Source organism: Ceratotherium simum, chromosome 28 (genome assembly GCF_057802395.1).
Source record: "Ceratotherium simum simum isolate JZ-2026a chromosome 28, ASM5780239v1, whole genome shotgun sequence".
NCBI classification, from domain to species: Eukaryota; Metazoa; Chordata; class Mammalia; order Perissodactyla; family Rhinocerotidae; genus Ceratotherium; species Ceratotherium simum.
Genome location: NC_141927.1, coordinates 27,267,300 through 27,411,478, shown reverse-complemented (window position 1 = coordinate 27,411,478; position 144,179 = coordinate 27,267,300). Strand labels below are relative to the sequence as shown.

General features: G+C 42.5%; 1 long non-coding RNA gene across 1 annotated transcript; it reads right to left on the bottom strand.

Annotated features, from left to right (window-relative positions):
- Positions 1 to 49,627: 49,627 nt before the first annotated feature.
- LOC147913342 (uncharacterized) lies at positions 49,628 to 110,059 on the bottom strand. Its single transcript, XR_015548877.1, has 3 exons — positions 109,921 to 110,059; positions 105,313 to 105,409; positions 49,628 to 50,068 (listed from the first exon to the last, which is right to left on the bottom strand). It is a non-coding gene; the product is annotated as an uncharacterized LOC147913342 (long non-coding RNA).
- Positions 110,060 to 144,179: the final 34,120 nt, after the last annotated feature.

The window sequence follows — 144,179 nt, the reverse complement described above, 5'->3', positions numbered from 1 at the left end:
AGGTTCTGAAGGTAGATAAAATGCTTCACTTACACTTTTTTCCCTAGATTCTGTCACATAGTAGGTAGTTAATATGTTTTTATCAAATGAATTATGATTACACGTGGTTCAAGATGAACTAAGGCTACGAGCTTCCAGGTAGAGGGGGAGCCATCAATATTGTCCCCAACCCTGACACATTGCTTTATGACTGGGGTAAGGTCATGGCATTGTTAGGGATCTAATCCAAGTTATTTCAATATCGTGCATTTCTCTAAATGTTAGGATTGTCAGGTTTGAATCTTTTCCCTTCAAGCACCATAGGAACTGTTCTTATTTTGCATTCACGATTCAATTAGCCATTTTCTTGGAAAATGTCAGCACTATTTTCTTGGCCAGATTAGGATCCTCTTCATGGCCCCCCACCAAAGAAAAAAACCCACGCTGTCCTGCATGCTCTGGACATCAGATTCTTTATCTCTAAAGAGTAGGGGATGGTCCAAATGACCCCCTCCAACTTAATACTCTGTGGTTCTATTAGGAAATCCTCAGCCTAGTGACTGGCCATGGAGTAGATCCACTTTGAGAGAAAAATAGGAGGGGGAAGGAGCTGCTGAACAGCCTCAGCCATTTAATACTGTGCTTGACAATGCAATTCACCTTGCGCTCCTTCCTGAATCATAGCTTCCAATACGCTGCATACCCCTGACAGCTGGGGCACCATTTGCTGAGTTGAGGCAAGATACGCGTTTTGCAACCACTCTATCTCACCCACGCAGGAAACCATTCACCTTCTGCTGACCTAGCAACCAAATCATAAACTCAACTGAGAAGCTGGAGGTGGTGAGGAAAGACAGAGGGAGAAAGGACAAGATTGCTTTATGCAGGGCCGTCGTCCAGATTTATTCATGGCCCCTAAGTTAGACCCCACATGCTGTTGCCTAAGAAAGCTGATATTTAGCAGTGGGATGATTTATTTTAATCCTTGAAATTATTACATGTTTCCAAAATTCAGCTTGTAACAGCTTGATAAGATCAGAAGACTGTTCAACAAATGCTGTGCTGTCGTTAACTTCACTGGGATGGAGGAGGGGGCAGAATGTGGAAACGCTGCATGCTCTTACTCGGATTATAGTCAACAGCCAGTCATAGCTTCTTCTTTAAAATAAAGAAGAAGACACGATCGACAACATGAAATATTAATATCAAGCACCAGCCAACAGGTTCATAAAAATTAAGTACTCCTTTTGCCTTCTGCCTCTCCTGAGTGGCTTCTCTTTTTGGACTCAAACCAGATCTCCTTGTCACTATCCAATCAATATAGCCAGTGGCAAACATGGACACTTGGAAATGGCTCTGATGTGCCTTCCAGCAGCTCCCATCCATCTCTTTTCCTTCCCTAATTTCTGTTGAAATAGATGTTTGCTTCCATGGAAGACTTAGATTTGGAGGACAGGGCATTGGGGTTGTGTCCATTTGGCTTAAATTTGGTGCTGTGGTAACATTTTAATGAGATTTGCTCATTGTAAATCTTCATTTATAGGACTAACCAAAACCTGCTTCAGTTGAGTTAACATTTACTTATGGTATTATGAAAGTTGGGAAATTCAGGTACATAGCGAGCTTTGAAGGAACATTCAAAGACTGCAGCTCTCTGATGTGTTTGGTTTATGGAAAACAATGTGGAGAAAAGAATAGTTTTTAAAAAGAGCTATAATAGTCAGTAGACAAGACAGAAGGCTTTTGAGGGAAGGAGGTGAAAGAGACACTAGATTTTTCCCTCTTTATTACTTCTCTCCTTGTCAACCCAGAACTAGGAGGCATCATTATGGCTTAGCTCCTTAGATACACCCTATGTGTTCTCCTACATTGCAGTTGCATTCAAATGCCTTGAGTTGATTAAAGTCAACAGGAAAGTTTGGAGGTCAGGATGCTAACACTTAACAAGGTGCAGTGATTGACAGACGTGATCTGTGAGAAAGCCAACCTGAGGACGCTCCCGTCAGAACTTCTCTGCCACAGGCTTTCCCAGCTGGATGTCCTGAAGCCCCTTGCATCTCCTCCCTTCCCAGCCCAACCCAGATGGATTCTCTGGGATGTATGTGAAAAGCCTAGAGCAGTAGGATCTGGCATCATTTGCTCTCAGCCAGATAGAGTGAGCCTTGGCAATGGTGTGCCCATCAGATCTGAGTCTTTCTCCAGCTTGTTTGATTGGGTTTCTCCTCCAATTCCAGTTTTACATTCTATTTATTCCCCCATTGGGTTTGAAGCCCTGTTCTGAACCTTGGACAATTAATGGGGCCTGACAAGCCCCTGGCCCTGCCCACCTGACTCACCCTCCAGGGGGCACACAGCCCTAAGATGACCAAGACTCAAGGCATTTGTATCCAATTTGATGCTCTTTTTGCTTTATCATGGGTCTCTAAGGACCATGAAAGTCCACCAGACAGAACCATACCTACTCCAAACTCAGGGAAAAAAACTTCATCCTGTTTATTTATTTATTTTTTGTGAGGGAGATCAGCCCTGAGCTAATATCCGTGCTAATCCTCCTCTATTTGCTGAGGAACACCGGCTCTGAGCTAACATCTATTGCCAATCCTCCTCCTTTTTTTCTTCCCCAAAGCCCCAGTAGATAGTTGTATGTCATAGTTGCACATCCTTCTAGTTGCTGTATGTGGGACGCGGCCTCAGCGTAGCCAGAGAAGCGGTACGACGGTGTGCGCCCGGGATCCGAATCCGGGCCGCCAGTAGCAGAGCGCGCGCACTTAACCACTAAGCCACCGGGCCGGCCCTTCATCCTGTTTTAAATGCCTTGAGGATACCTGTGTCAAATATTTGAGGTCCCTGGAAGAAAGTATAAATGCAGGTATGGGATGTATCATGGTGATCAATTTAATCTGCGTAATTTTTTCCCCTCCGTTTGTCAGCAGATAATAACTAAGGTTTATGAATAAGAAAAGTCTTGGAGGTTTTTGAGAAGATGTTGCTGTGTTTCAGACATGGCCTCTAAGCTGTGGCGGTGGAGTGGTGTTGAGTGGAAGATAAAGGACAATGCTTGGTAAGGCCAAGATAGAGGGAGGAGATCCTAAAAAAGGAAACACAAAGTCAAGCTGTCCCAGTGCCCTTTTCACCCCTTCCCTGCCCCGGCATAGCCTCCTGGGGCAGGGCTTTCCTCTTTCCTGCTAACTACTTGAGTTAGTACAGAATTCACAGGTTGGGGGCACAGTCCCCGACAAGCCTCCCCTCACTTCAGACCCCAGTCATAAGCTCTGGGGTTCCAGGCCACCCACACTTCTGACCAAGTGGCTACAAATCCGAGGGCTTCCCACTGTCCCCTCAGGTTTGATAATTCATGAGAATGACTCACAGAACTCCAAAAAGTGCCATACTTATGATTATAGTTTTATTATAAAGAATACAAATTAAGACCAAACAAATAAAGAGAATGATGAAGGATGAAGTCTGGAAGAGTCCCAAATATGAAGCTTCCGGTTCCTCAGGATGTATCATCCTCCTGACATGTCAATGTATGATTATCAACAAGGAAAGCTCAACTGAGCCTTGGTGTCCAGAGTTTTTATGGGGGTTCATTATGTAGGTGTGGTTGATTGAATCATTGGCCACATGATTGAACTTCAATCTTCAGGTACCACTACCCCCCCGGCCCTCTAATTACATGAGTGGTCTTTCTGGCATGGCCAGCCCCTATCCCAAAACTATCTAGGGCTCACCATGGGTCATCTCCTTACCATAAACTCAGATGTGGTCCCAGGGGCCCGCCATGGATAACAAAGACATTTCTATCACTCAGGAAGTTCAGGGTTTAGTTCCAAAGGTTGCTTCCAAACCCAGGCAAAGACCAGACAAATTCTTTATCATATAACACCTGCCTTTCTCTTCTCACTGAAAAGCCCAACAGCTTGGAAGACAAAACCCCAGCCTCAGTCATTGGCTTTCATCCCTAATTATTTACAAGTGAGTTTCCTTTTATGAAGCCTGAATTAAGACTTAAGAACAGAGGCAAAAATCACATTTATTTTACAAATTTGCTTTAGCATGGGATTCCTTTTAGCTCAAACTCCTCAAGGCATTTAAAATCTAATAATAACTCCACTGTATTGTGTGATTGCTGTGGAGCCAGTCCTGCACATGGAGAGCCAGGTACTGGAGGCAGACGACCTATCTCCAGTCCCAGACCCCTTGCTTCCTAGCAGTGGGAGCTTGCAGGGCTGCCCTAGGGTGTGTGGCCCTGGGCAAACATGTTTGCAGGGCCTCATTTCTATACAAAAATTTGAGTCACCTAGAATCATGGTGTCAACATTATTCTGGTGTCTGTTAAAGAGATACCTGCTGTTAAAGAGATATCTGCTTGTTGGGACACCCTCTTGAATCTGGACCTGGCCTGGGGCCCTGGGACAACCCCATAGGCACAGGTCTCTGAGCTCCTTGGGTATCTGGTATCCCCCAAGGAATGCGTTAAATAAAGAGTTGGAGAGAAATGAGGCCTAAGGCCTCTGCTGGTTCCACTGCCTCTCAGTTATGGGAGGGCCTAAGGCCTGGAGCAAAGTAGGTCTCCCCTGACCCCAGTTTGCCAGGGTCTAAGGGTGTCGCTGGACATTGGACAAGCTACTTAATTTCTTGCTGTCTCAGCTTCCTCACCTGTAAAATAAGCATCATTGATGCTAATAATAGCATCAATATTAACAATAATTAATAATAAGCTCTTAGGGCTAGTAGAAGGACAAAATGATTTTTAATATACGTACAGTGCCTGAAAGTAGAGCCTGGTGCAAAATGTGCTCTTCAAGTGTTAACTCTTTTGTTGTTGTTGTTGTTGTTAACTTCTAAGTAATTCACACAACTCCATAAATCACTCGTTATTTTTATTCACATTTTACGGATGAGGAAATTGAGATTTTAGAGAATTAAAATAATTTGTCTGAAGCCACACATATATTTGGTAGGTGTCTGAGCCAGAATTTGAATCCAGTTCAGCCTGACTCTGAGGCATGCCCATTTTATTGCATGCTCCATTGTCTTTTATTTGCTCAAAAGTTGAATTCATGGTATCTTAAAAATCACAGCTAATTCATAGAGGTACATTTGAGTGGTCTGTTATCAGTACAGAGGCATTCTTTTTGGAGTGTAGGCTGCAGGTAGATACAAACCCTGGATGCTAGAGAACTTTCTAGAAGCAGGAGCTGAGTAGCAGAGTGGAGCCTGTAATGCCAGGTCATTAGCAAGCATGTAAACACTGAGAAAGTGACACTACAATTATTTCTCAACCCAGCACCCACAGCTACAACCTGTCTTCCTTCCAGAACTAACTGAGCTTCATTCACCCTTTCCCCGAAGGCTCTGCCAAGCACTGGGGGCTCCTCTCTGCTCCTCAAATCCCCCAGGAATGTTTGAACATCCCTACTCTTCTGCCTTGGCTCTGGGAGAGAGACATTCAAAAAGAAGCCCCCAGCCAAGATGCAGTTTGGGGAGGAATTGCTCAGCAGCATGCTGATGGACAGAGTTGAAAAAGAAATAGATAACTCCAGAAGCAGCCTGAAGGAAGTTTCAGCAGGGAAAAAGGCACTTTAAGATATAGAAGAGAAAAACAGTTGGAAGTTACAGGAATTCACCAAAGTGAGATAAGTCATGTAAGGTGGGATGAACCAACTGGGTTTAGGGCCTGGGGCAAAGCTAAGAATATCCACACCAGGTACAGATGCTGAGCGTCACACTTAGAGATGTGGAGCAGGAAGGCTAGGGAGAAACGCAGGGAAAGGAAGTCACTCTCACAGCAAGGAGAAGCAAGTTTCCCAGCCAGGGGACCTCCCTGTTGGAATTATTCCAGTAACACCAACGTCAAGGGCATTGCCTGTGAGTTCAGAAATTTAGCAGCCAAGGCAACTTGGCCTTAGAAAACTGATGTTCCATATCAGTGGACTGATAGCACCTCAGCTGCGATTCTGACGTGGGTGGAAACGGACAAGAAAGTATTGTTGACATTGTTTTACGACTTTGTGGGATTTTTGCAGAGCAAAATAGTTTCAAATGATCCCACAAGATGGATTGATTCCTCTTCTGAAAATTGAATGTGATAACAACCACAAAAATCCATCTATTCAAGCCTTCAGATGAGTGGGCTCAGATTAATCAAGACTTCACCATGTTAGGACAAGTGTAATTTAGCATTTTTGTTTTTAATTCAGAGGTGGTCACAGAGACCTTTTCAAGGAGGTGGGGAATGAGGCTGATGAGAGCAACTGTGAATGCGAAGCGTCAGGACACTGGGAGGCAGTGCAACTGACACAGAAGGGAGCCAAGAGTAGTAGCAGGTAATTTCAAAAGGCCAGGTCATCTGATTTCCCTCCATGAGGGTGTGAGAGAGCCTTTCAGCAGACCAGAGGCTCTGCAGCTCACGATTCCTGACGGTCAGTCGAGGTCATCCTGGCCAACCGGAGGCAAAACAGACTGATCCCTCAATCTCTTTGCTAATGAGTGGCTGGATCCATGAACGTAATCTAGCCATTAGTTCAGGACGTTTTCCACCACTCCTTTCACTCAAAATTGAGGAGCTATAATGTTACTGACATTGTCTGCAGGGTTCTTTGCCTTTTCTTTTTTGGCCCCTTATGGGACCCACTGCTTTCTCTGGACACTGGGCTCTCCCACTATACAAGGGTCTCCGTTCACAGAGTTGGCTGATAAGATCTATTAATTTATACTAAAATTTTAGGTGGTTTAAAATATTGCATTCCTATCCCTAGATGTATCTTTGCGGTTGTTAATAATAATCAGGTAGAGAAGACAACGCTTACATCAGGAAGGGAATTGAGGGAGCCTTCTCTCTCTCTTCACACCTCACTGAGTTAGAGTGCTGAGAACTCTGAATTTGAAGCCAGGAAGCTCAACTTCTAGTCTCTGCCCCTAGGATGCTGGGTGACCTCGTGCAAGTCACATCACCCTTCAGGGTCTCCTTTCCCTCATCTAAAAGGAGGGGCATGGAATGATCTCTAAAACTCTCTTTGAAAAATCTTCCAAATGCTATCTGTGGTTTACCTGTGGGTAAAGCCAGGCCTGTTAGCACGGCTTCGGTTTAACTCCACAGAACAGTCAAAGGGTTGAGCAGTTGCTACACCATCGGATCTAAAGGATATTGAGGGCACGGTTGGTGAGAATGGGGCAGAGAAAGCCGATGAGAAACATGACAGAGCCCACCACCCTGGCCCGAATTGCCTGAGAATGTGATGGGAAGCAAGGGTTGTAGACATCATGGACGTTAATGTAAGCAAACATTTTGCCTTCTTTCATCACACATCCTGCGAGGTGGCTTTGCTCGACATGGGCCCAGTGGAATAGTTGCTGGCCTATTATACATTTGGAAGCTAGAGATAAAAGATTATGAAAACGAATACTATATCAAAAATGTTCTTTAAAATAAAGTCCACCCTTCTCCCGCACACCATGGAAATAATACTTTGCTGCTCAGGTGACTACAGATCCTACCCCAGGAATCACCCTGCTCAAGAAGTACTTCTCCTGGTCCCTATTTGGATTTTGGCAACAGTTGATGAAAAGTCTTGACAGCCACTGTTTACGCTGTAGGTGGGGGGATGTGAGCTGAAATGGAATTGCTTGTTTTTCTTTTGTCTTGCCATCAAATAGCAGGTACCTCCAGCTGAACTTTACCAGGTCAAGGACCTCCACTTTAACAAAACCCAACTTAGGCCCTGAATGAAGACCCATGTGAAAGGAACAGGGGAACTTTGGGCTAAGGAGGAAGGGAGGGCAAATGTTGGGTTTACTGGCACCCAGGACAACATCTTTCTTTCTTCATTGGGTTCAAAGCACTTGCTTTCTTCTGAGAATTAATCACCAGCAAGTGATTTGAACCATGGCAGTGCCTGTGGGGGAGAAGGCTTATTGTACATGGCAAGTCCAGTCACTGGTGTCGGTGTTTCCCACGTGGCAAAGGGCCCACCTCCCAGTCAGTCATTGGATGCCTCTCCAGGGTATTATGAGTAGATCCAGGCAGAATCTGCTGAGAGGAGAGTGTTCTCAGCTCAGGCCAGGAGAGTGGATTTATTCTCCAGCGTTGGGCTTCGCCCTCGTGGCCCGGCATCTTATTTCCTCCTCTGACTTATTTCTGTTCTTGGTAAGGTCCTCCAGCGTGTGGTCCTGGGAGGACCTTCCTGTTCAGCGTGCACAGCCAATGAGCTGTGCAACACTCTCTGGACCCAAAATAGAAAGTCTGCAGGCACACTGCACCCGGAGGGGCCATTTGGTGCCTGGGAAGAGCCTGCTTTCGCAGATGCTGTGGGGATGGGGCTAGGACAGGCTTTTCTGAGAAGGCCAGATGCCCCTCAGGAGGGTGCCTCTGGGAGAGTGGTGCTGACCCTCAGATCAGAGCGGATACAATTTCTAAGTCACCACCCTAATGGTTCTAGTAATCATTTCAAATCTGCCAATTACAGCATTATTGCTAAACCCTGGCTTCCCCACCCTGACTCAATATGAAAAAAAAAATGTTGATTGCTTTCTAAGATTAAACAAGCTAAACATACTGATTTTAGGATTTCTGAGGGTAAGAGACGTACTTGAATATCAGACCAAGCTATTAAGAGGAAAGAAGGGGAAAAGCTTTAAACAAACAAACAAAATCCTTTCTCCTGCTCTGCTAATCCACCTTGAGATTTGGTGACTCATGTTGGGTTGCCTTGGTAACCATGACATAAGAAGGGGGTGTGTGTGTGTGTGTTGGTGGGGAATCCTCTCCCACCTCCATCCTGTGCCTCATCCTCTGAGTGCAGAGAGCTGACCCTGTGTGTACAGCCATCGCCCTTTTGCACCTGGAATCATCTTACTGTCACATGGTCTAACCATGGGCTGCTTGTCATTGATTATTTTCCCTGGGTGAGCAGGTTTGATGGATGGGGTGTCTGTAAGTTTACCCAAGGGCATCGAGAGTGTGATTAGAGGCTCTGTGAGACTTCCTCCGTCCCCTCCCCAGCTTTCCTGATGGGGACTGTGGTTTGTCCCATCAAATGAGGCTCCTGCAGCCTCAGGGTGGTTTCGGTTCTTGGAAAGTCTGGTCTGTCTTCCCAGGCTGTGACTCTGGCCCTGTCTTATGACACCCAGGTGGGCACATTGGATCAGGAATCACAGAGGCTGCCTGTCTCACCACAGCATCATCCACTGAGGAAAGGTGGGTAGATAAATGGGTGGGTCCCTAGCCTGCCTCCTCTATCTCTAAATCCAAAGAGAAACTCCTCTAATCTCTGGTTTGCTCTGGAATGCCAGCTGCAGAGAAACAGCTACAGCAGTAGCTTGTTAAGACACACCCTCTCTTTGAAGTGGAATTTGTAGGAATGGCTAAACACTCAGGTGAAATCACATTACAGCAAATCCTTTCATGCAGAAATGCCTCAGCAAAGCCATTCTGTATCCTGGGAAGACCTCTGGATTCAGCGAATCCTCTGCAATTAATGATCCTGGGCAGTGACCATTTTATGTGGTTCTGGTTCAGTAACCGTTACCAATACCGTGAAAAGCTCTCTATAGTGAGATTTGTCAGAGAACGACTCATATCCAAGAATAAGTGGTGTTATTAAGAGGCAACAGGGAGCAGTCAAAAAATTGACCACTTGCAAGAATGGTGACCTTCGGCACGTCCCCAAATCTATGAACCTCAGTTTATTAATTTTTAACAATGATGATAGTAATACCTTTCAGGGTCAAGGTGAGAGTTCAGGGAGAGAGTGTGGGAGAGTGCTTTGTGATCTGAGATGTGACATTCCAGCAGAGGTTAACACCATTACTTCAGATCTGAATCCCTGCCAGTAAAGTACATCAAAACACCGAGCCTTGGCATTGTCTCATCACAAGACTTCCAACGTCTTCTATGAACACTATCAAAACAAAATTTGGAATTTTAAATAAGAATCCCATGCTTTGTACTTAAGGTATGCAATTTCTAGTCCCTTGGTGTCATGCAAACAGGAAAATGAAGTTGTAAGTGGGGAGGAGACGGGACAATACACTCCCGGCCCCTCTTGCAAGCTGTTCCTAATAAGGCAATAGACTGTGAAGGTTAAGTGCAGGGGCTTAAAAACCAGACACACCTGCGTTGCTGTTGTGCTTTGCTACTTCCTAGTCTCTGATCTTAGGCAAGTCACTTAACCTCTTTAGTCCTCGGTTTTGTCTTTTGTAAAATGACTTTTGTAAAAGAGCCATAATAATGACTCATGGGTTTCTTGTGACTTTTTTTTTTTTTGGTGAAGGAGATTGGCCATGAGCTAACATCCATTGCCAATCTTCCTCTTTTTGCTGAGGAAGATTGGCCCAGAGCTAACATCTGTGCCCATCTTCCTCCATTTTGTATATGGGACGCCACCACAGCATGGCTTGATAAGTGGTGCATATGTCTGTGCCTGGGATCCGAACCCATGAACCCCAGGCCGCTGAAGTGGAGTGTGCGAACTTAACCACTATGCCACCGGACCAGCCCCTCTTGTGACTTTTAAGTAAGGCAATGCATGTAAACACTTAACCCACTGACTGGTACACAGCAAGTGCACAAAAATGTTAGTTATGAATAATTCTCATAATCAGTTTATGTTTCCTAATCACTTAGTCTTTCTTGGAACACTAACGAACTTTAAAAAATCCACTTAGTTCAGGTTTCACTTTTGCTGTAGGTTGAAAATATTACAACACACACACACATTATCATTTCTATTTATGACTTCGAAGTTGCAGTACTTAGTAGACATATAATAATGTCTGGCACATACTGACTGTTCTAGAAACCTATCACAGTTTAATGAGGACATTTTAGAAAATATCTGTAATGCCAATGTGATGATTAATTTTATATGTCAACTTGACTGGGCCCTGGGTGCCCAGATATTTGGTCAAATATTATTCTGGGTGTGTCTGTGAGGGTGTTTTTGGATGAGATTAACATTTAAATTGAAAAACTGTGTAAAGTAGAGTGCCCTCCCTAACGTGGGTAGGCCTCATCCAATCAGTTGAAAGCCTGATTAAAACAAAAAAGCTGACCCTCCCTTGAATAAGAGGGAATCTCCTCTTGCCTGACTGCCTTTGAAATGGGATATTGGCTTTTTTCCTGCCTTCGGATTTGAACTGAAACATCAGCTTTTCCTTGGGTCTTAAGTCTGATGGCCTTCAGATGGGAACTACACCATCAGCTCTCCTGATTCTTAGGCCTTCAGACTCAGACTGGATCTAAACCATCTGCTCTCCTGGGTCCCTGACTTGCCAGCTTACCCTGCAGATCTTGGGACTTGCCCACCTCCATAATCATATGAGCCAATTCCTAATAAATCTCTCTCTCTCACTCTCTCTTTCATATATATATATGAAAATTCTATTGGTTCTGTTTCTTTGGAGACCCCTGACTAATATAACCATGCTCAGGAATTTGGATTGACTTTGATGAGCACTGTGGAGACATTGGTGATTACTGAGCAGTAGAGTTCCAGATACTATCCGGGCTTTAGGAAGACAATTCTAGAACAGAATGCAGAATAGATTGAGTGGGAGGATGTCTGGATGTAGGAAGATCATGGCTATTATGTCAGAAATAGAATTTGGCAGCAAGAATGGGATACATTGAAAAGCATGACAAAGGTGAAACCTACAGGAAGGACTCTGAAACTAATCGGAACTGGGGCCAAAACAGAGGAAGGAATGAATATGAGCTAAGGTTTCTAGGCCAGGGACTGTGAAAAGGTGATGCTTGTGTGGAAACGGGAAGTCAAGAAAGGAAGGGGTTGGGAATGGAAGACCACACGTCCATCTGGACCATTGCGTTTGAGGGGTGGAGTTGGTAGAGGGATATTAATATGGAAATGCTTTTCTAGAGCTCAGAAGAGAGGGCAGAGCTTGAATTAAAGTAAAGAGATCCTCTGCCTCAGGATTATTGTGGAAACCGTGGGATCCTCTGCCCACATCCAGGGTAGGAGGGAGAAGGATTCCAGGGAAAGAGGGGTCATGTCACTGACTAGTGCCCCGAGGAACTCAAGGGTGGGTTTGGAAGCATTTAACTGTTGTTATGTTAAGGAAACAACCAGTAGCCACCCTGAAGCTAACCAAGCCTCCCTATAAGTGCTGCACCCATGACCTTACCTTATTTTTAATGCGAAAATCTCTTCAAGAGGAGATTAAGCCTCATGACCATCATCTGCAGTGTACCCGCTTCTCCCTTTTGAATATTCATTCCCTAACCAAATAAAAGTTCCTCCTTCCCTTTGTTCAGGGACACCATGACTTTGGAAATGATTCCTCTTGGCCTCCTATTTGCTGCAAATACACTTTACTTTGTGAGACGACTTCCACTGGTGTAGAATCTTATTTAACCCACCAGGAGGCGAGCCCACTTGGTTCGGTAATAGTCAGAGAGGCATGAGAAAGGGGTGGGTGGAGTATCACAGATGTCAGAAGGTGTGGGCATTTAGACAAGGATGAATTGGCCAAGCAGTCACTTGCTACAAGTCAGGGACAGAGTCCTTGGGGGACAGAGGGGACAGTGTGGAGGCCACTGGATTTGTAATGACGAGGCCCCCTTTGAGACAACCTCTTTAAAGAAAGGCAAGGATGGGCAATCAAGGAGTAGGGAGGGAGCCTGGGTCCAGAAGTGAGCCACTTGCCAGATGTGACTAAACATACAATGGATGTAGGTAACAACAGCTTCAGAGCAGGTCTGAGGCTTGCCAAAGATGATACCCTCCCTTCTGGAAGCCACAGTAAAGGCGATTATTTAATGAGAAGATTGGAGTCAGGAGACTCGATCCTAACCAGCTGACCTGGGGCAAATTTTGTTTATACTTTCAGGCCTTCATCTCTATGATGAAGTGATTGACCCAGGTAATCTCTAAGGTGTCTGAATAGACTATGACTATTTTACACTTAATTTTCTCCCTATTGTAGGAACAAAATTCAATTGATTAAAAAAACAAGGCATCAAAAACAAAAATCCCACTACATCAACTGGTTTTCCTCTCTGGTTTTCTTCCCCTGCCTAAGTCAATGTCTGGTCTTGGCTAAGTCACCACGCTACTTTGCTTTCAAATCTTTAAGAGAGAGGAGGGAGAGGGCAGAGGAATGACACTAGGCCCCTTTCATCTCCTGCCAGTGATTTTTTTGGAGCAAATGTTGTGTGGATGGTGTGGGCAGGAAGGATAAATTTTATTTGCTCCTCATCTCACAATAATTCTGTGGGTATATAGACCAGGTATTATTTTCCGTATTTTACAGTTGTTAAAACTGAGACCAGAGAGGTTAAGTGACCTCTTTAAACTCACACAGATAACTCATTAAATATTTACTGAGCACCTTCTATGCTCAACTTCCAGAGAAACAAAGATGAATAAGGCATTAACGAGCTGTGTGATCTAAAGTAAATGACTTCACTAATCTGGCTTCAGTTTTAGCTTCTTTAGAAAGAGGGGACTCCACTCTGTGATTCACTAGGTCCTTATATTTCACACTTGTTAGGATTCCGTGCCCAGGTCTCTGCATCCTCCTGTTCTATCACAGGAGAACAGTGGAGCCTTTGCCTAGGCTCTGAATGGATCTAGGATGTGTGAGCCTCTAGACACAGAGGTCTTGGGCAAGAGGTGAGGCACCAGTTTTCTCTGGCAGATATAGTTAGAGAGCTGACTGTGGAAGACGATTTTGCCTCTGTGTTTCTAAGATCATGAGGAGGTGGGGGCACAAGGAGAGGATGTAAGGATTCATACCAGATGGTTTATTGGGGGAATCATTCTTAAGCCAGCACCACCTTCTGCCCAGCATACTTGCTGTTTGGGACATTCTTCAGCATCTTTGCAGGCTACATCTCCCATGGGGGACAGCAGGTAACTTTTCAGTTTCTCCCATCTGTCCTTGCTATTTTAGTCCTCATACTTGTGAATGATCAGTAGCAGAGGATAAACCAGGTTAAAAAGATAAAATGATCAATGTCGATATAAACGTACCCATTTGTATACAAGTTTATGAACCTGATTCCCTGTGAATCCATTAGAGTATCCTGCATGACCACTGTGCCAGGGTAGCGGAGGGCTTGGGAGCATGGACTGCAGATCCAGATAGCAGGGCTCACTGTCTGGCTCTGACACTCTCTAGATATGCAGCGTGATGATGTCTCAGCCTCTTTGTGCCTTGATTTCCTAGCTGTAGAATAGGGTAATAATAGTACCTGCCTCATAGGGTTATTTTGAGGAAAAAATGTCCTGATTCATGTAAAGTGCTTAGAGCAGTGCCTGACACACAGTAGAAACTTAAAATATGAAGAGCTAATCAGTTCTTATTATTTATAGGCAATTAGCTCACAGTCTTACACCGTGTCTCCACATTGGCTCTTTGAGGGTCTGATTGTATTTCAGCTTTCCTTCTTAGAGCAACTTAAGAGCCTGATATCAATTCCCTTAGACATTTCAGAGACCACCAGGTAATGGGTTGTTATTATCTCTTTGTATCAACGGAAAATTTGGAAAGAAAACTTGTTTGCCCCAAGTTCCCTTGTACATCCGTACCTCAGATGGTGGTAGAATCCAGAACCTTTGCTGACAGAACTCATCTTATTATCAACCCATGTCGGCTGCAGGGTGCACGGTGAGTTTCTCATCATGCTCAGAAGATCGTGTCCTACCTCTTGAAACACAGCTGGCCTTTTCAGCTAAAGGACCACACCTGGAGACTCCCATCTACTCTCCCTCAAGGTCTCCTTAGACTTGGAGTCCTCACAACACTTGCCTGTGTCCGGGTGGTCCTTTGCCCTCAGCCCCCAAGTTCACAGTCAGCTGGGCCAGTGCTACTTCTCAGAAGACCTGGGGCGAAGGAAGCAACTGTGGTCCTTCCTCTCTATGCCCAGGGGAGGTCCCTGCAATTCCAACCAGCCAAATCGCTGCTGTCCTTGTGAGGTTGAGGGGAGGGGAGTGTTAGGACCTGTATTATTTTTTTCTTCAATCAAAATACATGTTCCTTATAAGGAAATAACTTTATTCAGATATACAAAAGGTAGAAACAAAATTTACCTATAATCCTACATATTTGTTTATTACTCATAAATACCTATCAGGCTCAAAAAGAAAAAAGTGAAGAATCTGAAAATTTGGTATTGCGAAGAAGAGTCACTGGTTCTAGAGGTGACTAAGTAAAGGATCAAAGATTTTAACCATTCATTTATCTACTTTTTTTTTTTTTTAAACAACTCTCAACAAAAGGAATTTGAATTGGAAAAGAGGTAGGAGGACTTGCTGGCTCCTTTCAATTAAAAAAACACTACACCTAAAATAAGTATTAGATTTATCGTCTTTAGGGCAAAAAGGCGAATGCTACAGGCGAAGAGAACTTGGGGCGCCTTTCCGACTACCTCACAAAGGAAGCCGTGATCACGCGATTGCGTCACACAGAGAGCGTGATCACGTGACTGCCTCAAGGGCAGCCGCCATCGCGAGAAACCCAAGCGCGTTTGGTGGGGATCGGGTTAAAGCCGCAGCTCTGGGTCTGGAAGTTATTAGACCGATACAGCAGCAAACATAGAGGAAATAGTGTGTCTGGATTGTAGCTAAGTATTCGATAAGCTTTTCTCAGGTCAGATTAGATGGATTAATTCATTAAATGATCATAAATCGAGGGCTCTGATTCACGAATCAAGGCAGATGCGTGGAGATTTCTGCAGGTACTTTGCGGTGCGTGGGGTTGGCCCTGTCTCTGTTGAACGCGTTCCCCTGTGATTTCAATGAAGAAGTGGGCGGCCAGTGGTCAGATTTGCACGTGACATAAAGCCGAGAAGGACACTAAATAAACTGAATGACCAAATCGGGATCCAAAAATATCTTAATCTGAATAAGAGGACGACTTCAGTAAGAAGGAATTTCAAAGGAATACATGTTGAGCCCTGAGCTCTAGTCCAAACCTCGACGGTTCTCGTAAGTTCTCGGAGGTGTAGCTGCCCGGGGTGCTTAGCGCAGGAGTCTCGCGGGAGCCAGGTGAGACGGAGGATCTTTACCCTCTGCTCCTTTGTGTTGCTGGAGCCGTCTAGGCTGTGGGGTGAAGTTCTGGACGCTGCTGGACAGTGGCCTGTGCAGAGAGAAACTTGAATTGAGATGAAGAATAGTTGACAAAAGGAAGACTCTAAGGCAAGTGAATCAAGTCAGCATTTGGGGTGTGAGTCTCCATTTCCTCCAGGTTTCTTGCTGATAAAGTGTCAAGACAAGGGGTACTAGCCAAATGAGAACTACTATACTACGTTTTTAATCAGCAATGTAGATCGTCCAAAAATCAAAAGGGAAAATTAAAAAAAAAACTGTTTTGGGAAAAATGATGTAAGGTTGGAATCCAGAATTTTTTGAATTTTTTGGGAAGGTGCACATACCCCAGTGGGTTAGAGGGCACATCCTATAACCAAATACATTAATATTTCTGCAGCAAAATTGAATGGATATTCATGCCATATGGGGTAAAGACAGTTCATAACAAGTTTCACTACCAAATGGGTTTGTTTCAGACTTATGACAAACTCAGTTTTCAAAGTCTATTTGATTTCAAAATTGAAGATATGGATTGTGGACCTGTAGAGCTCCCCATGCCACTCATTCAGGCATGAAGAGGGAGAGAGAGAAAGATGGAAGGCAGGGGGTTGAGGGGGAGATTGTGTGAGAGAGAAAAAGAGAGAAAGGAAGAGAGAGAGATTGAGAGAGTGGAGGATGGAGATAGGTCTACGAAGCAAAGTCCAAATCCAGGCAGCCAACCCCCTCCATGGCTGAAGACCACAGGGCCACCCTACACAGCTGGTGCCCAAAAGAACAGATAGAGAATGGCTGGTGTGCAGCCATCCCAAAGCACTACCTGAACTACTTCCCACGCGGAGGCAGGTACTACAGGGCACTCAGCATGAGTGCAGGAAGTGCCAAGAGCAAGTGAGAGTCCCACAGCAGAGCAGTGAGAGAGGAGCCTGCCAGTCCCATACCTGCCTTGGAAGCCCAGTAATCAGGCCCTCAAATAAAGTACACCCAATAAGCATTGGGATATCATCAATAAGATTAGCTATGAGAGAGGGGCAGAAGCTCCTTTTCTGAGAAAAATGAGAAGAGGCAGAAGGGACCCCTCCCACATCTCACGTTAAAATATTTGAAGGGCTATGATGGAGAAGAAGAATTAGCTGGTCTGAAATATCCCAAAGGAGTGGAGTAATGTCAATGGAAGTGTGCTATAAAAATACATTTCAGCACTTGGTAAGATAGAAATTTCTAGTGGCATGAAAGTCAAAAGAAAAGGTGGGCTGCATCTTGATGGAATAAGTTCCCAGTGCCTGAAGGGGTTTCACCCAATGCAGGGCTACCACTTCACTTAGAGGGGGTTCAGTTTTAATGGTCACCTAAGAATTAAAATAAGAATTTTGAGCATCCTCTCTGTAGTGTCTTCAACCAAAGTATCTGTCATTTGAGGATGTGGAGAAAAGGGACCCCTTGTGCACTGTTGATGGGAATGTAAACTGGTGCAGGCACTATGGAAAACAGTATGGAGGGTCTTTAAAATGTTAAAAATAGAACTACCACATGATCCAGCAATCCCACTTCGGGGTATATATCCAAAGGAAATGAAGACAGGATATCAAAGAGAGAATCTGCACTCCCATGGTCATTGCAGCATTGTTCACAATAGCCAAGATATGGTAACAGCCTAAGTGTCCATGGATGGATGAATGGATAAAGAAGGTGTGGTATATATATATACAATGGAATATTATTTAGCCATGAGAAAGAAGGAAATCCTGCCATTTGCGAAAACATGGATGGGCCTTGAGGGCACTATGCCAAGTGAAATAAGACAGTGAATGACAAAAACTACATGGTATCACTTATGTATGGAATCTAAAAAAAAGTCAAATTCGTAGAGAGAAGAAAAATTGGTTGCCAGGGGCTAGGAGGTGGGGGAAAAAGGGAGAGGTTGATAAAAGAGTATAAACTTTCAGCTATAAGATGAATGAGGTCTGAGCATCTAATGCAAAACATGGTGACTACAGTTGATAGCACTGTATTATATAATTGAAATTTGCTAAGAGGGTAGAACTTAAATGTTCTCACCAAAAAAAAAAAAAAAGATAAATATGTGAGGTAGTGGATGTGTTTAACTAGACAGGGGAATCCTTTCACAATGTATATATATGTATCAAGTCACAATATACACTTCAAATATCTTACAATTTTATGTGTCAATTATACTCAGTAAAGCTGAAAAAAATCTGCCATAAAATTTTCAAGCTGCCCCTAACACCTAGCTCATGACAGTAATCATTGGGAATCCTTAAAGAAGGCACTGGAGTTAGTCATCTGTGAGGGATCAAATCAAAGGTCATTGTCAAGCACATAGTATGTTCCAAATATGGGGCTCGATGCTGAGGGAAATAAAGTGGCACAAGGTACAGCCAGTACCCCCAGAGGAGCTTATGGCTAGTGGGGACATAGGGAATTGAGGGCTCAAACCCACTCTCCTTGTTTCTAATATGGTAATGTTGAGAAATTACTTGCCAGATGACAGCGTTAGAGGAAGAGATGGGAGGAGAATCTGAGATTGGACGTGAAGAGACAGGAAATAGAGAGTCATGGGGAATCCGGGGCGGTGGGGGTGAGGGCTGGCATCCGCTGCTCTGGTTCATGGACACAGAGCTCTGCACCCTGCCCACCAGGCCTGATTAGCTTTGAGAGGAAAGCGTATCATGTCTGTCCTCTCTCCTGCTGGCACTAAAGCCCTGGCTCCTTGGGGTAGTGGCTGACACAGGGTATCTCTCCTTCCTCCTGCACTCCCACGCTCCCTTCAAGAAAGCTGACGCCCCAAAGCCTGTGTCTGCAGCTCGGCTTGTACATTTTCTCACAGGACATGGGCACACTTCTCACATTTTCTCCCATTTCTCACAGACTTTGTACCAGTCCTCACATTTGCTGTGCTTGGGCTGCATGAGGCCATTTCGTGTCCCAGTTAGCAAGCCTGGAGAACTCTTTGATTTGGTAGATGATAGCACAAGTCATCTGGCCTGCGATGGTGGGTGAAATACCATCTGATTCAGAGCTTCTTTCGTGACTTCCTCCAGAACCGACTGCCTCATTCGTGTCTCCAAAAATAAAAATAGCAAGGATGCAATCCCTATTCCTCACCTCTTCCTTGGGGGTGCTGTGATTGAGTGATGGCTTTCCCAGCAAAATATTGAGGCAGTCAGTTTGTTCCCTTTTAATCAGAATCTGGAAAAGGCAACACCTCGCCATGGAGCGTGAGTAATGTTACTTACCGTTCTCTGAACTTCGCTGCTTTCCTCTCACGGGGTTAAGGGCTCAAGAGAACCCGTTTGAGTCAACGTTTTCAGCTGGGTTGTTTCAGGTTGAGTTTTGTCTTTTCTCTTTTCTACACATCAGTCCTGTGGACAAGCTCCATCTTTAACAAAGGAGTGGTTAAGGCAGTGTTATGGAGGAAGGGGTGGGGTGGAACTACAGTGCCGGGATTTCACCAGTAAAGATCTGTTCTATTGGATTCCTCTCACTGAGACCCTTTCCAAAAGTTCTTTAAAAAGAAGATAAAGCTTTAGAAAGCGCCACACAGATTCAGACTAAGGTGTGGCAAGGCTTGTTACTCCAGGTCAGAAGTATGGGGCTCAGGAAGCTCAGGGAACCATTAGGTCCTAGAGTTTGAGACAAGAAAGATCCAGAATCTAGGAAATTTGTGTGCAAGAGCACTAGGCCCAGGAGTGCCTGCAATCCTGCTCATACTGCTCATTTGTCCCTGGGGCACTGTTTTCCCTCTCAGAAGGTTGGTATTTGGAGAGTAGAATGGGTGCTCATGACAGAGTGTGTATTAAAAATCAATTCCCTTCTCTTCCATTGAAAAGAACTCATCTCTGTGGCTAACTGTAGACCCCTAGAACGTATTTGAACGCAAAATTCCAGATCCCTGAAGATGCAGGAAGTAGGAAGTAACCAGATTCTGAATAGATTGAGTGTGAATCCCCTTCTTCAGGGTCCCCCAGAACAGGCGGTCACCCACCATTGAAGGAAGTGGATCATGGCTGGAACCACATGCTTGGAACCCTCTCTAAATGCACAGCTGGGCTTCCACCCTTCGTGACCCCTTTTAATCACAAACAACAGCCCTCTGTTCCCTCTGCAATCAGCCCAGCCCCTTCCATCATCCTCACACCTGTAGACTCAGGCCTTCCTGTGGCTTCTCACTGGTTCTTGCCATGGACAGTCCCCAGAGACAAAAGAGCAGTTTTCATGGTGACCCTGAGATCTACTCACTTAGAGGTAAATGCTTGGACAGGGCTAGCTTTGGGCATATGTAGTAATTAGGCTTTTTATGTGACTCCTCCTTCCCGCATGTTACACCTTTCCTGTCTTCTCTCTCCTGGCACTTACTGCTTTTATACCTCTAGGTCAGGGATGGCAAATATGTTCCATTTTGAGTGCCAACTCTGATTAATTAGTAGGTACTGCCTGGACCACTCTGTTGAGATAGATTTTTTTTTTTTTAAAGCTGCACGTAAATTCTGTGATTGTTAGTGTCTGTCATGGAGACATCATTTGCCATCTTCTCCTTGGTCCATGAGTTTTGAGAAGGCAGAGGCTGTGTCTTATTCAGCTCTGGATCTCTAATTATTAGCCTTCATAGTTTTTATAGTTGAACTGTGCCTGTAGCAACTGTGGAATCTTTAATCCTCAACTTGCTGTTTCCAGCTCAGCCCAAATTTCAGCTGTTACAGAGTGAGTGACATAGTGTAATAGAAATGTATCATTTCAGTTCCGCATGGCCTGAAGGTATGTACAAGATGAGAACCTGTAGAGGAAGAAAGAAAATGTGAGGAGTTTAGAAAATTGAGAGCATGGAGAAGGAAAGGGAAGGATGCAGAAGAAGATGAGGGAATATGTCAGAAATCCTAGGACCAGCCAAAGAAGTAGAAGCATTCCCAAACACAGTGTCATGTGCTATTAAAGAACTCTCTAGTACATACACATAACGGGAATATGCAGTAGTGTGCCACAGCAGGCTTGAACAGACTTGCAAGAGCTGATTGTTAAATTTTCAGGAATTTTGTGAGTCAGTTGACGTCATGTTGGTAGCTTGAAATTGGCTATGATGGGAGTATTTACACCACAGAAATTGGCAAAGGCTACAAACTGGGACTCTCCCCCCCCAGAACTGATTGTCACACATTTACCAGTGTGCCACTGGGTATATGCCCCCAAAATCTCCATTAAGTATCAGTCTATGTATTATCCAAAATGGGCTAATCTCTCCTCAGTTTTGAGTCTTGTCCATTCTGATAGAAAGCGGGACTGGAAAGCTCTAGCTACTCTTCATGCCCAGTGGGTTGCTGACCTTTTCAGTATCCTGGGGTTTGATTGGCCAAATCATCAGAGGCTCACCCTGGCATTGGAGTGGAATGATGGTGACCAGTCAAAACACAGACTGTGGCAAAGGTCAGCTGTGCACAAAGGGGCCTCTTGGTTATAAGACACTGCAAATTAGGTATTGAGTTTCATTCCTGCAATGACGTTTTGAAGGGAAAATGACACAAGAACCCACTGTTAGGTCGTCTCAGAAAGCGGAATGCTTTTTAACTGAATTGGAAAGAGCTCTGGAGGACAGCCCCAAGCCCACACTGGCAGGGTCCTGGCAGAGGAGACACCTGACATGGCTGAGATGAAAGATTCTTCTCATTGAAGCTCAGAGGAATTTCTCAGTGTGGCCCTTTCCCCCGCTCACTGACATGGTGTTGATGGCAGAGTCTTCTCAGGGATGCTGTCTGAGGAACAGAGGCTTCAAGATTGCAGCAGCTGCTCTCTTCATGTCCTCAGGGCAGCAATCCATCTTTTTCACTGCTGGGGGCTATTGACCATGTCGTTGGCACCTGAACCTTCTCTCAGTGGGAGGAGAGAACTGGGGGATGCTGGTGGAGAGGGCGGGAAGATTCAGGGAGGATGCTTGATTTGGAGACCATTCCTTCATTATAAGCTTCTGGGAACAGTCTAGAGGTGCCCCTTAGCTGGACCTCAACTTTGGAACCACTGCTGAACAGGCCAGGAGAAGGAGGACTCTCCTGCACATTGTTGATTCAGGGCGGCAGGAATGAGTCAGGTAAAGACAGGAGCCAGGCAAACTAAAGAAGCAAACAGGCAAAATAAATATGAGAAGGGATCAGTCTATTGTCTCTCCAGAAAGGAGAGAGGAAAATATTTAAATAGTATCTGCTTACTTACAGCAATGTTTTCCTAACCTCAGTGATTTTGAGCACTCACTCATGATTTTTGCCACCTCTCTTTTCCACCCATTTTATTATTTACTTAATATTTGCCTTTAAAATAACTCACTTTTTTTTTGGTGAGGAAGATTGGCCCTGAGCTAACATCTGCTGCCAATCCTCCTCTTTTTGCTTGAGGAGATTGTCCCTGAGCTAACATCCATGCCAGTCTTCCTCTATTTTGTATGTGGGATGCTGCCACAGCATGGCTTGATGAGTGGTGCATAGGTCTGCACCTGGGTTCTGAACCCATGAACTCTGCGTCGCTGAAGCAGAGCGTGCGAACTTAACCACTACGCCCCTGGGCCAGCCCCAAATCACTTTTTTTTTTTAAAAACTGAGCCTCATGTTAAAATAGTATTATTAAAGTCACGGATTTGATATGCCGGTTTGATTTTTTTCTAATACACATTACTATAAACACATGATTATTAAAATAGAAGCTCTTCATCCATCTACTCCTGAAGTCATTGGGCAGCCACTGTGCTGCATGTTGATGGGAATAGCAGTCTCCCTGAACACAGACGTCACTTTGAATGAAGCCACAAAAGGCACCTGGCTTTAGATTTCTGTCATTCATCATGCTTCCCCCTCACCCACCCAACTCATACACTTGTCAAAGCTTTCGTTTGGCATCAGACACATTTTTTCCCCTTTTAAAAGCCCTTGAGCACAACATGAACGAGAATTAGAACATCTGTTCTGTTAGATCAGGCGTTGGGTCATGGTGGTTTGCTTCATTATTAGGAATGGAACCATTGCCTATCTAATGTCATACAAGATGCTCCTCTGAAAACAGGATCTCTAGTGGGGATTATTCTAGAATAAGGCATTTCTCTCCATCTAAAGCATTTTATGTCAAGAATAAAGTTCCATAAAATTAAGGAAGAAAAATACCAAGAAGTAATACGTATTTTCAGGTCATCTTTTGTCTTTTGTCTGTGTTCTGTCCTCTGCCTCTTTTTTCATGCCCGATCTGTATGTTCCTAACTCTTGATCCTTTTCTTGCTGTCTGTCTTCTCTTTTTCCTAACCCAAAATTATAAATCTGGTTTCTATCTTTTTAAAAATTCATAATAAGGCACATTTCCTTGGTAGAAGCTTAAGCCCAATGTGCATTTTTTGGCAGCACAAATGACTTTTGGAAGAGGGTTATAGGAAATATTTCCAAAACATGAACACTATCCAGCAGGTTTTAATGGTGGGCCTGGCTGCCTGATTGGATTATACTTCCACTAGGGGGCACTCTTCCCTTTATATGTCAAACATTCTATTGCAATAGTAACAATAGAAATGTTGGTTTCCTTTCGGAAATGGGTGCTACTGAACACAGCTTTGAGGAGGAGAATATTAAGGATATGAAGCCAATTGCAAAAAAAACACTTGGTTTTAGCAGCAAATTTACCCAATATCATAGACATAGTATGGATTAACAGTGGGGCTGGTGGGCGCTGTGACATTCCTAATGTAGTGACTTTTATGAGATCTTTTACTACCCAGTTGTCAGCTAGCAAATGTCTTTCCCTAATTTCAACCTGGAGCCAAGGGGTCCTTCTCAATAATGTCACAGAGCACTGTCTGGGCCTATAATCTTTATAGGATTAATCCCAGGTTTGTTTTCATTTGTTTTAAGCTGGGTGAGATCTCAGCCATTACCTAGTCCTAGCCTGACACCAGGACACAGGCGCAGAGAGATGGAGCAGTTCATCCGGACCACACAGCTCTCAGTGGAGGCAATAGGAAGATCTTCTGAGGCTGTGTTTCCCATTTCTTCTGTCCTTACGTATCTATGTCTTCCTTACAAGTACCCTCTTCCAGCTTTCAATGGTGTCTTTTTTTTTTTTTGCTGGGAAGGATTCTTTCTGAGCCAACATCTTTTGCCAATCTTCCTCTTTGTTTTTTTTTCCCCCCCCAAAGCCCCAGTATATAGTTGTATATTCTAGTTGTAAGTCCTTCTAGTTCTTCTGTGTGAGCCACCACCACAGCCTGGCTACTGACAGACGAGTGGTGTGGTTTCACGCCCAGGAACTGAATCCAGGCTGCTGAAGTGGAGTGTGTGAACTTTAACTGCTAGGCCATCAGGGCTGGCTCTCAATGGTATCTTTTGTCAATGGGATTTTTAAAAAGTCTTTTCTGATCTGATAGGGTTCACTATAACTCAGATTCTGTAATATTTTACTTCAGACATTGGGTTCCAGTAGCTTATCCATACCTGGGGTTATTGCAAATTTTTCTTTAATCATGCAAGATATTGAATTCTAATCAATGACTTTCTTGGGCCCTTGAAACATGAGCCATCATGAATAAGGAGAATGAAAGGGACTGTCTTGGCATCCAGAGACTCAGATTTTCATCCAAGCTTTCCTCTAAAAAATGAGTTACTTTGGGCAAAATTGCTTCTTGTGGTCTTTATTGCCTTTCCTGTAAGATCTGGCTAGTGGTAGAGCAACGTTTAGTGATCCAGTGACTCCATGTGTGTCATCTTACTCCTCAAAATAGCCCTCTGACATAAGTACCATTACCATCGTCCCCATTTTACAGAAAAGGAAACTGAGACTCAGAGAGGCCAAGTAATTTTCTCAGGATTGTACAGTGATATGTAGCTCAGCTAGAAATTGGGCCCAGATCTCTTTAGTTTCGAAGCCTTTACTCTGAAGCACAGGATGAGGCCTTCATTCAATAAATATGTATTGAGAACCTTCCATGTGCTCAGCAGGTCTTGCCGGCTCTAAAACTTGACATTCTCATTTCAAACCACAGGGAGAATGTGAAAAGGAAACGGTTTAAGAAAAATGATGTGATATTTGCGAGGCAGCATGGTGTTATCAGGCGACATGAGTTCATGTCCCTTTTCTCCCACACACTGTGAAATTTTAAGCGGGTCACTTCACTTTTCCGGGGCTGTTCCCTCCACTGAAAAATGAGGGGGTTGAGATGAACTCCAGCCTCTGGGGCCTCACGTGCTGCGTTCTCTGATGGTGTGGCCTGACACTGGAATGCTTTCTCCTTGCTCTGGGTGCATCTCCAGCTCTCACGCACTCCATCTTCCATCTTCTCAGTCTGAGTTCTAGATTATTCTGTTCCTTCCTCCTGCCCCTTGATTTCCTTATTGGGGAAGCCCTGCCCTGTTGCCTCCATCCTTCTGGAGGTCTGGTTCATCCAGTGGAGCCGGCAAAGCAGAGGAGAATTAATAGAAGCTTCCAGGTGTGCCGGCTGCGGCTGCCTCAGGAATTTAATATGACTTGCTCACTGCCTGTGTTCACCATGCGGAACCAGGCCTGCAGGAATAGAATTCTGAACCAGCCCAGTTTAATCAGGTAAAGACAATGGAGCTTACGGGCAGTGTGACATTGAGTCTCTGAAGATCCCACTGATGTTGTCATCCTTTTCATCAAAATGATGGAAAATGTATTTCTAGACAGAATTGAGGGGCCCTGTCTAAATCAAACCACTGTGTTGGCCTTAATGTCCCGATTTGAAGTGCTTTAGCTTCCAGTCCACAGTTGCTTCTCAATAGAGGTGCCTTATTATTGCTGATAACATCAACTGTATGAATAAACAGAAAAGAAGTTCCTATTTCACGAGAGGAAAAAAAAAAAAGACTCTCATTCACACCAAGAGAGAATGAAAATTGCTCTTGTTCAGCAGCTTTACAATTCCTGCTGGAAATGAAGCTGAGTTTAAAAGCTTATCTTGATTTGACATTTTTTTCCCTCAAGCCAAAATAGAATGGCTATTTAGCTTGAAAATTCATAGGAGCTCATGTCAACTGATTAACAAAACACACGCACGCAGGCACATGCACACACATATCTTAATATCCTCATTATATAAAATCTCTATCACCAAAAATTGACAAGAAAAAAATTCCAGGACTCCAATAGACAATTGAGCAGAGAATATAAACAGATGGTCCACAAAGCAAGAAATGCAAATGGCAAAAAAGATCATATGAGAAAATATTCAACGTGCAAATAATAAAAGAAATCCAAACTAAGATGACAATGAGATACTGTGGCTGCTCATCAAATTAGTAAAGATTTAAAAAAAACTATGGCAAAAGCAGTCCTTGCTTTTGGGTAGTGGGTTCCTGGAAAATACGTATGAAATCCAAATATATAAAAGCCTGACAATAGCCTCACATGCTTTAAGAGGCTGCTATTAGCTGAGAGTTAGTATTATAGAGCTCTCTGAGAACAGAACCTTCCTTGATCTCTCTCTGCCATCATACTCTGTTTTCCCCTACTCTCCCATCAATATTACTGTCTGTGAAGTAGACTGCATGATGAGGAGGCACACTCCTAGCCTTTGCTTCAAAAACTGTGCAAATCCACCATTCTCTTTATTTTTTAAGTTCCTTTTTGGTAAAAAGTTGTATTCAGATTCTTAAATTCCACAATTCTTCCATGATACTATTTTTCTTTGCCCCCAACGTTTAAGTCTTCACTTATAAATATGCAGAAACATAATGACTATTAGATAGGAAGTGTCCTTAAGAGCATCCAAGCCAGAAGGTGATTTTCTTCTTTAATGATAAATCTTTTTTTTTCTCCCTAAAGCCCCAGTACATGCTTGTATATCCTAGTTGTAAGTTTTTCCAGTTCTTGTATGTGAGCTGCTGCCACAGCATGGGAACTGACAGATGGGTGGTGTGGTTCCACCACCAGGAACCGAACCCGGGCCGCTGAAGTGGTGAGAGCGCCCAACTTTGACCACTAGACCATCAGGGCTGGCTCCAGATGGTAATTTGACAGTGGAAGAGAGTGAGGCTCACACATCCTGAAGATGGGGAGCTGAGCTCTTTTTACTGTAAATATTTTTCTTTGGGGTGAAGGTCAATATCCACGTGGTACCTGCTCATTGCCCTTGTTAAAAGACTTGCGTGCTTGACCACTGGGCTTTGCGGGTTAGAGCCGTGGCCTCCCAAGTGTGTAACACAGAATGATCCACTCGAGTGAGCAAAAACGTATTCAAATTTCTGCTCTCTACCTTCTCTGGTCCTTTTTAAATTTCCGTTTTTAATACTGTCATAACGTACAGGTTAGCATAGCAGTTTATTTATTAGGGATGCATAATCAAAATTGCTTTGCTGGTAGGATACTGTTATCAAAAAGTTTGCAGACAACTGGATTAGAGAGGGGTGCTAAGTGTCCGATCCTGTGCAACTTGGGAAGCAGGGCCTTTAGAATTAAGGATGAAGCAAGGCAGGCTGTAGTCATATGGGGGTGGCCAGCAGAGCTCCTAGTAGAGTGCAGGGATCACCTCCACACCACAGAGGCCACGCTGATACTAAAGCAACTGGAACATTCAGCTGAATCACAAGGACATGCTGGGAAAGAATCCAATATTTTTGAAGACCATCTTGCTGGAAAAGACCATTTGTGGTTGCTCAGGTCATGGCCAGGCACCATGGGACCAAGATTCCAGGAATCACCTCACATGCCAAGCCAAGGGTCTCAGTGAGATGGTGTCAGTTGGGAATCAATGGCAGGGAAGCCAAAACCAGCTAAGGGGAGTGGAAATGAAAGCATCCAAGGAGTCTAGCTGAGACCCAAGGGACAGGCGAGTGACCTGGAGAATTTAGCAGGCTTGTCAGAGTGAAAGCTGGTGTTTCAGGGGCCTGAAAGCAAATCCATATGCCAGGTGGAGGTGTGTGTGGTGGAGAAGAAGGAAAGTCAGAACCTGGCATTTGGAATGCACTCGTATAGTCTTCGCCCCACTGAGTTAGGTATTGGGAAGATCCAGTGGCATGATTCTGGGCTTCATGTGTGTTTCACTTAAGGACCACAAACTCTGGACAATCAGTTCACAAGTTCATGCCTTTATTCAAAAGGAGAACCCTGGGGAAAAAAGCATAGACATATCAGCCCAGTTTATAATCTACCTGGATAAGGAACCCCGACAGCTTTCCAATTATTTCTGAGTGTCTCAACAGCTTCTCTCATTTGTGTGTATATCTCACGTGCTTCTGCCCTGGCCTCCTTGTGGAAGTTTACTATCCTAGACCCATCTTGGGAGATACCACTGATCCCACTTCAGTATCTCTTAATGGAAATGAGGAGTGCACATAACTCACAAAAAGTTGAGAGCCAAATGGAAATCAACTGTCAGCTTTAGTAATGGGTGGGCAGGTGCCAACTAACCCCCAAAGTATAGGGCTTTCTGGGGAAGCTGGAGTGGAGGAAGTGGCTTGGACTTGAGGACAAAGGGGGCTTCTCTTGCTTCTCCAATTGCAGAACTTGAGCCTGCCTGTCCATCTAGACTGCAGCCTACCTGAGGACAGGGGTAGTGCAGGGGACAGGTACAGCACCCAGCGCCCTGCTGTGGACATATGAACCTGCTAGGTGCTGACTGAATCACACATCGTTTTAGTTAGAGCCAAAACTCTAACATCTGCTCTAGCACACTAGAATTCGAAGAAAGAGATGAATTGAATTTAGAGCTGATTTCCTGTAAAAATGTTTATAGGAACTATAAAATTTCCTAATTATCTAGAAATGTTATTTTTGTTTAGTTTAGTTTTCTTTTCTTTTAATTAAATATTTTATTTTGAGATAATTGTAGATTCACAGTTGATTGTAGAAAATAATACAGAGAGGTCTTTGTACCTATATGGAGTTTCCCCCAGTGGTAACATTTTGCCAAACTAATGCACTTTTTCACTCCAGGATATTAATAGTGATATCATCAAGATCCAGAACATTTCCATCACTATAAGGATCCCTCATGTTGCCCTTTTAAAGCCATATCCACTTCGCTCCTGCCCCCATTCCTTCCTTGATCCTTGGCAACCGCTGTTTTCCATCCCTATAACTTTGTCATTTTAAGAATGTTATATAACTGGCAACTAGTAGATAAATAAGTCCTACACATGTAATGCACAGTATAGTGAGTACAGACAATGTTGTATTATAATTATCAAACTTGCTAAGAGACTAGATCTTAATACTATCACTACAAAAAAGAAATGATAATTATGTGATGTGATAGAGGTATTGGTTAACACTACGGTGGTAATCATATTGCAATATATATATGTACCAAATCCACATGTTGTACACCTTAAATTTACACAATGCTATATGTCAAGTATATTTCAATTAAAAATGCAAAAAATAAAGAGAGGATGTTATATAAATGGAATTATACAGTACGTAACCTTTTGGGATTGCCTTTTTTTCGAACAGCATAATTTTTTGAAGATTCATCCAGGTTGTTGTGTGTATCAATAGTTGGTTCATTTTTATTCTGAACAGTATTCCATGGTATGGGTGTACTCCATAGGTTCAACCACGCCACGGGTGAACAAACCCACAGTTTGTTCAAGTCTTTACTTGTTGAAGGACATCTAGGTTTTTTCCCATTTCGTACTATTACACAGATGCTGTAAACATTAGTGTACAGGTTTTTGTGCGAACATAAGTTTTTATTTCTCTAGGATAAATACCAGGGGGACAATTGTTGGGTCATATGGTAATTGCATGTTTAGTTTTTTTTTTTTTTATAATTTTATTTATTTATTTATTTTTTTCCCCCAAAGCCCCAGTAGATAGTTGTATGTCATAGCTGCACATCCTTCTAGTTGCTGTATTTGGGACACGGCCTCAGCATGGCCAGAGAAGCAGTGCGTCGGTGTGCACCTGGGATCCGAACCCGGGCCGCCAGCAGCAGAGCGCGCGCACCGAACCGCTAAGCCACGGGGCCGGCCCGCAGGTTTAGTTTTTAAAGAAACTACTAAACCATTTTCCAGAGTGACTGTACCATTTTACATTCCCCCCAACAATGTATAAGTGATCCTCACCACCATTTGTTGTCATTATTTTTGTTTTAGCCGTTCTGAAAGCTGTGTAGTGATATTTAAATGAGTTTTTAATTTACATTTCCTTAATGGTTAATAATGTTGAACATCTTGTGTGCTTATCTGCCATCTGTACATCCTCTTCAGTGAAATATCTCTTCATGTCTTTTGCCCATTTTTTAGTTAGATTGTTTTTTAAATGTTAAGTTTTGAGAGTTCTTTCTTTATTCTAGATGCCAGTTCTTTGCAGATATGTGATTTGCAAAAATATTTTCTCCTGGTCTATAGCTTGTGTTTTCATGTTCTTTACAAGGTCTTTCACAGAGCAAATCTTTTTAATTGTGATGAAGTCCAATTTATCCATTTTTCTTTTTATGGATCTCACTTTCGGTGTGAAGTCCATCAACTTTTTTGCCTAGCCCTAGATCCTGAAGATTTTTTTCCTGTGTTTTCTTCTAAAAGTTTTGTAGTTTTGCATTTTACATTTAAGTCACGATCCATACTGAGTTAAATTTTTTGTAAAGTGTCTTAGGTCAATGTTCTTTTTTTCTTTTTTAGCCTGCAGATGTCTAATTGCTCCAGCACAATTTGCTGAAAAGGCTCTTTTCCTCCATTGATTTGCTTTTGCACCTTCGTCAGAAATCAGTTGGGCATATTCGTGTGGGTCTACTTCTGGGTTCTCCCTTCTGTTCCATTGACTTATGTATCCATCCTTCCAACCTTCTACCAACACCAAACAGTCTTGATTACTAGAGCTATATAATAAGTTGTAAGGACTAATTCCTCTATTGCTGCTTTCAAGATATTTTCTTTGTCTTTAGTTTTCAGAAATTTGATTATGACGTATCTTGGAGTGGATTTCTGCGGGTCTGTTTTGTTTGGGATTTGCTCAGCTCATTGAATCTTTAGATTATACTTTTGGCCAAATTTGGGAAGTTTTCAGACATTATTTCTTGAAGTACTGTTTCAGTTATGCCCTCTTTCTCCTTTCCTTCCAGGACTCTGATGACACAAATGTTAGATCTTTCATTATAGTCCCACAGGTACCTGAAGCTCTGTTTACTTGTTTTTCCAGTCTGTATTCTCTCTGTTGTTCAGACTGAGTAATTTCTATTGTTCTATCTTTAAGTTCACTGATTCTTTCCTCTGTCTCCTCTATTCTGCTTTTGAGCCTACCTGTAGCATTTTAAAATTTCACTTATTGTATTTTTCAGTTCTAAAATTTCCATTTGGTTTTTCTTTATATTTTCTACTTCTGTGCCAAGTCTTTTTGTTTCTTTATTGAGACTTCCTATATTTCCACTTGTTTCAATTGTGTCAGTAATTGTTTGTCATAGCATTTTTATGATGGCTGCTTAAAATTATCAGATAATTCTAACATCTCTGTCATCTTGATGTTGACATCTATTCATCATCTCTTTTCATTAGAAATCTTCCCAGTTTTTGGTATGATGAGTGATTTTTCTATTGAAACCTAGACATTTCGGGTGTTATGTTATGAGACTGGATCTTATTTAAGCTTTCTGTCTTAGCTGTTTTTCTTTGCCTCTGCTCAGGCAGGGGAAGGAAGGGATGCTGCCTCATTACTGCCAGGTGAGGATGGAAGTCTAAGTTCCCCCCTCTGTTTCTACTGACACCCATGAGAGTAGACCCCTCTTTACTACTGGGCAGGAGTGGGACTTCTAGCTTGCCACCAGGCCTCTATGAGACCCCTCTGGCTGGGAGAAGTAGGAATGCATTATTTCTATTCCCCATGTCACCTCTATTGGCACCAACAGGTGGGGATAGCCTCCTTACTGCCTGGCAGTAGTGAAAGTTCTGACCCTCCACTAGGCCTCCTTTGACATCACTCCAGCAGGAAGAAGGAAGGGTCCCTCATTACTGCCAGGTAGGGGTGAAAGTCCAGGCGTCCACATGGTCTCTCTTGATACCGTTAGAGGAGAGAACTCATTATTGCCTGGCAGAGATGAACATCCCAGCTCCCTACTCAGTCTTCTCTGGCACCACCTGCTGGGGCTGTTGAGACGCCTCATTACACCCTTGCTAGGGTGGACGTCCAGGCTCCCACCTTGGCCTTTGCCAGCATGGGTTTTGGTGGGGCTACAATTCTTTCTGAGTTGTTTGGTTGGAGTAGAGTGGTTATTGTCTAAAAACTTTCTGTCTTGCTAGGCTGCCCCTTCCTTGGTCCTTTGGCTAGAGAGAGCAGCCTTTTGTTGGAGCTTTTTTTATCTGCACTTGTGGGTGTTTCAGGGTTGCTGGCTTCTTTAGTTCTGAGTTTGGGATATATGAAGCAAACAAACAAAAAAACTGAGGAACTCACCATCTTATCGTTCCTTGGGTCCTGAGGTCCCTAGCTGGTCTGTCTTCTTCCCCCCAACTTTCAGAGTCTTGTGTTTGTTTTATGTACAAAGGCCAGGGTTCATGGTTGTACTTAGTGGGAGGAATAAGGAAACATATGTCTACTTCGTTTTCCAAAAAACAGAAGTTCTTGAAATCATTGTTTTTAAATAATGTCTTTCAGTGAAAAAATAAAATGAAGAAGTTGGTGGGGCTAGGATGTGGGGCAAAGAAACAGCGACCAAAAACCCCCCAAAAACAAGCAACCAGCCAGACTTTGGGTCTACTGACAGGAATCAGGATGAGTTCATGAGGATACAGCCCACCTGAAGGCACCCATGGCCACTCATCATCTATGATAGGCACAGAAAATCTGGTGGCTGGTGCAGCTCTTTACCTGATATGTTTCATTTATGAGATTTATGCTCCTCTTTCACTGTTTGTTTAATACCTTTCTCCCACTAGACGGTAAGCACCATGAGGGCAGGAGCAATGCCTACTCCGTTAACCACTGTAGCTGATCTATTGTAGGTTCTCCATTGTCTCTCTATCTATCTGTGTTGAGTTGAAATTAAATCAAAGAGTTTATAATTTTGTAGTACATGCTTTTAAATACATATTTTAAGGTACCATTCCTTAGTAATTATCATTCATATAAAGATACTTAATCTTTTCTACATTTTCTCTTCAGTCTCAAGGATAAAATCCTCATCTCTTTTCTCTCTTAGTTTAGGCTTGTCACAACTATCTTCAGCTTTGCTTAGAGCTCAGATCCCTCCCTTCATGACTATGCACTGCCTCCACCAATGTGAGTTCTTCATAGTTCAACAGCCTAAGAAAGAATTGGACTCTAGTTAGAGGGAGAGACTAGCCCCTACTCCCAGTCTTCTTTCTCTTTGTTCTACTTTGGTGGATCTTCTAACTATGTGGCCAAGAGAGGCAGTGTATCGTTGTGGCCTTGAAGCTTCATGCTAGCACTTATTTTTCTGGATTTTCCCATTTAGAAATGTAATACATTTTTGCTCTTCTTAAACAATGAATAGTTTCCCTCTAACTGGGTATTTTCAGCTGTTATCTGCCCTGGAAGCCTAGGTGTGGTAATATTCTCCTATCATTTCTAGTTGTCTCAGGTTTCTGCAAATTTCATAATAGGTTACTGGTAGACAGTATCCTTCTTCCAATTAGATCTCTATTTTATATCAGAGTTTAGCTTTTAAAATAACAATTAAATAGAGTGTGTTACTTACCTTGACTCTTAGCTTGTCAGGGTATTTAAGGCATTCAAGGCCTCATTCTGGCAAGGCTGCCACAAACTAGGGCACTCCTTATTTTATATTGGCTGATTAGAAGGGCAGCCCAGGTGGCATCAATAATATGTTGTAAGGCAGAAAAATCCTGATAACTAATAAAGTATTTATTTAAAAGTTGATTTCATTTTAAGGAAATTCAACACACTGAAACTCTAACTCGTGGAAAACATATTTTAGAGAGTGACTTAACATTAAGACTTTTGGGGGGGACTATTGAACTATTCTAACCCATCACACTGATTTCCATCAGATCTTCCTCTTCTTGCACAATTTCTGTCTCAACTGTAGCACAGCACCAGGCACTTATGAATACTCGGTGAATGTAAAGTGAACAAATAAATGGCGTGAATACATGAATGAATAAATAATTGAATGAATGAATGAATGCATAAGTGAAGTAATGGCCAAATGAATGAATCACATGCCATATGCATCTACCTATCATAGCTTCCAATTTCTGTGTTTAGGGCAAATCATTTCAGGCCCAGAGGGTGTTTGTTGGATTACACTAGATGAGAATATTAAACAAGCAACTGCTAAGTTGGGCATCTATTCCCTGCCAGGCACCATACACAGAATTTTTATGACAATTGGCTTCTTTATGAATGCTTTGCTGAAAGTTTCCTTTGAAAAATAAGTGTATATCCTGAATAAAAACTAACAACCAAAACAACAATACATTCTGAATCATTGATTTCCAGGCCATATTTTATAACTCTATTTTTGTGTGTGTGTGTGTGAGTAAGATCAGCCCTGAGCTAATATCCGTGCCAATCCTCCTCTTTTTGCTGAGGAAGACTGGCCCTGGGCTAACATCTGTGCCCACCTTCCTCCACTTTATATGGGACACTGCCACAGCATGGCCTGACAAGCGGTGCCTTGGTGCGCGCCCGGGATCCCAACCCAGGCTGCCAGCAGGGGAGCATGCTCACTTAACTGCTACGCCATGGGGCCGGACCCTAAATCACATACCCTAGGTGAGACAGAGCCTGGTCCAGGCAATGGACATGGAATGATGAACAAGATAAACAATGGCTCTAGATGAATGGATAAAGAAGATGTGGTATATATATACAATGGAATATTATCCAGCCATAAAAAAGAAGGAAATTCTGCCATTTGCAACATGGGTGGACCTAGAGGGCATTATGCAAAGTGAAATAAGTGAGACAGAGAAAGACAAACACAGTATGATTTCACTTATACATAGTCTAAAAACAAAACAAATGAACAAACAAAACAAAACAGAAACAGACTCATAGATACAGGAGACAAACTGGTGGTTACCATAGGGAGGAGGGGTTGCGGGGCAGGCAAAATAGGCGAAAGGGATTAAGAAATATAAACTTCCAGTTAGAGGGCCGGCCCCGTGGCTTAGTGGTTAAGTGCGTGCGCTCCACTGCTGGCGGCCCGGGTTTGGATCCTGGGCGCACACTGACGAACTGCTTCTTCGGCCATGCTGAAGCCGCATCCCACATACAGCAACTAGAAGGATGTGCAACTATGACATACAACTATCTACTGGGGCTTTGGGGGAAAAGCAAATAAATAAAATTATAAACTTCCAGTTATAAAATAAATAAGTCATAGGGATATAATGTACAACATGGGGAATAGAGTCAATATATTGTAATAACTTTGTATGGTGACAAATGGTAACTAGACTTATCATGGTGATCATTTCATATTGTATATAAATATCAAATTGCTATGATGTACACCTGAAACTAATAGATGTTGTATGTCAATTATACTTCAATAAACAAAATGGCTCTGCCATCATGAAACTTATATTCTAGGGAGGGAGACAAACCAAAAGAAGTAAATAGTGGTAGGCTGTGATGAACGCTAAGAAGGAACTGAACAGGGTGCTGGGACCAAGACTAACAGGGGACCTACTTCAGATTCAATGATCTCCGAGGAGGAGACATTTAAGCTGAAAAGCTCTGTTTTCAAATGGGTCACAAGGGACATCATGTTTAACCTTTCAAACTTCCACTTCGATGGCACTTGCTAGACTTAACATTATACATCTTCCGCTCACAATGGTCCCAGCGGACACCAGTCAACACTCTGCTGAAGGTGTTGGCCTTCCAAAATATGTCTACTCTGTTTTGTTACATTTCTGCCCTTTTCTCTTGAGAAACAGTCCATGAGTTATACATACACTTCCTTGGGGGGAATAATTCTGCTTCTTATTAATGGGCAGCTTCACTTGAAATCTTAGTAGTTATTGAGTAACTGCCAACTATTGACTCCTTACATAAGATGTTAGTTATAAATTAATTTGGGAGCAACTTTTCAATCTACATAGATATGAATAAAAACACATGGACCATGGGCTTTGTCCACTGAATGCAGCAGTAGATTTATTCATAATGTAAACAGCTGGGCAAATCAAAGGAACTGAGGAGGCAGACCCCAGGGGTATTGAGTCTCTCTGTTAAAGGGTGGTGTTTCTTCCCTTTCCTTGATTTTGCCTTTGGCCTGAGATTGAATGAACTGAATACCTGTGCTCAGAAGATGCTTGAACTGTCGCTGCCCGTTTAACACGCGTTAACAAAAAGAGAGAGCTGAAACGAGAAGTGGAGATGGTAGCATATGTGTAAAGCCAATGTAGAATTTTTCTGGTTTGATGAACCTTTTAAAACAAATTGCGGAACTATAAATATCAGAAAATTGTCTTTTTGCTAAGTATCTAGCTGATAGATATCAGTGTATACAGATAGATAGTTATGCAAATAACCGTGAACATACATGTTCATATTACATAGGTACTGTTGACAAACTGTTGTGTTTGCATAGATGCTTGCCCTTGGGGCTAAGAGCCAAAAACGATTCATTCTTGTCATGGGAAAAACAATTTTAAAGCTCATTAATTATGCCTAAAATTTACATTTTTATTTTTACTCCAAGGCTTGATTGCAGTCTATTAATAAATGAAAATGTGCTTGCATTTTTAAGTACTTCTGGATTTCCCAAGCTTCATTTTTGAAGAGGGAAAAGCTCAGTGAACACTTTAATTTACTAAGGAAACTGTCAGGAGAAAAGGCTTTATTAAATAAAGAAATTGTCTTTGGAGAAATAGTTGGAGTTGAACAAATGTACTTAATGCCTACTGAGGCCCTTTTCTCTTTAATTTATGTTTTTATCAAAGTAAAAGAGATAGTTTTAAAAAAATCAAAAAACACTACAAAGCATATAAGGCAGAAACCAGTGCATTACCCCATCACTCCCCACTCCTGATCGTTTAATGTCTAAATTTTTTTCTTGAATTTATATCTATATTATACATACTTACAGTGTTTTAAATTTTTTTTCCAATTTTAGGAATTATGTATTGAATTCAAAATAAAGACAGATTTACTTCTTCCTTTACAATCTTTACACCTTTTATCTCTTATTCCTGGCTTATTTCACTGGTTAGGACTTCCTATATGGTGTTGAAAGGACTTTGCCTTGTTCTTGATCTTAGGGGTGAAATGTTCATTCCCTCATCATGAAGTATGATGTTAATTGTAGAGCTTTGTAGATTCCCTTTATCAAGTTGAGGAAGTTCCTCGCTATTTCTAGTTTGCTGAGTTGTGTTTGATTTGTTCGTTTTCATCATGAATGGGTATTGAATTTTGTCAATTTTTTCCTGCATCCATTGAGATGATCATATGGTTTTTCTATTTTAGTCTGTTGATATGGTGAATTACATTGATTAGTTTTAGAATGTTTAACTAACCATTGGGCCATGGTGTATGAGTCTTTTTAAGTATTTTAGATTTGAGTTGTTAATATTCTGAAAGAATTTTTTGTGTCTGTGTTCATACAACATTGGTCTTTAGTTTTCTTTCCAGGAAATATCTTTACCAGGTTTTGGTATCAGGATTGGCTAGTCTTATAAACTATGTTGGGGCATATTCCTGTCTCCCCTAATTTCTGAAATAATTTGTATGAGATTGGTGCTATTTCTTCTTTAAATGTTTGATAGAATTCACCAGTGAAGCCATTTGAGTCCAGAGGTTGTGAGGAGATATTTTATTATAAACCCAATTTATTTAATAGGTATAGGATTATTTATAGTTTTTATTTCTTCTAATGTCCCTTTTGGTTAGCTGTGGTTTTCAAGAAATTTGTTAGTTTCATCTAGTTAATGAAATTATTGGTATAAAATTATTCCTAATATCCCCTTATTAACCTCTAAATATCTGTAGGAACTGTAGTCATTTCTCTTTTTCATTCCTAATATTGGAAAATTGTTTTCTCTCTTTTTTTCTTGATTAGTGTAGCTAAGACGTTATCAGTTGTATTGACTTTTTAAGAAAACAACTATTTACTTTGCTGCTTTTTCTTTATTGTCTATTGATTTTCTATCTCATTGATTTCTATTTATTATTTCCCTTCTTCTTACTTTGGACTTCAATTGTTCTTCTTTGTCTAGTTTCCTGTGATGGGAGCTCAGAATAGGGAGTTGACATTTTTCTAATATAAGCATCTAAACCTATAAATTTCCCTTTAAATGCTGCTTTAGATTCATCCCACAAATTTTATGTTTTAATTATATTTCAAAGTACTTTCTAATTTCCTTTTTTATTTTGTCTTTGACCCGCAAATTATTTAGAAGTACATTATTTTGTTTCCAAATAATTGGAGATTTTTCCAGACGTGCTTCATTATTGATTTCTAATTTAATTCCATTGTGGTTAGAGAACATATTTGTATGATTTGAATCTTTTACATTTATTGAAATTTGTTTTGTGGCCTCAGATGTGGTTTACCTTGGTAGACACTCCATGTGTATTTGAACATAATGTCTATTCTACTGTTGGGTGGAGTGTTTTGTAAATTTCAGTTAGGTCTTGGTTGATATTGTTGTTCAACTCTTCTCTATCCTTACTGATCTTCTGTCTACTTGTTCTGTCACTTTTTTTTTTAAAGGAAGATTGGCCCTGAGCTAACATCTGTGGGCAGTCTTCTTCCTTTTTTCCTTTTTTTTTTTTCCTCCCCAAAGCCCCAGTAGATAGTTTGTATGTCATAGTTGTTCATCCTTCTAGTTGCTCTATGTGGGACGCTGCCTCAACATGGCTTGATGAGCAGCGCATGGGTCCACGCCCAGGATCTGAACTGGCAGACCCTGGGCCGCTGAAGTGGAGCGCGCAAACTTAACTGCTATGCTACCAGGCTGGCCCCTGTTCTATAACTTTTTGAGAGACAAGGGTTGAAATCGACTGTTGTTATGGATTTGTCTATTCCTTCTTGAAGTTGTATCAGTTTTTGCTTCATGTGCACCGAAGCTCTGTTATTAAGTGCATAAACGTTTAGTAATGATATATCATCTTAATGAATTCGCTCCTTAATCATTATAATATGACATTTTGTATTCCTGGGTAATAATTCTGTGCTCTGAAATCTGTTTCACCTGATATTAATATAACCACTCCAGCTTTCTTTTGATCAGTGTTAGCACAGGTATCTTTTTTCAGCCTTTTACTATTAGCCTATGTGAATCTTTATATTTAAAACAGGTTTCTGATTCCCCATCCCCAGCCTTAAGCAGCTGCTGTCTTGCCCTTAGGGAAGACTTGCATGCCTCAGAGGCAATTTCCTTCAGTGCTCCTGCCTTGCCTTCCACTGGGGATCTTCAGAATTCTCATCTATTATGGCAGCCCACTCATGACCATTAACTGTTAACAGTTCAGCTGGCTTTTTCCTCCTCCTCCTTCAGATGGGTTACCTCTTCTGATGCTCTATCAGGAATGAAAGCAGGCATAAATCTCTTCTCTCCTGTAAAGGGCTTATTACTTTCTGGATTTTAGTTTGTTCAGGTTTCCTTGTATTCTCAGCTCTCTATTGTGTTCAGTAAAACTACAATTTTGTAGCTTGTCCAACTTGTTTCATTGTTAGGTTGATGCAATGGTCTCTTACAACTATCTGCATCCTGACCAGAAGTGAAAACGTGAAGTTTTATTATGGAAGGAGGAAACCAAGTTCTCTTATTTTCCACTGTCTTTGCAATCCTCACTGCTCTTAAAGTACATGGCTCCTTCTAGCTTTCCTATATAGGTCTAACAAATTTTTTTTTGAATCAATATTTATGCTTATATCATTTTAACTATATAAGTATTGTTCATTACTGAATCACTGTTACTTCCTTTTACAACTGTTTGTTTCTCCTGGACTTAATGATTAGTGATAGGAATATAGAAAGTTCAGTAGTTAAAAACAAGAGCCCAGATTCTCATCAGAATTGCAAAAACCTACTAAATCTTATTATTTTCACATGCTCAAATGCATCAAGAATCCTATTGCTTCCATTTTCTCCTTTCTTGCTGGAGCCCTCTGCACTATTCTATTCTGGAATGGTTGTACTATGCCCAATGCATACTGACAACCTGGGACTTCAGCTCATCTCATCGTGCACTGAATCTTTTGTTGCCTCAATTCTTTGTCTTCTTCTTTCTTGGTTCATTCTCTTGTTTTGGTGCAGCATAGCCACAGTAGCTGCTTGAGAAACAGAGCGTGGGAGGTAAATTTTTCAAGTCTTTGCATATTTGAAAATGTTGTTAGTTGATAGCTTGGCTGACTACAGAATTCTAATTTAGAAATCATTATCCCTCTGAATTTTGAAGAAATGTCTCCTTTGCTTTCTAGCATTGCTAGAAATATTACTGTGGAAAAGCCCCATTCCATGCCAAGACCTATTTTTCTTTTTTCCTCTTTTGAAGCTTTTAGGATCCTCTCTATCTGCAAATACCTGAATTTTCATGATGAAATGCCTTGGTGAATCTTTTTCATGGGCAATTTTTATCTGGAAACCCATATTTTTCAGTTCTGGATTTACTCTTTTATTATTTTCTTCATACTTTCCTCTTTTAATTTTTCTGTTCTCCTTCCGTAACACTTACATTTGGTTGTTGGACCAGGTTTTCTGTTTCAATTCCCTTCTTTCACATCTCTTGGTTTTTTTGATCTACTTCTTGGGAAATTTCATCAACTTTATCTTCCAAACCTTCTCTTTCTCTCTCTTTAATTTTGCTTTGTTATTTTTAATACAAAAAGAAATGATCATTTGAATAATATTTTCTTCTTGTTTAATGGATGAGATATCTTCTTTTATTACTCTGAGGATATAATAGGGTCATTTTATCAATTTCTTTAAAGTTTTACTCTGCTTTTTTTGTCTTTAAAATTGCCTCTTTTATTCCAAGATCTATTTTTCTGGTTTAAATATTTGGGTCTCTTTCTTTCAGGTAAGAGATTTCCTCAAATGTCTGATTTGTTCTTGGCTGTTGAATCATAATGAGAATAAGGCATTAAAACACTGTGTGAGTGTGGCTTGCTGACTAGTGGGCTCTACTCCAGAGGGTTCCTATCCATTTCCTAGGGGAATTTAGACATGTCGGTAACTTCATGTATTTTCTCTCAAGTGTGTTGGTCCAGAGAAGAAATATATAATTTCCTGCTTGGTGTGGACATAGCCCTGGCTGCCAGCATCTGGGAAATGATCAAGGAAGGTAGAAGGTGGATGGACTTAGGGTTGTGTTCTCACCATTTATTGTAGACACTTTTGCCTAATCCTTTGTTTTGCTTCTTTCCTTGCTCAGCTGTCTTGATGACCCAAAGTTCAGAGTCTCTCTCTCAGTTACTCAGGAGGGTAAACCTCCTGTCACCTCCTGGGTTGGGGGAGGGGATGCTACCTGAATATACAGGGTGAGTGAGGGGATCCAGAGGTATAATTTTAAAGCAGTCATTTTCATATCCATCCCACTTCTCACCCTGCCTTTCAGAAACTACCAGTGCCTCTAGTTCTAAGCTCTCTTGGGTTCTAATGAGAATATTATCTTGCTTTTCTTTGGCATCCTTATCTGCTGGCAATTAGATATTAGCTTCCTTTACTCTGCTAAGTTATTTACCACTGGTCCATCCATTTTCAATCTTCCAAAATGTTTTGCGTCTCTCATCTCAATCATCTCCACATGATTTCAGGAAGGAGCAAAGATAACACATCCATTCAGTCCACCATATTTAACAAAATTACATCTCAGTTATATGGAGATATAATATACATACCATAAAAGTCACTCTTTTTAAGTGTATAGATCAGTTTTCATAAATGCACACAGTTCTGCAACCACTACCACAATCAAGATATAGAACATAGCCATGACTCCCAAAAAGTTCCCTCAAATGCATTTGCATTCAATGCCCTCCCTCTACCCTGAGTCCCTGGCAACCATTAAACCATTTTCTCTCCCTAAAGTTTTGCCTTTTAGGATGTCATATAAATGGAATCATACAATTATATAGTCATTTGTGTCTGGCTTCTTTCATTTAACATAATACTTTTTTGATTTTCGCCCATTTGTTTTATATATCAGCGGTTCATTGCTCTTTATTGCTGAGTAGTATTCCATTGTATGGATATACCACAGTTTGTTTATCTATTCACCGATTGATGGACATTTGAGTTGTTTCCAATTCTTGGCTCTTATTAATAAAGCTGCTATGTGCACATGCATAAGGTATTTATGTGGACATATGTTTTCGTTTATCTTAGGTAAGTACTTAAGAGTGGAATTGCTGTACTGTGTAGTAAGTAGATGGTTAATTGTATAAAAAACTTCCAAAATGTTTCAAAGTGGCTGTAAGATTTTTAATTCCCATCAGCAATGTGTGAAAGTTCCAGCTGTTCCGTCTTCTCACCAACAATTTATCATTGTTGGTGAGAGTGATGTTGCCATTTAAAAAAATATTGGATAATATACTGGATGTTAAATAGTATCATATTGTGGTTTAATTTGCATTGCCCTGATGATTAACATTGTTGAGTATTTTTCATTGTGCTCATTGGATATTTGCATATTTTCTTTGGGGAAGTGACTATTCAAATCTATTACGCATTTTTAAATTGTGCTGGTTGTCTTCTTATTGAATTCTAAGTGTTATTTATGTATTCTGGATATAATCCTCAATTGGATGTGTTTTGCAAGTTTATGCTCAGTTTATGGTATGTCTTTTAATTTTCCTAACAGGAGTGTCTTTTGAAGAGCAGAAATTTAAAATTTTGATGTTAATTTTGTCAATATTTTTTCTTTTGTGGTCCATGCTTTCTGTTTTCTATCCAAAACTCTTTGTCTTACTCTAGGTCACAAAAAGTTTCTTCCGTTTTCTTCTAGATGTTTTATAGTTTTAGTCTTATGTTTAAGTCTATGATAAATATGAAGTGAATTTTTCGTATGGTGAGAGGTATGGATTGAGGTTTACTTCTTTTGTATATGGACGTCCAAATGTTTGAGCACCATTTGTTAGAAAGACTATCCTTTCCATAAATTCTCAGGTTGCATAAAGTTCCCTTTTATGGATAGTTTGTTAAGAGTTTTTATCATAAATGAGTGTTGAATTTTGTCAATACTTTTTCTGCATCTATTGAGATAACAGTATGGTTTTTCTTATTTTGTTTGTTGATATGGTGAATTACATTGACTGATTTTCAAATATTGGGCTAGTCTTCCTTTCCTAGGATAAACACCACTTGGTTATCATTTATTATCCTTTTCACATGTTGTTTTATTTAATTTGCTAATATTTTATTAAGGAATTTGTGTCTATGTTCATGAGAGATGTTAGTCTGTAGTCTTATATTCTTAAAATTTTTTTTGAGAGGAGTTTAGTATAAGAGTAATACTGACCTCATAAAATAAGTTAGATAATATTCCCTCCTCTTTTATTTTCTGAAAGAGTCTGTTTAGAATTCATGTTATTCTTGCTTAAATGTTTTGTGGAATTCACTAGTGAAATCATTGACGCCTGGAGTTTTCTTTGTTAGAAGGTTTTAACAATGTGTGCACTTTATTTAATAGATAAAAAGTTATTTACACTATTGATGAGCCTTGGTAGTTTGTGTTTTTCAAGGAACATGTTCATTTCATCAAAGTTGTCCAATGTATTGACATAAAATGGTTTATTATATTCTTTTATTTTTCCTTTAATGCCATAAGATCTGTCCTCTCTTCCCTTTAATACCATAATGCAATGACCTCTTTCATTCCTGATATTGATAATTTGTGTCTTCTCTCTTTTTTCTTAATTAGTCTGACTTTCGGTTTTCTTGATTTTCTCTACTGCTTCTCTGTTTTCTATTTCATTGATGTCTACTTTTATTTTATTACTTTTCTTTTCTTCTTACTTTGCAATTAAAGTATTTTCTTAGTTTAAAGTAGACAATAATAATAAATATATTATTTATTGGAGACCTATCTTCTTTCTAACATAAGCATTTGAAGCTATACATTTTACTCCAAGCATTGTTTTAGCTGCATCACAAAAATTTTGATACATTATTTTTTCATTTCCATTCACTTCAAAATTCTATAATTTCCCTTGTTATTTCTTATTTGACCTACAGGTTATTTAGAAACATGTTTTTTAAAATCCAAATGTTTGATGATTTTCCATACACTATGTTATTTCTAGTTTAATTTCTAAAAAGCATTTTTTATTTCAAAGAGTAGAATAGTTTTTAAAAATACATTATGAAAAATAGCAGTTCCCTGCATAATTATCTATTCCCATTTCTCACTCCTAAGAGGCATCTCTTTTCAACTTCCATATCTAACTGTTGATATATACCTCCATATCTCTAAATAGTATGAGTCTATTGCCAGCTGTTGATTTTTTGGACCAGTTTTAGACACTATCTATTGACTTCCTATTACAGAAGATAAAGATTTAGCTATCTTTCATCTCTTTAGCCTTTAATACATTTTCTCTCTCTCTCTCTCTCTCATACACACACCCACACACACTTTTCCTCTCCAAATCCACCCAATATTGTTAGATTGGTATTGTAATTTGGTGAACTTGCAGTTTTGCATATTATGATTATGAAAGACTTTCACAACTGTTATCTACTATGTATACCATGACTGCTTTCTCTTTTCTGTACAACATCCCACTTTCCCTGAAGTGAAAAATGTTTTGTTTTCTAAATACTTACAACTAATTCCCTCCAACTCTATCCCAGTTGTGTAAATCTCCTCACCATATGTTCAGAATATTTGATATTCCATCAATTTTCATTTTCTGGAAAAAACTCTCTGGAGCCATTTGATCTGCTTGGATCTCACCTGGCTGGTCTGTACTTTTGCACATAACTGTTGTTTTGGGATATTTTCACCACCATGTTAGGTATTTCCTTCATGTTTTTTGTGTTGGGTTCTTTTTTTACCTGGATTCCATTGCTTCTACCTCACTGGTTTATTCCTTTATTTTGGTGGAGTATTACTTTCTAGGAGGTTTTTTCACTTTTATTTTCCAAACTTTCTATTAAGTGGTACTTTTTCTCTATTTTTAACTTTCAAGAGTTCTTTTTGAGTCCTCTGATGTTGCCTTTTTTTTGCTGAGGGAGATTCACCCTGAGCTAATGTCTGTTGCCAATCTTCCTCTATTTTGTATGTGAGCTGCCACCACAGCATGGCTACTGATGGACGAGTGGTGCAGGTCTGCGCTGGGAACAAAACCCGGGCTGCCAAAGTAGAGCACACCAAACTTAACCACTAGGCCACTAGGGCTGGCCCCTGATGTTCCCTTTTTTAAGAAAAACAATTGCATTCTGATTGTTTAAAAGGTGCTTTTCCCTGTGAAGCTATTAATGATAGTTTTTAGATATTTTCTTCTGTCTGCATAATTTGTTTGCCTTTTTTGCTTATTTTGGTCTTTTAATTTCATATTAGACACTTTCTTTAAATGTATGGGAATCTTTGGCTGCCCACTCAAGGATAGGCATACTCATGGGTGGGCTTGTCAACTATAGTCTTCCCTTTAGCGATCTGCCTGGGTCATTACATTGAGGAATTCCACATGTCAGAGTCTTTAGGCCTATTTTGAGTTGATCAGTTTCCCCAGAGGAGGTAAAAGGGTAAGAAGTCTAGAGAGGGCCTTCGATATTTATGTTTAAACTTCCTATTTCAGTAAGACACCCATGTTTTCACCTATAGCTGACAACCCCTAGTCCACAGTCCTGGGTTTTACCTCAATAAATAAATAATAAACAGTTGGTCTTCTGTCAGGGAGAGAGGTATTGTATCTACATGTATAGAATGGGAGATGATGTAAGTGTCTAAATGCTTCTTAAAGAGAATGTTGAATTAATCCTATTTTTTTTTTTTTTGCCCCACTTTCACCCCAACTTCTAGAGAAAACTATTGCTGCCACTTCTTGAGCCTTCTCAGAGATCTTCAGTGCAAGTTGAGTTGCTCCTCAGCTTTTGCCATCATCTGTTTAGGATTGAGGTTTTTTGGTTTCTTGAACTATTACGTCTCCTACTTTTTTTTCTTCTGTGCTTATAGGCTTATGCTGTTTAAACATCTTTTTACCACTGCTTTAGTGGGACCTTGGCAGGAAATGGATGCTATGATATCACATATGATTTTTTAAACTATTATTGTATATCTTTGTAGATGAAACACCCCAAATACTAATAGCTTGTCAGGCACCTATTATGTTCTGGGCAGTGTGCTGAGTATTTTAATATTCATTTAGTTTATTTGATTCTCACAATAGCCTTATGGGGGAGGTACTGAAGCGATCAGACTGTTATTGGCATGACTTTGGCCCCCTGACTAAAGAACCAAATGAAGATGTGGGAAATACATAGCATCCAGCCAAAGGACTTGTGTCCTGTCAGACAAAATGGCTAAAATAAAATTAAAAAAAAAATAAGAAAGCAAAATTCAAGCGGACAGTAAAGGGATTATTGAAAGAAGTTACACTCAAACAGTGTAGGTGAGTGTAGATGAAATAATTAGGTAATGGGGTACCTTGCCCCCAGAAGACATTGGTAAAACCAACTCTACTTGGAGAGTAAGGACTTTGAATCTTTTAGCATTGCAATCATAAAAATGAATCCTTGTGTCTGTCAGTAGATGGGGAGAGTTATTCTGGATGTACGCATCCCCCAGATTTCTTTTCCTGGCCTTGGATTTCTGGTCAGTAAGCCCCTTTTACTTGCTTGAGATGGTAGCCTTAGTTCTCTTGGGACAGTTCCTACAATTTGCCTGGGACTCCTACTCATGAAGCTGAGAATCTTTGAACTCCAGGAAGGATTAAAATTGAGTTTAGGGGGTATGAAGTAAATAAAAATACACAGTACTATTACCCTCATATTAGGTTTAAGGAAATTGAAATAATCTTTGTGTGTTTATTGTTTATAATGTTTAAGTTCTCTTAAACTTGAAATTCACTGTAAATTTCACTTATTAAATTTACAAGAATTGAGTTCTTAGATTTTGGCTAAAAAGGCACACATTTGAAGGGCTCAAAAAAGAAGTTGAATATATTAAGTTTATAAATAGAGTTTAAGGTGTTTAATTAAGTAAGTTGTAAATGGTACTGATCGTTTGAAGGAGTTTGGTCTCTTCGATTTGAGTTTATCAAACATCAACAAAAAAGGCCATCTGAAACGCGTTTGTTGAAATTTGCTGTATCTAGTTACAAAATTATAAGAATTTTAAGTTGAATTCAAGGACTAAGGAAAACTAGGTTTTTGAATATGTATTGTAAATAAGTTAACTATTAATTAAAATTTCAAATCGCAAAAAATAGCCTTTTCTGAATCTGGGAAGTTGTACTTATATCAAAAAACCCCTCACATTGACCCAGAAGAGGAAACTGAGACTCAGAGAAGTTAAGTAATTTGCTCAAGATCACAGAACCTACTAGATGGCACATTTGCTTGCCTCCAAAGCCAATGTGCTTAACCATTGAAATTATGCTATACTATCTCAAAATATACTTCTTGGATATATATACTTTAAAAATCCCTTCTGACATGGGTGCAATTTAGTGTATCACTGCAGCTTAGTAAACCTCAATTGTGAAAAGAAAAGTATAAGCAGTCTCAGGGGGTGACTTTGTGTGTGGTTTGCTTATAGTGAACATTAGATACTCCTTAGGGGTAATTTTTAACCCTAGGTGGTTTCCGTTGGAAATTAGCTTATTATTGAAATTAGAAGTAATGTATGTAAGGTTTAATGACAGCACTTGGGGAACACGGCCCAGCTAAAAATTCGATGCAGGTTAATGCAAGAGGAGACAGAAGAACAATGAGAATATTCATTAACTGTTTCTATTTATGCTTCTACCCCCAGACCTTAATATTTAAGTAAAAGCCTCTTCTTTGATTATAGCAGCAATAAATGAAAATATGTTTGCAATTCCCAACCAGGTTTAAATTTGTGAGTCTTGAATCTCACACCAGGGAGCCTGAGTCAACAGCCCCTTTTATGGATTAAAAACACTGTGAGAAAGGCTGGTTAGGAAAAGAGAGTGAGCTTTAAGTTCTCACAGATCTGGGTTCCAGAACTGGCAACAAGAAGAAAGTACAAAACTAAAACAATGCATTAGTCTATACACCATGGTGTGTGTGTGTGTGTGTGTGTGTGTGTGTGTGTAGGCATATGTGTGTTTGCAATATTATGATTGGTTAGAAAAAAAGAAATATACCAGATCCATTAACTTTCAAAAGGAGCAAACATGCATGTGTGTGAGGGTGTAGGATCTGATAAACTGTGAGTGCAGACCTTCATTCATTCAATTGTAACTGTCGACATACTATGTTCCAGATACTTTGATAAGCACTTGGGATATAAAAACAGTAAGACACAAGTACTATCCTCTGTTCCTGACCTGGGAGAATTCATAATCCGGTGGCAGATACAGGTATATTACTAAATAAATTGGATGCAATTTGGCACATGCAATGATGAAAGAGGTGTGGAGCAGTTCCCTGGAGGAACTGACACCTGAACTGAGTGATGAAGGATGAATAGGAATCAACTGAGCAGAGAGGGGTGGAGAGGGCATTCCAAGTGCAGCAAGAGCAAAGAAAGGCACAGAGTAGGAAAAAGCATGGTATATAAGTCAGAAGCTCCAAGCAATTTGTGCTGCTGGAGAGCAGGGCAAAAAGCTGGGATGAGTGAGATATGGGGATGATCGTGGTGTCTGCCCTTTTAAAAAGCATGAATTTTATCTTGGAAATACTGAGAAGTTTGGGAAAATGGGAGTAGGTATTCCTCTTTTAGGATTTTCTGCTCCAAAAAATATATATTTATACAATGGCATTTATTATAGCATTCTCTGTGACAGCAACCTACTTATTTGTTAGAAATAGTTAACTAAACCATGGAACATTCAGACTATTAATATCAGGCAGCCATTAAAAGAGCAAAGAACCTTCATAAGGAATGAAATGGAAAGATCTTCAAGACACATTGTTAAATGAAAAAAAAAAAGATGAAAGAGCAACTTGTATGGTATGATCCACCTGAGTAAGAAAACAACACAGGATTCTTTCTCTCCATTTTGCTTCCCTCTCTTTCTCTGGGTGTGTCACTTCATTATTCCTTCTTTCTCTTCTGACTGGCCACATCAGCTTCTACACTCATCAGGGCAAGAAGTCTGGCCACCAGACTTAACTAAATTTTATGTCTTACATCTCCACCTTAGAGAGAGGTCAATGAGATACTTTGAGCCTGAGTCCAAAACCATAGGAAAGAACTCTCAAAATGAACCAATTAACCACGGCCTGAGTGAGAGTCCAAAGAAGAAAATGGGAGCTTCTTCGAGGAGAGAGGGACTGTATTTATGGAGTTGGAGGAAGGGCAATTCTTAGAAGAAAGAAGAGGAGATGGGGTGTTAGAAAAAGGAGAAAATACTATAAAGACCTCTCTTATTACTATATATTACTTATATTATTTGACTTTTTTTGGGAAGACATTTACTGTTTTATAATATTTTTAATGGAACAAATACAGCTGAAAAGGGAAATAGTTGGATCTGTAATATAAGTGCATCCCTCTCAAATGTTTGTATAGAGAAAGGATTTGAAGAAGGCAAAGTGGTGGAAGGCAGACAGTGAAGTGTTTTGTTACTGCACCAGGTCCGTTTTGGCCCACCACCCAGAAAGCCAAACACCAAGGTGATGAGACTGCAGCAGAGAGAGGGTTTATTAATCACAAGGCAGCCAAGTGAGGAAATGGGAGAACGAATCTCAAATCCACTTCCCCGAAAATAGGGACTCAGGGATATTTATGGGGTAGGGGGCAAGGTGGTCTGAAATGATTGGAGGTGAGGAAAGATGAGGTAATTGATGATCTACGCAAGTGTAGTCAGGCTTCATGCCTCTTCGTAGGACGCATGTTCACAGAATGGCGGTGTTAGCATGCCCCAAGGATCGAGTTCTAACCTCTTGATGTCAAAAGGTTGCTTATTGGACATATGTCTGCATGGGCCCAGTTGATGGGTTGGTGGTCTCAACAGGCCTGAAGTGGACAGGGGATTCCATTTCCTGAAAAAAATAGTTCAAACACCCATTACCATGGTGACTCTGGCTCCAGGGAGATGTCATCTATAGGAACCTAGTGAGAGTCAGACAGCATACTGCCTAAACAGCACAGTTAACAATGGGTAGGCTTATCATGCAGATTTAAGTCATCACCTTCCGTTCTGATAAGTTTCTAGGTAAGGCCATCCCCCCTCTTCCTGGTACAGGGAAGAAGATACCTTTACAAATGGAGATTTCCTTTACAAATGTAAATGTATCTTACAAAGGGTAACCAGAACTAAGAATGGGCTTAGCCAGGACCCTCCCAGATACCCGGAGATGTCTATGGTGATGGCCTATTCTGGGGGCATGCCTCCTATCCCAAACTCTTTTGGTTAGTTAGTGGGAGTGTGGGTCAAACTGTGTTTCAGGCAGAGACGTATTTTGAGGTGGCCAATTCCGATCCACCATAGTTACTAGCTGCTTAATCATCAATGGCTACCTGTTTGCAGGTTTCAGTTTTCTTCCAGCCGGGGAGAGAGATGAGGAAGGGTGGCATGGGGGCAATGGTGGCAGAGTTGGGAGAAGGCGGAATTCTGAGAAATATTCAGGAAGTAAAATTGACAGTCAGGGTGATTGATGTAGATTGGAGGTAAGAGACAAATGGAAGCCAAGGATGACGCCAAAGTGACACCAAGTTTCTGGCTGAGATAATTGTGTAGGTGATGGTAGGGAAAAGAGAAGGACATTTTTGTGGAGAAAGTTTAAATTTTTTGGACACGTTGAGGATGAGATGTCTGAGACAAGTGGGTCAAGTGTGAGTTGGGTAGACCAGATAGCGATTTGGGGGAGAAATCTGGCTTGGAGAGCTGGAGTGGAGAGTAATGTGCATTTAGTGGTACCTGGAATTCAGAATATGCTCATGTACCAAAACTGAATGTACAAGTCTCCCAGAAACACTCAGATAAGTGGCTGCTGGTAAGGGGGGAGTTAGGAACTACTTCCCCTTCTTTTCCTTTTTTATTTTTTCATTTATAAATAGACTTGAATATGATAGGGATAAACCCCATATCCTTCCCTTCAGTCATTATAGTTGGTACCTAAAACTAATTAGCTCAGGATCACCCCAGGTCCAAGAGCTGTGTTGTGTAGAAGCAGCCCCAAACTGGAACATTGCCACCAGGCCGCCAGCATCAGGCCCAATGAGCAGTCACACAGGTACTAGCCCAGGTTGTGTGGATGGAGCCTAACCCAGTGAAGGCTGAGCCCTTGGGTTCCCCATCTCTCCACAGAACACAACACATCAGGGACCAGAGCAGCACTTGCATTTGCTAGAATCACCACTGGCAAAAACGGTCATAGATTAGGTTTCCTGAAAACAGACTCTAAGATAGAGACTTGAGTGCAGGAGTGTTTTTAGTGAGTTGTTATATAAATTTGTCTGGTCTTTGTCCCCGGGATCCTGGCACAGAGCTTCAAAAATCCTTGGAATTTTCAGAGTGATAGGAGTGTCTCTGCTATGCTAATGAGATGGGATGGGCCCCTAGATAGCTTCAGGATGGGGTCTGGTCACCACAAAGACTAACCACGTGATTAGAGGGGTGGGACTTTGAGCTAACCAGACTTCCAGGAAGGGGAGGGGGCTGGAGAATGAGTTTGATCACATGCCCAATGACTTCATCAATCATGCCTATGTGATGAAACTCACTAAAACTCTGGACCCCATGCTCAGTGGAGCTTCCTGATTGGTAATCATACATCATAAATCATCCATCAATGTGCTGGGAGGGTGAATCACCCTGCTTTCGTGAGGAGAGGGCATAGGAGCTCTGTGTTCCCTCCCAGACCTCACCTTATGCATCTCTTTATTTGGCTGTTCCTCCTTATGTGGATCCTTTATAATGAAACTGTAATAATAAGTACAGTGATTTCCTGAGTTCTGAGTCATTCTAGTGAATTATCAAACCTGAGGGGGTCATGGAAACCCCAAATTAGAAGTGTGGGTGGCCTGGAGACTCCCTAGACTTGCAGCTGTGGGGAGACTTGTGCAGTGAGGGGAGTCATGTGGAGGACTTTGCCCTTAACCTGTTGGGGTCTGGGCTAACTCCAGGTGGCTAGCATCAGAACTAAACTGCAGAACACCCAGTTGGTGTTAGATCAGTTGGGGTCTTAGGGGAGTAGGAGTGTTCTCAGCAAACCTGTAAGAGAGTGAGGGGAGCAGGATTAGGCAGAGGGAGAAAAGTTGAACTGCAACGCTGTTGCAGGAGGGATCTCAGCTGATGCCACAGGGAGCTCTGAAGCTTGACTGGCCTTCAGAGGTGTCCCGAACTGAGGCAAGAGGGCTGGCCCTTTGATTCTCACATTTTGACCCCCAAGCAGGGGAGTAGGGGATGACCTTTGGCAGAGAACAAGGCTTGGGAAGGGACTCAGCTGTAAGCCATCAGCATCCCACAATCCTGGCAGCTGGGGAAATAAGTGCCTTGATCCTGAAGGTTTGAGGGTGGAAACCACAACATCCAATATATTGGCTCAATCATATATAACTGTCCACATACTGAGCATTCATGCTTGGATTATTAAGCATTTACGCACATACATCTTTATTTTCCGTAGTCTGAAATAAGCCAGCCCCTACCCTTGCTCTCCTTATCAAAGGATGCTGAGCCAAATTGTCCTCAGAAAGAATGTGCATGATTGTTGCAAGCTTTTCTCCCTTACAAGCCAGCCATAATTGTGTGGAGTTAGCCAAGACCCAATAAGCTGTTATTATGGGGTTGGGGGTGGGGTGCAGCAGCAGTAGATATATGTGCAAGACTTTATATAAGGTGGGACTTTTCAAAGTGAAGTTTAAAGGTGAAACTGCATTGCCAATTTCCCACTTTCTATCCTCATTATTTTATGCATAGGTGATATCTTTCTGTTGCAATCTCATTTATTTTCACGCTGTTTAAATTCTGAGTAATACCTTCATTTTATTTTATTCACTCTGACAATCTTTGTTTTTTAACCAATGAATTTACTCCTTCACACTTAATGTAACTATTGCTCTATTTGGATTTATATCTCTTTGCTGTAACATCCTTCCTTCTTATTATGTTTTCTTTCCTTTCTTGTTGGATTCTCTGTTCATCACACTGCTTTTTCCCCTATTAGTTGGGAAGATGTGCACTCTGTGTCTGCCCTTACAAAACCCTAACTTTGCTTGCCACTCTCTGACCCTTCGCCTGTATTTTAATTTAATTTAATTTTTCTTTCTGTGGACCTTGGGTGTACAGAATTGAGTTAAATGTAGTCTTTGGTTCATGGCATCCTCTCAATATTGGTCCTTTCATGACGCTCTTTTACTTGTTTATTGGTTAGTTTTTAATAATGTAATAACACCTGCAAACCTATTCCCTAAAACAAACACCAGGATCTTGACAACAGCCTCATCTAACCACGTTAGTTCCTCCCATCCCATCCTCCAGCCTCCCCCCACCCAAGGTAGCCATCATCTTGAATCCCAGGTTTATCATTCCAAAACTTTGCTTTTTATATAGTTTTATTACATCTATGTGTATTCCTAACATATATACATTAAGTTAAATATATATACTATATATATAATTTCAGTTGCTTTTAACTTTGATAAAAGAATGTCATCTTGCATATAGTCTTTTGAGACTTAACTTTCCAATTAGCTGCCTGTTGCTGTAGTTCATTTGTGTTGACTGCTACATAATATGTGTTTGTGTGTCTTTATCACAGTTTATCGATTCTCCTATTGATGGCATTTGGGATTGTTTTCATGTTTTGCTAAATCATGCTGCTATAAGCATTGTTTATACGTGTCTCCTGGACATGTGCAAGAATTTCTCTTCGGTATAAGCCTAGCATGAATTGTTGGATCATAAATGAGTTAACACTCAACTTAGGAGAGAATGCCAAACAGTTTTGCAATTGACAGTCCCTCAGCAATGTAAAAGAAAGCCTGTGGATTCACATCCCCTCCAACACTTGGTATTGTCCAACGCTTTCTAATTCTTGACAATTGAATGGGTGGAATATGTGGTCTTATTGTGGTCTTGGCTTTCATTTCCTTGATCTTTAATGACATTGGATACCTTCTCATATCTTTATTGGCCACATTTCTTCTGAAAAATGTCTGTTTATGTATCTTGTCTACAATTAATTCCTTCTTGCATCTTAGGCCTTCCAATTAAGATCACTTTCTTTCAGCCAGAAGTTCCTCTTTTAGTGTTTCTTTTAGAGAAGTACTGCTGGTGGCAAACTCTCTCCACTTTGTTTCTGGTAATGTCTTTATTCTTCTCCTTATCCATGAAAGATAGTTTCATCTTGTATAGGAGTCTAGATTGGCAGTTATTGTCTTTCAGCACACAGAAGATATTAGTCCATTGTTTATAGGCTTCTATTATTGCTGTTGAGAAGTTAGCTGTCAGTTTAATTATTGCTTCTTCAAGAGCAATCAGTTTTTCCCCTGAGTGCCTTTAATATTTTTTTCTTTGCCTTTGCTCTTCTCTACTTTTACTATGATGTATCTAAGCTGTTTGTTTTTGAAGAATTTTTATCTAATCTCAAGAAGATTAGATAAATCTTTGGAATTCTTCATTCTGTACTTTGTTCTCTTGTGTTGGTTCTGGAAAATTTTTAGTCCTCTCTTTAAATATGACCTCAATCTCTATTTTCTCTCTTTTCTTCCTCTGGAACTCTGATCATATATAGTTTAGCCTTTTTAATTCTATCCTTCATGCCTATTAACCACTCTTAAATATTATTTTTTTATCTTTTTGTCTTTCTATCCTCCATTCTGGACAATTTCTTCTGATCTATCTTCCAGTTTGCTAATTTTCTCTTCAGCTGAATCTAATTTGCTCTTAAACCTATCTATTAAAATTTGCATTTTAATTATTACATTTTCATTTCTCAGAGTTCTATTTGGTTCATTTTCCAAACTACTTAGTTAGTCTTTGTAGCTTCTGTTTCCTGCAGATATGTACAAACATGTCTTTTACTTTTCTAAATATACTGAGCATAATTATTCTATATAGTATCTAATAATTCCAATATCTGAAGACTTTGATAGTCTATTTGTGCAATCTGTTATGTCTGCTAGTTTTTGCTCCTGACCTTCCTTCCTGGTGTGTACATAGTAATTTTTTGCTTTCAAATGCTTATTTTCCATGGAAAATTATGAGAATTCTTTGATGACTAGGATGAAGGTACATTCCTCCAGAAATTATAAGTGTAAAATTAAAATGCAGAAATCAATAGCCTTTATATAAATAAACAAAACAAATGAGCAGATAGGATCATCAGATTGCTAGTAGATTCTAACAGGAGAAAAGTTAATCATTTATGATAGTAATAATAACCAAGAAAAGAAAAATATTGAGATATAAACTTAATAGGAAACATGCAGGCTTTTAAGGAAGAAACATTTTTTTTGTTTTTTGTGAGGAAGATCAGCCCTGAGCTAACATCCATGCCAATCCTTCTCTTTTTTTGCTGAGGAAGACCAGCCCTGGGCTAACATCTGTGCCCATCTTCCTCCATTTTATATGGGATGCTGCCACAGTGTGGCCTGACAAGTGGTGCATCTGTGTGTGCCCGGGATCCGAACCCGGGCGGCAAGAAGCGGAGCACGCACACTTAACTGTTACGCCATGGGGCGGGCCCCCAGGAAGAAACATTTTTAAACACTTCTGAGGGAAAATAACGGGTCAAACAACAACAACAAAACATGCTGAGGAGGAGGATACAGTGTCACAAAGGTGGCATCTCAAATCAGTGAGGAAAAGATGAATTATTTAATAAATGGTGTTGTGACAACTGGGTAGGAATTTGGAAAAAAAATTAAGTTGACTCCATGCCTCACACTTTGCACCAAAATAAACTCAATATAAATCAAAGACTTAAATGTAACAAATGAAATTACAAAATTATTGTAAGAAACAAATTGATTCTTTTCTCTGAGAGTGGGGAAGTCATTCTAAAAATGATATGAAAGCCTGACACTGATGAATTTGACTACATAAAAGTAAAGATAAAATTTTCTGCCTGGCATAACTATTTTAAGTAAAGTAAAAAGACAAACGATTATGTAGAAAAAAATTTGCAACTTGTATCAATACGAGTCGAAGGGCTAACCTCCTGCATATTAAAAAAAAAACTCCTACAAATAAAAAAGAAAGCTACCATAACCGAAGGGAAAATGAACAAAAGGATTTAAGCACATAGTTCACAGAAAAGGAAATACAGATGGCACCTGAGCATAAGAATGGGTGATCAATTATATTCATAATAAGAGAATTAAAAATATAATCACACTGAAAGAACGCTTTCCCCTCATTAGATAGACAAAAATCAGAAAATTTAGAAAATGTTAGCAAAGGTAGAATAAATTGGCAAATCATGCATTATTGGTGAGAGTGTAAACTAGTATATCATCTTTGTGTTGCAACTTGGCAATATCTATCAAATTACAAATTACCTCATTTTTTGAGCCAGAAATTCTAACTCTAGGAATTTATCCACAGATAAATCCACACATGTATGAAATGGTGCATATGCACTATTATTCATTTTACCCTTGTTAACGATAGCAAAATATTGGAAAGAACCTAAATGCCCTTCAAGAGAGGAACTGTTTAAATGCATTATGGTAAATGCATGCAGTGGAATGCTTATGCAGCTACCAAAAAGGAAAGAATAAGGAGGTTATGTATTGATATAGAAAAATGTTTAAGATTATCAAGTAGGAAAAGCAAAGTGCACAGTAGTATGTAGAATGTGATTCCATGTGTGCAAAAAACTGGAAAAAGAATATGAATGAATATTTTTGTGTACGTGCATATAACATCTCTGGAAGAGAAAATCTCCACTATCTCTGGGGAAAAAAAAAGACAAGAGGGAAACTGTGTATCTGAGGGATAGGGCCGTGGAAGGGAGATTTCTTACTCAATTCTCTTTGAAACTTTTAAATTTTGACTATGACTATATGACTACATTACTTATTCTAAAAATACGCTAACTTTAAATTCGCAAAAATAATCCCTTCTATGGATTTGAAAGAGCTAAAAATATTTCCCAAGGTGACAAAAAAGATTTCTGACCACGATTACTGTGTTGATTTTTTTGAGAACGGAGAAGGTGGGATATATGGCCCACTCCAAAGTCTAAAATTAAAGATTGGTTCGTCGGGTGATTGGAATCCAATTTCGGAGGGAAGTTCTGATATTTCTATGGCTACCATCTGGTGGCACAGGCTCCAAAGCCTGGCACAAAACTAACCCTTGAGGAAACTTCTAGAGACAGTTCCTGTCATGGTGAAAGTAAGGTGCTGAGCAGGTAGGGCTAGGGAGAAAATATTTTGTTGAGAACTCTGGTTTCCTAAGTTGAATAACTCAGTCCTTGACTGTTGGTGTTACTGTCAATTTGGTCTCTTACTTGTCTTGCCATAGTGTTGCTAAAAAAATCCTCTTAAGTATATTAGGTAAACATGGAGACATTAAAGGGAATCTTCATAGGAAGAACGTTTAGGGTATGAGATGAAGTCTGTGCTAAGTTTTCTCACTGAGGTAGCTAGCTTTCAAAGACAGCTCCCGACGAACTGCATCTCCCAGTGTTCACCCTCCTATGTGGATCCTCCTACACGGGATCTGCGCTGGGCCTGTGACTCACTCTAAATTACAGACCTTGGCAGAAGTGACACTGTGTGGGCTCTGGGCCTAACCCTTCAGGATGCCTGGCAGCTTCCTTCTTGGCACTTTTAGAACCCTGGAGTCCTGTAAGATGTTTGGCTATCCTGGCGGAGAGACCACATGTACAGACCACCTAGATCCTCTGTGCCAAGAGGAGAGGCCCTGAGGCTATATGGAGAGGAAGAGACCCAACCATCTCAGCATCCTGGTCAAAGCTTCAATGACTCCAAGCCCAGCTGCCATCCGACTGAAACTGCGTGAGGGACCCCAAGGGAGACCAGAAGAACTGCTCAGCTCAACGGCCCACCCAAAGCACCATGAAAGATGATAAGACAGTTGTTTCAAGCCTCTCGGTTTTGAGGGGGTTGTCATGCCATGCAAGATAATCAATACACCCGTTTTCAGAGAAACATAACCAGAAATGAGAGAGCCCACCTTTCTGCACTGCAAGTTGTCTGACCAGCCCCCAAAACAGGGCAGGCTAACAAACGTAAGGACCTGGGGCTAAGCAGTCAAATCTATTATGGATTTGAAGGGAAGGGAGAAGAAATGCGAAGTAGGAAATCTAATTTACATGCAAGAACACTAAATGAGAATAATGAAAGCGCCTAATGATTGAGTGAGCAGATTGGGGAAGGGGTTGAATCCTGGCTCATTTCTGTCACTTACTAACTGTGTGATTTAATGTCTCTGAGCTTTATTTCCCCCTTCTGTAAAATGGGGCAACTGCACATACCCACTGAGTTTATTATAAGGACTGAATGAGATAGTATATGGAAACTGTAAGCCTGGGCCCTGGTCAATAGCAGGGACTTAATTATTACAAAAACAATAACCACTGTTTTATACATTGAGTGAAAAAAGCAAGTTGTGAAAGAATATGCATAGTATAGTAGCATTTATGTAACAATGTTAAATGCATATAACAACACTATGAATTGTTTATGTAGATATACATATATAGGAAAAGTACGAAAATGTGAGTGGGAGGGTTACACACTGACCAGTTATTTATGGAGGGCGAAGGGCAGGGAAGGAGAGTGGTGTTTTAGCTGTACCTATAGTTCTACCATGTTTCATTTCTTAAAACAAAAAGATATTTGCAGTGAAAAAGGCAAAATATTAGCATTTGTTAAATGTGGGTAGTGGGTATGTGGTGTCATACAATATTCTGTACTTTTATTTATTTGAAGTATCTTATAATTTAAACATCTTAAAAACTTTAAAACAGTTTAGACAATCATCTTTAATGGTTGCATAATGCCCCATTTGACAGATATATATGTATACACTTATATATAATTACATATTGCATATAATTATATTATGTAATTTAATATTTGTTATTTAATATATTTAATATTATTTAGTATTATATATTTCCTATGTTTCTAATCTTCAATCTGCATGGTAAGTAGACCATTTTATTTTGTAGTTGTATTAGTCAGTGTTCTCCAGAGAAACCAGAATCAATAGGATATGTATATATTACATATGTATTATGTATGTATACGTGTGTGTGTGTGTGTGTGTGTGTGTATTTATTTATTTATTTTAAGGAATTGGCTTGTGTGGTTATGAAGGTTGGCAATTCCAAAATCTATAAGGTGGGCTGACAGGCTGGAGACCCAAGAAGAGCCTATGTTGTGGTTCAAGTCCAAGGGTTGTCTGCTACAGAATTTTTTCTTATTCAGGGGAAGTCAGTCTTTGTGCTATTTAGGCCTTCAACTGATTAGATGAGGCCCACTCACATTATGGAGAGCAATCTGCTTTACTCAAAGACCACCAATTTAAACGTTAATCTCGTTCAAAAGCACTCTCACAAAAACATCCAGAATAGTGTTTGACCAAATATCTGGGCACTGTGGCTCAGCCAGGTTGACACATGAAATTAACCATCACAACAGTTGAAGAAAGGGAGGCTCAGAGGGATTCAGTGACTTGCCCCAAGTTCCAACTCACCCAGCTACTATACCGTATAGTGCTACAGAAATTGCTCTCCAGTGAGGGGTAAATAAGAGATGATTACTGAGAGGAGAGGAGTCCATGAGGGCAGGAACATGACCCTGGAGTTAGGAGGCCTGGGTTCCTCTCCCTGCTTTGCCACGTACCAGCTGTGTGACTGTAGGGAGGCCACTTCACCTCTCTGAGCTTCCATTCCCTAATCTGCCCTGTAAGTGTACTCATATCTGCCATCTGTGCCTCATAAAATTGCAGAGATTAAATGAGATAACATAATTGGGTGCCCGTCACTTCTGACACACTCAGACATTGATAACTGATGTGTACTTTCTAAGATAAGACACTATGCAAGCAATGAACACAGTAATTCACAATGCAATAGAGATATGTCACCTCCAAGATTCTGTCCTGAGAAAGACGGGCAAACACTTGAAGAGTGAAGGAATTGGCCCAGAGGTAGGCCAACCACCATCCACATGGTTATACACATGATTTTTTTTTTTCTTCAGAGCTGACCTCATTTCTAAACTCCAGACTCACTTATCCAACTGCCTACTTGACATCTCAACTTGGATGTCTCAACGACATCTAACACCTCATACGAGTTCTTGACTCTTCCTGTACTCACAATTCCCAAAGCTGTTGTTCCTGCACATCTTCCCCATCTCAGGCACCAGCCAGAGGCTCATCTAGAAGCCCAGAAGTCATTCTTGATTTTTTCTTTACCTCAAGCCCACATCTAATCCAAAGCAGACTTTGTTAATTCTATTTCCAAAATACATCTCAAATTCATCCACGTGTCTCCATCTTGCCTGCCACCATCTTGATCCAGGCCATGATTGTTGCTTGCCTGGACAACTGGTAAGAGTGCAAATGGTCTCCATGCAGACAGTTGACTCTGCTGCCATCAACAGTAACCTTCTTAAATGTAGTTGAAACATAGCATTCACTTGCTTAAAACTCTGCAATGGCTCCCCATAACCCTTAGAGTGAACCCCAAGATCCTGCATGATTTCCTTCTGGCCTATCGATTCAACCACGTCTTATGACACCTTCTTACTCACTGAGCTCCAGCCATGCTGTCTTCCATTTCCCATCTGTTCTTCACACTGACCAGGTCTTTCTTGGACCCAGGTCCTTTGCACATGCTATTCCCACTCCCTGGAACTCTCCATGAATCACATGGCTGCCTCTTTCCAGCAACCTCGTTTCAGCTCAAATATTACCTCTCAGAGAAGCTTTCCCAGCCACTCGGTCTAAAGCCCCTCCTCCAACCCACCTCCCCAGCACACAATCTCAGCTACTTGGCTATTTCCTGCTCAATACTTATCACAACTGGCAACTTTTAAAATCACTTTTTTTATTTGTAATCTGTCTGTCTTTCTTACTAGAATAACATTTGATCAGGGTAAGGATTATTTCCACCTTGTTCACCATTACATCTTCAGTGCCAAGCAAGGTAGCTGATGCTCAGTACATACTGAATTAATGAAAAAATGAGGACTTTTAAAGAAAATGTCAAATTGTACTCCTGAATCACAAGCTTGCAATCAATGCTTCCCTAACTCTGCGAGCTTCGTGGTTGCCTTGTTGGATTTCATGAGAGTGGCTCACCTCTCTTCCCTGGACGTGTGGGATGGACATAATCGACTTCTATAGATGAGCTCCTAGTCGTTCCTGTGCTTCTTACAGTTCTCCTAACTCCCAGCTCTTTTTAAACACATGTGGGCAGCTTGCTCTATAAAAGAATTTTCTATTGTGAATCTTTTTTTTTTGTAAATGTAGTGACTCATTCCCTAATTTCTTCTGGGCTAGCTTAAAGACAGATGTACCTGAACTGCATAAATTTCTATTACAAAAACTTTGAAATTAATTTGACTTTGACTATGTCGTGACTCTCAGTGGTCCTCAGCCGGGCTGACTTGATGCCTTACGTGCTATGTTGCTGCCCTGTTTAGCAGGGCTTGGTGGGGCTTTGTCATCCAGTTCCCAATATACACAATAAGCCCAGCCCAAGAATGACATTAAGTTTCTTTCCCATACGTGCAGCTCTCTGTTAACTGAAATGCCACAAAAAGCAAAGAGGCTTTGACACAAAGGAAAAATAAATATTCGTGATAATATGAGAAGCCTTATTGATCACTTTTGGGTCACTGACATCTGACTCACTCCAGATCCTTTATGCAAATAGACTAACCCACCCTTGTATCCCCGCACCCTATGCCAGCTGCATCTAACCCTTCCTGACACCCCTGCCCTCCACTCTGCTGATGCTCAGCCTCATCCCCTCCCGCCACACTCTTGGCTCCTGCTCTGACTCTCCCACCAGGTCTGACACAGGACCTGGCTCTCCAATCAGTATTTTGGACCTTGGCCTCCTACGCAGCTTCTGGCTTCGCTCACTTCACATGCTGGGATCCCCCATGGACAGGAGAAGTAGAGCCCACCCCAGCTTGTACCCTCGGTACCACTCCTGCACACTCTGGCTGGGACCACAGCCGGACAGGCTCCCCCAGCTCTGTGGAGGCTGGGGAACTGGAGAAGATTCTATCAGAGTCTGTCTCAATGTGGGGAAAGAATAAAAAGAGCGTGCCGTTTCTTGGTGCTTCAGAACTGCCCAGAAGAGAAAAGAAAGCAAACCTTAGTGTTGGGGAGCCAACTTTCTCACTTAACGATAACCGTGCATGTCCCAGAGCCCTCAAATCGCCTCCTGCAGGCTCTTCCATCCCAGAAGGGGGGAGTCTCAACACCAACACCACCAAGGGCCTGATGAACGTCCAACCAGCGCGGCACCCCCGCAGCTGCGGCTCCCTTGTTCAACAGGCATTTATTAAATACCAACAAGGTGCCAGGCACTGTGCTGGTGACAATCACGTTAAGACACAGTCTCTGCCCTCAAGGAGCTCACAGTCTGGTGAGGGACAAATATAACAAAGCACACAATTCCCTAACAATGATGGTTATTATGAGAGCGCTTATACTAAGAATTACTGGAGTGCAAAGGGAGGAGTCGTTCACTTTGCCCGGGGTAGGGTGGTGGGGATCAGGGAAAGCTTCACAGAGGACGTGACATCTGAGCTGGATCTTGAAGAATGAGCAGGAGTCTTTCAGGGAGAAGAAAGTAAGGGAATAGCATTACTGAGGCTTGGAGGCTGGAAGGTATCGCTGGGTTCCTGGGAAAGTGAATTGTCCATTGTTGCTCAAGCCATGGGGAAAGGAGGGAGCAGAAGTAGAAGAAGCTAAGGACAGGCTATAACCAGAATAAGGAACGTTTAAGGAGCTGGGACGTCATGTACGAGCAGTAGGGAAGAGAGGACTTAAGGATGTTAAGCAGGACTGTGACACAAGCAGGTCTGGGTTTTAGAAAAACCCCTCAGTCTGCAGTAAGGGCAACAGGTTAGGTGGGTGGGGGCAGGATGGAGCAAAGAGAAAAAGAAGTTGACCCTGGAGGCAGGAAGAACAGCTTGGAAGCTATTGTCTTGGTTCTGTTGAGTGGAGATGAGAACCTAAACCAGGTGATGACGTGGAAAGTGATGGAGGGGACAGAGCCCAGCAACAGCCTGCAAGTAGCAACGGAAGGATATGATGATGGTTATACACGGAGCAAACGGCAGATGGAGGAGAGGATGACGTCATCCCACCTGCCTTTCGCAAATTGCTTTGTGTCTCTCAGGACACATTGATGTGCGTCATTGTTTCTTGTTTTTTGAAACAATTTCAATCTTAAAGATAAGTTGCAAATACAGAACTAAGAACTTTTCCCCCTAAACTGCTCGAACAAGTTGCCAACATGATGTCCCATCAACCTTGAACTCTAGTGTATTTCCTGCACACAAGGATATTGTTGTACCAAACCACAATATAACCATCAAAGTCAGGAAATTAGCATTGGTGTATTACCACCATCTAACTCTCAGACCTCACTGAAGTTTTTCCCATACTGTACCCTACTGTCATTTAGAGCAAAAAGGACACAGTCCAGGATCACACATTGCATTTCTTTATCATGCTTCTTGAGTCTCCTTCAGTCTAGAACAGTTCTTTGGGCTTTCCTTGTCTTTCATGACCTTGACACTTTGGAGATTTTAGGTCAATTATTTTGTAGAATGTCTTCTGACGGGCTCTCACTGTAGGAGAAGGGAGTTAGTTCTTCATGATTAGATTCAGGTTGTGCATCTGTGGCTAGAATACCACAGGAGCAATGGTGTGGTCTTCTCATTGCATACTATTGGGTGGCGCATCATTTCAACTTATCCCATTACTGGTGATATTCATTATGGTCACTTGATGAAGATGGTGTCTGCTAGGCTTCTCCACTGCAAAGTTATTTTTTTTCTCTTTATAATTCATAAACATTTTGTGGAGAGGTAATTTGAGACAATGTAAATATCCCATCAAACCTTTATTCATTTCTTCATATCTTTCTGGACCCGTGATTTCCTATTTTATTCATTAGGTTATAACTTGTTACTATCATTATTTATTTTGATGCTCAAAATGTCTCACATATGGCCAGTAGGAACTCTTTCAAGCTGGTGTTAACAGTCCCATCACTCTTAGAGCACTCCCTTACTTTCCGGTGCAAGACCCAACTCTCACTCTCCCTGTCCCAGCCATGGAATCAGCAATTTCTCCAAGGACCCCTGGGCCCTTTTAGTGAAACATAATATTTGGAAGCCAAGACAGGGTGCTAAGTGCTCTTGCTGCTTTTGGAGTATTGCTGATCCCAGGACCTCTTAATGGACAGAGTGAGGGAATACACACACACACACACACACACACACACACACACACTTATATTTGTTTCTACATCTATCTATAAACAACTCTAATCCAACACCTTAGGGTCCATTCTAATTTTCTGTCTTTGTATATTGGTAACTCCCTTCTCCAATAGTGAGTGCCTGGCTCCCATTGTCTTTAATTAATTAATTTATTTCATCAGTCTCCCTCTAAGTAGCCAATTTGTTGTAGCTGGGACCACCCCCCACCTCCACTGTACATGGATGCCCTCCTCACCCTTCTCAGGCTCAAACACTCTGAACCACCCTACCTCCATCACCACTAGCAGATTCTCCTGATCCCACTCAGGTTCTATTACTTTGCACCAGGTTACCTTCCCACATGGATGCCCTTCTGACCACCCCCAGCCCCCCCACTGCTTGGGCCCCAGGGAAGGGAAGGGAAGGATGGGATAGGAGAAGACATAGGGGAAGAAGAGAAGAGGAGGGGAGGGGAGGGAAAGGAAGAGAAAAGGAAAGAATAGGTGTCATTGCTTGGATTCTTACAGTGATCTTGTTAGGCAGTTGAGGCTGTATTGTCCGCCTTTAAAGACGAGGAGCTTGGTGTTGAAGGATTAGTGTCTTGCCCAGAGTCTCACACCAGTGGAGTGAGCTGAGGATCACTCCCAGGTCTTTTGAGTCCAGTTCTCTGACCTCAACATCACATTGCCTGTGTTCTGCTGGTCTCCCACACACATGTACGTATTCCAAGAAATGAAAATTATTACTCAGGTTCAAATGTGTCACAAGGAATGTAGTTGTCATAGTAAAAATGTGCCTTGGTTACTAATTCACAGAAGATCCTGATGGTCCCTGGAGGCCCCCTGAAAGAAATAAATGGTCTGTGTATCTCTGGGTGGTCACCAGGGTGTAGACATCCTCCCTCCAGCTCTTCCTTACTCTCTCCGTCAAGGATTTAACTAGAGAGAAAAGGGGATGAGCACTTCTTCCTTCCTCCCAGTAGAGGATACCTTTCCTTAAGATTTACCCCAGTAGGGCCACCCTTCAAGGTCTTTTCTAGAATATCTCGGGTAAGAGTTTGAGTTCTAGGAGTCTAGAACAGTACTACTCAAAGTACGATGGTGGCAGCAACATCCCCTGGGAGCTTGTTAGAAATGCCAGTTCTTGAGTCCCACCCAAACCAACCACAGCAGCATCATTTGGAATGGAGCCCAGGCTTTCCAGGTGATTCATGTGCTCACCTGCTCTAGAGCTCTCTTCTGAGGCCTGAGAGTCTACATTTCTGCCCAGGTGATGCCGATGATCCTGTTCCTGGGACCACAATTTGAATGGCAAATCTGGGATCTACCAAATCAGAATCTGCATTTCAATCAGCTCCAGCAAGATTCAATGTCCACTAAAGTTTGAGAAGCACTGCTGCAGAGCTCTCTCTTCTGAGTTGCATCCACAGCTTTTGAGGAAAGTCAGAGAACAAAATGCCTTTCTGAGTTGCTTTGCTATTGACTGAGGTGAAATTAAATAGGCACCTAAAGTTACTATCTTTTCCAGGTTGATAAAGTGTCATAAGTTAATTTGGGATTAAAATTTTAAGAATGTCATACCAAATTGGGACCTTTGCACATGCTATATGCTTTTCCCTCCCCTTCTTTTCCTGAACAACTGTAAGACCTTGGCTCCTGTGTCACTTTCTCAGGCAAGTACTCACTGACTGCTGACTAGGCCGAGTCTCTGTGGTATGTGCTTTCTTAGCACCATGAGCTGTAACTTGACGTGAGTTCATGCCTGCCTCCTCTTTTGTGAGGGCCATGGAGGCAGGCACCATGTCTCGTTTTACTCACTCTTATGTTTTATCACCTAGCACAATGCCTGGCCAACAGCAGACTCTCAATAAACATCTGTTGAATGAATGAAAGAGTGTAGTAGGAGCCTCTAATGATCCCTTCTGGTATTCATGCCTGTGTGCAAATCCCCTCCGTTGAGTGTAGACTGGATATTGTGACTCTTTTCTAGTGAACAGAGTATGACAAAAGTAATGAGTTATCACTTTCAAGACTAGGTTACAAAAAGACTGGCTTCGTCTTGCATGCCTTCTCTTGTTCTCTTGCTTGTCATTCTGAGGGAAGCCAGCTGCCGCGTTATGAGCTGCCCTATAGAAAGGCTCACACAGCAAGGAACTGATGTCTCCAGCCAATAGCCAGTGAGGCCTGCCGACAACATGTGAGTGAGAGTAAAAGCAGATGCTCCCTCACTTTGCAGAGTGAGACCAACCCTTTCATTGCAACCTTGGAGAGACCTTGAGCCAAAGGCACTCAGCTCAAGCATACCCAGATTCCTGACCCACAGAAACTAGAGATAATAAATGTTTGTTGTTTGAAGCCACTGTGTTTTTGGTAATTCGTCACACAGAAATAAATGACTAATACAAAGTAAATTAATATTACGTGTCAGACTGTTCACATATACTTGCTTTAACCCTTCACCTAAAGATAATATGTTGTCCTTGCTTTACAGATGAGGATACGGATGATCAGAGAGACTAAGTAACTTGCCCTGATCATAGCTAGTAAGTGACACAGGCAGGATTTGAACTCATATCTGTCAGCTGAACTCTTTCTACAAGCCATTCTGCCTCAAAATTTAAGACAAAGTTTTCATTTTCCACAGTCTTTACCAAGCTAGGGAGGGGAAATAAAACTTCCCAGTTCTTCACATTCATACAGTATGAATCATATTCAACTTTTCTAAGTAGTTCTAGCTCACCTTTTATATGAACCTTTCACAAGATACTACAAATTGAATTTTGGTCTTTTCCTAACTCCCACAACCACTGGCTTAAGATCTATTCTCCTGATTTCTCCAGCCTCATCTCAGGCTGGGCCACAGTCATTTCTCAGACCCACCACCTATGACTCACTACTGAGAACGTGATCCTTTGGGGAGTGGTAGAAAAATGGGGAGAATGCAAGGAGGAATGAGTCATATTCCACATGTTTGATTTTATTGCTCTGTTCGATTAACTTTCCTTGATGACCAGCACAGTCATAGGCTTAGAGAGTTGGCCAGAAGAGAGAAATAGTGAAAAAAGTCAGGCAGGACCCAAGTAATGATCTCTTTGAAATTCCACAGTAGAAAGGATAACTACAGAGGTAAGGATTCCAAAGTAAGTCTCTTGACTACGTATCCATATATACAGCAGAGGCTTCTTGTCCATCTCTGCCTCGAGGCCCAAGAACAGAGCGGACCCCCAGGAGTGGAAGAAAGAGAAAATCTGCTGATCTGAAGCAGCTGCCATTAGTGTGACAATTATTTGATGTCTCATGTTAATCTTTAAAATTCATGCAAAAAATGCCCATTATATTACATGACAAATGCACATTTGTTCAATACAAAAAGATAATGTCTTCCCCAGATTTTCAAGTACAATTTATGTTCAAAGAAATTCCCCAATTCCTGTGGCTTTACAAGACCCTCCCAACACCCCACATACACCCACACTCTGGATACATATGTATAGAAGGAATTAAGAATATGCATTTTCCATAGCTTAGGTTGCTTCAGAAAGAATGCCTTTGTCAATAAAAAACAGTCTTTCTGGGGCGCCCTAAATAAAATTGTAAACAAAACCCACTAAATTGTGTCTACTTGTTAAATTACCTAAAATAGAAAATCAATTATCAAGCTTCAGACTTAATTCCAGATTTAGGAAGTACAGGGACTGTCCTAGAAGATTTGTTTCTTTCCTTTTTTTCTCTCTTGTCTTGTTCTACTCCCGAGGATCGCTCTGTTATTTAATATTCTCTTGGCACTTGGTTTCTTCTCCTCCCTTGGTTGCCTCTGAAGGTACTATAATCCTCTTTTCTGGTTACTGTCTCTTTTACTACAGGTAAATCAGCTGTATCCAGTCGTGGGACAGATGCCGCATGAAAGAAGGAAGTTACAATTGCTTTATCGGAGGCCATCGCTCACCTCTGGGGTTTAGAAGCAGACATTTTTAAGGGTTTAAGGGCTCAGACACATCGAGGGAACAGATGGGAAACAAATGAAGCATTGAAGGGTTTGCAAATTGTAGCTCTTTGATTTTTGTCTGCTTGGGAATGGGTGGGACAGAGAAATGTGGGGGAATAATGGGGATATGGCTGGGGAAAGATTTGCAATGTTTCACATTCTTCTTTGGATCTGGACTGAAGGAAGGATGTGGGGAGGAGGCATTCATCGTTTGCTTTGCACTCTGACCTTTTCCTAAGTCGCTGTGCTCCTTGAAATATAAAATGGTAGTCAGGGGCCCCTAAAAGATAACTCTGCAATTATACATCAATTCATTCAACAAATACACATTAATACCTACTTAATTAGGCTTGCATGGAAGCTCAGGCCAAAATAACTGAGAAAATGAAATTTCTTTTTAAATTGAAGTCACGGTTTATAATATTGTGTAAATTTCAGGTGTACATCATTATATTTCAGCTTGTGTATAGACTGCATTGTGTTTACCACCAAAAGTCTAGTTGCCATCTGTCATCATATATATGTGCCCTTTTACCCCTTTCGCTCTCCCCGCACTCCTTTCCCCTCCAGTAACCACCAATCTGTTCTCCCTATCCATGTGTTTATCTTCCACATACGAGTGAAAAGGAAATTTTACAATGAAATTTTACTAGAGAGCGCTCTGTGCTTTTTCCTGTGCTTAGTCCCCCATAGTTGGCACGTCTGACAGTTAAACGTCAAGCAAATTAACACAGGCCCAAAGGATGGAATCAAAGGTGGGGACAGGTAAGGATTCACACAACAGACAATCTCCCTATGCCCTGGGCCTATGGGCAATACTTTACAAGGAATTGAAAAAAACCAACTTATTCATTTTTTTAATTTATTCACCAAACATTTATTGAACACCTACTGTGTGCCAGGCACTTCCCTGGCTCTAGGAACACAGAGATGAACAGGGTGCAGCCTCTGCCTTCTGAGAGCTCGCTGCCAGCCAAGGAGCATGTCTGTGCTAATGCCCCCACACACCTGATGAAGAGGCGTGTGAGGGAAGCAGCAGCCAGCTCACCTCATTCCAGAATGCCCAGATTTCTCCCGAAGGGGAGTTTCACTCCATTCGCTGTCCCTTCTGAGCACCATGAACATGCCAGGGCAGGCTGCAGTTACACGTTTATTTACGAAGGATTCCCATGCCCTCAAACTACTGTAGCTTCCTTACACATAGAGCTTTCTTCCCCAACGTCTGGCAAATCAAACCTGTTATTGGAGAAGGAAGTCTATGACCAGAAGGGTCACGAAGTTTATCCATTTAGTGCCTCTGAACCCTCAAGTCCAATGCAGAGAAATCTGACCTACGTGCTCCAAGATAAACATCTCCTGAGTAGTCAGCGGTCAGTTTTTCAACTTTTATTTAATAATCTTGCTATACTCATAACTTGCTGAAGTAAATGCGGTATCCCTGCGTTGAAAATTTTCAGTTGAGGTGGGCATGAATACATGTATTAAAATAGCGGTAAAAAAAACCCCATTTACATTGTATACCAGATATATAGAAATGGTGCACAGAAGTCAGAGAGGTTCCGGGAAAGGTAAACAGTTGGAGAGTTTACCAGGGGAGAGTTCTGAGAAGAGATGAACTGGATTTCAAAAGTCCACAGTGTGTGTGGAGACAGGCCTGCAGCCAAATTTCCCCGAGATTCCATTTCCTCATTGAGAAAATGGATATAATGCACACAGGTTGCAGGAGCTGTGGAAGGATGAAATACAATAACATTTATCCATTTCCTGGCACGGTGCCCAGGCACATAGGCGGCATCAATGAATATCGGATTCCCTTCCCTGTTTTATTTCACGCCACCCACATTTGTTATTATTTAATGATATAAATGCTGATGAAAATAAGAGTACACCTCTCACATTTTCTATATGGAGCATGAATTACTTTTAACATAGAAAAAAATCTAATGAAAAATTAAAACAGCATTTTATTTAGAGTCCTAGTCTGAAATAAGCAGGGGGTCTGTGGTAGTCACATCCCAGCGGAATATCGAATGAGGGCTTTCCAGTCACACAGAAATGTTATTTTAATCTGATGTTAAGTGTGCTTCGGTTGCTGGTTAGACACGCTTAGACTGAAATCGATGCCAGAAATGTGATGCTATGTTCACTAGCCGGTTACTTCCCAAAGGCACGGTAAGGACTGAGGTCTCTGTCATCCATGACACGTGCACTGCTGAGCATTGCTGTCACTGCCTCATGCAGTCACAGCCCCCCTGGGAGGCACAGCCCCAACCGAGGCCGGGCTTGTTTGCGTCAGGGGCTGGAAACTTGGAATGGAGGATGCATAGCCTGGAGGGGTCTCGCCAGCAGTGGGTGCAACCACAGGCTTGTCGCCTCCAAAAATGCTACCTTTCCTCAGATTTAGAGAGCAAAACCTAGCCTGCCATTCTAGGGACTGGAGTGAAAACGTGCCCAGACCTCAGGCTCTTTCTGCAGCCCACACTGGGCCACACTTGCAACATCCAACAAAATTCTTGGCTAAGAAATGTTCTTAATTTAGAGCAAAACCTACCACTGCATGTTGTTATCATTGTGAGGGAAAATCTGCTACCAGAGAAATCCTGCTAATCGCAGACTTCCTAATCCCTCTGAGAAAATAGGGGTCTGAGAAAGCCATGGGGGCAGCTCTGAGTTCCATCTCTGGTTACCAAGATTTACCTATTGTCATGGGTTGAATTGTTTTCCCCAAAAAGAATGTTGAAGTCGTAACCTCCAATACCTCTGAATGTGACCTTATTTGGAAACTGCTTCTTTACAGAGTTAATCAAGTTAAAACGAAGTCATTAGGGTGGGCCCTAATTCAATATGACTGCTGTCCTTATTAAAAGGGGACATTTGGACACAGAGATAGATGCGCACAAAGGGAAGATGATGTGAAGAGACACAGGGAAAAGATGTTCATCTATCAGCCGAGGAACGTTAAGGCCAGCAGAAGCTAGCAGAAGGGCCTGGAAAAGAATCCTTCCCTACCACCCTCAGAGGGAGAATGGCCCTGCTGGCACCTCAATTTTGGACTTCTGGCCTCCAGAATGGTGAGACAATACATTTCTGTTCTAAGCCACCCAGTTTGTGGTACTTTATTACGGCAGCCCTGGGGAACAAATACATGGATAGTAGAGCCTTTTCTCACTAGAAGAGACTAGCATGGGACAGACCCAGTGCAAGCAGGACATCTAAGGCCCACCAAGACAATGATGGGCTTGCATGACTCCGGGAAAAGGAAAAGAACCAGAGAAACAGCTATAGCTGGACTGAATACGGCTGTGGACACTTCCGCCAGCTGCAGGGACTCTTTTTTCGGCCTCCTCTTCATGTCTATTCTATTTTCCATTTTAACAAATACACCTCAATTGTGTGGGACACTTAGTTCCATAATGTTTTTGCTTTTCAGCGACTCAGCTCCTTCTCACCTCCTCAGAGAGGCAGACGTGACGCTCCTGTGACCCTGGGGACGCTGTCAGGGACAAATGGGAAGCCCTTCTCTGGCCATTTCTCATAGGGCCCTGACTAACAGTGTCGTGGGAAAGGCAAAGAGTGATTTCCGAATTACCTGCTTGGGACCGGGAGGGGTACGAAAAACAGGAAAGGTGAATTCCAGTGAAGTTGCTGCATGTTGGGGCTGTGCTGTGGTGCAGTGACAAATTGTTATCAGAACGGGGATGGGATGTTCATGAATGCGGCGTGAATCACCACGGGGAGGATAAGACGGCTGACGGGCCTACTCGGAATTCTAGCCACACCTCTGGGGCTGCAGTCCTGGGAAGTCTGAGGGTCTCACGAGAGTCGAGAAAGATCTGCACTGAGACTCTTCAAAGAATGTGATATCTTGGTATATACAATCACTATCCCTCCCATTTTTTAAAAGGTATGTCCTTGCCTTAGAATTATTTTTGATAATAAGAATAACATTGAACCACACTAGAGAAAACAGAAAAATAAAACGAAATAGAAACAAAGTCACCCATGATTCCGTAACCCTCATACAACTTCTCAAATATTGAAAAATAAGGGAATGGTTAGGTAAAATGTAATATATCCATACAGTTAAATTTTATCCATTTAAATGGAAATTATAAAGAATTTTACATAAACACTTAATAAAAATGTTTACCTAAAAGAATCAGAATATTAAATTCCGTACACAGTATGATCTGGAAAAATATGCTCAGAAGGAAATATATCAAAATATAGTGGGTCAGTTTTACTTTCTTCTTGATAGTTTTTGCATTTTATAAATGTTTTGCAATGTTTTTAAAGAGTTACCTTCTACCCAGAATTTGGTAAATGTTCAGTTTTATTTCCTTCTGATTTTTCTATCATCTAATTAAGTTATTTGCTTCTTTAATTCAGCTGAAAATTTTTCAAGAAGGTCATGACTCTTCCCCCACTTTTTAAAAAGTTGTAAACAGATAACCGTGGGACGTTAAAACTAGAAACGGGTTTTAGAAGTCAGCTATTTAACCTGCTACAGAGATGGAAGCTGAAACTGAAACTGTTTACCCCTGTTCCCATAGCTAGTGGCAGGGCTGGGACGGCAGGACTTCCAGAATGTCTGTCCAGTGCTCCATCCTCAGTGTCACACTGAGCAACATGTTGAGTGAGCAAGAAACTCCGGCATTATACCCGAGTTAATGTGAAATAGAGTTTGCTGCACACAAATGTAAAAATTGATAAGAAAGACATATACATGACATCAGCAACTATTACTTGCACTCAGTCAATTCAATTTCTCTTTTGTTTTTTCTCATGCTGTCAGTCCTCTGGGGTCTACACTCAAGTACCAAGTTGTTGCCTATTCCTGGCCCCGTGCACTGTTTAATCACCACCCCAGCACTAGCTCTCTTGACCACGGATGGTTGTCTACACCAATAGTTCTCCAAGTGTGGCCCAGATACCCATGGGGATCCCTGAGACTCTTTTAGGGGATCCACAAGGTCAAAACAATTTTCATAATACTAAGACACTGTTTGCCTTTTTCATTCCCGTTCTCTCGTCAATTTCCAGTGTTGTCTGCCAGAGGCTGCTGCATAATGTGCGAGCTGAAGCAGGCTGAACACAGAAGGTAGGAGAACCCAGCTGTCTTCTATTAAGCCAGACACAAAAGAGATTTGCAGAAAGTAGAACAATGCTACTCACTACTTTTTTTTGTTTTTGGAAATTATAGCTAATTTTCATAAAATATATTATCTATGTTAACTTGGAATGGGCTTTTATTGTCATTTTAAAGTAAATGATTATATAAATATTTTTAAAATTTCTCAGTTTTAATTTCTAATAATGCAGTCTCAGTAGATGTAACCCACATAAACAAAAGCTCTCCGGGGTCCTCAATAATTTCGAAGACTGCAAAGGAGTCCTGAGACCAAAAAGCATGAGGACTGCTGCTCTACACCCCATCTGAGGGACTTAGGTCCCACATAGCAGTGTCCCCGTACCCTTGCTTCTGCTCCCAGGCCGGAGGCCCTTGAGCAACTGGTGCCCTGCAGAATGGAGAGTATGGAAGGAACTTTCTGGATCATGAGGTTGGAGTCCCTGGTGGCAGATCCCACCGTAACTTCCTTCTGGGTTCTAGGGAGAGCAAGTACTGGAATGTTGAGGGAGTGGACAGGGAAGGGAAGAGGGGCCAGTTAGAATGGGCTCTGGCTCCCTGGTATTTGGGAGTCTTGGGAAGAAGAATGGGAGGGGAAAATAGAGAACGAGGAGAAGAAAGCTAGAAAGAGAGGAGGCTGCCTTGTGCCCTTTACTCTGCTTTCAGACCTAAAATATCCTAAATCAGCTATAACTCATCTATGTTAATATAGATATCAGCCATATCTGATGCTGTGTGACTTTAGGGTATAGGAGAAGGCCTCACAGCCATGGAATTATCTCCCTTTCCAAAACATGAAATTCTTTAATCTAAGACAGAGCATGTCATTAGACTATTAGAGATAAAAGACTAAAATGCAAATTCCTTTGGAGAGTTTACGCATTGGATGAGGGACAAGATGCACAAGCTTGGTTGCACATTAAAATCATCTGGAGAGCTTGTGAAAATCTAGATGCCAGGCCTTGGAGGTGGGACCAGGCATCAATATGTCTCAATCTTTCCAGATAATTCCAATGTGCAGCCAAGTTTGAGAATCACAGAATGAGGGATGTAGGAATCAAGAGTACAGGTTACACCTGGAATGGATAGGGACCACTATTGCCTGAAGGAAAGGGGGATGTGTAAGGGATCCCAGAAAAACAGAAGACAGACTTCACACCTCAGCTCCAGGCCTTAGCAGGTCATCTTCCTCCTTGATACTTCCTGTTCTGAGCCCTGGGGGTTCTCCAGATTCTCTTTCCTCCAGCTGGACCTTTGCTCAGCCAGTTCGCAGAAGACACAGCCCTTAGATGATGAAAGGAGAGAGAACTTCACAGTTTTCTTCCCAGCTCTTCAAATCAACAATTTTGGTCACAGATCAGACTGCTAAATCTTTACACATCTGAAAGTTGGACTTTGACGTGCTTGTTTTTCTTCCCCTGTCTGACTCACAGAATGAGTCATATTGAACCTTGTTAGTCTCCACCGGACTAAGGAAAGCAAGGGCAGAGGGAGAGGGCTTCCTTTCTCCATGAGGGTTGGGCTGAGGCTGAATTCTGAGCTGCCTTCTCAGCCTCCATCCCGGCACTGGGCGCTGCCTCCATGACTTATTCTTGGACCTCTGCCCACTGTCCAGCACAAATGACAGTGGGGATCAATAAACCCATGGCACCAGGGATCTGTGGCTGGGGCACCACCAACTCCTCTCTGGCATCTCTGTCCCCTGAGGAACCTGAGAAAGCATAACACCCAAAACTCTTGGGCTGAAGCAAACTTTTGGGTGAAGAGTATGGTCTGATAAGCTAAGGGTCTTAGTAGCACTGAATTCCAGAGCAGGGAGATATCTCGAAGTCTTAAAGAGAAATGTAGCCCTCTTAGCTTTTTCCTGAGGCAGGGCGACATTGTAAACATCTAGGAGTTATATTTATTCCTGTCCCCTGAAATTTGAAAGAGGGAATGTGAAGTTCTCTCCTTTCTGATGCTGCCGGCCTCTCTTCCCTGCTGTCAGAGGTTGCTCCAGCTCTGATGACCCTCATCCATGGACAGATGAAGAATGCAGCCCAGGCGGGCAAGGTGACAGAGTTAAGGTCTCCTGCACCCCTGGCTTATGCTATGTGTGCCCCACCCCACATGCTTGGGTCTGACATAGGGAAGGAGGAATTCACATCTGTCCACCCATTGTTGCAACAACCTCCTATTGTGAGTGACAGGCACGAAGACTCAGCAAGAGTGTGCTTCCCGTCCCAAGGAGCTCACAGCCTAGCAGAGGAGCAAAGCCCCATAGGGCAGTGTGGAGAGGACACGGCTGGGGGTACCGTAGGAAGCTGGGGCACAGAGAGGAGAGGGTTAACGCAGACTGTCTGGAGAGGAGCGAGAGCTCCTAGGAAACAGCTCATAGGCAAGAGAGCCAAGTGAAAAAGCCTGGGGAGGGAGGGGTCAATAGTCACAAGTGTCCATAAGGCTGACCCTCGACCCAAAGAAAGGGAGAGCAGGGCAGAGTCTAAGGAGTGACCCTGTCACTGTGTAACGGTAAGGCTACAAGGTGGGTGTCCCTGAGATGCTGTGACATGGACTCTGGAGCCTTCTCTTGCCCTTGCCCCTGGTGACTTGGGCCCTGTGGGAAGGCTGTCGCTCACCCAGACTCCTCCCCTCTGGGGCCAGCTGTAGCCGCTTCCGCCTGGTGACACTTTGCCTTCTGGGTCCACTCAGGAGCACTCATCCCTGCTGGCTCTATCGATTGGCTCCAAGGTCACTTTGTCATCGGACAACCGCTCAGAAAGGATTCATCTTTTTTCATTTATTGCTCAGCATCAAAGAAGGAGTTCCTGCTGCATTCAGCAAATGTTTATTGGGAACTACTGTGAGCCAGGCTCTGTGCTGGGCCGTGGAGATAAGGGAGTGGATGAGACATGGCCCCTTGTGAGCTTAAAGGCAGACATACCAGTACAGACTGCGGTACAAGAACAGAAGCGCTGCGGCCGGCCTGGTGGCGCAAGCAGTTAAGTGCACGCACTCTGCTGCGGCGGCCCGGGGTTCGCTGGTTCAGATCCCGGGCGTGCACTGACGCACCGCTTGGCAAGCCATGCTGTGGCGGCGTCCCATATAAAGTAGAGGAAGATGGGCACAGATGTTAGCCCAGGACCAGTCTTCCTCAGCAAAAAAAGAGGAGGATTGGCAGCTGTTAGCACATGGCTGTTCTCCTCACAAAAAAAAAAAAAAAAAAAAAAGAACAGAAGCGCTGTGAGAACAGAAGGGGAGCAACTAACTCTGCCCTGAGAGAACCAGCGACGGCTTCCTGGAGGAGGTGATATGGGACCCACACCTGACAGAACAACTGAAGGTGAGCAAGCAGAGAGGGGAGAAATGGCAACACCCGGCAGAGGGAACAGCAGGTACAGAAGGCACAACATGCGTTTGAAGCGCGCCTTGTTTGGAGAAAGCTTACAGTGTGTGGAACAGCAAGAAGTTTGGTGCATCCTGACGTGAGGAGAGTTAGCATGTGGGCCCTACTGTGAAGGGCCTTGAATGGGGGGCACTGCGTTTCATTTCATTCTCTGTTAGGCTGCTTCTACTTTCTATTCAAGGAATGCATGGCCGTAGTTTAAAGAAGGGCTTTCCCAGCCCTTCCTGCCCTGCCAGCCTCCGTTCTGTGGAGACCACCGCTTCTTTCTAGTATTTGCCTCCATACCTCTAAGTAGCGTGCTCACATTGCTGTTCTTGATTTTTCAGTCTCAGACTGAACTGCCTGTTGACTTCACACTGTGGAGATCAAGAATTTCACTTCCTTCTATATCTGCATACTGCTCTGGCACACACACACACACACGTATGCATACACGTGCACACTCAGGCACACGCTTCCATTTTCCCCAAAATGCTTTAATGAATTATGGCCGTATTGATATCCAGAGACTGCATTATTATGACTGAAGAACATTCTCAGCTGAGCAATTTCCTACATTATGACTACATTTGTTTGCTTCTTCAACTGTGTTGTTCCTAGAGTTAATAATTGCTCATGTTATTCTTTTCTTGCCCGGTTTCCTGTGTGCCTATAACAAATTTATCCCAAAACTCTGCTGGAAGTATAGATCTCCTTTTGATACTTCCAAACATATCCATGATCAGTTTCATTTTCCTTAGAGATATCCCTCTAGAGCCCCCAGTCCCCCTGCTGGACTTGTAGCTTCCTAAGGATGCTGCCCCATTATTGTCAGTATTACGTGTGGACATGTTTGGGAGGGGGCTTTATTCTGCTGATCACCGTGAAATTTGTTCCACTTTCAGCTAGACTGAAATGCTCAAATCAACCAGCCCTGCTTCCTCCCAGTGCCCCTCTCTGTCAATCAACAGCTTCTTGAATGTGTAGCTATAAGAATGCAGCCTTGGGGCCGGCCTGGTGGCGTGGTGGTTAGGTTCGCGAGCTCTGCTTTGGTGGCCCGGGGTTTGCAGGTTCAGATCCTGGGCACGGTCCTATGCACCACTCATCAAGCCATGGTGTGGCAGGCGTCCCCCATAAAGTAGAGGAAGATGGGCATGGATGTTAGCCCAGGGCCAATCTTCCTTAGCAAAAAGAGGAGGATTGACATCGGATGCTAGCCCAGGGCTGATCTTCCTCAGCAAAAAGAGGAGGATTGGCAACAGGTGTTAGCTCAGGGCTACTCTTCCTCACCAAAAAAAATAAAAAAGAGAGAGAGATTGCAGCCTTGTAGCCTTGTCTTTTGGGTCACAAAGCACTTCATCTCTCTTTTTAGGAGTCAGAAATCTGTGTTCCCATTTTACAGAGAGAAGAATAGAGGCCTAGAGAATATGAACATTTTGCTGAAAATTCCAGAAGGCAAAGTCCAGTCTGATTTCTGGGGCTGATCTCTGTCTTCCATACGTGATGTCTGAATTCTTCTCCAGTTGATCCTGGATAATGTGACAGACTAGATAGTCTATTGGCATAAAGCAGTTCCACGTGATCCCTTATCAGAGAAGAAGTGCCACGTAATCATGCTCCCAGCACAGATGGCCATTCTCCATTTACTAGTTTTACTTTCACAATTTACTTTTTTACGGGCATTTTACTTCTAAATGAGAGAAAATCATGTGATCATATTACTTTTAGAGTCATGAATATTGGAAGCCTGCAACAAATTTCCGTGCCTCCCACCCACCTCCTCCCTGCCCAGCTCTAGGCTGTGTCAGCGAGAGCCCCAACCCCCACAGAATGGAGCCTGTGAAGGCTGGGTCGGAGCCAGTTAAGACTCAGCAAGCCAGTTGTGAACACATTTCAGACCTCTTGGTTTCTCTCAATTCTTCCGAAGTTCAAGTTCATGTTCAAGATGGCTACTGCCAAAGCTTCTCTCCTCATGGTCAGGTCTCTAGCTTTGACAAAATAGAAATACCATTGATGTTGGCTCCACTAGCTTCATCACATATTGTAGAATGAAGCATAAGCATCAATGATCTCAAGGTTGACATGTTGAAAGGTCAGAGCTCTGGGGTGGGGGAGGAAACTTGGCATGAAAGTGCTCGGAAGGAGAGAACAGGGTAACTGGAGGCTTGGGGGCTACTGAAGAGGCCAGAAGCGAGGTTGCTGTGAGATATCTCGGTGCATGGAATGTTCAGCCACACTCAGAAGCCTGAGCATGCAAAGATTTAAAAAATAGCTGTAGAGAAGGCCTAAATACCTACTGCCTTGTGCTGTGTGTGTGTCCGCGTGTATGTCCATGTGTGTGTCTGTGTGTGCCTGTGTTCTACTCAATATAACTCAAGAGTCAAAGTAAAAGCATCAATGAGGCACTGTGATACTGAGTGCCACCCCTGGTACCCAGAGTCAAAGAACAGCAGACAGTGATGTTTTGTCTCTCGCCTCAGGAGCAGATGCTGTGGTCACGATATTATCTGCTTGGCCAACCACTCAAAGGTCAAAACAGCCAAAGGAGTTTACTGCAGGGAGTTGTAACTTAGTAAAACGTGCACTTCAAAGCATGGAAAAGTGGGTCTTTTCCCATTTTAATCCCAGATCATCCTCACCCAACTAGTTGCCTGGCTCTTTCTTGTCCTTCTAAATAATCAAGTACTTACGGAAACCTTCTCTGCCCCAATCTAGATCAGGTCCCCCCCCATTCTATGCTCCTCAGCACCCTGTCCTGTTCCTTTGTGCCCTTAGCACAGTTATAATTAGATTAGATAAGTAATTATAATTAGTTATCAGTTTTGCCTCTCCCTTCTCATGCTTTATGCCTATTGCGTTAATATTATATAATTATTTGTAAAATGAATGAATTGTCATTTCATGTCTAAAAGTCTCTATGATATGTAATAGCAAAAATCCGATTTAGAGAGACGTAGAGAGTATATTTTCCTTTTATTCTAAGGTCAGATTGCTTCCTTTATGCGTTTGTTTTCAAATCCAAAAGCCTGAATGAGGCTGTGCACTTAACAGAGTGGCTGGGACGTTTCTGGACACATAGGTGTTCTTAATGTATGTGATGACATTTGGTGGCCGCGATGACTAAGCCGCTCTTTAGTGCTCATTGAGATAGTCATAGATTTCTATTTAGAGTAAATTTAGCCATAATGGCAGCAGCAGCCATCCCATCACAGCTAACTCAAAGAAGCAGCTTTTATCCGGAGAACTGAGGGCTCCCATTTCTCCTGATGCTCCTGCCTCCCTTCAGACTGCCCAGCTAGATCCTAACACACTTTCCAGCACCTTCCTGGCCTGCCTTTACTGGAACCCTCCCTCCCGTCTCCAGCTGACATCATCACACCTTATCTGAATTCCCATAGCCCCTACATGCTTAACAACACGATCAAGCATTCATCCACTTGTCCAACAATGGTGTGTTGTACAGCATCTAAAACGTGCCGGAAACTTTGCCGAGCATCTGCAAATATTCTGAACTACATCATTCCCTGTGTTACACAGGAGCAAGCTTTGTGGAGGAGATGAGGGAGGAAGTGAGGACGATGTCTTATGCGGTTTATCCCCAGTGCACTCAGAACAGTGTTCAATGATAGAGTGAATAGATGATGTTGCCTTCATTTCATGACTAATCAGTTTAGTGTGCAGCAGAAAGGACTAACTAATCCATGTTGAAAGGGAATTGATATTAAATAAACCAAAGCAGGGAACAATGACAAGGAAGAGAATAGGCAAAAATAGAAAACAGAAATATTCTTAGGAAGAACCGAAGCTAGAAAATACTAGCCTTTGGTTCCATACAGCATCGCTCCCCAAACACTTCCCAAGAGGAAGTTTCAGCTGCTGCTTTCGTGTGACACCAGTGAGCGACGTGGTGAGGTGCAAAAGAGAACACGTTCCAGAGAAAGCACCGGGAGACAGGAAAGCAAAAGAAGGAGGGTAACTGTGAAGAATTACATTAGCAGATGGTGCCACTGTCACCTATGAGAGCAGAGATGTGCAGCAGCAGAGTCAGTGCAGTGTTGGCTTACCAACATCAACAAAGAGCAAAATCTGAGTGGGCACAAGTGTTCCCAGCTTCTAGAAATGCATTGACTATTCAGTGAGCATTTCGTTTGCCAGGAGGCTGGCTGAAATACATTTCTGTTCTCTCTCACTTGCCCATGTGAGCATGAGTCTGTTCCTTGCAACCTGAAACAAGCCCAGTTAAGAGACAGGTCAAAACTGGGGTTGTCCTCTCCAGGCAGAGCACCTGTGACCTCTGCTCAGGCTTCCAGCCCACTTTTTCCATAAAAGTGAGACTGTGAGAACTCTGAGGGGTTTAATTCTCCCTACAGTTGAACAGTTGAATGTATCACTGCTGTGCCAGAGAGGGCAGAGCATTTTATGATGATCCTCCAGAAAGTATCCTTGAGTCTATAAATTTTAGAGACTTTTCTGCTTCCTATTCAGCTTAAAATATGTTCTCTCTCACCCAGTGGAACCCCTCCTAGAGCCACAGGATAAGCCAGGTCACACAGTGATCAGAGCAGAGAGACAGAAAGCCGAGCATCATGATGTACATGCTGGGTGGATTCCCAAAGTTTGGGGGAGTTGGAGAGTGAGGGGAAAGGAGACATTTTTCTATATCAGAGGCAGAAGAAACCTCTTTAAATTTCAAATGATTGTCGATTAAAAAGGTAGATATCTGGAGCTAGAGGAATGCAGTTGATGAGTCTCTCCTTAAAGTCCAAAGCAAGAGCAGATGGAGAAGCAGAGTTCTCAACATTTGGTCTGCTCGGGGCCCTAATGGAGGCAAGAGCCCGTTCTAGCATAAAGGACATGGGAATAAATACCAGGAGGCAAAGAGAGGGTTGGGAAGCCAGGGTAAAGAAATCTAAACAGGACACACACAAAATTAGCCAGGGAGATTTACTGTAGTCCCGTCTGGCTAAGAGTTTGCCACTTCCATAGTAAGGAGTAAATGGAGGTTAGCATATGGATCCTACAAGGGGTTATCTGTTACTAGCCATGCATACGGTTATTTGTATCATAACTGTGTAGCAATTGTATGGGATCTCAGTTTCCTTCTCTCTTAACTTGCTTGTCATCATTAGGTCTAATCTAATCATTAGATTAGAATCCCAGTTAGATCTTTTTACCTCCCACTAAAATAACTTTAGTTTTAACTGGATTCATGAGGTATGTTGATGTGGAAGCAAGACCCCAGAATTAAGACCATGATAACTTATTCTGTAATTTGATGTTTATCGCTGAAATGATCATGCTGTGTGTGATATTCCTCCATCATGGACAACACTCCTGTTCATTGAGCATCATGCCTTGCCTTCTGGTTTCAAGCAGTAGGATGAGGTGGGCAATGGCTCGAAAGATGTCATCCAAGGATGGCACGTAAGTGGCACACGTGCTGCCTGGGCCGCTCCTTCCCAGAGCAGACATTGCTCATCCATTAGGCATTTCTTCCTGCCACATCACTGTCTCATGATCTTTTTAAACATAGCCACAAGGAAGCCACTATAAATTGATAGGTGCTGGTAGATGAGAGAAAATCTATTTGTTTACCCAGTCCTTTCTTACTTTGTTGTTTTCTAAAAATAGTTAGAAAAATCATGTCCAGAGAAAAGTGTCAGAATTTATTCTGAATATACTCTTCAGAATAAAAGTTCAGAATCTTAGTGATGTTTAGAGACTCAGATATGAGTGAATCAATTATGTTGATAGAATCAAAACAGTCCTGCACATATTAGTCATATACAACTATTATCAAATATAAATGAAACATAAATATATACGTATTAAAAGAAAAAAACAAAAGTCCCAGTTAAAAAGCTCCTCCAGATATAATTAGATGATCCCTAACCTGTGAAGAATTCAATTCCAGTTGTCATCTTGGTTCTGGTAACCAGAAGGGGCAGACCAGAAAAGCAGCTCCCAAGAAAAGCAGCAGACTGAAAAATGCAGTTTAAAGATGTATTCTCCTGTGGGGGTGCCACACGTTACACTGCAGCTATGAGTCAGAAAGCTTAGTGGGAGGGAGATGATGCTAGTGGGCCGGTTAAGAGGCCTCCTTTAGGGAGGCATGACTTGGCAGCTCAGCGGAGGGGAAGCTGGCATGAAGAGCCTGAAGACGCCCTGAGGGAGCAAGGAAAGGCTTAGAGTACAGGTCAAGAGATGAAAGTGCAGCAAAGCTTTTCTTTCCACATTCCTTAACCACCTTGGCAAACCAAAATGATAATGTGGACAAGAACCTAGACTCCCACTGCCATTGTCAAAGCCTTTCAGAGAACAAAAAGGAAAGACTTCAGGGAACTCACAAGAATAACTTAAAACCCCAAACGTCACACCAAGTAGCACCATAGCATTTTCAAGCTGAAACTGTCTTTATTGACCTAGCTCTCAGCCAGTCTTCTCTTTGTATGGATGAGGAAATTAAAGCCCAGGGAAGTCAAGAAGTTTAGTAAAGTTAGACAACAGAACTGAGATTAGGACCCAAGAGACCTGACCGTTGGCCCAAGGACTTCTCCTTTCTTCCTGCCTTTCCATAGACCATGGCCTTGAAAATCAAAAAGCAGGGGATCTCACAGCTCAAGAGACTAGTGACTGAGTTGTGGGTCACTGAGTTGTCACCAAGTTGAGGAATCATCGTTTGTGTGGAGGCCCTTCTTGGCAACGCCTTTTTCGAATCTCAGTCGATGTCCATCATGAATCACTAATGAACGCCAGCATGGTGGCAGACTCAGATGGAGTTTATGAAGAAACAAATGAATCAATGCAGAGAAAACTAATAGCGTGCTGACACTTCTGCTTCCTTGAATGAGGCATTAGGTTTGAATTATTATAGCAGGAAATGGTATACTACTATGGAAAGAGAAAATGTGATTACTCATGTCAATGTTAAAACCTCCATTTTTCACAAAGGGATTAATCACCAGCCATGAAACCTGCTGCACTTGATATAAAGTACTTTCCTCTTCCTCGTGAATTTTCCACCTTGGTGGTAGAATTTCTTGTATATAATCACGTGGTCCCTTCTAGAAATTAAAGAAACTCTTGTCTAGAGAGTACCTTATGTCTATTCTAGGTTTAGGAGGTCTCCTCATCAGGATTGGGATCAGGGTATGGCAAGAGAGGTGATTAGGGTGCAAAATTTAAGTAGGAACTCCCTCTCTGGGTCATGCAAGTTCAAGGTCTGCACTGAGAATGAGTGCCTCCTTAAATTTTATGCCCCAGGCGCCTCACTTATCTCACTATCATCCTGTCCCTGCTCTTCATTTACTATTTGACTTCCAAAGGTTCTAGATGGGGATGGGAGGAGACAGGATAGGTCAGGAAGGGCATGACAGAAAGGGACATTTCAGACACAGAAGCATGGATGGGGTGCATGTTGGGAGACCTAACACTCAAACAGCAGGGCTCTGCTGCTTTGGCAATTGGCATATGGGGGTGTAGGGACTTCTGCTGGTGTGCAAGCAGCAGATCAGGCCCAGAAGGAATGATCAGGCTGGGCTATGGGTGCCTTTAGCTGAAGTCCGAAGTCAGAGATCTAGGTGAACAGTGGTGAAACAAGGGGAGAACAGGTCTGGGTGGGAAGACGAACAGCACTGGGAAGGTTGGTCCAGCTGTGAGTAGCAAAAACGGAATCCCTGAGGTGGGACCCCAGGCGTTAGGAACTGCGCTATGACAGTCAGAGAAGGATGAGCAGCCAGACCAACTCCCTGTTAAGCCAGATGAGCTCCAGATTTGGGATTTCTTGTGGCCCCCTTGCCAGGGCAGGGCTGGGGTGGAGAGAGAAGGTGATGAGCTGGGCAGACCATGGCACTTGATAGTCCTCCTCCCCAGCTGGTCCCTTGCATTGCTTTGAAACAAAGTGCCTGCCTCAGTCAAAGACTGAAACCTTTGTGTAATGTTAGAAAGCACCATGTTTGAAAGGAGTCTCTGTTGGGGCAGCTGTAGTAGAGAATCAAAGTGAATTTTGGGTAGGGAGACATTAGATCAATATTCTAGCCCAAAGGTTTTTAACCTGGTATTCATGAATGGGCTTCAGCATGTCTATGAGTCTCTAGAACTAATGTGCAAAATTGTGTGGGTTTGCTTATTTTTATGGAGTGGAGGATTCATTGAAGTATGAATTGGGATGATGGGGAACTATGACCCCCAAAGTATCCAAACTTCTCCTTTATAGATAAGAACCTTACACACAGAGATGGGGAGAGACTTTGAGCCCCTTCTCAGCAAGGCCTTCGTCTTGCATTGGTGTATCTCCAACACACATTAGTCACCCAAGAAACATTTGTAAAGTGAATGGATGAATAAAAGGATAGATAGATGGATGCATGAATGAAAGCTCTCTGCTTTCAGTCCACTTATACTCTCACCACATCCCACCACTCCCCATTGGTCTCTCCAGCTCCAGCCTAATGTGGGGATGTTGAATGCCAAGCAGGGCGACCTCAGGAGTGGAGGGCAGATACATTTAACGGTGGTGCAGAGAAGCTGGGGCCCCATGTCACAGAGGCCTCCACTCCAAGAGATCCCTGCCTGGTACATTCGTCCCTCTGGGACCATCACCTGTTCTTCTCTGCTCCTGCTGCTGCTACTGCCTCTTTTCAATAGAAGAGTGAGCTGGGGTGCCCCAGGCTAGTGAAACTGGCACTTGGTCCTCATCTCCCAAGCTCATCAATCCTGCCTCCAGCTCTGGGAATATTCTGTCTTGTTTATTTTTCAAGAGAATTTCATGTTAGAAGAGAGTGTCTATCTTCTAACGTCTGAAAATGGCCATTTTATTGCAAGCCATGACAACCGTTTTGAGTCAGGCATTTGCCCTTCCCACATCTCCAGTTTCTACCTGGTGGGGCAGTGAGACCTGCCATGGTGACCAGCGGTGAGGACAGTTGTTTAATGTCATCACTGGCTAATTAACTGATGATGTCTTCTTCCTTCTTTCACTCTTTCCCTTCTTTCCTTCCTTCTACCCCTCCATCCTTCCTTTCTTCCTTCTTTGCTCTTCTTTCCATACTATGGACCACTGACTGGAGGTACAAAGTTGAATAAGATACCATCCCTGCCTGTACAACACTCTACAGTCTGGCCATGGACAGGGTACAGAGGCACCCACAGGAGGGAGTTGTCTATACTGCTTGGAAGGTCCAGAAGAAGTAACCACTGAGATGAGATTGAAAAGACAGGTGCCAGGCAAACATATGAAGAATGGCAGTGTAGGCAAAGAAGAGAAGTGCGGCCTTGAGCCTGAAACAGTGGGGCCTTTGGAACTACAAGTAAATTAGTGTGACTGACATGAGCCAAGTGTATGTCTGCTTAAAGAAATGGGTCAAGAAAGTACAGCAAGAGATGATGCTAGGGAACGATTGGCCAATTGATGCATACCGTGAAATTCTCAATATTATAAACCATCTCAATAAGGCTGGCAACCTCTATCTAGGAGTCTAGGAAAACTCCCAGTTTCCTGCTTGGGAGATGAGGTGGATGATTCTAAGCCAAGATAAACTATTTCTATGTCCAAAGGCCTTCTGATAGAGCCCATTGCCTCCCACAGTCAGTAATTCCTCCTCATCGGGAAGATAGAAGGGGACTGAGTTAATATTTGTAACGATCTTAGGACAGTGCCTATTACATCATAACTGCTGTGCACATGTTTATTAAATAAATATGCATATTTTTTGAGTCCCATGTACCACATACCATCCTAGGTATTTATTTAATTTACTCACAACAACCCTGAAAGTTAGGGCCAAACTCTTGGTTTTATGATTACATAAAGTGAGGTTCTCAGAGAGTAAATAACTTGCCCAACGTTACAAGACTAATAAGTGACAGAGCTGGATTCAAACCTAGATCCATCCAAGCCCATGCTATTTCCATCAGGGGCACCCACCTCATTCGTGGCTGATCAGATTCTCACATACTGCTGTCTCATGTCTGGGTGTTGAAAGCAGCTGGTCGCCCACCTTCATGGTGAGAACCCTTCAGACTTGGGGTTGGAGAACAGCCATGGGAGTTAGCACAGCGACACATTGTGGTGTAGAGTGTAGGGCGGGGGTTCAGCAGGCAGGGTCTTTGGGCCTGCATGGCCAGCCCCAAGCTCTGGGCCTCTGAGCAGTTACTCTTGGAATTTTGATGCGAACATGATTCCAGCATAAACCAAGAGCCAAAGGGAGGAGCAGGCAAAAGGGAAGGGAGTACTGATGGGGGAAGTAGGAGCTTACCAAGTTTAAACAGCTTGAAATTTGCAGGATTCTCATAGGATCTCAGCCCCATGATTAATGATAAAAGAAGAAGGCACCTTGATGCCACTTTTTAATATTCTTTTTAAAAAATCCTGGATGTTCTGATACATTTAAGAAGAAATAGGAGGTAGTGATAGAAAAAACCTCAGCATTCCAAAGACTGCTGTTCCATTAACTAGCTATGTGACTGCAGGCAACTTCCTTCTCCACGGCTCAGTTTACTCATCTATAAAATAAAAGAGTTGGGCTGGATGACTTTTGATAAATGCTCAAACTGTAAAATGTTGTGAGTTAATAATGGAAAAAAGCAAGTTTCTTCTGATCAGTGTGTTTCCGTCTCCTGGGCTCCTCTGTCCTGTGAAGACTGCCCTGACCATCCCCATCCCACAAGAGTAGCTTTGTGCTATGAATCCCCTTTCTTCTCTTGAAGCCCACACAGTTCTGCCCACATTATCTTCCCAGGCATGCTGAGGCAACAGTTCATTTCCTTCATTGCACCTACTACAGTTTGTCACTGTATATTTATAGGTTGTTTGTTTTATACAGACTGTATCTCCCACCAGATTGCACGTTCCGTGAGCACAGCTGTTACGCCTGCTTTGTTTACCAATGCATATCCAGTGTCCTAGTACAGTGCTTGAAACATAAAAGACTCTTGGTGAATGCCTCTTGAGTGTCATTTTCCCTTTTTTGGTCATTTTAATAGCTATCATTGATTAAAGGCTTACTAGGGGCCAGATTTTCTGCTGGTACTTTGTACCCATTTCTTCATTGACTTGTCACACAACCTCATGTGGCAGGTGACATCTGTTTTGTAGATAAGAACACTGAAGATCAAAGAGGTCATGGAGTTGACACGCTCTTGAACCCGGACCCAAACCACATCTGACTCCCCCAGAGCCTGAGCCCTGAACCCCTGCCATATACTGTCTTCGGATCCTCAGTGGCTTGGGCCAGACACTTGGCAGGTCCTCAGAAGCTGTTCACTGGCTTGAGTCGCTTCGTGAAGGATCTAACAGGTGGTAGATGGAGGTCAGTACTTCTGACCCGTGGGGCAAGGACTCTGAAGCTCCAATGTCTGGGTGGATTCTGAAGTCTGGAGCCAGGACTGATAGAGTAGAAAATTTCTTTCTAACAGTAAGATTCATTCTCATTCTGTGGAGAGTTTAACAGAGATCCTTTCTTCCGCTGTATGAGGGTGTGACTTCAAATTTTTCTCAAAATGTACATTTTTAATTAGAGTACTTTACGTGGGTTGCCAAGTTTCTGGGAATTAAAAGGACACTTGTGCCTGAGGGACAGTTACAGAGACTGATCCCTGGGTAAGTGCGTAATAAAAATACACAGAGATGGACTGAAATCAAACCCCCAGGGAAACCTTTCCACTCAGTTTCAAATACCTAGAAAATGACTTGGCAGCTCCAGAATGAAAAGAAAGAACAGAAACAAAAGGCAATGCCAATTTGCTTAATTTTGGATTCTTTCTCCTGAGGGAATCCTTCTGAGGATCTAGAGTTGACAGAGATTTTGGAGATTGTCATGTCTCAGATCCCCTTCTGCAAATGGGATGGTAAGGCCTAAAGAACTCACGTCAAGGTCAAACCAAGAGAGCTATGAGTGGGAAAGGAAAGAAGAGAAAGTATAATGGAGTCTACAGGAGCTGCCTTCGTGGGCCCTTAAGCCACTGCTAGAAATTTGCTGGTGGGGAGAAAGAGGGGAGGTGGGGGGGAGGGCAGCTGTCTGGTGACATGGCTCTTGCTTTGTTCAAAGGAAAATTAAAACACTAAGAAGATCAGATGTTGAAGAATATAGAGTCATTTATTATTGTTGTTTGTCTCCAAGACTTCATCTGGTCACCTAGGGCCCCTTCTCACATGCTTGGGTCCCCCAGCCCTCAGACACATTGCTGTCACTTATGGATACCTTAAAACTGAGAGTGGCACCAATAAGATGGCCAAATATCTTGGACTGAACAGGAATCAGAATAACGTGAACGTGCTTAGAGAAAGAATGGCCGATTGACTGGGGGTGGGGGGTTAGTATGGTCAGCATTAAAATATATAATTCAGAGGGTGGAACTGTCTGGTACCTTCAGCCCTATCGGAGGAGAGGGATATGGTATCCGAGGGATGCAAGTAGATATAATCACCAGAGATATAGGGCTGGGATGTTGATATATTTAATAGAGTTTTCTATGAAATATTTCTTCCAGCTTAATCTGATTCTGTGGTCACCAAATAACCTTCTTACAAATACTTCAAAAATCAGACACCTTGATTCTAGGAATAAAATATGAGCATGAACACAGGACTGCTGAGCATTGGTTTGAGCCCCAGTGAAGAAAGAAGATTTGAGGGCCCCAGCAACAGCAGACAGCTGAAAACCTTCCTGCGGGGTTTACACTGATTTGCAACATGGTCAGGCCGAGGTCCCCTCCCCAGCCCAGCGGCCCCAGGAATTTGTCCTCAGCTCCCACGCTCTCACACACAATCACCAGCCCTGTGTGGACACGAGCCTTCCAATCACTGGGGAGAGGGATCACTCTTGTTATAAACAAATAAATTGGTGGTGTGGCTTTTTGTCCACTCCTGTGTTATGAGTTACTGAGAGGGAGCCTTTGCAAGTCTGTGGACCTGACAGGCGAGGGCCAGGACCTAAAGCCTGTTAGTTCTCTGAGGTAACAATCCCCACCTTAGAGATGTCTCGGCAGCCAGCCATTCTTCACCAGATGATGCCCTTCCCCCATCTCTCCCAGGGCCGTTTTCAGGTCAGACGCTCCCCCCAAAGCTGCCCCCTGCTGGCTGGTCGCTCTCACATTGCAGTGCCTGGGGCCACGTGGATGGCCAGAGAGGGGGCTGCTCCTGGCTTTGTCAGTTCCATGTGGCTGTGGTTAAGGCTCTTCACCTCTCTATGGCCCTGTGTTTCAGCTCTTTCACTGGCACAATGGGAATACTGCCTCTGAATCTTTCCCAAAGCCCAAAGGAGATCACGTCTAGGAAAGGGATTTTTAAAAGCATCAAACATTTTACAGACGTGATATACTAATAATAATTCTACCAGCTCATATTGTTATACATCCTCATATACAGTTATAAAGTTCATAAAGATCCTTTTCTCCAACCGTTCGCCTTTAAATGGGCAAATGTTCAAGACAGATGGCCAGATGGCAAGAGATCTGAGGGTGACCTTATTTTGGTCACCCCAGTGTTTTATCACCAAAAACTCTCAATTCACTTCTGTTAACAAATCAAGATCTTTTCTTCTAAACATAAGTCCATTTCCTCCTTGTTCTTTTAGGAATATAGGAAATGATCAGGAAGGACTTAATTCACAAAACATCTTCACTCACTTGAAGACAGTCCTAATAGTGGAAACTTCCAATTTGCTTATCTTTAAACAAACAAACAAAAATTCCAATTATCTCTTTTCCCGTATATCATTACCTAAATTTCACTTTGCGTCCTATGTAGTATTATTGTTTTTATTTCATTAGCTAAAAGTCTGAGCATCTGTCACAATTTTTCTTTAGTATCAAGCAACATAACTTGAGAATCTCTGTTTTCTTACACCTCTTTTATTAACAGATCACTTAACAGCTGTTCTGGACTAAAGGTGAGTATACTCACTTGCCGAGAAATTCTCTTTCCATGTTATTTGTGGTGTAATTGTCTTTGTCGTCATAGTAATAGGATATTTATAAAATGACTAAATAAATTTCTAATACGGCAAACATTGTAGAGGAAGAAACAAGGGACACTGAACTCTCTTATCTTTCCCACTGACTTTTTTTGAAGGTTCTGACAATTAATTTCCATGTGGCCGCAGCCTATAAGAATCTTCCAGTTTATGTCCTCAAGGCAGACGCACATACAGTGAAATAGTGTTCACACTGGGGCTGGTGTTGCTAAGGACAAAACGTGCTTATGTAATATTGGCAGGAAAGCGAAATAATTCCCTGCTCACAAAACATTTTTCTCAGTCCACTCTCTCTGTGCCCATTCTGAAAAAATCCGGAAATCAAACCAGCGTTCTTTATTTTTAGTCCATCCAAAATTTTACTCACTTGAGGCACGTGGGCATGAAGCTGTCTTTAGAATCACCAACCAAACGCATTGGAATCATAGATTATTAGCGCCTGGGCAGTTCTCTAGATGATTTTTTTAGCCTAGGAACTCCACTATATAAAACTGGGGGGGGGGAATGGGGGATCAGAAGTGTTGCCCATTTGGTCTCCCCGCTTATCTGCTTCTCAGGTACCACCATGTAATCCTAGGGTTCCAAGAAACAACTGGAAAACCACTGCTCTAGGCCAAACTCTTCATCTTGCAGGGAGCAACAGAGGCCCACAGGGATGAAGGGACTTGCTTCAAATCCCTCAACAGTCCCCGATGAAGCCAGGAGAATTCAGGTTTCCTGACTTCCAGTTATGTGTCCTTTCCATCACACAGCACATTAGATGCTATTATAACAGAAACTACTTTTTTTCTTTTTATTAGCCAAAAAAGTTCAGCTGAGAAACAGGTGACTGGTTGGGTAACTTTGCCTACTGGAGGCATAAGGAGAGCAAATGACTTAATCGAAAATAGACAGTAGCTCTTTTCTTTGACTGAAAGGAGAGTGAAAAGTGCGAGGGAAACCAGGATAGAATGATTTCCTGCAAGTTACTCCATTATAGTTTGCCATGTGTGCTGTACTGAAGGATACTTGCCCTGCTACTCACTGCCTGGGTGACCTAGAGCAAGTCACTTAACTTCTCTGGGCCTTGGTGGCTCTTGTCCCCTCTGAGAACACAGCAGAGGCACTGTGCATTGGCCACTGGACACCATGATGACCTGTTGTCTTTCCCAGATTAGCCCCTTCCTCCCTTCCTTCCTTGTCTCAGTACTTCTTACAGAGCCAGAACATCCTTAATCTCATATTATGCTTTTTTTCCTGTAGATATTGTGTGCATTGAATAATTGTCTTCCCAACTGGACATTAATTTCTTTCGGGCTGACTATGTCTTTTTACTTCTTTAACATGTGTTTCCCTCATCCTCCTCTGTAAGTGTTGTCTTACTTACAATACAGGGACCCAGACCCCTACAAAGACTTTTCCTCTGGTATTTGCAGAAGCCCTGGGTGGTCTCATAGGTGCTTCCATACAATCTGCTCAGCTATCCTTTCCTGCTGTCTCTGCTCCAGGCCTCACTAGACAGTGTCATGTCCATTTGGCACCATCGCATTTGCCTGGCGTCACTGGCACTTCTACTGGGCACTGCGATGCCCACTTGTCATTGCTCCTTACTAGTTGCAGAAAATAACTGTAGTAGCTACTGACATATTCTTCCTTTCTTTGATGTGTATGTATGTGAGTGTGTATGAGTGGGCATTTACAATTTCTCCCCTTCCTTCTCCCTACTATTTATTCAGTCCTGAGGCTACTGGATATCTAGTCAGGATTGTGACTGCATTGGAGAAGGAATAAACATCATGCAGAGGCTGAGGCACTGACCGATGAGACTCAGAATCTCTCCTTTTGGGGAGAGAGTAAGTGCATTTTCATTTGTGTGAGGATGAGTTAGATGACATTAGGTTGGCCCATGTTGTTGCTGCTGCTGTTATCTAAAAGTTTAATTATGGAGAGAAGAGTGTATATGGATGTTGAATAACAAAAGAGGTGGAATGTTGCTCACTCAACACCTATTTCAACCCCTTTAACTTGCCTTCCTTTTTTTTCTTTTATTTATTTATTTATTTATTTTTGGTGAGGAAGATTGTCCCTGAGCTAACATCTGTGCCCATCTTCCTCTACTTTGCATGTGGGATGCCACCACAGCATGGCTTGATGAGCGGTGTGTAGGTCTGTGCCCAGGATCTGAACCTGCCAACCCCAGGCCACCAAAGTAGAGCATGTGAACCCAACCACTATGGCCACTGGGCCAGCCCCTTAGCTTGCCTTCCTGAGAATAGGAAGCTAGAATTACATTTCCCAAATCCCTTTCCGGCTAGGGTGCTTGCTTGAGACACAATATGGCGTAAGACTGAAATTAAGATTCACTATTATGTGCTGCCTTGACATCTGGTAAAATTGAGAGGGTCTCACATGGCCTCATCTCAAGTCCTCTGCGCATTCTGCCTCAGGGGATAAAGTCCCTTAGCCAAACAGCCCTCCTTATCGTGGGGACCAGGCGCAGTGCCTGCTTATCCTTGAGTATCAGTTTTCAGTTTCCTGTTAGCCTGTAGAATTATTCAAACAAGCCAATCACATCCTCCCATGGGAACCACGAGTTACCTCACCCTCTTGTTACTGCCTGCCTTTCATGGTCCCTGCTTGTTCACTCTGTTCCTGAGTACAACCCCTGCGTGGCCCTCTGTGGTGTGCTGTGTCCTCCTGCCCTGTGAATATATGTGAACGAGAAACTGCTATCAATCTCATCTGTCCAGTGTCAGTGTCATGTGTTCAGCCATCCTCATAATCCTAGAGCAGGAATCCCTCCTTCACCAACTGGGTGTAGAGGAGGTGGATAAAATACACAGTTCTACCAAGTAGGTTCTACTGCATGAGATTTTGAGGCAAAAGTGAGCAGAGTAGGAGTAGCTACATGTGGAGAATACAGACAGAGGCATCTGTAGCTCCAGGATGGCCATGGAGGGCGTTTTGGTGTCCATTCCCTAATAACACAGGCACAGGGCAGTGGGAGGTGGCAATACTTGCCTTTCCACTAGAACAGTCCTGCATTGTGGTTGGGCTTTTCTCCTGGCTCTGTTGTATCTGGCTGCCCTTTTCCTAGCTCAGTAGAATCCTAGACTGGTTCTCTGGACTTCTAGAGGTTCTATAAGCTAACTAATGTATTTTAGTAAGCCACTTTCTACTTAAATTACATGAAGTATATCCTAATGTCTGCAACTAGATTGGATGATACAAGTTCCTTAATAACATAAGGTTGTATTTTTCTCACAAAACAAAGTCTGGAGACAGGTGGTCTTGGGATGGTACAGCCATTAGTTCTACAGTGTTATCAGTTTGCCAGGCCCCATCTATCTTTCTGAAGTGCATTCACCCCCATGGTTGCAAAGGCTGTTGCTACATCTTCAGCCTTACGTCTGCATTCCAGGCAGGAAGAAGAAAGTGACTTGGGGAAGAAGTATAGATTTGTTTACTTTTGCTGGGTAACAAACAACGCCCAAAACCTAGTGGCTTAAAACAACAACCATTGTGTCAGTCAGCTGAGTGGATCTTCAGGTCTGGGCTAGCTCAGCTGATCTCTGTTGGGCTCACCCATGCATCTGCATTCACCCAGTAGGTTGGCTAGAGGTTGGGTGATTCATGGTTCATTCACGTATCTGGTTGTTGGCATGCTGTTGGCCAGAGCAATGGGAGTACTTGGACCACATGTTTCTCATTGTTCAGCAGGCTAGCCCTGGTGTCTTCCCATGGCCGTCTCAGGTTTCCAAGAGGAGCAAGAAAGGGCAAGTTCCATTGTACAATCGCATTTCTGTTTTCGTTTCTATCTTGTTTGTTATTGTACACTGGCCAAAGCAAGTCACAGACCAAGCCCAGAGTCCAGGGGTGGAAAAATAGTCTCTGCCTCTTGATGGAAGGAGTTGCAAAGTCAACTCCAAAGGTATAGAAATGGGAAGAATTTTGGCCATTCTTGCAAACTACCATGGAAAGGCATCAAATCAGGAGACCAGAACTTTCCCCAAATCCCCAGAAGAATTCTAACTGCTTCTTATTAATCAGAACTATGATTTGTCATATGATCATCCCTAACAGCAAAGGGGGCTGTGAATGTAGTTTATCTGGGCTGCTCCTCCTCCTGGGACAAAATCGTAGTTCTATGAGTAATAAAAGGTGAGAGAATGGGAATTGGGTTTGTGTGAAACAAAAAGAAATATATATATTGGTCCTTGGTTCCTGCTACTATTTGGTCTCTGATCCTGGTTCCCGATACAGAGTTCCTAAAACCTTGTAATTTACTGAGTGATAGAAGTGTCTGACACAGGACTCCTAAATCCCTTGGAATTTCCTGGGTGATAGGAGTGTCTTATGTCCTAATGAAGTGACTCTTGGTGGGCTCCTGGATGAAGGTGATCACTAGAAAGACCAAGCCATGATTAGAAGCTTGGAACTTTCAGCCCCATCCCCTATCCTCTGGAGAGGGGAGACAGGCTAGAAAATGAGTTAATAGTCAATCATGCTTACGTGATGAAACCTCCATAACAATCCCAAAAGTATGGGGGTCAGAGAGCTTCCAGATTGGTGAACACATCAATGTGTTGGGAGGATAGAGCACCCTAACTCCATGAGGACAGAAGCTCCTGCACTCAAGATCTTTCCAGACCTCATCCTATGTATCTCTTCATCTGGCTGTTCATCTGTATCCTTTATCTTATCCTTTATTGTATTAAAAATCAGTAAACATAAGTAAGAGTTTCCTTTCTAGCAAGTAATCAAACCCAGGAGGGAGTCATGGGAACCTCCCATTTGTAGCCAAGTTGGACAGAAATTGTGGGTAACCTGGGGACCAATGACTTGTGATTGGTGTGTGAACTGGGGGGCAGTCTATTGGCACTGAGAACTTAACCTCTGGGTTCTGCCCTAACCCCGGGCAATTAGTGTCAGAACTGCTTGGTGCGGAAAACCCACAACTCTGGCCACAGAAGTGTTCGTCTATGTGAGTGAGTAAAGGAACACAATGTGTTTTTTCTGAGCAGTTGGATGTTAGCAGTGTCTGCCATACTTGATATGAGGAGCTATAATGGAGACACTTCTGTGAAACCGCATTTTCATTCTCTTTTTTACTGAGTGGTGGACAGACACCATAGTCTCCTACCACTCAATGGCAAGGTTTTGTGACTGTGCAACTCTCCTTGGGGCCTCTAGTATTTAGTTCACCAGACAGGCTAGGCGTCACAGTTGATCGAACTTGGTCTCTCTGTCCCCGAAACACACACAACACACATCTCACTTCTACCTCCCCCTCCCCCAGCTAGTACCCGCCAAGCATACAGCACGTGCATTAGACCTTGGTGCAAGAAGAAGGGCGCCATTGCAGTGCAGTCCTATTCATGGCACAGGCCCTGAGGCTGCTTCTGATGAGTCCAGCATGCTATTGTTAATCCTGCTGTTTCACAGTCATGAGATGCAAAGCATAGACAACTAGCAAGACACTGTCTCATACAGTCCTTATGATCTAGAGAATCTGTGTTCCTTTGTACAAGAACCCAGTCTCTTTCTTTGTGTGCCCTTTTGAAAAATTGAAATGTTCCCAAAGTCTGGAGACAAACTTCCGAGTGAACTGCATCTGAACTTTTTAAATTCTTTTTTTTCCCCTTGGTTAAATCTCAGTGGAGCCAGAGATGATCATAATTTTCATGAACACAAACTAAAGGTTTTGTTGCCTCTGGAGCAAAGTAGCTGCTTCCTATTGCAAAAGAACTGATTCCTATTCTCATTGCGTTGGCATTTTCATTAAAATTTCCATTATCCTCTTCCTTCCAATGCAGTTATAGATGAAATTGTCCTGACAATGTTTCTCAAGCAAAATCACTCCTGATGCAAAATATACGAAAGAGATATAAGAGGGAAAGGGCCACGTTTTCCCGAATATAGATCATCTTAATAAGGAAAAAAAAAATTTTTGTCTCAGGCTTCATAATCATTTTAGGTCACTGTTATTAGCTTCATAAACCATACCAGACCCAGAAAAACAAATCTGGATTGAGATATAGTCATGGCGGAAGATATAGAATGATGCTACATAAAGATGCTCTGATGATAATAGCGACCTGTTTGTTGAGGTCCTACTCTGAGCCAGACCCTGGCCCCAGAATCCTCATCTTATCTGTGCAGTCCACCACACTTCATGCACTACAAGTCGGCCTCTGACTGGCCCTCCCAGGGAACTGGAGGGATAGGCCTGTCACAGCACAGAGTGCCAGTTCTGGCTCTACCTTGTGCTAGGTGACCTTGGCCAAGTACTTTATGCTCTCTGAGCCTCAGTTTTGTTATCTAGAAACCAATACTAATGATACTTTCCCCATCATCCTAATTTACACAGTTCTGGTCAAGTAGAATGCAGTTGAAAGTGGTTTTTCAACTGGAAAGCTCTATTCCAACAAAAAGATGGTTTGCCAAAGGTCATAGACAAAAACTAGTGTGTGAATGAGCCACCCACAGCACAACCAAAGTCAAGTATTCATCTCTCTCCTCTCTTTGGAGAATGGTGCCAGCCCTGTGCTTCCACTGGGGAAATAAGAAAAAGGAAGCATTAAGCCTTTCGCTTCATGCTACCATAGCCATCACTTTTGAGTGCTTACTCTGAGCCAGGCAAAATCATTCACATGCATTATTTCATATAATCCTGAAAACAAAGCTATTGTTCCTATTATATAGGCAAAGACACTGAGGCTCAGAGAAGGAAGGTAACGTGCCATTTTCATAACACCAGTAAGTAGAGAGGCTGGGTTTCCAATCCTTGTTTGTATGACCTCAGAGCCTGTGTTCTTAACTGCAATGAGGTACTTATTTTTACTGGGGAAGAATAAGAAGCTACTGCTCTTGGAGAAAGCAACTCAGAAGAGCTGAGAGTCCAATTCGTCTTGTCCCAACAAACTAACCTACTCTTCTACTTTATGGCCCTTTGGAAACAAAGTCCCTAAGGAATTTTTTCTTTCAAATCACCTTCAATATAGTCCCAGTTTTGCAAAACACTTATTGAGTTCTTATTAAGTATCAGACATAAATTCTTTGTGTATAAATCTATTTACTCCTCGTGCCAATCTATGAGGTGGATACCATTATTATCCCCACTTTAAGGATGACAAAATCGAGGCACAGAAAGGTCATGGAACTTATTTAAGGTAATGTGGCTACTAAGTGACAGAAACAGGTTCAAACCCAGGTACTCTGATTTCAGAGCCTGTGCCACTACGTTCTATGTACAGGAAGAGGTTTGAAAGAATACACACTAAATTATTAGCAGTTATCTCAGGGAATTGGATTTAGGTGGGATATTGGGAGAGAAAGACTTTCACTTGATTCTGCACTGAAGTGCAGATTCAGTAGTCTTGAAAATTTTATGATGTACATATATATGTATAGTTTTTATAATTAAAAATCTATCCTTGTAGATTTAATAATTTTTCCCCTCAATATAGTTTGGACATTAAGTACAAATTAATAATTTCTAATCAGGGGGTTGGAATTTTCCAGGGAATTCCAGGGCATCTAGAAAAGATGCCTAGGGCAGTCGGGTCATTATGGAGTGGAGCCTGCATGTGTCAGGCACGTCTAGCAGCTCTGGGTCCTCCGTTCTCCTTCCCCACCCTCTATCCCAGCGCATGGCCAGCAGACCCGGGGCTCTATGGCTGCATTATGTGGGTTTATATCCCCTCCAAACCAGAGGGCAAATGGAAAAATGTAAATTTTGGCTACTGCCCTTGTGGGCACTGACCTGGCGGGCTGCATTCAGTCCCGGACCTCACCCTGGGAGTGATTTCCCCACATCCGCTATAATTTATGGACAAGAGTTGTTTCTCTTCCTGAAGCTGAAGGAATCGCCCAGCACAATTTAAAAGAAAGCACCGCGTGGGTCAAAGAAATGAACTGAATCATCATTTCCTCACACCATCAGCCCTGCGCAGGGTAATATTTTTCCCTCCATCGTCTCTCATTTTTGAAGGTGCTGGCAGCACAAATCATCTCCAAACATTTCCCATTGTCCTTCTGTCAGCCTGAAACAAAGGCAAGTCCCCATCTCCCACACCTTGACCCAGCTGGGGAGCTGACCCCTCTCAGCATTGTGCCACAGCACCTCATGGCGAGCAATCTTTTCGAGATATGCATTTCCAATAATACATGATGTTGACTTAGAAATATATAGGTTTTAAATTTCCCTGCTGTCTCGAATGTCATAAAATTAAACAGACTGTGGCTTTCTACATTTCAGACAGACTGGCGAAATGCAGGACTTTATCATCATTATTTTCAGGGAACTTTAAGGTATGGGTTAGGTGTGGCTACCCGTCAAGGTTATGACCATAAACTCATTTTTACCTAGTGGGGACAGTTGCTACCATTTGAATGTTTCCCTAATGTCACTAGGCATTCTGTAAATGATTATGGTATCTGAGGAATCAAAACCCCATTATGTCTCACTCGATCCTATGGGAAGTTGGGATTGTCATAATGATGATCATATTAAGGATTGTTACCATTCATTGGAAGCTTCCTAGGTGCCAGTGCGAGGGTGAAGCACTTCTATCAATGATTTCCCAATCCCTACAACAACCTTTAGAGCTTGGGGTTATTACTTCCATGTTACAGACAAGGAAGAAGAGGTTCTGAGACACTAAGGCCTCCCAAATAATAAATAACATAATTCAGAAAGGGACCAGATGAAAGTTTGCCTTCACACAATGAAGAGTTTGGGATGAAACATGTAAAGGAACAGAAGGAACAGACTATTCTCATATTCTCTTAGAATTCAAGGTATCTCGCCATCTGGCCTCCTCTTTGTGCCCTTCCTGGCATGGGACACTTCAGCATGTCCTCTGAGGCTCCATGGCTATGCTCATGCTGCGCCTGCTGTCTGGAATGCCCTTTCTCTCTCCTTCTGCCTGGGAAACATATTCATCTCTCAAGACTCAGCTCCAGCACCACATCCTCTAAGAAGCTACATCACTGTCTCTCCCACCCACACACACCCTGTAAGCTTGACCGTGTGGTTCTTTTGTCCCACTATTCTCTACACGAAAGTTTATTACAAAACCCATGACACTTCATGTTGGTATTTATTTTTATGTCTCTCTTTAGTACTAAACCATCAGTCCTTTTAGACTAAACTGTATCGTCTTCGTCTTCATATTCCCACAGCCTAGACTGGTGCCTGGCAATTAGTAGGTGCTCGACAAATATCTGTTGCATTAATGGGTGGATGGACAAAGGGATGAATTGATGAATACCTCCTAGAACTTAAAGGAATCAACATATGGGCAATCAACACTGTCATGTGTATTTGTTGTATCATTTGAGAATATTCAATATTCTGCTATGGAAGACAAGAAAACAGCAAAATGGATGAAACTCATAAGATACATGAGATGTAGATAATGAATAGCAAGTAATTCAAGAGATACAGACAGAAGTCATAAGATGTGTTAGGCATAGATAGGTAAGTTAGTAACCCAGGAGACATGTTAGATATGGATAAAGTTAGTAAATCATGTATTGCTTGTCACAGAAAAGCCAGAAGGACCAAGAGGCAACAGATATTCATGAATCTCTAAATACACATGAGGACTATGAGACACTCAGTATTTATGTGGTCTCAAATTGACCACCCATTGGTGATGCCCCTTCTGGCATCATGTACCCTTTGCCTGAGAACTGTAGATAAAATCCATGCTTATCAGGCTGATTAGCAAACTATAGTTATTGGCCGGGGCACTTGCCTTGTATCTCTCTGATAGAGCAAACTTGTGTTGGCTTCAGGCACCTTCAGGCTGAACCCTCTTGCTTAAACCTCAACTCTCATCTGCATAACTCACCATTAATGGGGAAAGCTGATGAGGCAGAGAGAGAGACAGGATGTATGAACATTGTGTAAGTGAGGATCAGGTAATGTAGTCCCTCCACCCCACCTCCATCCTAAGCGTTTTTCCCTACCTCACCTATCCCCCCTTGCTTCTAGCTATGTATTTAAAAGAATTCAAAAAACTATATGTTTCAAGCGTGTTAGTTTGGTGTGAGCCCCTCTGTTCCATGGTCTCTGGGATAGCTTGCCTGGTAGTATATTTGCAGGTTACCATTGCATCAAAGAAATTTCCCAATGGCAAGTATATTTCCTATAAACATCAGTAGAGCTTCCTTCCTTAGGAGGCCAAACATGGCTACTCCCCATCAGACTGACCACTCTTCTCTCTATTTCTCCATAAGAAAAGAGAAAATTCAAGGTACTAGAGACCTCTGTATCCAGAGTGCACAGCAGAAATGCAGAAATACTGAGATTATAGACACACTAAACATTCTTTAGAACTCAGGCTGGAGTTGTGGTCTTATTTTTTATGCAAGACATTTACAACAAATCTTAAAGGAAAATTGCCTGGCAAAGATGCTTTATGATTAACTGGTGCAAATGTGAGAGACTGAGTCTTTTTTGCAAGAATGAGTAATTAATTTTATTTTTTCTCCATGTCAGGGCAGTACAAGCCCACACGACTATGTTCTTGCAGAATTCCACAATTGCACCTTATATAGCCAGTTTGAATTCCTATGCGTGTGGACCAATAGAGTTATTATCTGACTGAGTGGGGTATCAGCTGTCTGAATTGGTTCCTAGTGTGTAATATTGTTTCTGACTTTCATTCTTGTTTATTGGCCATCCATAGTATTATAAGTCCTGTTTATTGCTGCTGGTTTCACATAGTTCAAATTCATGTATAAAAAAATGCTCCTTTCTTGAGTCACATTTAAATTTATTCATATTGAGTTCCAAGACTTTTCCTTTCTTTGGACAAGATCTATGCTAAATGAATCTTTAGAGCCACTAATTCTTTTCCTCTAATCCTATCAAATGGTCTCTTTAAAATGAATTTGTTGAGCATCACATTGTAACTGTGCTTGTGAAAGCTTAAAAGCTCCTCACAACCAAGATCTGCTGGTTCAGTAACTGCGAAAAAAAAAAAAGACAAGAAAAGAAAAAGCTACGTTTGCATTTGATCTTGTATATTGAATTTATTTTCCATCTTCTAATAATGGGATGATAATCAGTCTCCTCTAGAACAGCGTCGTGACATCTATGACATAGAGGACGTGTAATGTCAGGAAATAGCCTCATTGGGCCTTAGGGACTGTCGATGTGTCTGTGATCCTGTCTAGCTGCTTCTTGGCAATGCGTAAGAGAGTCAGGGCTCGGTTTTATATATATTGGTGAAAATAAAGAGCACTTCATGTTACTTGGGACACTTCATCCTCCTATCTCCATAGGTCTGGAATACTATGACCACGTAAAGTCTTCCTTTGGAAGATTTCTCCCTTGACCTCATGGTTGTCTGTACAACCCAATTAAAATTCCTGCGGCTGAGAGGAAGACCTGCACGCTTAGCTCCCTGAGGACGGCTGCTGATGCAATATGGAGCCCCAGTGAGCTGGCTCCTCTGTAGACCACAGGAAGAAAGATGGAGATAGAGGAGCATATCAACTCACCCTGGACCACAGCCTGAACTCCCACTCACTTGGTGCTCGCCAGGAGTGCCGAACACTCTGGCCTCCCACGAGTGAACCAGCAGCTGACCCGCAAGGCCTCCCTCGTACCTGGAAATGGAAGTGGTGGCTGCCTGCTGAACTCCCCTCCCCAGCGTCTGCCCCATCGCTCCTCCCCAGTTTGAATTCCCTTGGAGACGGTCTTTCACTCTACTCTTGGAAATCAGCCTTAAAACTAAAATATGTTGAGGGAGGCAGCCCATTGTCTTTACATCACATTAAGATGCAAATAGCTGACATCAAATGCTTTCCTGACAGCTGGTTTTGCTGGGGTGCACTCTGGGCTGTGTGAGGGAAGGAAGATGCAGAAATGGAAGTCAGGGTCCTCAACATAAGCTGAAACGTTTAACGTTGCCCTCTCCGTTCAGAAATTCTTTGCGGTGTGTGGGCAGTGCAGGGTGTAGGAGTTTGCTGGTTACTTATTTTTCCCTGTACCAAATGCTCTGTTTATGCCATAAATCTTCTAGCCTCCCTTTGAATCTCTGCCATCCCTTGCCCTCCTAAAGAGGTCATTTTTAAATGACCAGATCTGATGTGCACAACCTGAAACATTTTCCCCTCGGATTGCATCTGCCGCCCACATTATTTCTGTCTTCCTTTGGGATTTCTCTTGCTTTGGAGATTTATGGTTGAGATTTTTACTTTGTTTATACTGAGGCCAACATGACTTCTCAGGAAGTGAGCTAGGCTTCAGATCATCCCTGTTCTAGCAGAGTATGGGGATAGGAATACATGAGGAGGGGGTAGCCTCCCTCCACTGCTCCAAGCAGGAAAGAGGGGTCTGTGGTTTCCTAGCTGAGCTCATTGCTGCATTTCTCAAGTGCAGGAAAGGTAGTGAATAGGGCACGCGCTTTTCACTAGTTTGCTCAGGAAACTGTGGTTTCCTATCCGTTAAATTAAGCTGAAGGAATCAGCCCTCCACCAGGGCTGCTCCCGAAGCCTCAGCTCTCCCAGATCTTTTTGTGCATCTTCCCCATCCCTGAGGAATCCTTTCTCTCCTTTTGCTGCATTTCCCCCTCATCCTCCTCAGACACTCATTGCCCTATCTTTTCTTGTCAAATGATGCTCACAGAATAGGACTTGAGACATGTTTGTGTTAAATTATTAATTACCCAAAAGAACTACGGCTCTCACCCCTCCCAGAGTATTACATTTTAACAAGGATCAAAGGCTTAAATTAAAAGAATTAATCTCTCATTGGGAGATTTCAGCCACTGATATAGGAGAGGAGTATTAAAGGGGAGATAACATCAAGCCTTCACATATCCCTGAAATCATGGACGTAGGAGGTGATTTGGAAAACAGAATTGAAGCCTTACACTATTATTCATCATTCTCTGTATCTGTGGTGACGTTTCTGACTTGTAGTCACTGATAGCCCTGCTTTCCTAAAGAAATCATCTAATCCACCTCCCAGACCATGCCTGAAGCTCTTCTAGAACATTCTTGATTTGTGCTTAATCAATAGTTCAAAAATCAGAGAATTCACTCTTACTAGCCAGGCCAGCCATTGACAGACATCCCTAAATATTAGTAAGTTCTCCTCTGACATTTACTCACTGGTCCTTAGTTGTGTGCTTGAAGCCTTGTGGGTTAAATCTGTTCTCTCTAGCATGGGACAGTCTTTCAAGTTGAAGACAACAGCCACATCCTCCCTCCCCAGTTTTTTCTTCTACAAATTGGGAGTTGCTCTGGCAGAACGAATGAATTGAGCTAAAACCCACAGGGAGGATATGCTACTTGGGGATACAATGATTTTTAAATATGGCCACAAATTCATTCACATATCTCTTATCATAAGATGCGGCCTATGTTTTCTTCCCTTCAGTCTGGACAAGCTTGTGACTGCTTTGGCCAATAAAATATGGTGAAATGATGCCATGTACCTTTCACCTTGTTGGCTAGAACACTTGCTCTTGAAGCTTCAGGCTGCCATTTAAGAAATCCAACTATCCTGAGCTGCCATTCTGTGAGGAAGCCCAAGCCACATGGAAAAGCTCCAGCAGATGGTCCCAGCTGAGCCCAGCCTTCAGATCATCCCAGCTCAGACAGTAGACATGTGAGTGAAGAAGCCTCTAGATGATTCCAGCCCCCAGACATCTGAGTCACCCCCAGCCATTGCAGTCCTACCAGATGAGGCCCTATATGTTGTGGAGCAGAGAAAAATTGTTCCTGATATGCCTTGTCTAAATTCCTGATTCAGAATCTATGAGTGTAATAAAACGATTGCTATTTTATGTCACTGGGTTTGGGGTTGGTTTATTACACAGCAAGAGATAGCTGGAACAGAGATCAACCCCTAAATCACCTTGCCCATGGCTGCTTCTGCCCTTGAGTAACATTAACACTAAATTCCCTTACCCCTTAAACTTGGCTATTAAATTTATTAATCTTGCATTTAAATGACAACTTCCTCCAGAGTACCAGGGAAAAGCAGAAATCTCATAAACTGCAGGAAGTAATCACAGAAATAGATAATGCATCAAAAATAGTGCCAAGAGAAATCAAGTTTCTAAATGTTGTATCTTAGACCTTACTGCTTTATGTTACACCCCCAATGCAGACTGTTAGTTTGAGCTCATTTATTCAGATAATGAAGACTTTTGGAATCCTCATTCCATCATCCAATATTAATTATGCCATCTTCAGCCTTGCATCTTCAGAGGGAGGGAAGCCAAGTTGGGTGTGAAATCCAGGTAAATCCTACAGTCTTCTGTGCTCTAAAATGAAAGTGATGATGACAGCTGCCTTGGAAGATTGTGGTGAGGATGAGAAATGAAGTAAGGAAATTCCTTGGCACCCAATATGTGCTCACTATTGCTCTCTGCAGAATTGATCACATACCTTTTATATCTTCATCCAAGTTGTTGAAAGAAGCACTGGACAGGACAGGGTCAAGGGCAGGTGACGCACTCCGAGCCAGTTATCAATTCTTTGGATTCTGTAATTGAACAAGCTTCAAATATAAGCTCCACAGACGCAGGGATCGAGTCTGTCTTGTTTACTGACATCCTTTGTGATTAGAACAGTGCTCAGCACATAGTAGGTACTCAGTAAAGATTTGTTAAATAAATGGATATAACTCTATGAGTTGCCCTCTCCTTAGCCTCATCATATGCCCGGGGAAGTCCACACTATGCCGTCCTCCTGGTCCTGCCTCCCTCAGCCAAGAGTTTCAGCCCACAGAGGTACAGAGCCCAAAAGGTCACATACAGAGCTCAGGAAACTGACTGCTTCCTCCGCTACACCTATTTTCCACTTCCTAATCACGAAGATGTTTAAACTATAACATGAATAGCCACATTAAAGCCATTTGTTATGTGTAAAGCAGGGGCATAACACATTGATAATTAAGGCCTCCCTCTGTGCCAACTACACGCAGAGGTATAATTAAGTGTAAGTACCTCTTAGTTTGCTAGCCATTATTACTGGGCTTAAACATATATTCAGCCAGTTATTACTGAAAGTCTATAGTGTCCTGAGGAACTATTGTTTTAATAAATGGAGGAGGAGTTTTGCAGCCGGTACCATGCTTGCTCAGCTAATCTTGGGCAGTGAATTGGTGGTATAATTTTCTGGTGTCTATATATTCTCCATTTTCAATATCAGATCTTGGACACTGTGAGGACTGTGAGAACAACCTTTTGACACTGTTTTCTGGTTCACATTGGCCTTAGAAGAGATTATTCCTTCTTCTAAGATTTGCTGCTCAGAGCCTCTTTGTTCCAAGCAAAACAAGAAACTCTGAGAATCCCAGGTCTCTTCACATTTGGTTCCAGGGATCAAGGACTTACAACCAAGCGAACAACACGTATTTATTAAGGCCTTGCTATGTCCACAGCCCTGAGCTAGGGCCATATTGAAAGAGTATGTTTTTGACTTGAACTAGCATTATAAATAGCCATATTTAAATATTTAGATCTCCATCTTGTTAAAAGGAGGCAGGAAAGCAAAGATGGTGAAAGAGATGGCGTAGCTAATCTCTTCACACCTCATTCTGGCTTCTATTGGCCTATGGGGAGAGTGAGCCTTTGAAATGGAGGGAGCCCCCAGAAAGGAATGGAGACCTCCCTGATCCTCTCCTGAGACTGGCATTGCCTGCTTTCTCTTCCCAGATCCTCAGGCTGCAGCTCTGGAATTCCCCTGTAGGAGGGGCTCTACAGCAGTTATCAGGAGTCAGATGTATTTTGAAGCTGCAGTGGCATAGTGAGCACAACAATGTGTACTTGAATCATTTGTTTGGGGTGACTTGTTGGGGCTAGGGAGAAGTAACAGACTATGGAGGCCTTAAAGGGGCTGAGGCCACCTCTTAGAACAGATCCCCTGATGGCTGGGGGATAATGGACTAAGCTACCCATCCTTGGGTACCTCTGTTCCCAGTGCCTGCCACAAAGTAGGGGCTCAACCAATGTTTGTGCAGGTGGGCTCTGAGCACTCCAGAAGCTCTGTTGCTTTGAGAACCAAAAGGGGAAAAGGTATTTGGGGACAGAACAGATACTATATACTGTGTTATTGGCTGAAAGGAAGGCCAAGGGAGAAATGGCTAAGAGAATTCAGTTCAACAGGCATTGGGGCAGAGAAATAGTTTAGATTCTGAAACCACAAAGATGAAAAATATGCACAGAGGAGCTCACATCCCCCAGGAAATGCCCACCAGAGGTTCCCTAACGCTGAGTCCCAAGTCCATTGCATTTGTCAAGGCTGCCTCATGAAAATCAGAGTAGTGACCTGGAAAGGTGGAGTCGGGGGCTGCTCTCTGGCCCCAGGATTAGTCCCTCCCCCCAGCCCACCTTCCACCACCTCCCTCTGAGGCTGGCTATTGTCTCAAGTCTTAACTCCTTTAAATGCTTCCACAACGCTCCACCCTCCCTAATCACTCTCACTGTATCTGTATCTTTTCTTCCTGGAGACAAACTGTGCATTGCTCCCAAGAAGGATTTGGTTCATAGTGAATTATGTGCTAAGAAATTAATCACTTCCAGGGAGTGGGGTTGAAGGTGAGAAGACACCTTAATATATGGCAGGCCCCGCACTAGGAATTCTACATGAATCACTCTCTTTAACCCTCACAACAATCCTACATGATAACTAGCATCTCCTTGACATATCAGGAAACTGACGGTCATAAAAAGAACTTCTCTCATCCATATAACAATTGTTTGCTGCATATCTGATAAGTGCCAGGCAAAATACTAGGTCCATTGGAGGCAAGAAAGATATAGACTTGACACTCACAAAGTGTATGGTCTAGCAGGGGATACGGACAAGGAAAGGGTCCATTCCACAGAGAGTGAAGAGCGCTGTGGAAGGGGGAGAGCTGCATGCCAAGGGAACACGTGGAGGACCCTCTAACCCACAGAGGAAGTGATGTCAAAACAGACATGAAAGAGGGCAGAGTTCCAGGGTCGTCAAGGGGAAAGAGTGGAAAAGTTAAAAGAGGAAAGGGGAAAGGACAGGTTTTCCAGGCAAAGGGAACCTCACGTGCAAAGATCGCAGGCTTGAAGGAAATGAAAGGACAGTGGGGCTCCACCACGTCTCCTTCCAGAAAAGACTGAAAGGAGTTCACACGGCGTAAAAGCTGGAACAAAAAGGCGTAAATCAAAGAGAGGAACTTAAGAAGGAATAGAAACAAGGATGGGGATTTCAAATGGAGCCAAGAATAAGACTTTAAAGACTGCATACCATGGTGATATGTATGCTTGTTACAAGGAAGCCACTAATTTGACTCTAAGCTTTCTAGGAACCAACTCTGAAAGGAAAAGCTGGTTGCATCTCCAGACCAGGCCCTCTCAGGGAAAGCACAGCGGTTGGACCACAGAGGCCTACAGGCCCTAACTAAGCAGGTCAGGATGCCCTCCACTGATGGGCAGCCTTGAAGCACCCCCATGACGGGATGTCCTGCCCATCACCCCAAGGCACTTCGCATGAAAACAACTCAGCCCGTGGCCATGTGACGTCATCCAGGAACCTGCTCTTGGTTCATGAGACTTAATCCCAGGGAAGATCTTAAAATAGGCGAAAGAACTGAAGAACTGCTCATCCTTCAAACACTTGTCCCTACAATAGCCTCTTTCTGCCAAGTTTTTGGAGTATATTAGTTAGCAACAAATTACAAACTGTACTTCCTTACAAATAGTTGAAATTCAGCTCTTCTATACTGTCAATTAAATATAGACCCCTCCACCTTGACATACAACCGAGCTGAGGGTAAAGCGTGCCTGGATGAAAAAAACCCCTCTCTCCCCTTTCTTCCTTCCAGTCCTACCTCAAAGTCATCCTCTCCATGAAAGCTTTGCATGTTTCCAACCCAAAAGTTACTTCTCCGTCCTCTAACCTCTCAGCACATTTTACTCTTTTAAAGGCACTGCTCCCATTCGATCTGGTGCCGTGCATCTTCAGAGTTTATTCCCGTGCTGTGCCCAGCATGATGCCATGCTCATACTCATGATCAATAAAATCTCATCGCATGAAAGCAACACCCTCCAAATCGCAACTTTGAAAATCATATGTTCTCACATCACTACCCTTTTGTTGAGCATGTGGATTCAGCCATTTATTCGGAAGATGTACATGGTAGCCTTTAATTTCTTTGTGTAATGGCTTGTGTTGAATCTTGAGCTTCTTCAGCCTGCGTGAGACCTTTTGTGCCCTCCCCAACTACAATGTGAGGTCATGGGTAAAGGTCATATCCTTTGAGGAAATGTAAGAGCAGATGGGACAAGGAACTGGAAAAAATGCAATGCAGGAAACAGCCTTGACCTCTGGCCCTGATACACAGACTGACCGCATTAGAGATGGTTATAAGGCAACTGGGCCTAATGTTGTCTTAAAATACAAAGGCTAACATTCACTGAACCCTTGATATGTAATAGGAATTGTGCTAGGCTTCTTAAAACATTTTAGTAGGCCTGTGTTATATCATTCAACCATCACAATAACCTGTGCATTATGACCATTTTTAGATGTGAACACTAAGGCTCAGAGCAGTTAACTACTTGAGGTATCACAGTTAGTAATTTGCAGAATGAGGATTTAACCTCAAATCCATCAGACCTCAAATCCCAGGCCTTTCCCAGCTGAGAGGAGTGAAACCCCAGTTCTGCCAGTTAGGAGACTCAGGGCATGTCACTTAAGCCTCTGTTTCCCCATCTAAAAAGACAGGCATAATACAGTACTTGTCTTATAGAATTGTTCTTAGGACAAAATGAGAAAATACATGTAACATTTTTAGCACAGTCCTTGGCAGATAGTAAGTGCTCAATAAAATTTTGTTATTAATATTAGTAAGCTCTGCTGTCTACTTCAACAAGGAAGCATGTGCAAAGTGAGTCCTTCTAGCCAAAAAAGAACTCAAATTCATCAACATCTTACATAGTGTATTAGTTTGTTAGGTCTGCCATAACGTAGTATTATAGACTGGGTGACTTAAACAAAAGAAATTTATCTACTCACAGTTCTGGAGGCTAGAAGTCCAAGATTAAGGTGGCGACAGGAATGGTTTCTTCTGAGGTCTCTCATGGGCTTGTAGACGGCCCCCGTCTCCCTGTATCCTCACATGGTCTTCCTCCATGTATGTCTGTGTCCTAATCTCTTCTTCTGAGGACACCAGTCATATTGTATTAGGGCCTACTCTAATGCCCCCATCTTCACTTAATTACCTCTTTAAAGACCCTGTCTCCAAATACAGTCATATTCTGAGGTACTGGCAGTTACGACTACTGGATATGAATTTTTGGGAGTAACTCAGAGGGCCTCAGTAAGATTTTTCTAAAATTACTTAGTGCTTTAAATTTCTCAGCTGAAGGCATGTTAGAGCACCCTCACTTGGCTTTGAGAGGAAAGCACATTTGAGTGTCTTCTGAAGACAAATCATTGCTTTTTAAAAAATAGCATTGTCAATAGGGACTACAATGGCTTATGTTTATTTATTTTTATTTTGTAATCTCTGAAGTGCCACACTTCCCTAGGGCTGCAGGCCATTCACATTACGCACATCATAACAAGAATTGTGTTTGCCAGCGTCCTTTTTTCCACCAAAAACCAGGTCCGAGATGGAGAAAAGCTCAAGCAGCAGAGAGAGGCTTGACAGGGGTGGGTATATATTTGCCGCGGGACAATGCTTCCTCCTTTTAATTTTGGAAGTAGGAGCAAGGTCACAGGTACACTTCTGGGCACACAGTAGGTGTATTAGATTACAAACTATGTGCTGCAACAAAGCACTGTCACTTTAATAAGATAGATTCTTTCCTCTCTGGGGTTGATTGACTGCGTTGATGGCCCCAGTTAACGGTTCCCTGTGTCTGTGCCCTTTGCCTTATAACTTCATGGTTTCACTCTGACTAGGGCAGCCTTGGGACTGTCCTGTCCAATAGAAGTGGCAGAATGGCTGTTTCAAGCTTAGGCCTTAAGAGACCTTGTGTACTTCTATTTGCTCTCTTGAACAATTGGCTTGCTTGCACTTGCACTTTGGCCTTACCGTAAAAAATAAGCCCAGTTAGCATGCTAGAGGGATGTGAAAGAAACCTAGAGAATGAGACATGTGAAGGAGAGTCAAGGTGCGCAGCCAATAGACGGATAATCTCCAGAAGCAGAGCCACCTAGCCAACCCACAACTGACCACAGACAAATGAATGAGACCAGCCAAGACCAGAAGAACCACTTAGCTGAGCCCAGCTCAAACTGCTGATCTGCAGAATCATGACCTTAAAAATGGTTGTTGTTTTAAGTAACTAAGTATTGGGAAGGTTTGTCATGCAACAACAGCTAACTGAAACAAAAATCAGTAAGTATAAGTGAGTGCTGCAGTAACAAAGTCCTAAAATATGTGGCAGTGGCTTAGAGACCAGACAATAAACAGAGGCCTGAAAACTATAGGAGTCTGGAAAAATGGTGACCCCTATTAAATAGTGCAAAACAATTAGTGAAACCATCGCCTGTGGTAAGCTGAATGACAGAAGATGTGCCTCGTGAACTTTTAGATTTGAGCAATGAGATTTCCAGGCAGAACCTGAAAGTATCTACTGCTAAAGAAAGAAGTGGCTGGGGCCAGCCTGGTGGTTAAGTTAGCGCACTCTGCTTCGGCAGCCTGGGGGTTCACAGGTTCGGATCCCGGCCACGGACTGACACACCGCTTGTCAAGCTGTGCTGTGGCAGCGTCCCATATAAAGTAGAGGAAGATGGGCACGGATGTTAGCCCAGGGCCAATCTTCCTCAGCAAAAAAAGAAAGAAAGAAGTGGCTAGTTTGCAAACTGAATTTAGAGGGTACAGAACAGGCTGGGATGGAAAATAAAACTTTCTCATCTCCAGTGACTCAAGCCAGTAAATGATCAAACCCAAGGCATTGCCAGAAAGATATAAGCCTAAAGTAAAACACAAATCAGGATTGTGGTTATAAGATCCTTTGTTAAGACCTTGGAAAGAATTAAGGTGGTGCTGAGTATACTCTCTCAGCAGGACAAAAGGGCTTCTAGAAACTTGAAAGATACCATCCCATTGCAGTCTGAATGCCAAAAGTAGCTGAGAGTAAGTCTAGAGAGTCAGGCATGCCTCAAAAAGAATTTGTCAGATAGAATGGATACAAATCAGATCCAAAGTAATCCCATGAAGTTTTTAAAGGAATTATAAAGGCAACAGTGCCACAGCCTGGACTAAAAGGTTCTGAATTAAAATTGTTCGAAACCGTAAAAGGCCTCTGGGTCCCCAAAGCTTTAGAAGCAGGAAGAAGGCTGAGCGTGCTGTATATTTTCCCACGCCCTTTTCAGAAGTGGTAAAGGAGAGTGATTGAAAAGGAAGGATGACCCAGAGGGCAGAGCCAAAAGCCATGGAGAACAATGGACTGGAGAGCCACTGCCATGACCGCTGCCCAGCCCCAGTGTGTGGGAAATGGGCAGTATGTGCACCAGGAGGTTTTAGAATTGTCAAAGACCCGTGCCAGTCTTCCCCTCTTCAGATGCCAATGTTCACTTTATTTATTTATTTTTAATTTATTCTTTAAATTATTTTAATTCATTATTATTTTTAAAATTATTTTTCTATTATATTTATAATTACTGTTGTTATTTTTTATTATCAATGCCTGTGCCTGTTTCGTCATTGTATGTTAGGCATGTTAGATAACTTGTGATTTTAGTTCATAGGTCTTCAGATCAAGAGAAACCACAGTTGGACCTGATGTTAGTCATAAGATCCTGGACTTTGAGCAACATCCAATGCCATAATTACATGCAACTTTTGGAGGTCTTTGGTATATGTACATTACGTGAACACTTGTGGCCGGAGGGTGGACTGTGGTACACTGAAAGCAAAACTGGCTCCAATTCCCTACCCATCCCTGTATCCAATGTGGACTTTGCATCTCCATCCATCAAGAGATGGAGTCTATTTCCCTAACCCTTGAATAGGTTGGCCTTATGACTTGTTTTAGCCAAGAGACTATGGTGGAAGCAATGGTTCACTAGGACCAACTCTAGGCCTCCAGAGAGGTCTCTCCAGAGAGACCTTGTATGCTTGTACTCTCACTCTCTTGCTCCTCTGCCTTAGCTATGAAAACAAGCCTGGACTAGCCTGTTGGAGGATAAGAAACTATTTAGAGTAGAGCCATGTCATCCCAGCCAAGGCCGTCTTAGATGAACCTGCTCCCAGATGATCTTCCAGCTGACCACAGACCTGTCAACACACTTAGCCAAGATCATTTGAAACCTCTCCGCATTAGCAGGCCTCCCCATGAGAAACAAAACAGTGTTATTATTTTAAACCACTAAGTTTTGAGATGGTTTGTTATGCAGCGATAACCAGCTATTACACTCTCACATAGCAGTTGAGAGGTTGGTGGTCCACAGATGGCAGCATGGCTCTGCTGTCATCAACATATTGTTTCTATCACTGGGTTCAAGAAAGTACCTCCACTTCTCAATATTTTCCAGGCAGAGGAAAGAGGAAACACCAAGGGGAGTTCATGTCTAATAAGTTTTTTAAAGGGCAAGATCCAAAAGTTGCACAGATCACTTCCACCTACAACTCATTGGTAACACGTTAGTTACATCACCACATCTTATTGTAAGGGAGGTTAGGAAAGGTAGCCTTTAGCCAGGCAGCCATGTGCCCTGAAATAATTGGTGGTTATAGGTAGGAGTGGTATTCCATTACCCAAAGGAGGGAAAAAGAGAATGAGATCTTCCATGAGGATTCAAATACCATCAAGAATTTGTGGCATTTGATGAATGAACCAAGTTTATTGGAGGTCGTGAATGACACAGTCACACACAATCATGAAATCTCGATTTCATGAGAACCCATGAAAGAAATGCGTATTAGACTCGAAATCTGGAAACATGAGTTCAAATCCTGCCTCTGCTATTTGCTATCTGTGTAAACTTGAGTGAATTATTTAACCTTTCTAGGTCTCCTTTCTCCTACTTATTAAAAGAAAGCTTTGCCTGAGGCCCCAGATATGCTAATTGGATCAGAGTGGGAGCTTGATGGATGTTAGTTGAAAGTGAACAGCAATGAGGAATCTGTTTGTACTTTACAGAGAGTAGGCTGTATCCTCCCCAAAAGATGGTTTGTAGGACCTACAGATCTTGGCTGGGATGATAATTGTACATTTTTGTGCACAGGTTTTAAATATCACTTAGTAAGGAATCAAGTTTGGTCTTGGCTTTGGTATATCCATCCTAAAGGCTTCTACCCAAAGAGCTCTCAAGAAATATTCAAAGTTCCCTTACATATAAAGTCAGGCTACCCAGGGGCATTGTGACGTCACCCACCAATGACAATTGTGAGCCAGAACAAGTCTTCAGGATGTGTGGCCCCACTCCCTGACCTCTTTGTGGGGAATCTGGGACCGAACTCCCAAAAAGTGTTTCCACTGAAACCAACTAATCCATTCCCAACAGGGGGTTGTCACAACCTAGGACTTCTAGGTCTCCACGCCTCTCTCCTCTGGGTGGAAGTCCTGGGACTAATCAGTTCGACAGACATTTTCTCAGCACTGAAAGCCACCCACAAAGGTCCCTATTGTTCCCTGGGACACCTTGCTGGCATAAGACCAGGGCCTTGTACTCCACCTAGCCAAAGTGGAGGTGAGTTGCCCCAATAAGGAGGGAGCATGCTAAGCCAGCTGAGACCGTGAGAAAGTAACTAAGGCTGGGACATTTGAAAACCTCTTGTGCTGTTACCACAGCAATTCCCATTGTGTTCCTAGACCAGTTGTTTCTCTTCTCCACCTACATTTTGCTAAGCATTCCTTCCCTGGCTCCTCAACTCAGTGCTCTGCCCTGGCTCCCTGAGCAATATCCATGTCCCTGCAAAGCCTTGGCTGCCAGCACTCACCCAGTGTCCCTCCCTCCCCTCTTCCCTTGCATCTCTGCACCTCCTGTGCCTTTGCTCAAAACTACTCCCACCACCGGGACTCCCTTCCTCCTACTCCTGCTGGCAAACTCCCACTCAGACTTAAGCTGAGAGTCAACTGTCATCACTGGTTCCTTCCTCTGTACTATGTCACCCTGTTCTAATATATACCAAGATATATGCCATCTTTCTGCCTCCAGTTCTGTCTAATGGCAGGAACTATATCTTCATTTTTTATCCCCAGAACCCATCGGAGTGTCTAAGATTGAGGACGAGCTTGTCCAAGGTCACGAATCAGGTAAAACAGAGAGTCCAGTTCAGGATTCCTGCTAAGTCTTAACCATGCTAATCTCATCCTTCCACCCTGGCTTTCAACACTAATGGCCTATTGCTTCCCAATAGTATATGTTTCTGTGAAACGGCAATGGATTTTTAAATAGGAAGAAAAATTCATAAGATGCATACTTTTCTTCATTACCACCTCATCCCTACTTGTGTTGCAGGGAAAATTGCAGATGAAATAGTAAAGGGGAAGGTGAGCGTTCATGTAATACATTCAAACCCTTGTTGAAAAGCAAGAGGCACTTGCCATGCCATCGCCTCACATCACACCCTAATATGCATCCTGCATCTATCAGCCATATGGCATTTTGCAGTTTACTATGCTTTAACCTAAGCTCTTCTCACTTGATGAGAAAGCAAAAGAAGGCAGAATCCTGAAGCCAAATGAAGTCTAAAGTCAAGTCACTAGCATAGTGTTAAAGGACTCTAGGCTGAGGGGTGTGGTTGGTGTTAGAAAGTCTGAGTCTCTCAAAATTCATGGCCAGTCACATTCCAAACCAATCTGTATATATGAGTTCCCGCTTTCCCTGATCTCGTAGTCTTGAGTGGGAGCTAACATACCATTCTAGAATAAATAAGAGTACTTACGGGAGCTTTTGGCACAGGCTACCTGACCCAGGCTTGGGGGACTAAAGAGGCCAGGGCAGCTGAGATCTGAAGGTCTAATAGTGTTGGCTGACGAGTGTAGACAGTTGTGTGTGTGTGTGTGTGTGTGTAAGTATGTGTGTGTTGGGAGTCAGCTGGCAGGAGATAAGAATGGGTTAAATCCTGAAGGGCCTTGGGAACCATGTTCATTCATTCATTCAACAAATATTTACTGTGCTCCTACAATGCCATGCACTGTGACCAAAATGTATTGCAATAAGTGAGTCTTTATTCTGAGAGCATGTGGTAGTCAGAATTCTAAAATGGTCCCCTAGACCTTCACCCCCTGGTACCTTCAGTGTGGGCAGAACCTGGGAATATGAGGGATAACACTCCCATGTGATTGATTATATTGTTACCTGGCAAAAGAGATTTGCAGATGTAATTAAGGCTACTAATCAGTTGGTTTTGAACTCATCAAAAGGGAAATTATCTGGGTGGGTCTGACATAGTCACATAAGCCCATTAAATCTGGATCTAGAGACCCAGAGATTTGGTCCATGAAAAGGATTCAGTGCAAGACAGCTTTTCTATTTATGGCTTTGATGATGGAGGGGAACCTGAAAGTAGCCTGGAGGAGCTAAGAGTGGCTCCCTGTGACAGCCAACAAGGAAACAGGGACCTCACTCCTGTAACCACAAGGACTGAATTCTGTGAACAACTTGCATGAGCTTAGAATAGGACCTTGAGCTCCAGACGAGAATGCAGCATAGCCTATACCTTGCTTTTGGTCTTGTGATACCCTGAGCGGAGAAACCAGGCACACCATACCCGGACTTCTGACCTATAGAACTGCGAGCTAAGAAATGGCTATTGAATTTAAGCTGGTAAGTTTGTGATAAATTGTTTCACAGCGATGGAAAACTGATATAGGACATTTCAGCGCAAATTCAGATTTGACTAATGTTTGAGCATCTCCTATGTGCTAGGGGTGGTGCTGGGAATGTCCATATATGCTAAATGATTTAATTCTCCTTTTAATCCTTTCTTTAAATAATTTTATTTATTTATTTTTTTTCTCCCAAAGCCCCAGTAGATAGTTGTATGTCATAGTTGCACATCCTTCTAGTTGCTGTATGTGGGACGCGGCCTCAGCATGGCCAGAGAAGTGGTATGTCGGTGCGCGCCCGGGATCCGAACCCGGGCCGCCAGTATCGGAGCGCACGCACTCAACTGCTAAGCCACAGGGCCGGCCCCCCTTTAATCCTTAACGAATGATGTTACTTTTAAGTGACACCATTAGTATACCCCTTCTCCACCATGAGGGAGTTGTGCTGTTTGGATGGTAGTCTCAAAACTCCCAGCCTATATCAAACAGCAATTCCATCCCTCTTGCTAGGTTGGTTGGTATAGAGAAGAATGTACAACCAGGCTTAAGACAATTAGCTCATGGCATTCACTGGGCCAAATGATTGGTTCTGGAGTGAGCATATGACGTAAGTCAGTCTAGTCAGAGAGAGGTCCAATAATTTTGATCAGCGACTGAGGAAGAGAAGTTCTCTATCTTATTCTGGGCAATGTGATGTGCAAGCTGGGAGGCCTGGAACTGCCACCACCATTTTTCTCCCAAGAGGAAAGCAATTGAAGGACAGAAACAAGAGACTCCAAGAGAAATACATCTGAAACCCTGATCAAACCGTGCCTGAAGCTTTTGCCACTTACGGACTTTTTAGTAGCCATGAACTAAATCATTTCCTCTAGTATTTAAGCCACTTTGAATTGAGTTTTCAGTTATTTGCAAGTAAAACCATCCTGATACATTACTATTCCTATTGGATGGATGACAAGCTGAAACTCCAGGAAGTTATTCCCAGAGGTCACAAAGCTAATAAGTGGCAGAGTTGGGATTTAAAACCCAATCTTAAATTCAGTGCTCATTCCATTACACAAAAAGCCTCACCCAATTTATCTTTGTCCCATCCTACCTGGTAGAATACCTTTACTTCCCTAGGAAAAAATCACTCTCAGCCATTCCTCCCTTCTCTTCATTGCTAGAAAGTGACCTCCCAGCTTTGCAATCTAAATGTTTCCACATCTCAATTTTCAGCACCATCTTATGTCTCAGTCTTCCCAATCACAATTTAGATCCAATAAAGCCAGCCTGTATCAGAAGAGAATTCTCTTTTTTTACTCACTGTTTTTTTTCCTTCGATGGGTCAGAGCACTGAGTCATATGGAAATAGCACAGACCTTTCCGGTGGGGTGGAGAATGGCGGCTTAGACCAGCACAGCCGGTGAGGAAAGCGCCCTACTCAATTGTCCCCAACCCCCCGGGGAGCCGGCCTCGTCTCTGAGGAGAGTCTCAGGAGGTGGGCAGTGAGTCAACAAAAGAGAAAGCCCAGAGATAAATGAGAGGGAGTCCCACTCTTTAGCAAGAAAATGTCCCATTAATCAATGCCAAGACGCTCTCACCTCCCGCAGGACTGGCCTCTGAAACAAAATCAAGGAACCAAATACAAGTTCCTTCCTGTCAGTTGAAAGCAATATTCTTAGCAAATTAGCAAACATATCCATCAGCGGTAAATGAAAATCAATGGGTTTTGGAGTTTTACAAAAACAGGAAAAGGAGAGAACTATCAGCAGAAAGGCAACACATCTCTTACAGAGTTTGATGTTTCTTTCATAGAGACTATGGCCCTGCCAGCGTCAGAGTCCCCACCCCCACTTCCTCACCCTGGGGAGGGGCCTCACCCTGTTTCCAGACGTCGCAGTGGCTTCCCTCTACTCTCTGCTCTCAGGAGCTGAGCTGAGAGTTTTTCCAGGGCCTGAATAATGGCTGGCCAAAATGCATGAGCCCGCTCGCCCTGCGGGGGGTGGGGCTGGGGTTATTGGGACATCCCTTTGAAGTGTTCTGGGACTAGTGCATGGTGCAAAGAGGGAAAGTGTGGATCTGAAGGCCCCTGGTGATTTCTCGTTCCAGGATTCCCTCTGCCCAGCAATGAATGGCTGTGCAGCCAAGAAGGAGCCTTCCAATGACCAAACAGGCAGGACGAGGTGGCCCAGTTGCCTGCTTTGGGAAAAGTAGGGAGACATTTGGGCTGTACAGAGAACAGCAACAGAACAGAGACAGAACAAGAATGGTCCCATCTAGCCCCTGAGCTGTGAGTCAGCTGCGGGGCCTGGGAGAGGGGCCTTTACTTTTCTGTTCTCTTCTCTTGTCTGTCTGTCTTTCTTTTTAAGAATATGATAAAAGTTACAGGCCGTGTTGTAAAAAAAAAAAAAAAAAAAGAAAGCAAACAACAACAAAAAAAGCACATTTTCTGGGGATTCACACACACTTTGGGGCCCCAATTACTCCTAAGAACCCCTTGTCTTAAGAAAAATCACTATACTCTGGAGATAGGCCCACCTGGCATCTTTCTCAATGAAGCGCAGCTAAGGGCATGAACCTGGCACTTTTCATCCGGGGCAGCCAAGGTTGCTTTGAACTAACAAAGGGGGCCTTAAATCATGGAATGGAACACAGCCTCCTCCCGACATCTGGAATTTTAATGAGGTAGGATCAGGCAGGCAGAGTCAGAAAACGTGCTTTAGGGCTCATAGAAAAAGCTTTTTTATAAGCATCTCGGTTGATTTTCCAAGCATACAGCAGGCACTCAATAACGATTTTTGAGAATTAATCTGTTTTGTTGAATAACAGAGACCTTTAGCAATGATCGTTGCTAAAATGCCTCCTCCTCTGGGGATTTGGGAAATGCACTAAAATTCACCCCCCTCATTCAGCTTAATCATCTCGTTTTGGCCTCTTTCAAAGCCTGGCTTAAGTTTCAGGTGAGCACTTGACTTTCAGAGGCTGACTGGCCCTCTCTGCTTCCTGCGGTGGCTGACACAGGTAGAATGAGTGGCAGGCATAGCTGAGAACTACCAGCCTCTCACACACCTCCCTCTGAGGTCACTTGCCTCTCTGGAATCTTGCTCTGTCACAGGTGACAAGTCAGGACAGGTCGCTTGCCCTGATCCAGCCCCCATCCACCATGACAGAAGGGGAGAAGGCAAAGGCTTACGAGAACCGTTTTTTTTTTCAGTTCACACTCTCACTGAGCAATTCCCCCACACCCCAAAGTCAGCCCTCTCTCCCACCTCTGTCTGTGACCCAGACATTGAATGCCATGAACTGCTTCTGCAAGAAGAGTACCCAAAAGGGGGATCCGCTTGATTCAGGAACCCCCTCTCTGTCAGAACAGGCTTGTCTTTGCCTTACAGCCCAACTGGCTCAATCTCCCCCCTAGGATTACTCATCGTTAAGGGAATCGAAGGAGGGTGAGGGGAGCTAGAAGGGCAGTGGGCAGCCCACTCGCTAATGGTGGTCCCTTAGGCATCCAGGAGTGGGGAGAATTTCTGAGCGTCAGGTGCCAGAAGAGCTGGAGCACCTTCCCCACTTCCCTCTCAACAGGCCTCCGTCCCTGGTTCCACAGGATGCGTCTTCTGGGCTTCAGTGTGCACAGCCCCGTTTCCTGGGTCTGAGTCAGGAGAGCTCACTTGCCCCGCCTCCTGGATGGGTTGGGTGCTCTGGGGACCTTTCAATCCCTTCCCAGGTATGGAGTTCCCCACAGCAAGAACTGCACCCATTCCATCAGTGATAATACAAAGCTTAGAAAGATTCAAGACCGTAAGAGCCTGAAAACAACTCTCGAAATTGCTTCCCTCAAGGTCTTCATTTGCTAGATGAAGAAACTGAGGCCCCTGAGTAGTTAGGAAACAAAATGTATTTGCAACATTTGACATAACCACTCACCTGACATTCACATGCTTTCCAACTCTAGGCTCAGTTGCTGCATCTAGGTCTTTCCATTTAAAAAATGTTCATAATGAGTAGATTTGCTGAGATGACTGAGGAGCCAGGTGGAGCAGCATAAAAAATTGTCTAGCACAGATAGGAGACTGGCCCAGATGGAGGGGAGACTCCTGTCTCTCTACTGCAGATAAAATTTGGTGGACAAAAGCAGATTATAATTGTGAGCATGTTAACAAGGACAGCCAATTAAGCTAATTCTTGCTTCAGACACTCTCCGACTGCCAGTGGAAGTTATCAGATCTTTTGTGTGATTAAACTAAAACCAATGTCCTGGGCAGTCACTGTGATTGTAGATATTTTTCAAATGGAAACGATAGCTCTTGACATGTAAGTAGAAAATGAATGAGCAGGGAAACTGGCCCATTCCAACAGGGACAATGCAGGTGACTGGCCCTTTGGGAGTTGGTAAAATCTCTAGATGAATAAAACTAGTTCTAATGTACCAGTTAAATGTTAAAAACAAGCCTTTTTTTTTTTTTAAACAAGCAACTTGTGAGTTAACTAAAAGAACAGTCTAATCAAGAACACAGAGGGTCCCCAAATGCCTTCCCTCATTCCAAAGATGGCCGCCATTACCACCACCGCCTGGCCAAGGGCAGGCACAGTACATTCTCCTTTCTCCCACTCAGACAATTCATCTTTTTCTTCTCACTCTATGCACAAATGTTTGTCTGCTCCAGACTTTTCAAATAACTTCTTATTTTGGTCTGCAGCTTTCCCAGTAAGTCTTTAGCCCAAGATAAATCACCGGAAGTGCAAAGGAAGTTGGTTCTTACTGTCCATCCCCTCAGGACACAGGTTGGGATGGTCTGGCTTCTCCACAGGGAGGACTGGGGGCTTTGGGACATGCTAGGGGGGAGCTTGCAGCTTCCATCCCTCACCAGCTTGGGAATGAAGGAGAGGCACAATCGGAGCACAACCCTGGGCCTCCACTGGTGGCGACTCTCCACGCTCCTGACTAGGTTTGTGTTCTCATTCTCTTGAAAGGCAACCTTAAGGTTTCACTAATACAGACTTTTAGAAATGAGAGGCTTCAAACATAATCTGAAGAACAGAATGTGGTTTGAATTCTTTTGAGGTAGCACTTGGAGAGCTGTAGGCTAACCCTGAAACCAGTCACTTATTTCATCACATATCAACATTTATTTAACACCTGCCCTGTACCGGACACTGTAGAGCTAAGAATATGAGTAGGACAAAGTCCCTGTTTTCTAAGAGTTTGAAATCTAGTTGAGAAGACAGACAGACAAGCATCTCTTTGCAACATATGATAATTGCTATAATAAAAGAAAAACAAAACATTATAGGGAACAGAGTAAAGACCTTTGCCTCTTCTGGGTGAAGGAGAGCTTCTGAAGGGGGTGACACTTAGCCCCCAGAATAAAAGGATTACTAAGAGTTCAGCAGGCAGAGGGGATGAGGGTGTGGGTAGAGCAGCGTGTGGAGGACATTCCAAGCGGAGGACACAGCACATGCTAACCCACAGAAGTATGACATGGCACGAAAGCAAGTGTGAGCCAAGTCCTCTCCCTCCCTCTCTAGCTCCTTCCAACTCATCTTCAGGCTTTGGTTTAGACAACAGTTCCTCCAAGATGCCTTCTCTGGCCATCCCCACCCCATCTCATGGGACTCCCTTTTTTTTTTGGCGGGGGGAGAGTTTTTTTTGACAGTTTTTCTGATGAATTGACATATAATATTGTATTAGTTTTAGGCCTACAACATAATGATTTGATATACATATATTGCAAAATGATCACCACAATAAGTTTAGTTAACATCCATCAGCACATATAGTTACAATTTTTTTTCTTGTGATGAGATCTACTCTCTTAGCAACTTTCAAATATACAATGCAGTGTTATTAACTATAGTCACCATGCTGTATGTTACATCCCCAGGACTTATTTATCTTATACCTGGGAGTTTGTACCTTTTGACCACATTCACCCATTTCCCTCACCCCCTACTCCCTGCTTCTGGCAACCACCAATCTCATCTCTGTTTCTATGAGTTTGTTTTTTTTAGATTTTACATGTAAGTGAGATCATAAAGTATTTATGTTTCTTTGCTGACTTATTTCACTTAGTATAATGACCTCAAGGTCCATCCATGTTGTCACAAATGGCAGAATTTCCTTCTTTTTTAATGGCTGCATAATATTTCATTGTATGTATATGCCACATCTTCTTTATCCATTCATCTGTTGATGACACATAGGTTGTTTCCAAATCTTGGCTATTGTGAATAATGCTGCAATGAACAGGGGGTGCAGCTATCTTTTCAAGATAGTGATTTCGTTTCCTTTGGATAAATAGGGACTTCCTTCCTAATCACAGTCCTTTTCTTCCCACTCCTGCCTGGTCTGTTCGCAGGTCTGTGTTCTCTATTGTTGTAAGCTCCATGAAGACAAATCATATGTGTCTTGCTCACAGTTTTAGCCCTAGTGCTGAGCATACTGGCATATGGAACGTGGCCTGTACTAATCTCTCAAGAAATATCTTTTATATGATTAAACCAAAATAGAAGTGGAAAAAAATTCTACAATGTGTAGAATTGTGTTTAACGCTCATTCCCATCCTCACCCATGACTCTTCACTTGTTTACTGAAGCCCAAGCCAAAGCCCGCATCCAGAATTTTTATTTATTTATTTATTTTGTGAGGAAGATCAGCCCTGGGCTAACATCTGTGCCCGTCTTCCTCCATTTTATATGGGACGCCGCCACAGCATGGCTTGACAAGTGGTGCGTCGGTGCACGCCCAGGATCCAAACCTACAGACCCTGGGCGGCCCCAGGAACATTTATGACAGTGCTATTCCCTGGGACCTTTAGGAGTCACAACAGTGTGGTAAGGAGAGTGCTATGGAGGGTATAGCCTACCAGCAAGTGAGCACGCACACTTAACCTCTGCGCCACGGGGCCAGCCCCTGCATCCAGAATTTTTAATGCAATTGAAATCATGTTCAACCACGAACACTTTTGGAATTTTCTCCTTTGAAACACCTCCTTGAAACATAAACATTCTCTTTGCCTTTCAAGTAAAAGCTTCATGTTGAGCCCAATTCTTTAAGGGAACCCAGGACTCATGCTCAGGGAACATGGCACGGGTGAGGATCTGGAGAGAACAGACTGGTAGAGCTTAATTAGCCGGGAGCAGAGGAACATTTATGACAGTGCTATTCCCTGGGACCTTTAGGAGTCACAACAGTGTGGTAAGGAGAGTGGTATGGAGGGTATAGCCTACCAGCAAACTCCGGACTCAAGGCATGCTCTCCCAATTCCACTATCATCTGAGGAGTTCAGGTATATCTGAACCAAACCAAACAAACAAAAACAAAACACTACTGTGTAACTGCACAATGTCTCCCACTTCTTGGGGAAATGGCAATGCATGCACCGAAACTATAGAAATGACCTCTTTAGCTACAGAGCCTACTGATGTTTCAAATTAGAACCAGATTCAATAGGTGAAAATTGCTAGCTGAATGGGAGGCATTTGCCTCCCAGTGAAATTAAGGTGCGAACAATATTCAGGGTTTTTGAAGCTGTGAAATCCAAATAGGGTGCCTCCGGAATGCAGGATGAAGGTTAGATTATGTCACCATCAGGACTTAAGACTAACAAGAATCCATGTAAAATTGGATGATATTTGCTATCTTCCCTCCAAAAAATTGCACACCAAAGACTGATATAAAGGTGTTGCTGATGAAGCTAGAGCATTCTCTAAATATTAGCCAAGGACTTAGAGTACCTCCCAAAAGGAAGGCCTTTGTTCAGAGTGAAAAATGAAAGATGTGATCTTGGACACTGAAACATTTCCATTATGAGGAAGTAATGCCATAATGGAAGTTTTAATGACTGGCCAGGAATATTGGAAAAGGCTAGAGGAATTGTCAGAATTTATTAGCGTGTGTCTAGTGCTGTTGAGAGCAGAGCACCCTGCCCCTTCTGGTCTGCGTTCCCTTTCATGAAAATGGGTACATTAAGCTATAGTAACTTGAACATCTAACTTCTTCATTCAACTCTATACCCACTGGGCAGTGTTCTGATATTGATTTGGCTTTTCAAATAAATTTCCATATCAGAAAGAGAATGTACTAACCTGCCAACAAGAGCTTTTAAGTACCTCCTTAGGAGATCTGTTTTGCAATAAAAATCGATAATTTACCATTTTGGTCTGTTAGGCAACATCTTAGAAGTTGAACATAAATGAAACAGGCTCCCATGAGCAAACAGATTCTCCCTGAGTGAGCTGACAAAAGTTTCTGAATCTTGTGGTGATGCCACCAGGAAGCAGGCATCCTGGGAAGCCGACCTTAACACACTTCCTCACTGCCACACCAAGCTTCCAGTGGCCATAGATGAATGAACTCTTGGCAGGATGTACATTCCAATGTGTTTTCTCTGAGAGGAAGCACATTTTTTAGAACATTATCCAAGGGAGTGATTGAAAACATTCAACCTCCTTATGGATAGGAAAGACAATACCCGTGATGCTCTTTGTGAGTTATAGGTTTTGTCATGCACAATGAGAGGATCAAGCCACAGCAATTATCATGGAAATCATTCACTAGATATTTAATGCAGTGTCTATCATGTGTAAGGTACTGTGAGGGATATAGAGCAGAAACAGGCATGGGTTTCCTTCCAGGAAATTTCAGTCTAGGAAAGGAGAGAAGATAATTTGTATAACAGAAAGTTGAAACTGGTGTGCACTACAGAAGATATAATTGAAATGCTATTAATAGTTCAGAGGAGGAAATCTTATTTATTTCATCTAACAAACACGTCTGTAGTATTTACTATGTGCTAGGCACTGTTTTAAGCACTTAATATGTAATAGCTCATTTAATGCTCCTAATAACTTTTTGAGGTGGGTATTATTATTATCCCCATTTTACAGATGGGGCAACTAAGGCACAGACATAGTGAGAAACTACCAAAGTCCCATGGCTAGGACATGGAGGAGCTGGGATGTGAACTGTGGTGGTCTGGTCCCATAATCCTTGCTCTGCCCCCACCCTGCCATCTTACAGTTGGCAGCTGGAGCACCCAAGAAAGCTTTCACAAAGGTGGAGGTATTTACACAGAGCCTTGAAGACGATGGGTAGCTTTGGGATGTGCAGACATGGAAGGAAGCACGTTCCCGGCAAAATAAACAGTGAGGGAAGGCGGGAGCCTAGGATGCTTGGAACTGTTGTTTCCTAGTAAGCCAACAATAGTCCTTCAGTCTGAGCACAAGTTCAGGTTCAGAAAGAATAACTTGTCAGAATAAAGGGTCAAGTATGAGGAACAAACAATGGTTGAGAATCTAGCCTTTTGAACTTCAGTTTCCACAATTTCCATTAATTCTCTCTATCCCAATCTTTAGCTGAGTAATTGACTCAACAAGAAGGCGTGGATTTGATAGGAGCAAACCTACATTAGGGCACTGTGCACAGGGCAGTTCAAATCATATCCTGACATGGCATGGACCCAAAGTCAGGGTTAACCACTGCCCTGGAACCTCAAGGTTTGGTATTTCCTGATTTATAGGGAGGGGTAAACAGACCACATTTATTCTTGTATATCCTAGAGCAAAGGAGAAAGCCATCCTGCGAGACCAGGGGTAACGCTCTCTTTCTTAAGAAAAATTCAACCCAATTTAAAAAATAAGATCTCTTCTATTGCTGAAAGGATGTCTTATGAAACTTTAAAAGCAGTCAAATCGTGATGGTAGCACTCTTCATGAGCAATGAGATTACTCACTGAGTATCGGCACTGAGTACAAAACTTGAAGAGACTGTGATGCGTAAATGCATGATATTTCCTTTAACTGATTCCTGATTGGCTTCATATCCGTCTCCTGACTTGGGACCATGATTAAAAACCAGGAAGACTGAAGAATAGGTACCTGATCCCACAAACGCTGGGTCTAGACAAGTGAATAAGTATGCCAAGGTTCTAGACCCTTCCCTTCCAGGGTGATGTGGGTAGGGCCTATACATCTTTTGACATGTACACCAGCCTCTGGCTCATGTCCACAGGCTCTGGCTGAAGGCAGGGAAGGTGGTGTGGTGGTGGCGCAAGAAGTTCACATTTGAATAAAACGTGGTCCAGATGTCAGATCCCCAGGCTTGCCATCTCCATCCCAAGGGCCTGCCTGGTAAAGAGGAGGAAGTTGTGAGCTTTGGCTGCAGACAGACCTCAGTGCAAATCCTCGTTATACCACATACTAGCTGTGCAACCTAGAGGAAGCTACTCAACTTCAGTGAATCCAGTTTGCTCACATGGCAAACGGAGATTACAACATTTTATTTAAGAGGATATTTGGAAGAATCAAATGCAGTGATGAAAAGCATTTAGCACAGTGCCTGATGCTTAATAGATGCTCAGACTCTCAGTTCCCTTGTATCTCTTCTCTTCTCTTGATAGATTCATCCACATGCTTGTAACACCAAGCATCCTGAGTACTCACGTTATATCCACTGCTCAAATGTTCAACACGAAGGCAATGCTGAAAATCAGAGACTCAACCCTTGTGAAGGAGAAAAGTACTGGAACTAAGTGCTAAAAGTGGAAATGAAATTGGAGCCTGGTGGAGGCTGTGACAAGAAACACTGGCAAGAGAAAGGCATTCAGTTTACAGGATGTCATGACGTCAAAAGAGAAAAGTATTCAGGCCTCCTGAACTAAGATTTCCAGCATTGCCTGTCTGCTGAAGTCATGCCTCTGGCCAACATTGTCCCTAACAGCATCTTCTCATGTGGACCCTGAACTCTTCGGCCCCCTCACCAAGCACCAACCGAGGAGAAGGATGGGTTGCCTGATTCAGCAGGAGAGGGACTGGCTAAAACATATATATATAAGAGGTTCAGGGTTGGTTGCGAGTGGGAAAAAGGCAGTCCCAAGCAGCCACCTCATAGCAACTTCCTCGAAGGATTTGCTTGCACCATCCCAAACAGAATTGCTGCGGCCTAGGTCTCAGATGTGCCCGCAGAGAAAAGCTTGAGTGTGGAGCCTGGTATGCGGCAGAACCTCCCTAACAATCACCCTGCCCCTCCCTCCCTCCCTCCTCTAACCTCCGGGCCCTCCCACCGTGAGAAAGTTCTGACGCTGGAGGCACAAGTGCAGGTCATCATCCCCTGCAACCAGAGCCTCCATTTCAAAAGGGGCAGAAACGGACAGGCAGCCTAGTCTCTGCCTTTGCAGTGTGGTCCAGCTCTCTGAGACCCAGGTCTTCTCCCAGTTTGTAGATTACAAATTTGCAGAAGCTGAAACTGCTGTTTTCCCATGAGCTGTTGGAGCCAGTAAGGTTCTGATCAGTCACTGAGATGTTTATCCGTAACCAGAGGTTGGGACTCCTGGGTTATAACTTTTTCAGGATTTCTTACCCTCCCTTGTCCCACCTAACCAGAGATGCTAGGAAGACCGCATGGTTTAGGGGAAAGTCTGGCTTCATTGTACCTCTGGCTGGTTAGGAAAGAAAACACTGAATGTGAAGGTAAAGAAACCCCACTCTAGGCACACTTGGGTGACAAACACATTTCAAGGATGTAAGGAATAAAGTATAATTAAGGATAAAGCAAACTTAAAGTTAGCATAAGTGTATGAGCCTGGGGCCTAGAAACAGCAAGTCTGAGACCTAAAAGGAAACAAAATATTAGCATAAGAAAAATGACAACTGTAAAATCAACATTTTGATTTTCTACTGGCTGTTTATCAACTGCTTTCAGAGGAAAAATTTCTATATTGAGGCCCAAGAAAAACCTACAGTCCATTGCTAAGTGTTTCTAAAATAACTTAGCTTTTCTCTTATAATAAAAATAATACATGTTTACTGCTTAAAATTTGGAAAACACACAAAAAAGCACCATGAAGAAAATAAAAATTATCCTGAATTCTAGAATACCAAGATATAGTTGTTAGCATTTCACTCATTTTTCTTCTGCTGCTTCTATGTATTCATAGATGTATTTACATAGTTGAGATTAAATTATACATAAAATGCTATCAACTGAATTTTTAAATTAGTATATCATTAATAATTTTGTGTGATAAGTATTATATATTTAAATTGAAAATAACTGCCTTTTCATATTTTAAAAATAATGCATGCTTATTGTAAACAATTCAAAAATAAAACCATGTATAATAAATTCAAATAAAAATCATGCCATTAATTGGTAATTGACAAGGGTGGTATCCCAATGAGGAAAAGGATAATGTATTCAATTAATGGTGTAGAGCAATTGGCTATTCATTTGAGAATTTTTAAAATTAAATCTTTATCTCACATCATAAACACAAAGAAATATCACATGCATTAGAGTGATAAATATAAAAAGCAAAACTATAAAAACTATTAGAGAAACATTTAGGGACCTATTTTTCTGATCTTGAGAAAGAGAAGTTTTAAGATACATAACAAAAAATCAATAATCAGAATATATTTTGTTAAAATCTTATAAATCATTAACTAAAACATAAGCAACCCAAAAAGAAAATGAACAAAGAATACAAATATGGATTTCCCAGAAGAAATGTCTAATAACCATAGGTGAAAGTGCTCAATCTTGCCAGTTATCAGAGAAATGCAAATTAAAACAATATAAAAATATATTTTCCTCCCTGTCAAACCAGCAAAACATTAGAAGATTAGTAATATGATTCAGTGTTGACAAGAGAATAGAGAAATGTCATTCTCACCTAATATTAGTAGGGGAATTAGTTAGTATCACCTTTGGGAAAGATAGTTTGGCAGAAAATATCCATATTTAAACGCATACATTCTCTCATCTGGCAACTCCACTTCAAAACATTTATCCTGAGATTATACATAATGTTTACAAAGGGAAACAAATTGGGTGTCACTGCATCATTGTGGTTTGTGACAGCAACAGAGTGGACCCAGCCTAAATGCCTGTCAATGGGGGAGTGATAAAATAAGCCAGAATACATCCATCCTACGTAACACATGCATATTATAGATTATTGTGCAGCAGCTAAAAAGAACAAGAATGAGTCCCATGTACTAATATGGAAAGAACTTCAATATATATTGTTAAATGAAAAAAGCAAACTGCAGAACAATATATACAGACTAGTCCCATTTTGTTTAAAGAATCCACACAAATAAAACTGTGTTGGTCTATACATGGGTATGTTTTTACAAGTCTAGAAGGATATACACAAAACTGATAACAGTGGTCATCACTGGGAAGGAGGGTAGGATTTGGCAGGGTGGGAAGAGGAGAGAATGAAAGGGCACTTCTGCTTTTTATCTATGTAGTTTTTTCCATATTGCTGGAAGTTTATACATTGAGAGTGTATTCATATATAATTTTTGTATTTATGGATGCAGTTACGGAGTAAGGGGTTGGGGAGGAGGGAGAGAGAGCATCCATTACACAGAGCCAACCAATGCCAGCCTTTAGGTGAACTCACCTTCCAGACGTCCCTCATATGTATTACATATGCATATGGAAATAGAGATATATAATATACAGAAGTGGAATTCATGTATTCATTTGTTCATTCAACAAACATTTTTGAATTCCTGTGATGTTCAAGATTTTGGGTACAGCAACAAACTTAAATTCTCTGATCTTATGTTACTGAGGGCAACAGATAATAAACAAACAAAAAATATATAATTTCAAGTGGATATAAGTTCTACATAAAAAATGAATGAATGCTCATACTATAAATGCAACCAATGCAATCTATCCAACAATATGAGAATCTTTCCATATGTCTATGTAGATCCGCAGGAATATTTTTAACGGCTGTGCATTCCATTGTATAGATGAACCATGGTTTATTTACACAATTGGTCATTAATGAACACTTGAGTTGTTTTTACTACTATAAGCACCTTTGTGCGCTTATTATTATCTCTTTCAGATAATTTCTAAAAGTAGAATTGCCAGATGTTTCAGTGGTGAAAGGAGAATTTCTTCATTCCAAAAGTGAACCAAGAGAAAAATTTTTTCTCTAGTCACACGGGTCCTTAGCTGTAGGTCTCTAAGGAGTCTTGTGTCTCTATCATTCAAAAGAGGAACAGCAATTTTGTCAGCCTGTTTCAGCAGGTGCAACAGCAATGGCACAGAATGGAGGGCATGGCTTGTCACATTGGGTTGGGCCTGTGGCAGGACCAGATGGCTCTTTCAATTTTGGTGTAAACTGGGCATTAAGAACATATCATGGCTCTTATGGAAAATGTCCAGGCATTTATAGGCTGAGATATAAGTAAACCATCAATCTTCAAAATGTCAAGCACACATAAAATTCAAACATCTTGGCACCTAAATTCAAACTGTTAAACTATCATGATATTACATCATCTCACTTATAATTTAGCACCTACAGGGTCAACTAATTTAAGGGATGATGATCACTGGTAGTCAATAGGGAAAAAAAATCTTTTTATAAGGTGATTTTTGCTTGGATGGCCCAAGGATTTCAAGGAAGATGTACATGAAGACCACTACGGATATATTAACAACAAACATTCATGTTGATGTGGATTCAACATGTACCATTTACCATTTTAACTGCTTTATGGATATTAATTCATTAACTCCTCATGATAACCCAATGAGGTAGGTATTTCACATCCTCAGTTGACAGACAATAAAAGTAAAACAGAGAGATGAGAGATGATATCAATCACACAACAAGTATATGGCAGAACCAGGATTAGAACCCAGGTAGTCTAATGCTAAATCCCGTGTGCTGCCTCTCAACATGTTGGGTCAAAGGGAGGTATGCAGGATTTTTAATCTTTATTCATTTTGCCAACTGTCCCTTCAGAAAGAATTTATCAATTTAAAAACGCACAAAAGGTGCTTGAGAGAGTCTGTTTTCCTATCCCTCTTCAACGTTGAGTATTGTGTTGTTGTTTTAATCTTTGCCAATCAGGTTTAAAAAAAAAGAATATCTCCTTTTTTATTAACATTCTGTATAATAAAAACGAACAATTTTTCAAAGATTTTTTTGCCTTTTTATTTCTGGGATTGCTCTTTCATATATTTTGTCTATCTTTTATTTCATTTTTCATCTTTTCATTATTGATATTTTAGAATTCTTTAATATATAAATAAATCTTTTGCTTGGCATATAAGTGACAAAATTTGCCCTATGTTGTCCTTAGTTTTTAATCCTGTTTATGACCTTTTGTTTTGATATTTGCTACATAGAAGTTTAAAAATAAAATTTTTCAATATTATTATGATTTCTGAATTTTATATCATGCTTATAAATATTTTTACCACCCCAAGTTTTAAAAAATATTTATCTATATTTCCTTTCTAGTGTTTTTACAGTTTCATGTTTTTTCTTCATTTAAATCTTTGATCCATCTAGAATTTGTTTTGATGTAAGGAGTAAAGCAAAGATTCAGCTTTATTTTATTACAAAATTGCAGGATAGTTGACCCAGTGTTAACTTACATAAAAAAAACAGAAAGAAAACTATGAAGACAAGCAGAGAGAAAAGATACATTATACAGAGAGGAACAAAGATAAGAATTACGGAAGACTTTTCATAAGAAACTATGCAACCTAAAAGATAATGGAGGACATTTTCAAATACCAAAAGAGAAAAGCAAAAATTGTTAACCCAGAATTCTATATTTAGCAAAAATATCTTTCAAAAATTAAGGTGCAATAAAGACATTTTCAGAAAAACAAAAGCTGAGATTATTTATTGCCAGCATACCTGCACTATAAGAAATGTTAAAGGAATTTCTTCAGGCAGAAAGAATATAACATCAGGTAGAAACTTGGATCTACACAAAGAAACAAAGAGTGCCAAAAATGGTAAAAATGAAAGTAAATGTAAAGTACATTTGTCTTATTTTTGATTGCTCTAAAAGATCATTGATTAGATAAGTCAAAAATAGAAACAATACGTTGTAGTGTTTATAACATGTAAAAGCATAATTATGACAATAACACAAAAAAATGGAAGGAATGAATTTGGAAGTAAACTCTTGTCATTTTCTACACAATGCAATAAATAAAATAATATTATCTGAAGGTAGACTGTGATAAGTAATGATGCCTATTATAAACCCTAGGGCAACCATCAAAAAGTTTTTAGAGACATATAACTAATAAGCTAATAATTAGGATAAAATGGAATCATAAAAATATCCAATTAATGCAAAAGAAGGCAGAAAAACAGGAATAAAGGAATAAGAATAGAGGGACAAATAGAAAACAAGTAGCAAGATGGTAAATTTAAATTCGATCCTATCAGTAATTACATTAATTGTAAATAGTCTAAACACACCAATTAAAAGAGATTGATTGGAAAAGCCGGATCCAAATATATACTGTCCAAAGAAAGCTGGCTTTAAATACAGATCTTCCTCAACTTACAATGGAGTTTCTTCCCAATAAACCCATTGTAAGTTGAAAATATCATAAGTCAAAAATGCATTTAATACGCCTAACCTGTCAAACATCATAGCTTAGCCTAGCTTACCTTCAACATGCTCAGAACACTTACATTAGCCTACAGTTGGGCAAAATCATCTAACACAAAGCTTATTTTATAATAAAGTGTTGAATATCTCATGTAATTTATTGAATACTGTACAAAGTGAACAACAGAATGGTTGTCTGGGTACAGAATGGTTGTTAAGTGTATCTGTTGTTTACCCGTGTGATCGTCTGGCTGACGGGAGCTGTGGCCGCTGCCGCTGCCCAGCATCCCGAGAGAGTATTGTACCACATATCGTTAGCCCTGGAAAAGATAAAAATTTAAAATTGAAGTATAGTTTGTACTCAATGTGTATCACTTTTGCACCAATTTGAAGTCAAAAAATCATAAGTCAAACCATTGTCAAGTCAGGGACCATCTGCGTAAAGACACAGGTAGGTTAAAAATAAAAGGATGAAAAAAGATACGCTATGTATATACTAATCAAAAGAAAGCAGGAATAACTATATTAATTATCACAAAGATTTCAGAATAAAGAATACTACTAGAAATAAACAGGGACATTACTTAATGATAAAGAGGTCAATTCACCAAGAAGATATGTATGTTGAAGCTCTGTTGTTAGGTACACACGTAACTGGCATTGTTATATCTTGGTGAATGCATCAAACAAGGAGCCTCAAGACATGAGGCAAAAAGTGATAGAGTGGAAATTTCTCAATAGACAAATCCACAATAATAGCTGGAGGTTTCAACATTTCTCTCTCAATAATTGATAGAACAAGTAGACAAAAAATCAGCAGAGATATAGAAAATGAACAATTTGATCTCATTAGCATTTATAGAATATTCCATTCAACAAGAGCAACATGCATACAACTTTTAAGGGTACATAGAACATTCACATGTACCCTTTTCTGGGCCATGAATTGAACCTTAACAAATTTAGAAGAACTGAAATCATGCAAATTATGTTTGCTGACTACAATGCAATTAAACTAGAAATCAATATCAGAACAATATCTGGAAAATCCCCAAATATTTAGTAATCGAGCAACATTAAGTTGCCCATCTGAGAACAAGATATCTCTTCATTTATTCAGAACTTCTTTTATGTCTCTTGGTTGGATTTTACTACGCTCTTCATTTGTCATGACATATTTTTAAAGTTTATCCTAGGTATTTCATTGTACCTTATTTTATTCTACTGTTGTGGTGCTTTTGTGAATGGGGTCTTTTATTACATTATATTTTCTAACTGGTTCTTATTTGGCACTAAGGACATTGATTTTGCTATTTTAAAAAATCTGGCCACCCTATTGAACTTAAGATTTCTGACAATTTTATTTTATTGAGTTTTTCATTTACATGATCAGATTGTCTGTAAATAATGTTCCCCCCCTTTTGAAATATTTATATTTCTTCATCCTTTTGTCTCATTATATTGATTAACACTTTTGAAACAATGTTAAATAAAGTAGTGGTACCTGGGACATTGTTTTGTTCCTCATCTGGAATGGCATGGTTTCTAACGGCTGCAATGAACTAATGGGTCGTGAAGGCAAACACAACTCACAGTGCAAATGAAACTGAAGAGCCTAGCTCCACGCAGTGAACAAACCATGTGTGTGTTGAGGGGAGCCAATCTAAAAGCCTCAAACTTCAGCAGAGAACCAGGATCGTTCAACCACAGAAGCACAAGGTCAGATACCCATGTAGCTCTCCAGATAATTTCCTGTTGGCTTTGGAGAAGGGTGGGGCTGAGAGTGTGATTTAAGAGATGTGTGGACCCTGCCTGTCTTGGAGCCTGAAATTCCTCAAAGAGAGGCTCACTTGAGATCTGGGGCTTTTTGTTCTTTGAGTGTCCTCCAGAAAAGATACCACTGTGAGTCTTTTCAGCTTTCACAGATTAGCTGACCGTAGCGCTGGGGGTGAGAGGAGGGACGGTGGCTGGGAAAGTCACATGCTGCAGGCTGTCAAGAGTGGGCATAAGGCTGCTATATGGACTCGAACACTACAAACCTCACTCATTTCACAGTGCCTTCTGAGGTTCACCCCCACGTCCCCGGGGCCCTGGAGCATTACCAAACCTTAGTGAGGAAAGTTCACACCTCCCATGATCTGCTGGGTAGCTTGATGAAAAAGCCCATAGCAGTCTTTGGTGTCGGAAAAACCTGGCCACTTTTTCACATGTGTGAGCTTCAAGGTCTTCAGTGCTACAGTGGAAATCATAAAATCCTCTTCACAAGAAAGGCATGAGAGTAATTCAATAATACGCATAGAATTCCTCACCCTGTGCTAGGTACATGAATGCTTGTTGACTTGCCCTCTCCTTGTTGTATTAAGGAGAGGGGAGGGAAGGATTTACCTAATCCTTATTTTGTGGATGTGGAGATTCTTGGGTGAATCAGGGCCACTGTACCTATGTACCTATGTATATATCTATTTTGCTCCTTTGGAGTTCCCAGAATTGTGTACTGCAGTGGTTAGTGTGGGGCCAGCCTGGGGTAACTTCTACAGTAGTAAGAAAGTGTTAGAAAATGCCTGTTTTTTGCTGCTTCCATTGCCACCTAACATGATATGGACTGTGACAATGACACTGTGGGAAAATCAAGTCATCTGAGATGGTGGGACAATACTGAATCCCACCTTCATGTTTCCCTAACAACCTACCATAATGCCCAGAAGATTCTGAGGCAGATTCTCTCTCTACAACAGTGACACCAGAAATAAACGGATGAACAGAAAGAGCATATGCTTTGGGTCAGGTAATTGCTGCATCTGATCTTGGCCTGGTCTTGTTTATGGTGGTGGCACCAAAATGTACTCAGAAAGAGCAATCACAGTGGCTGCCCTTCGTGTGATGACGTGAATCTCTAGCAAGAGGTCATGAACACCACTCTGTCTTCTCTCTAAGTAATTTTTCTTATGAGGGAAGACTGAATTTGAAGCTGGGTACCTGAGGATTACTGTAAATGTTCAATAAGAACATGGTCACCCTTTGACTTTGTTCCGAACACAGACACAAATGAAAACAAGTTAATCCATAAATTATTATAAGCTTGTTAATTCGCTGTTTTCTTGTTTAACATGAGGGGTGACTCAAGGGTCACAATGATTTAAGAGCTTGTTTTGCAGAAGAAAAAGAATGTTTTTAAGGAAGTTATGACCCATAGACAACTAGGCCCCAGCTGCCGCTGATGCCCAGAGTTCTGGTCGCCCAGGGGCTTATCTGGAGTAAAAGAAACACAGACTTCCCCTTTGTTTCTCAGAAACTCCTCCTCCCAAGCCCCTTTGCTCTATGAAGACCCCCTACTTTCTTCTTTCATTAAGGTGGATTTGAGAGACCTATCCCCCACCCTTCTCATTTTGGCTGATTCGAATAAACCTTTCTGTACTTCCAAGCACTGGTGTCTCACTGATTGGCTTACTGTGCACTGGGTGCATGAACTTGAGATTAAGAGGTTTGGTATCAAGTTCACTCAAAGAGGAGAAACACTAGGGGTGCTGACCAAAATGGGAAATATAGCTGTCTTTTTGGGGTCTGAATAATAGAATGTTAGCCCCATGAGGGAGAAAGTTCCCCTTTGCGACCTCCCTGAGCTGTGACTGATGCAGTAGAGAAGGGGCCAGGACCAGGTCAGAAGGATGGCCTCCGTGTGGAGGAGGAGGACTCCCTCAGTGATGGCCAGGAGGGGAGATATCACATCAGCTGACATAGTGATTGGGGTACAAAGGAGCAGAGATGGTCTGGTCACAAAAAAGAATGTGCTCTCAGGAGGAGCTATGAGCCACCTCTGAGCCCTGGCTCACACCAGAGGCTCCACTGAGCATCTCTTACATTCACACCCGAGAAAGAACTGGTTTACAGATCTTCCACTAAAAGACAGTTTCAGATTCTAAATACCCTGCATAAATTCTCAGTTTTATAACTTCCCTGTGAAATGAGTTCCCATTAAATTTACTGTTACTTGTTTGTTATTCCCTAACTTAAATGTTGAGGGGCCTGAATTTGGGGAGAGAGAAACTCTCAAACTTCTCTTTCATACCAGAAACCATCCACGCAGGAAGGTGAAACCCCCAGCCAGCCAAAATGTCGTATGATGCTGGGCCACACCTCTCTGACTTGGTTTCCGCGGCAGTTGAGCCCCAGAGTGAGAATCTGTGGGGTCAGCAGGCCTACCTGCTACCAAATGGCAAAAAGGGAGGTAAGAGGAGCCCAAGAATACAAATCACAGAGTTCTAAGTGTGTCTAGAGGCTGAGGGCCCTGTCACTTGCTGCTCTCATGTCTATTCCCACAGCAAAGCTTCCCCTAACAGGTGCCAAGGAGTTGCTGTTTGGCACAGGGAGGAAATTGGACATTTTAGAGCACTAGGTAGGCGCTAATATATCAACAAATAACTTCTGCCTTTTACATAAAGCAGGCACCTCTATGCCTGGAGTTACAGCCATCCTCAGAGTGGATTGCAAGGAAAAGGCTGAAATGGAAAGAAAAACAGTCCTTCTGAAATAAAAAATAGAACGCAGAATAAGCTAACATTCCTCCACATGCCAACAGATTTTCCTGCATTGTGGCCCGAAGGCCTGTTCTGCACTTGACTTCTTCTCTGCTCAGTCTGGAGGGTCCCTGTGAGCACTTCAGGGGAACAGCCAGAGCAAATGAACCGTAGGGAATGTGGAGACCCCCAATCCAGGCGGATCAAATCCCCTCTGCTGGCAATCTGGAATTGCAAAACAGAGAAGTTAGTCTTGGCTTCCTCTTGTGACCAAGACTGAGGTGAAGCAAACTCTGGAGCTGCAGGCAAGCAGGAGGCCAGAGAAGGAGGCCAGCCAGTTTGCAAAGAGAAAAGAGAAGGCAGATCTGACCAGAAGACCACGCCACTCAGGGACAGAGCCCAGTGATTTTCCAGCCTCACGCCCTGCCTGGATTCTGTGAGACACCCCTGAGCTCTTATAACAAACAACCCCCATTTTAGATAGTATACTTTAAAAAACACATATACCCCTGCTGAGTGTTGAAGTGAATTTGAACTGGACTTCTGTTGTTTGCCACAGAAAGGGTCTTAGATAAGACAGAAACGAAAGTCCTCCTTTGTCTGGGCAACCCACCCCTGTGCGACTGACTTCATTTCCCCTGTTTGTGGTGTTGGCCCGCTCTACTAGCCACTTCCACCTTTTGGTGATACGGGTTCCTCACATGTGAGTCACCTCTGATCTGTCTGACCTGGAAAGTTCTCCTGGCCTCTCGGCACCTGAGCTGCTTGTCTGTAAGATTGCAGATGGCTCATTTGCACACAGTGCTGGTGGGAGCACTTGGTAAGACCTCCTGATCATTGAAACCCATTTTGCACAGGCAGGATTGTTGGACAAATGAACCCAGCGCTTATTAAGTTAGCCAGAGAATCTGTTCTTCCACCACCACACATTTGGGACCCTCTGTGATCCTGTTCCTTTCTCAGCACCCTGGCCCAACTAAACAAAAGCCTCCTTGTCGGAGGGAAGTCTCGTGGCCCGAGAAGTAGGTGGAGGGTCCTGCCCTCACTGGTGGCATGGGGCCCATTTACAGGAGTGATAGAGTTGAAAGTTGAAGTGGATTTGGAGTCTTGAGTTTCAGAGCTGGCTCTAGCATTTACTAGAAGTATGACCTTGTGTGAGCCTGTCAAACTCACTGAGCTTTAGTTTCTAGTCTGTAAAATAAGGGTAGAAATGATCTCCCTTGTTGTGGCATTGCTGAGAGGATTCAAGGGGACAATATTTGAAAGTGCTTTGGAAGCCACAAATCCCTACTCAAATCGGGTTGTTATGAAGTGTTATGGTAGCAAAAATTTTTTTCACGCTACACTCAGATGTGCAAAATAAATGTAACATCCTATTTTTCATAACTGACCTAGTCGTCCCCAAGAGCGCCACCTCTCTGGGGAGCAATAACAGTCACAGCAAGGACATTGGTTACAACCTGCCAGGTTCCGAATGCTTTCTACATGCTGTTTATTTAACCCTCACAGCAACCCTGTGAAGTAGGTGCCAATGCCAACTCCAATGTGACAAGTAAAAAGGAAACTCAAACATCCTAGTTAGCAATATCTGAGTCTCTTCCTACTGCACCAGGCTCTTTTCAAGTTTCCAACAGTCCTTTTCAAGAAAATACTCAGAGGCCCGTCCCACTCCATCTTCCTCCCCAAGATGACCTCTGAGTAGTATTTGGGGGAGTTTCCAAGTCCCTGTGGTCACAGAGGTGGCCTCCCGTGCCTTGTGGTGTCCTCGTGCTACTCTCTGTCCTGTGGGGCATGGCACCCCATGTCTGCCCGCTGCTGCCAATGCTGCAGCAAGGAGGCTGTGGTGGCTCTTGGTCAACCAGGCCCAGCATTCCTCTGCAGACTCAGCCTCATCTGGCTCTCATGGGTGCTGGGTGTCCTCCTGACACTGGCTGAGGACACTATTGCCCCTCCAACCCAAAGGGTCCTCCTTGCAGCCTCCATTGTGGCAACATCTCACATAAGCTCACCACCCAGCCCTCCCCACTCATCCATGGCGCCCCCTGGGGCTTATAGAGAATCTTGGATGGGTTCCAAGCCACATGGGGGAGCTCTGCCCAGAGGCAGCATCCCATCAATTTTACTCTGATGTAGTCACCCCAAAAACATTTATCAAGCACCCACTATGTTCCAGGCACTGTGTTAGGTGCTTGGGATCAAAGAACAAAACAAAGATCTCTGCCCTAATGGAGCTGACCTTCCGGCAACTCCATGACAGTGGAGGAGGCACTCGTCGAGGGGTCTCCTCCCAGAGTCCCAACAAGAAATGGAGCAAAAGCCCCTCTCATCTTGGCCTCTCTCTCAACCTAACATCTGTCTGGCGATCTCAGACTCACACTCCCCACATTCTAGAGAGCCTGAAGGTGTTGGCACTTCACTTTATCATCTTCATTGGCAAGGACTTCCTCTGCCCCTAGTTCATCCCCTTCTGGGCCATGAATTGGGAAGGGCTGAGGAGTATCTGCCCTCTCCACCACTCTTTGAGAGAGGCACAGCAGGGCTTTGTTCTTAACATGCCAAAGGGAAATATTGGGGATTTGGAAAAAGTTCCTCTCTCTCCACAAAGCCTGACTTTTAAGAACATTGTCCTGATAAACAGGCAAAGAAACTTTGAGACTCAAAGTCGAGTGGGACTCCTTTGTTCTAGGGGTCTTGCCCTGTACTTCCCCTGGTGTATTCAGCCTCAGGGTTCAGCGTTGGTGGTACATTGCTGATGGGGAACAAAACCTTTAAGGGGAAAGTGAAAATACATCGGCAACCTCAGGAACTAACCAGGACAGAGACCTCATCAAACCATCGAGTCTCATATTCTGACATATATGTTGAAGGTCAGTTACTTCTTAATGTGCTCCCTGTAGTTTTCACTACAGCTCTTTATAACAATGCTGGTGGGAATTAGAAAGAGCTTTACACCCAGTAAGTCTTTTGTTGAATGAACAAGTGATCTATTAGAGAACATACTCCATGTTATTCATGTCAAGGAATAAAGTCTGAGGGCCGTAGACTACAATCGATCAATTCACAAAAATTGTATTAACTCCTACTTTATACCCAGCATTGAAGAGTATACACAAAGACAGTTCTTGCCTGTAAGGAGGAAGAGAAAGTGAATTGTTACACACGAAACAATTACTGACCTACTGACTAGAGAAGAGAGAGATGAGTGTGGGATAGAATTGTCTGAGGCTCTGTTTGGAAGAGCTAGATGTCTAGGTCAGCACAGGACAGGAGGCAGAGGGCAGGAGGAACAGCAGGCACAGAGCAGGAAGGCAGGAGTGGGTGAGCTCAGGGCTAACAGAGACCCGGATGACCAGAATAGAGAGGGAAGACGAGGGAGTAGTAGGAAATGAAGCCAGATAGGGCCAGGGGCAACTCATGGAAGATCTTAGAAATAGGATAGAGGACTTCAGACTTGGAAGTGGGTGTTGTTAGGCTAGGCTGGGCTGTGCTCATAAATAAACCCAAATATTTTCCAACACAATACAATATATTTCTTGCTGATACAGATAGAAGTCCAGTCTTATTGGTGCGTGGCTTTCCTCCTCACAGTCATTCGGGGACCCAGGCACCTTCCATTTCCAAAGCTGCCATCTCCTAAGCCTCGTCCTTGTCTGCTTATAGCTGGTGCTCTTCTTAAAGTGTTGGTCATTTTACTCACATTCCACTGCCTAGAACTCAGTCATATCCTACATTTAACTTCATGGGAGATTGGGAAATGTAGGCTAGCCATGTGCCCAGGAAGAGGCAATGGATCTCTGGTGCTCAGGTAGCATTCTCTGCTGCGTGGGAAAATCCCAAAGAGGCTGCAAGAGCAGTTCTTCACACATGCCGTCATGTTGTCACCCTAGCATGACACAGGGAGTTCTGGGGAGAGAAATACCAGCTGCAAATCGACAGCTAGGAGAACATATATGATGTTTTGAAGGCCCAAAGCTGTCTGATGGCAGTAGAAAGCAGAAGAAAAGAAGGTGGAAAAAAAGAACAATGGAATTGGGAGAGGGAGAGCAAGATTGCTTTTAGGAAACGAATAAAAGGGCGTTCAGTGAATTTACTAAATCCAAGGGAACTCCAGGGTCTGTGACCTCAGAGACCAGAGAGGTCAGTACTAGATTGAGGGAGCCAGTCTGAGGGGAAAGAAGGCTATTGAGGTGAGAGACCAAGTGTCTTGCAAAAGCAGTAAGAGGGAATTTCAACAAAAGAGATTAATGCTAACTTATCTCATCTTTCTTATAGGGACTGAGACCTCAGTCCCTTAGGACTATGTCTTCCTGTGCTCAGATGATGAGTGGAGAGGCCATAGGTCCACAGATCTTCAAAGGCTAGACCAGATAAACTGGTGCCATCCTAACTTTCAGATTGGTCCTTGACCATTTTAGACACAGGAAGTACTCATGCTCTTTTTGAAAAAGGTTCCATAAAAATAAATGCTCCTTCTACCATGAAATCTAATATGTCTACCCCTAGCTGCAAATTTTAGCCTCTTCCCACATATCCTTCTCAAAGGCAATAGTACTATAAACCAGCCATGGGGCAACAAGCACAGAGTCTCCCACAGAGGAGGCCCTCACTGATGCATACTAATGGTCTTTCATGAACCTAAATGATCCACAGTTTACTCTCAGACTATATTTAATAAATGGCTCCATTAGGTGGTAGATCCCATTGCTCTCTCAGACCTCTTCTCCCTAAGCTAATCTTCACCAATACCCCCAATATACACACATGACCCCTCTCAGAGAGGGCCTCCTTCTCCCCTGGGTTCAATGACTAACACTTGATTCAGCTGTACTCTTTGCTTGAATGTCATTTTTTTCCTACCAGCACATCCACCCATTCTTTTCTCCCACGTCAACCTGGGGAGATGACTCACCTGCTGTTAGCTATGCCCCAACTCCTCCACCCTCCTCACACCCCCAAAGGCTGACTGGGCTGGAGTGAGGAGCAGAAGGGAAGTTTAGCAAGCAGGACAAACTCTCTAAGGATGATGGAGCCCATGGGTAAACATTCGATGAAGAGAGACATGAGCCAGATGTGGGATGAGTGGACCTCAGGGAGGGCCTGGGACAGGAAGGGAGTGGTCGACAAAGGGGATAGTTTGAGAAGAGCCAAGGCAAGGAGGAAGAGGGCAGCCTGACTAAACCCTGAGCACATGAGATGGTATGAGCATCCTTCAGGTCCCGCCAGGGCCTCTCCACAACACCCAGAACATCCTGGTAGGCTCCGTCCCATGATTCATTGTGTGCATTCCCACAGTGGCATGAGAAGATCTGGAACAAAGGGAAAGCCAAAGGGAGAACATTCTAATGAAGCCCTGTAGGATGACTTGGCCCAGGAAGTTACATAAAGGTGACTTAGGAGTCACAGTTACATGAGAGACCTAAAGGCTGTCAGAGCTCTGGTGTGACCTGCCTGAGGGTAAACTCGCACTCCAGGTCAAGATATAAAGAAAACAGCTGCCTCTCACCTGGGCAGGAATTGCGTCACCTCTTCCCAAAACAGGGCCCTTACTTTGCCGTGGAGCGACTGGAGATTCAGTTCAACATAGTCAATAATTCAGCACGTCCGCACTTATTACACACCAGGCCCGGTGCTGGAGGAGAGTCACACACTCCGGGGCTGGAAGGAAGCTTGGAGACTATGTACTTACTAGGTCCTTGACCTAGAACACCAACTAGTTGTGACCAAGCCAGAAGCAGACTTCCTACTTCCTGTTTCTCTTCACGATCCACTCTATCCCACCTTCTCCCAGGAAATTATTTTATAATAGAGGAAATATGTTTTCCCAGGAAACTTCCAAATTGAGAGCAGGAGAGAGAAAATGTCTAGCGCTGTGCTGTGATTCCCAGGCCCGTGAAGGTTGACCACGCCCATGCGAGAGGCCAGCCATCCTTAGCCTGGACCCTTTCCTTTCTCATTGACACAAGCAGGCCCCCTTTCCTTGTTTTCTCTGCAAGATCATCTCCTGCCCAGATTCATTGGTATCCCTACAATTGGGCAGCCTTCCCCTCCTGCTGGTCCCTTAAAGGTGAACAACTACTAAGAAATGCAGGAAGAAAATCTGGTTTCCATTTCTCCAACTTCCTTCTTGGTGCTGTTTCCTCATATCAACCTCACTTTCCCATTCCCTATCTACCTCCCACGATTAGAGGAATCCTGATATAGTGCAATGAGCATATACTGCAATGAACTATTAGAGTCAGATAGACATTGCTTGACTTCAACCTACATCATTCACTAGCTGTATGATCATGGGCAAGTCATTGAATCTGTCTCAGTGTCTTTGTTTACAAATTGAAATTAATAATCTCCTACTCTCAAAAGTTTTGTGAGAGCCTTGGGACATGAATGGCACTTAATACAAGCACGTGGCATATAAATGGAACTCAGTATACTAACTCCTTTGTTTGACTGCTTATTCCAATCTATCCTGGCTCTTGTTGTTGTTGTTAAATCACAGGGCCAGAGCTGGGGCAGGGAGGACAGATAAAGATAATGAGAAGGAAGAATACTTTCAGCAGCCCTACTTCTGTGCCTTTCCCAGGTCTCACCCCTCGTCTCACCCCTGACACCACCATCAGCTGGGCTTCCTCTTCCCCTACACTACCAGTGTGGCCCA